Source organism: Poeciliopsis prolifica, unplaced genomic scaffold (assembly GCF_027474105.1).
Source record: "Poeciliopsis prolifica strain line A6 unplaced genomic scaffold, Auburn_PproV2 SCAFFOLD004, whole genome shotgun sequence".
In the NCBI taxonomy this organism is placed as follows: Eukaryota; Metazoa; Chordata; class Actinopteri; order Cyprinodontiformes; family Poeciliidae; genus Poeciliopsis; species Poeciliopsis prolifica.
In genome coordinates, this window is record NW_026562379.1 from 13,997,526 (window position 1) to 14,135,593 (window position 138,068).

At 37.5% G+C, this 138,068-nt stretch overlaps 2 protein-coding genes across 2 annotated transcripts; one reads left to right on the top strand and one right to left on the bottom strand.

The window, feature by feature from the left end:
• Nucleotides 1–25,901: 25,901 nt before the first annotated feature.
• cog6 (component of oligomeric golgi complex 6) lies at nucleotides 25,902–58,282 on the bottom strand. The gene is made up of 19 exons (XM_055028313.1): nucleotides 58,111–58,282; nucleotides 57,574–57,717; nucleotides 52,580–52,651; nucleotides 52,197–52,255; nucleotides 43,333–43,444; nucleotides 42,416–42,498; nucleotides 41,862–41,932; nucleotides 40,367–40,460; nucleotides 38,996–39,124; nucleotides 35,784–35,875; nucleotides 35,466–35,530; nucleotides 35,270–35,361; nucleotides 34,688–34,805; nucleotides 33,802–33,933; nucleotides 33,420–33,587; nucleotides 31,871–31,978; nucleotides 30,670–30,723; nucleotides 29,600–29,679; nucleotides 25,902–26,246 (listed from the first exon to the last, which is right to left on the bottom strand). Exons 1-19 carry the CDS (start codon nucleotides 58,243–58,245, stop codon nucleotides 26,099–26,101), a joined length of 1,956 nt encoding a protein of 651 aa, XP_054884288.1. The 5' UTR covers nucleotides 58,246–58,282; the 3' UTR covers nucleotides 25,902–26,098.
• A 931-nt stretch (nucleotides 58,283–59,213) lies between these two features.
• LOC129358997 (LHFPL tetraspan subfamily member 6 protein) lies at nucleotides 59,214–120,744 on the top strand. Its single transcript, XM_055028315.1, has 4 exons — nucleotides 59,214–59,531; nucleotides 61,592–62,092; nucleotides 113,865–113,963; nucleotides 119,967–120,744. Exons 2-4 carry the CDS (start codon nucleotides 61,705–61,707, stop codon nucleotides 120,083–120,085), a joined length of 606 nt encoding a protein of 201 aa, XP_054884290.1. The 5' UTR covers nucleotides 59,214–59,531; nucleotides 61,592–61,704; the 3' UTR covers nucleotides 120,086–120,744.
• The last annotated feature ends 17,324 nt before the right edge of the window (nucleotides 120,745–138,068 follow it).

The window sequence follows — 138,068 nt, forward strand, 5'->3', positions numbered from 1 at the left end:
ACATAGCTGAGGAATGTGGGCGTGAACTCCTGCCAAAGGCATATGTGATCCCTACATACCCCTGGGTACCAGGAGACAAAATGCGGTTAGATGACTGGGGCCGTGTCAGGACACAGACGTAGTGTGAGCTTTTCCTTCAGCTCCTACTTTGAATTGAAAGAAAATAAATAGAGTGTTGTCACTGGTTTGTAATGCAGTAAATTGTGACCATTAGGAGATTCCTAGTGAAAAAATTGTACATCTTCAAGTGCTGATGCTGTGACTATTTGTTCAATTTAGTTTCCCGGGATGGATGGATGAATAACATATTCATCCATCCATCCATGAATATGTTATTCATCCATCCATCCCGTACCCCGGCATGGATGGATGGATTTTATCCTTTTGTTGATAATCTTCAATTGCCTTTTATTTGTATAAAGACTGTTACAAGGACTTTTTTATACCCTTCTCCTGACTGATCCCTTTGTATATTGAGATCACTTTGATCCTTTATGACCTCTCTGAAAATTAATGGTGCAAATGTAAATGAGTAACCTGAGACAAATCTTAAAAAGTCAAAGGAAGTTTATATCAGGTTAATCAGACATGGAAAACATGGGTTGTATATGTTTGAAGGGGAGAACAATCATACTATGATAACATGTCTTTCTTGTTTTAGTTAAGGATTTGCTTGTTATTTGGTTGAATTATTCACAACATATCTTATTAAAAGTGAAAAACATTTTAAAAGAATTTGAAATGCATTAATATTTTTTGTCCATTTTTATGACAAAAAAAACCTGCAAAAAAAGTTAAAATCCTGCATTATCCCACATTATCTGCTGCATCCAGTCTTAACAGGTTAAAATATGAAAACAGAAAGCATTCTTTCGCAACTTACTTCTTCTTCTTCTGTGCTATGTCAAACATATCTTTCCCAGGTCTTGTACAAGCCTGAACGTGCATAAGACAGTGTGTGCTCAAGGAGATCCTTTGGGATTGAAACAAATAAGTCTCACAGAGACATCAGGCCCAAAAGACATTGATCAAATGGGGACATGTTACCAGCGAAGTGCCAGTGTGGGACACAGAAATCACCACCTTTTAAAAGACCCATGCTTCATTTATGAAAAAATAACTGAGAAGAATTTTTTTTTCCCATTTAACTTCACAAAAATATTGGATTTAAAATTGTGTTTTATTTTTGTTTGCAGTCTCTCTATTTTCTTTCTTTTTTTCCCCAGACACCATACTCTGTTTTGGAGCAGGCGACACAAAAGGTGAAGCAATAGGACCGAAATTTCTTTTTAAATCATGTGATGTGTTGTAACCTCACACGAAGCAAAATTCCAGTGGGTTATGTTTCAAAAACTCTTATATCACACATTCTTCAATATTCACCAATTATTGGTAAAGTTTTCTGCTGGCTGCATGTTTAACAAACTGGACAGTCAAACTCATCAAATTATGTAAAATACCGAAGAGCTTTTCATTTCTTCAACATTTGTACTACTCTTCCAAGAATAAAAATAGACATGCAGGCTGACTTGCTAGTTTTTTGGGTTTTCTGCAGAAGTCTGCATAAAGTGTAATCACTTCAGAATATGTTATTGAGATCAGATTGGATGAAGAGCATCTGAGAGCAATTTACAAGTCTTTCCCTACATTCTCTATCAGATTTATGTCTGTACTTTGACTGTGCTATACTAACACATGAACGCGCATTGATTAAAACCATTTCATTGTTCCTCTCTCTGTATGCATAAAATTCCAGGATTATCCTACATTTTGCTCTGTACATCTTGCCTTCAACTTTAATAACCTCTCTGTCCCTTCTGCAGAAAATCTCCCTCACACCATGATTTCCCCGCCACTGGTCTGCATCTGGATGCAGCACAGTGTTAATTTTATGCCATACATAATCTTTTGTGTGAAAGCTAAAGAGTTTCACTTTGCTTTTATCCATCCAGAGCCCCTTTCACCAACAAAAGAAACATTTGTTATGCTTCCTACAGGGCATTCATTGGATTTGATCAGACTAAATGAGGAATGAATGGAAACGTACTTCACATTTTTTAGCATTTTGTTTACAAGAACCATTTAAAACCATGTATTCTGTCCCTTTCAGTTTAAAAATGATAGAGTAATTGAGGTTGCTCTGTCAAATAAAATCTGAGTAAAATATGTAGACGTTTGTGGTCGTAGCGTGACAACGCCTGAAAATGATTAATGAGTCGGAATGCTTTTGTAAAGCGCAGTTTTAAAGTTTTCACTGCCTAAATGTATGAAGCACTGTAGAAGACTAATGCTGCATTACAAGACATCAGTCAGTCCAACAGCGACTGCTCTGGAGCCAGCAAATGGTATAAAAAGACAGAAACACACAGAACTGGGAAAAGAAAAGGAGAAACAGATGTAGTTCCGCTGTTTAAAGTTAAAAGGAGACAGCCCAACATGGTGGTGTGATTTGTGTCCCAACTTGACCTTTTCTGCAGCAGATAAGACGCCTAACAGGCTTGACATACGCATACTGATCTGATTCTGTCTTCGTCTCCCTCACTTTTTTTTTTATTTTTATCTTTACAGTTTGTGACCGCGGTGCCCACCATCGCCGTTCTCCCCTTTGTAATTTATGCTTCGCTAGAACTGATTAGCCCCATATGAGTCAAGCTTCCAGGTTGGTTACATTCCACATCAGTCTTAGCTCCTTGCTGCCTTTGTACTGTGCCACACTCCTCCCCAAAGAGCCCCTGTTTAATACCTCCAGCAGTATTTCAGTATCTATCATCAAGGCAGCAGATATACATCCCAGAGAGCTTTGTTTATGTCGTGTGATGCACACAGTGCCGGGTAATGGTGCCAGACAGAGCAGAGTCTGTGCGTGTCTCACTTAGGACCAAAAAATGTCAAAGCCAACCCCATCTCAAGAGGGGGTTCATTAAGGGAGTTTCTGTCTTACTCGCAAACCCAGTGGTTTGCAAGCGCTGAGAAGAAAACGGACAGATGTGAATTTGAACTGTTCAAATCTGATGGATTAAATTTGACCGTCTGAGAATATCTTATGACTAAGTCAGCATTGCACAGAGACAATGGGAGCCCTTTTTCTCCAGCTATACCACAGGCAATGGTTGCTAAAGTCAGTCTTTGTGTTGCTAAAAGTTGTTACTACATGTAACGGGTGTCTATTTGTGACTGTTCGCTGTGCCTGCCAATGGATCGCCCACAGGCATATTGCATGATTTATAAGAAAAATGCCCCTCTCCACCCAAGCCTGGGTTTGAGGTTAGCTGTGACTGGCACGCGACTCATGGCATTTCCTCTAGAGTGATAGTAGGAAAGTCAGGAGAGTCACACACTGGCGGTGTCAAGAATAAACAAGATCTTGAAAAGAGAGCAGGATGTAAACAGTGAAAGCTGTGTGGCATAGCTGCAAAAAAAACTACAAGGAGGGAAAGAAGGGGGGATATCTGGTGTGTTGACAATACCTCGCTAAAGTATTCTTACTTTTTAAACTTTTTGTGTTCTATTGGAACATATTAGATAGACCAAAATGAAGTTTTAGGTATTTGGAAAAAGGGAGGAAAGTAATAGTTTTCACATGTTTGAACAGATGAAAAGTGCTATACGAGTCAATACTGCGAACCTCACTTTGCAGCAGCTGTATCTGCAAATCTTTTGGGAGTTTTCTCTACCAGCTTTGTACATCCAGAGATGAGCTTTCTGCTCATTGTTTTTGCAGAAAAGCTCAAGTTTAGTCAAACTGGATGAATTCTTCCTTCTTTCGACTGATTCAGAAGTGAATTTAGGTCTGGACTTTAATTGGACAATTCATCATGCGAATATGCTTTGATCTAAACCATTTTATTTTAGCTTCTTCTTTACGTGTTCGCTAAGCCCACACTGTTCTCTTCCTTATAGCTATTATTTGTTCAGAATATTTTTCCACCAAACATGGGGTTGGTCATTAAGGCCAAACAGTTCTTCTTTGGTCTGGTCCAATCAGAGCAACTTTTTTGGCATGATGCCCTGTGGAAAAATCTTTCTTTTTAGCAATGACTTTCTTCTTGCCATTCTTCTGAAAGAAACGAGATTTGTGGAGACGACAACAAATACTCTTTCTCAACTTATTTTCCCATTTATAGTTTGCAGTTGTTCAAAACAGAAGATGGACTGAATGAGTGTTCCATTGTTTTATAATCCAATCCTGTTTTACACTTTTCCATTGCTTCAACCCTGAACAATTTGCTGTTTCTCAATCTGAATGATTCTGTTTGTTCACTAAAGTCCTCCTATGAACTTCTGATGCTTTCACAGAACAGCTTCCTGTACTGAGAATAAATTGTGAAGGTTTCCCAATATTTACTAATTCTGTAGGATTTAGAGGCACTTGGTTACATTGAACTTCATTTGGTTCAGTGTAACTAAAACTGATACCCATCAGATATTGGGGGTAATGATTGGGTTCCAGGGAGAAAAATGACTCGCTGTGGCGAAACCTAAAGGAAAAAAACTGAAAGAATAAAATAAAAGAATAAAAGTTATAAAATGGAATAAAAGAAACAAAATACTGTTGAATAGAAATATTTAAAAATAAATACTGCCTGAAAAATATTCAGGGGGCAAAGTAATAGATCACAATGCACTTTGTTTAATGTGTTTTCCGAGTTTTAAATAGATCACATATTTTCCTACTTGAAATTTAGAGTACTGCTCTGACTGAGTGAACTTGTATATTTTTAACTGCAAACAGCAGTATCCACTCACATTGTGTGGTCCGTCTTATGAAATAAACGTGAAGAGTAAACATTGGCTCTACATTTTTGTCATTCAGGGAAGAAAAACAAATTCATAACTTTTCGACACAGACTGCATCTTCACACTTAAACAAAAAGCAAAAACCGCGAGGTCTCCAGATTGCAGTGTGTGATGACAACTTGGGGCTTAGTGCATGAAATTTGAAGGAAAGTGGCTCAATTTGCATTTTGAGTAGCAACCTAATTCCCATAAACTAAGAGTGGCGCTAGTCTTGTTTTGCCTGCCTTGAGATATTTAGACTGACACCCATCAGCTGTGGTTCTTCGGTTTCCACTGAAAGATGTCCGTTCTCACTAAAAGGGAACACCCTTTTTAGCATGTTTTTCCCATATTTTTTCTATTTTGCTGTTTTTCTCCGTGTACTGCTGTGGAATAATACATCACTACTATAAAGTATACAAGTCTTTTTCTGAGACATGCACATGGCATGTTATGCACGTATTAGGTGTGCAGAGGAAGCCAGCAAACCTCAACAAAAATCCACCAAAAGAGGAGTAATTCAAAGCAACAAGATATCAGTGACTAGAAGATTTAAAATAAATGTTCTGTTTTTCCACAATACAATGTGTTTGAAATGATTAGGGATCCTTTGCAGTGCTTCTTGAAAGCTCGATGACCCTTGTGCATCACTGAGCCCTGTGCAATGACCCCACAGGTCACACAGGACACTGTGGATCATAAAGTTTCAGGTTCTTTGCCAATTCTGAGTTTAGATCCAACATGGTTAGAGCACATAGCATAGCTAAAGTTATGAGAATAAGCTGTTTATTTCCATTTCAGATGGTTTTTTTTCTTTTCACCACTTCAAAGCGACAGCAAACATGAAAATGTTGGTTTTTCAATGTAAAGAATGGGGGAAATATTTTCATATTGGCATTTTTACAAGTAGAAGCACTACAACAATGAAGAAAATTGTACTAGAATGGGTGCAACTTGGGCTTGACTTCATCTAAGGTAGCCTGGAAAGAAAAACTGCAAAAAGTCCCAAATTATGACCCCAATATTCTTAATAAATCACCAAAAATGTAACTGAAACAGCTTTCCTCTAATGTCTGCCATGTGTCACCAAGAAAATGGGATGATGCAAAAATGCCTCTGCCAACTCCTAACTTTTTGAAATGTTTTCCTGGCCTAACCTCAAATGTTAATGTATATTAATGATATTTAATGTCCTAGAACAACACAAATTAATACTCAATTGTAAATAAGAACATAAATTACAGCGGCTTTCACATGAAAATCTGAAATCATCCTCAACACATTATCCTACCATTATTTTGATTCTGCTAGTATGGTGAATTCAGTTTTTCTTTTTTTTTCTTCCTTTTTTGCCATAAAGTACTTTGCCATTTAGAGCTAAACTTTCAGTTTTTGTGTCATTTGACCAGAACACCTTTGACCAGGGAAACAGTTGCTCTTTTGCTTATTCAGAGGAATCAGAGCAATCTGGATGAAAATAAACACCAAGCCTTTCAGGTTTGCATTTGAAAACAAGAAAAAAGAAAGAAAAAGCACTAAAATTTGTGATTGTAAAATAACAAAATGTAAAAGCGTTCAAAAAGATATGAATACATTGTCAAGAAGATTTATTTAAAAAGTTCAGATGATGTGTTTTATCTTATCAAGATTCAATTTACAGGACATTTGTCAGTGTACATAGGAGTTGAAAGACTATTATGTTGCGTTTCTAAAATAAATTAATCTAACAGAGAAAATCCCTTAGGTATTAATTAACAGTTTGCCATATTTCATGTGTTTCAGTCAATAGAGACAGGATATAGACAGTTCCCTGCTGCTCCAGAGGCTCATTCACCCACTGATGAAATTATTTATGAGAGCATTTAATTCTGTGTCCCTTCTACTCATGTGTGTCATGAGGTGTTTCAGGCTTGTTTACGTTTTATCTAGGAACATATCGCTTACCTGAGCACCGACCTAATAATATGCATTCAGGGTACATGTGGGCGAGTATCAGCAGGACATTTGAAAACAACACCATCAACAGCGCTGAGAGCAGCCGACAAACACTGACCGCTGATCCCGTCAAAGCGGCGTTCTCGAGTAGAAAGCCTGGCACTGAGCTGTGAGTCTGCACGGTCGATCGGGTTTCAGCCACAGAATTTATCTCATTGCTGTTGTGACTAACGATTCTGACATGACAGAGGGACATCGTTCATTATAGAATGCAAGCTCATCCTGAAGACGCCCCTTTCACTTTGTATGCACTCCTGTTTACATATGTTTATTATGAATATATGTCGTAAGATTACGGACTTGTGCAACAGAAGTTCCTTGAGCTAACAAACAAAGATGGTTCATCATCTTAGATTTTTGTTGTTGTTTCAATTTATTCCACTACTTAAATTACAAGAAACTTGAGATAAAAGCTAATTCACTTTAAAATGTTTTTCCTCCACATACAAATCCATGGTGCCGTATGGCATACAGTCTCCAACTGCAAAATGTTGACTTTGTGTCTGTAAAAACCTCTAAAGAAGGTACTAATCTTGTTCAATGTAAAAAGAAATCTAAAATAATTTTATTTTTTCTCCACTTGACTTATTTGGCTCTCTGTCACAGAGTTGTGCTGTTGGTTTAAGCCCCTTCATGTTGTTTATGTTCTTGAAATAAGGCAAAGCCTTCAATGGGGAGTGGGGGAAACACTTTGTCCTTCTGAAAACTCAGGGACACAGATCTAGTTTTTCTAGCTTTTAACCTTTTTTATTGTGGGATGAGCCTTTAAGCCTCCAAGGTTCTTGCATTTCAGGGCATCGCAAGCTTTCTAACCTTGTCAAAATCATTCATACAGGCTCCTTTTTCTCTAAGCTGGCGGTTTTCCTGACATATATCTGAACTTGAGCTTTAGTTCACAAAATTTCTAAACATTTGGGTATGGGTTATTCCATGAGCTTAATATCAGTCTGCTTTGCCAATTGCAAACTGGTTTTGATTACTTTTGGGCTGGCTTGCATTCTTGGAACACCCAACCCTGTGGGCCAGTTGTGCTTATCCTTAGATGAAAGAGAATTGGTTAGGATGGTCAAGAACAACCGAAGAACCACTAAGACTCAAGCTCAACATGAAGTGAAACACCAGAGTCCCAGAACTTTTATCCATTAAACCGTGCCAACCTAGAAAGAGGTCTCTGGTCCACAATGGGTTCCTTCAAACTCAACTGACTCTTGTGACTTGCCAAATGAACAAGCAAAAAATCTAGAATTACTTTACAATATCAAGGATGTGCTATTTGGTTACAATGACATGTTTGGAATAATCAAAATGAGGCTTTTGCACCAAATCACACTGTCTAGTGTATTGCTGGCATCATGCCAAAGGCCAATTTAGCAAAACCAGTGGTGATGGTGGAGTACCGATGCTTAAAAGTGTAAAAATATCAACTCAGAATGATGCCAGAACTTCTCATAATGAGTGTCTAAAACTGTCTATAGGACATTCAAACTATGCATATTTTTGAGTGTGTAATTTCATCGTTGTGTGACATAGGAACACGGTGTAACAAATGTAATTTTTGTATGTCCTCTCTTATTGATTTATTGATTTATCTTTCCACTTTGGAAAAAAGAGTAAAGCCATTCATCCCCATAATGATCCCCATTCCAAGTTTTCAACAATGGACCCCCATTACTTAATGTCTCTACTTTGTCAACAAAAATCTTACTTAATATTAGGAATGGCTGATAAAAAATTTTTGTCGTATCTCATACATATTTATAAAGAAAGTTGTTCCCAAATTTTAAAGTTGGTCTTTCGTGGGTAAGAAGATGACTGAAAATGACCTCTCATGCGTTTCTGAATAAAGAAAAGCACAGCCTGAATGGGATTTTGTGGCTACTCTCCACTGGTTCTCTGCAACTATTCAATTGTGTTTTTGTGTACAATTCCACTGTTTACCTTAAGAATAAAACTTTTTATTTTTATTAAACAAATAAAAATGGGTTAAGCTTAATTTGTTGATAAGACCAAAACTTAAACTTTTTGATTTATTTATAGGGATATCTTGAGGTATTATTCAAGCTCAAGAATTATCTAGATTCTCATTCAAGAAATGCATGGCACTTCCTAAAGAAGATTAAACATCAACAAAAGCTTGAACTTTAAATTCTCTTTCTTTGTGGACACAAAAAAATCCCTCCAGCAGATCCAAGCTCTTAACTACTGGCTTTGACAGTGAGGTTAACCCTCATGTGGCTGGCTGAATGCATGTGCTCTGAGATACTCAGTTATTGACGCGGAGAGTTCAGGGAGGGGCTCCATGTCAATAAGCTGGCCTGCCCCATGCTGGCTACGCTACACGGAGGCCTGGTTGTAATTCGAGGGACTGGCCAGGGCATCGTGCCAGGGAATTAGGGAGGCGGGTGGCAGGAGACGTTTTAATTTGTGCTGCCATGTGCAAAGGCATGCACCTCTAGCCTGGGTCGGTTCCTGTGATTAGGCCGGCCAGCGTATTCCAGGAAGAGGAGGAGGTTGGAGGGGGTGGGCAGCAAAACAAGGGGAAATGAAACAAGACCCAGGAAATGCTATTGACAGCTTGTCATGATGTGCCTTAATATGATGACGTGAAGTGATGTTCGAGCAATGTCTCACCTCCTTCAAAACAAAGATTTTCATAGGAAAATCACCATCACATAAATAGTTTGTTTATTTTAACAAGAACCATGAATGGGGGCATTAATCTCAAAGGAAAATATGATTACTATTAGATCGTAAATCTCAGAGGTCAATGACCAGAACAAAACCTATAGTGAACATATACTGTACAATGGTCAATCACTAAACATCATAAATATCTGTTGATATATGAATTTCGTTCTTAAGCTCTAATTTTAGTTCAGTCACAGTTCATATCAATGTTGATTTAAATGTAAAAGTTCATATTAGTAACAATTCCACAATTACTATAAGTTAAATGATCTAAAAAATTCTCTAAAATCTAACAGTTAAGAACATTTTAAATAAATCATGTCAAAAAGCCTCTGGATCAACTAAAGGGATTCAGTCAGAAAATAAACCATATTTCGAGAAGTGGGTGCATGATCATTGCTGATGATCTAAACTTGCCTGCATCTGCAGTCAGTGAACGCATTTATTAACTTTAATAAATACTAAAATTGCGACAAACTAGAACAATTGAGAATCCAAGTTTGATTAGATTGCATCTTAAGGCCACAGAGTCTCCACAACAACCATTAGATAATATCTTCATTCCAACCATTTGTTTGTTAAGCATACCAGGAGAAAGATCATTTGAGTCCTACCAACACAAACACAAACATGTGGATTTTTAACTTGAACCAAGAGGTCTTGTCAGACAAGACAATGACTGAGCTATTTGGTAGCGATCAATCCAAGTGTATGTGACATGAAACAAAAAATGGAAAGTTGTGGGCATGGCTGCCTTCCAATAACTCTGGGATTTTTGTGGGAATCATAGAGTTTCTCAAAGGTGGCCCTGTCTTGTTTGCCCCCCCCCTGCCCTGGGCAGTTGCCCTGGTCACATGTATCAGAAACCACCACTGCTTTGGAGGGAACTACCAGATCAGCACAGAAATGCTTTATTAGATATAAAATCAATCTTTTTTGATCTTCAACATTTACAAATATGACATGTTTCCCTCCATATCTAAAGATAAACTGCTAAACTGAAATAGTTAATTGCACTGAATAAAAACCCTGTTTGATTCTAGTAAAATGTGTCCTATATAATAACATGGAACACCATTTATTTGGGATGATTTACCCTCTCACAGGTGTGGAACAGCTAAGTCCTTGTTTGATTAGCTCATCACTGGATGAGTTTGGTCCTGTGGGATGAGCTGCAGTGTCTCCTGGCTCTGACAGGGAGGAAGAACATTCACATCTCCATGGATACAGACTCCCATGAAACATACAGAGATAGCACTACAACATTTGCAGTGTAATTTTTTTTTTTCATGTGCTATTAAAATTTTGAAGCAAACATTTTCATATGAATAATAGGCAGCAGACATTGGGTGTGCAATTGACACTGAAATGTGATGGATGTTAAGCAATCCTGTGTGGCAACTGAGAGCTGACAGAATTCACAGGAGGAATCTCAGGTGCAGCTCCACATAAAAATTCCTGTCTTTCCTAGATGATGGGATTATGGGATACAGACAGTGAGATATTTCAGAAGAGCCTTGGTGTAAGAGATAACCTTATGCTCATTAGTGAGGTGAGAAGGAGGTAGCAATTACCTCTCTTAGTCCCTGAGGAAGACTGTGGCAACTCTAAAGGGCCTTGTTAGATATATGAGACATTATCTAAAGTCATACATCCTTCCAAGTAAAGTGTCTTAGAAAAGTACAGGTAACTGCTTACTAAATAAGGGATTAAACCTGTTTTTTCTGTTTTTAAAATATTGGTTTAATATTGGTGTACTATTCTTATTTTAAATGCCATGTTTTTATTAGTTGTAAGTAAAGAAAATCATCATAACTAAAAAGAATAAAAGCTTACAAACATCCATCTTTCTGGATTTAATTTATCTAGCGTGTTTCAGTTCGTGACTAATAAGAGTTCTTAAAATAAATTGGCTTTTCAATTGTGTTTTCATTTAAAAATCTGTAATTGAAAATCTATAAAAAAAGTGTGGTATTCCTTTGTGTTCCACTTTACTCTGCTACCACTGAAATCTGAGCAAACAACTGTGTTCAGACAGAAGCCAGAGTATGTTTGTTGGAAAACAAACATTTGCATTAATTGGAATTTTGGGAAGTTTCAATGGGAAGATGGATGGAGTTAAATATTCTGGAAGAAAACATATTAAGAGGCTCCAAAAGACTTGAGACAGGGTTGAAGGTACACCTTCCAAAAGGAACAAGTCAACCAAACAAACAAAATTCTCCACCATGAAACACGGTAGTGGCTACATCATGTGGTTTTCAGTTGATGGGAAGATAGGTGGAGCTAGTTAGACTTAACCATAAACTTACTCTGAATATAATGAAACTCTTTTGACCAAAGCAAATATTATAATGACCTTGTCCAAGATCAGAGCTTAATACAACTGAGAATCAACAGCACAATCTGCCAGATGCTTTGAAATAAATCTGACAAAGTTTTAGCTGTCACATAGAAAGAGTGGACAGATATCGAGTTTATGGATGTACAAATCTTGAGACTTAGATCTTAATAGCATCATCATCAGAAACAAAAATAATAAAGTGCATGTTATATTAAAAACGAGCCTTTAATATATGTCAGTTTTATGTGCATTTGTTGATACCAGCATGGAAAACACATAGATCCACAGAGCAGACTGAATTTGACATATATTTCCAAAGCAACATTCAAATTAATTAGCAATTTCTGTTTTCAATTTATTGATTTTTTTTGTTGTTTTGTTTTGCATTTGAGTTTGTTGCTGTTAGAAATCAAAAGAATAAGACTGATATGAAGCAGCTTAATAAGTTCTGGTCATAAATCAGTGCTAGAGCTGAGATAAGAAATGTGTGTCTGTGTTTGTGTGTCTTGAGAGAAGCTGAAGCTGAGCCTGTGTGTGAGAGCCAATTGAGACTCGTTAATGACTGCCTTCCACCGCTCTTAATCAAAGATTTGTACATTTAATTGCTGTCAAGTCAGCGCTCACCACCTGCCACTGCTTGCCACACGTGTTCACCCCCACTCTGGGAGCCTTTCCAGCTCCATCTATCATCCCTGGCTGAAGGCTGAGACAACACAGCCTGCTGGGCAACCTGTACTCAGCCGTCCAGCAGGGTCCAGCCAGGCCTGCGCAGCATGGACCAGCAGAGCCTTACTCAGCTCGGAGGGAGGTCTGTCAGCACCTGGGCTTTACAGTGCCAAACCATTCCTCACATTATTGGAAACAGACTCGCCTAAAACCGACTCTGAATGAAGTCAGTGAGACGTATGTTTTTGTTTTCAGCACTTGCTAAGGCATTCACACGGCCGCATGCAACCTGGTCGCAACATGAGATGTGTATCAAAGCGGAGGAGTTGTGTGAGACGCCGCCAACCCTCAGCCTCTGCAGGCCTCACACTTGCAGCGAAGCTTTGCGGCTCTCAGTGCATGAGAAAAGCGGCGGTCTCCCTCCAGCCCCTCAGCACGGCTCTGGAGGGAATGTGGGTCTGATCTGTTATCAGTCTCTGGTTGTTTTCCCAGCTGATACCCACAGGGCTGCCTGTAATGCAGCCATGCTACAGCGATCTCTGCAAGGATTTGTCAGGAATGTTCACTAATACCTCTCACTGTTGGATTTAGGAGATGCTTACAATATGTATGACACATATTCGCAGTCCCCAAAGGATTGTGCATGGCTTCTAGATAGATGTAGTGCAACACAATGAACTGGATCACATGGACTTTAAAATCTTAGGCAGGACAACTCTGTTATTTTGAGGAGGCTCTCATGTTTTTTGTTCTGATTTAATTGAGATTTACACCCTCTGGATTCAAAAGCCTCCAACTAATTATCAGGGATTATCAGCAGTCATAAGGCCCAATGCATTAGGCTGCAAGGAATCCCAAGTTTATTTTAGGTTTTTAATGTTGATTACTTAGGATAACCAAACCAAATAACGAAAAAGAAATTTTGGAGTGGATCAAAAATTAACTACTTGTCAAGGTAAATAGTTTTGTAGATTTTTCAGTGAACCATAACAGCAAATCATTTATGATTTGCTGTTATGCATATTTGCAGATTTCTGTTGTACAGAATATCTGAAATATTTGAAAGAAATCTTGACAAACCAACTTGTATTCTGTGCTTCTTGGTCAGAAGACATTAAATATGTACATGCTGTTGTCCCACTGTTGATGAGCGACTGACTAAACTCCACTTGTTCAATAAAATATTGATTTTATTGCGATTTAAGATTGCCACTGTGAAACAGAATGAAAAAAGACCAATTATTTGTGTAATTAAATAAATCTCTCATGTGATTTAGAGAAAGCAATTGTTTTGCAATTAAAAACAATCTGTAATTCATCGGTTGGAATTTATCAACTTTTTTTCTCCCAGTGTTCTTTTTTTCTTTAACATAATAAATCTGTTTATAATAAGTTGAGAAACAGCAAAAAGAAACCTTGAAGCGGTTTCATGCAGACGTTAAACTGGTTTTTCACACTGCCAAAAAGAACACCTTTTACTGCAGAGGCTCAGGTGTTACACTTAATCCAATGGTTCACCCATCCTTGAGAGTTGGCTAATTATCCCACATGAAGCTGCAGGCTAGACACAGCAAAACAGGCCTGACTTGTAGGGTGGGATTCAAGCCTACTGTACACTGGCAAGTCTGGACAAGGCTTTCTGTGGCCTGATGTCTCATGGGGTTGGAGCGCTTAAGGCAAGTTGTAATCCAAACCTGCTCCCTGAGGTGCTTGTGCCAGTAAGCAGGTGGAAAGGCTACAGGCTCCCTTCTTTTCACTCCGTCATCTTGTTAGAGCCACAGATATTTCACAGAGCAGAGGAAAAAAAGGCCTCAAAACATGTTTTTTTTTTTTTTTCTGAACACATTCTTTGGTGAATTTGTACAGAAATTTATTACATCTGACTAAAGCAAGTGAATTTCTGCAATCACCGCTTTTTCACAGATTGTTATAACAAACGGATTTATGTCCCTAAACTAGCCAAAAATATTAAATTAACTAAGCTCCAATTATGTTGAAATAAGGGAATTTCCAACATTTGATCCAACTATCTCAACCAGGCCTCTACAAATAAGTTGTTGTAGCTGGTTGAATTGGCAGTTTGGGAGGCAGGCTGGTTTCATTTGCTGACATTTGCTTGTAAAACACTGGCTTCACATTTTGAGATTGGAAAAAGTGAGAGAAGAACCACAACTTGAAAAAATCCAAGTTCCTTTGAAATATCTGACGCTCCTAGGTATTCGAAAGTCACTTAATCATGAACCTACTTAGTATTTATTTAATTACCCTGGTCACTTACTGGCTTTACCAGTCCATGCTTCTAATTGGCCCAAAATATATTTTTTTTTAAAACAGACTTTTTTAGTTGACAAATGCCATGCAAGTTTAGTCTTAAAGACTTTGTTTAAAATGAGGCTTGATTTGATTCACAACTTTTCAACTCAATCTTTAGGTTAGCGTCTTCAAATGTGACTTTTGACCCGTGTCATCTATTCAGTTGCATTTTGGTTGGGGTCAGATCTTGACACAAAAGTTTGAACTTTTCGTCACTGAAAACAGTGTGTTGTTCAGACATGAGAAATGAATTATGACACCCATAAAATCCTGTGTTTTTCTAATATATTTGAACATGTGGATATTTGCTCTTAATTGTAGCAATAAAGACTATTTCCAGCTATATAAACAAACAATGAAAACGCCAAAAATGTCCATAAAATTTTACATAAAACAGTGTGTAATGAAAACAAAACAGAATTTCTGGTGAGCATTAAAAAGGACAATCCCACAATGCAGTTCTTCGGCATCTTGAAAGAAGCGTGCTCTGTTTAAATCTCAGCTGTTTAGTTTGTTGTGCTCCTGACTGTTTGAAGTGAGAGTGAACGCCATGAGAATATGGAATGAGCTTTTGGAAGCCTTCAGAGAGAGGATTGTTGTAAAATTCATTGTAAAATGTAATATCTTTCAGCTGTTCTTTGTGCAGCTCTATCACAAGCCATTAGCATTTTAGTTGCTAACTGGAAAGTGTTTACTGGATGTCCTACAAGTTGGAAGGTTAAGTTTAAATTTTGATTAAGATTAAGTTTGGATTAAGTTTCCTAAATCTGCAGGAGAGAGAAATGAATAAAAGTCAATAAAAATCATTCATATATTTAAAAGAACAAATAAACCTTTTATTTGCCAAAACTACCAGAAAGTAGACCAACACCTGATATGCTTTTGAATTTTTGTTCAGGAATTTGAAGGTAATTATTTATGAAAACATGAGACTATGGCTCAGTTAACTAAATAATTGTCTTAGCTTTGTTTACTCTTGATGCAACAAACTCAGTTTGACAGTTTTGTTAAAAGAGAATCAAGATTATTTTTTTTTTATTGGAAAAGCATTTCCATCAGGTTAAAGGATTAAAAACAATCAGTGAATCATTCAATAACAGCCCAGAAATTAATTATGCAGTAGGTTATATGTAAAAGTTCATTTGAACAAGTGAACTCTACACAAAGCTCAAACATGCCGGACGGCAGTTCAAAGAGAAATTTATTTGGATTAAAAAGCAAATGTTTCCACTGCGCTTCGTTTGACACTATCCATCCAAGTACAAAAAAAAAAAAAAAAAAAACATGATACATGCCTACGTTGGAAGCTGATTATCTTCAAGAAAAAAATGCAGCATGTGTTGGGCACTGACTCAGTGTTTGCTCATCTTTCAGCTGAACTTGGACAAAACGAGTCCAGACAGCAGAGTTCGAGGGTTGCACCGGCTGAAGGAGGGCTCCACCATATGGCCTCTTATTGGGGAACAAAAAGGGAAAAAAAAAATACAGAGTTTACAGCCTCTCATATCGTGACAGCAGATGCTAAGTGAGTGGTCGTTTTTTCTGTGACTCACATATCTGGGCCACCCACGAACGAGAACGTCAAGCTAAGATCACACACTGTCTCCACGACAACTATAATTCATACCTTTCAAAACGCTTTCTTTTATTCAAACATTTTCACTCATGCTGTCACAAACGTTGAGTTTTTGTCACTTCTGAGTCTGGAAAATGTTAAACCTGGATGAGGACATTCTGTGCGCTACCCATAAACTGAGAGGCAAGCTTCACAAAGCTTCTGAAAACAGATGTTTGTGATATTTTGGCTGATAGCCTTAAAAGAACCAAAAAAAGTCAAAAACATCCCAAATGCTCATAAATCAGATGCAGGAAAGTGCTTTGCGAAAGTCTAATCCTTTATTCTTAAATTTTATCTGACTTCCTGCTGTGATTTCCTATTTAAGGTCAAACAAAGCTTCCTACTTTTGGATGAATCTGGAGAAAATCATATGTTAGAGCCAAGTTACCACTTAGGAGAAAGTCAGGACCTTTCCAAGCATGAATGGGAGGAAATAGCTGGAGAGTTCAATCACCAATGCAGCCATTCAGGAATAACACCCTTTCTTTTGCTCCTGTGCACTCAGGTTAAACACCAGAGGTTGTTTTTCTTTGTGCGGATTTGATCTGCTTCCATGATTTGAAAGTGACCCTCCAACATCCATCCCACCCCGTCGTGAAAACACGACCCGTAGTGGACCGGGTCCCGGCACCCGGTTTGTTGGGACAGCTGCTCGGAGGATCTGGGCCCGCTGCAGGTTCCGTGATTCATTTTCTGAGTCAACACCGTGAGCTTGAGCTTCAACCTCAATTCAACCATGATTCACAGACAAATTTGTAAATTTGAATGATGATTACTAAAGAATGTTTGTGTATCTAACATAGCTTGTGAAAAATAAATAATGTTTTTTTTCCCCGAAATAGAACAAGAGGGCATGCTTTTTGTATGCATACAAGAAATTACAGTTTTGAAAGCATTTTATCATAAAATTATTGTTGAATCACTCTAGGAAGAGCAGATAAGTCAATGCAACTCATAACGTGGTATGTTACGGTTAAAACCAGATTTAAAAACATTTACATAACCAGTTTTGTTTCAGCCAGTAACTGTAGCAATACGATTGCCAAAATAACACAAAAAATCTGGGTCATGCATCATAGGAATGTCCCAATTCAATCCCAAATATCAGACCAGGGTGATTATCAAGGTATTTTTTGTAAATAATCTGTGCTAGAGTGTATGACTAAAATCAACCTTTGATATGTGTCATTGGTACGTAGAAGTAATACCTAGAAGAGGATAATGTTCTTAGTGTGGCTGATCCGGATCATTCTAGTTCTGCTCCCAAATTATAGTTGCACCATCTTTCAGTTTGGGCTTCCCTTTTTTTTTTCCAGCTCATGCGTAGAACGTGTGCGTTGGACTGGATTAATGATGTCAGGGCAACAGTTTTTGTCATGAACGGCCACACCCAGTCTGCGTAAAAAGCCACTAATCACTAATCTACCTTTGGCAAACTGCTCCAGATTCCCTATTCACGCTAAATATTATTGCTCTGAGTTGTAGGTCTGGTGACTCATGTTTTCCAACGGCATCTTGCTCATTCAGACTCTACAATGGGAAGGAGTGGCTTTTTGCTGACACACATTCCCACACAAATATTTTTTCATCCGCTCTTGTGCAACTGTAGTTTTAGATCCTCAGATTTCAGCTGTGCATTTCTTATCATGTGAAGTGAAGTGAAAACAAAAAACAAAACAAACAAACAAAAAAAAACAATTGTTGGCTTAAAAGGCGTTGCTGTCAAATAAGGAACCATTATCTAGCAACGCACTGGAGACATGGTCAGACTTGTTGATCTTTATAGTTACGATGTTTGACTGGTCGTCTGCACAGTCTTGCAAAAGCCTTTATTATAGACTTTGATTTTTTTCACATTTTATCACATCACATCCACAGACCTTATTTTACTGAGCTGGAATTTATGAGATGATTGACACAAAGTAACGAAACTTGGAGAGAAAAGGATATGTGGAAGTTCAAATTAAAAAGTAAAATGTTTAACATGAGTTTGTTTTACATCAGACTTTGAAACACCAGCTTTTGTTGCAATCAAAAAAAGCTGCGAGTTTGTGGGGTATGTGTATCAGTTTTGCATATTGAAAGACAAAATGAAATTTGTGCTCATTGCTCTTTGGGAAAATAGCTCCAGCTCATATAAATTAGATGGGAAAAAATGTTCTTTTGTTGCCTTCAGCTTCTCAGTTGGATTTAGGACTGGACTGACTGCAGGTCCAAAGAGGTTTTTTTCTAGAATTTAGCTTAAGCAGCAGGGTATTATGCACTTTCCAGGCATGTTGTACAATTTTATAGCGAAATCAAATAACTGTTAGGTTCTGTTGTTTTAAAAAAGCTTTTTATATCAAACATAAGTTATAATAAATTTGATATTGTCACTCGATGGCTTGAAATCTGCCTCTGTCTCTTTACGAAGCTGCTGCTCATAATGTAGTTTGTATGATGACACACGGTTCCAGCAGGCTGACTTTCCACTAGTTTGGAATGTCGGCTGGAGAACGCAGCTGCAAGCAGGATGCTACCAAAGCTGTTTCATCATGATGATGGTCCATTATTCAGTGTTTATTTTGAACACCATCTTTACATAGGCTTAACATGTGGACCAAAAAGCTTCAGCGAACCACTCTTTCGTAATGTCAGTTTTTGTGGACTGCCGAAACAAATACTTGTCCTGTCAATAAATTGTCCTATTTAATATTAAAAGGAAATGGAAGAAGTAACTGCTGAGATCCCACCTGTCATTTGGTAAAAGTCACAGAAGGATGGACTACAGCCACTGCCAACATACATGTTCATTCTGGACCTGTGAGCACAATCCTGAGCCCAGTAAAAGCCGACAGCTTGGTGCCGTCAGTGCTTAAAAAAGGTGTGAAGAAGAATTTTTAAACGTCAGCAGCACGAAAGTTAACGATGAGTCATATGCACTGAGTGACATATTAGCTGAAACTTAAGATGAATTAACTTTATTTGTTTAGTTAGGAGATAAGACAGCAAAAATCATATATTTAACTTTTAGGTCATTTATCTTGTTATGCATTGAAAAAAAAGATCTGCATGAGGTTGTGGGGTTACTATGTGCTGCTCAGATTCTCTCCCTTGCTAAGCTCTTTGAGTGTGAGAGTGTTTGAGCGCACACTGTAGGGAGTCAGCACACAGGCTCGGTTCACGTGGTTCCAAAGGTGAAGGGCTATTAGGGGAAAGGTGAGTAAAGGGCTGTGGCTTTGGGTTATTTAGTAACTGCCTCTCTAAGGAGAACTGCTGCTTGAGCGTGTTTCTATACTGTAGACGGATGTAAGATTGTGTGGGTTCAGTTTGACTTTATTATGAAAATAGAGGTGGCATGCAGAAAGCACTCAGCCATCTTCTATTGTGTAGTATGCTGGAGCAGCAGCTTATCTACTGCTGAGAGGAAGCATATAGATAAGCATATCTTGAAGGCCAACTCTGTTCTAAGATGCCGTCTCGACTCAGTGAAGGTGGAAGAAGACAGAAGGACTCTGGCTAAAATAAGATCACTGTTGGGCAATGTCTCCCATCACCTGCATCACTGTTGGTGATTTGGAGATCTTCAGTGACAGACTGCTACATCCTAAATGCACAGTAAATTGTCTGTAAATAGTCTGTTTTTTTAATGCACAAATACGCACACATTTTCTCCATCTACTCAGTTGGATATTACTTTTTATTGGAGTACACTGTTTTTATTAACTGTTGTAATAAAAAACTGTCGTTTCCTTTGTTTTCAATTGTGTTTTTATATATTATTTTCTTTGTATGAAACTAAATACTTCGACTGCCTTTCACTTTGCTGCTGTTGCTCTGGAATTTCCCCACCGTGGAACAACAAAGAGTTTTATTCTACACCGTAGAGAATCTTTGGTATCAGGCAGGATGTTGCCACCTGAAACTGGTGACTGTTGGATCACCATCCAGGGATGTGTGGCAACAATTCAACAGGTGTGTTAGATGCAGCCAGAGCGTGCTCTGATGATCCCGTTTGTTTACCATCCCAAAGTGGAAGGGGGCACATGAAAGTGGGGTCACTGGATCTGCAGCCGTGACCCCAGTGGCCACATCAACCCCTGCTCGTATAATCGCCGTCTTTCTTCCTTTCCCCACGCAAACATAAACACAACTCGGCCCAGTTGTTTTGCTGCAGGATGAGAGTCACAGGACCGAGCTTTGAAGAAAGCCAAGGCAAGGCCGCATGTAGGCCAGCGAGATCGAAGACAGTGTTCACTGTGTGAGTAATGATTGACAGAGTATCGGATTGCTCACAGATGCATTAGTCACGGCAAATTTGTTGCATGTTCTTGTTCTCGATTCTGAGTGTGAAAAGGTCTCTGTCTGTCTCAGAGCTTCATGAGTTTGGAAAACTTGAGTTGGAATTTGCTCTAGTTTAACACCCCATTTAATTATTAGGAATGACAATAAAAAAAAGTGAAGATTTTTAAACAACACCAGGAAAAATGTGCTCATTAAAGACAGAATTTGGAAATTTCTAAACAAGCGTGTGTGCAGTCAGCACTCAGTACAAAGTGTTCATACCAGCAAAAGCAAACATGTTTCTGCTGGGAGGAAAAAAGCTTACACAATGAAGTATCACAACCACACGCAATAGTGTACAAGCATTCTGGGGCACCATCAGGGGGTCCGACCTTTTTTTTTCCAACAGCGTGCGGGAAAAACAGCATCGTCATTGGCTAATTTTTGGCTGGAAAGAGCCAGTCAGCTCTGCTTTCTCCTCTCATCCCACAACTATCCAAACACTGAGCTGTTAGCAGCTCCAATGTGCTCTGTTTATCAGGCCACCTGGACATGCATCTGGTCAGCCAGGGTGTGCAGGCCTGTCAATAGCACAGCCAGATGGATGTGCATTAATAACGGCGTCTTATGTGTCAAAATCACAAGTGGCAAGTGGTGACTTTGGAGGCAGCTTTGAAGCATTGAAAGCTGTGTTATGGGTGAGTGGAGTGAATGAATGGCAGAGTGGGGCGATGGGAACAGCAGACAATCAGAAGGGAAAATTAATTACGGAGCACTCCTGTTTCAGTCAGTACTTCACTGTGCTCCCCTTCCTGTGCTAATAGACAAATTACATAATAACCTCTGAAGAGAGGGAGCTCTGACATAAGGTAACCTCTCAGAATAACAAAGGAGAAGCAGAGAAAAAAATACAAAGTAATTCAGCTTCATAGTGAAATGGACAACCTCTGGAAGTTGTGTGCTGTGAAAGAGTGTTAAATTTCTTGTTTTTGTGTGCTTTTTTTGTCATACTTGCATGCTTTAAATGATCAAATACATTTTAATAGAAGACAAAAATATCTTGATTAAATACCAAATGCAGTTTTTAAACAATCATTTTATATATTAGGGTTTTCTGGTAACTGGCAATGAGTCTTTTAAACCACTGTGGTAAACCTTTAGTCCTATGTAGACTTGTTTTAATTTAGCAATATTGTGATATTTGTATTATGAAATCTGAGTTTGAGCTCATACCAAATTGCACCTGTACTTTCAGATTTTAACGTGGCCACTCCAAATGCATCTCAACTAGAGTGTTTCCCCACTCTCAGCTCCAAGTTCTAAGTTAGAAAAATAAATGGAACAAACTGATGGCCAGATATTTTCTTTCTGGATTTTCTGCCAGACAGCAAATTTAATGGTAAATTTTGAATTCATCAATTTTGTTTTGAAATGTTCAGACCATTATATCAGCATCAGATTTTCTGTCAATATGATGTTGCTTTTAAAAAATGGAATATTAGTTTTACGTGAGATATTTTCCTAAGAAGGCCAATGTTTGGCCTTGGAATTTTCTCATTGATTAAATTTTTTCTGTAATCTCTTTCTTAGTGCTGAATCATGAATGCGTCAGTAGTGCTTTGGATATTAATATGAGTTTTTTTTTGTGACACAATAGATGAGTGTATGACTATCCTAAATGGCTTTTGCAACCCTGTCAGAGTAAAGTAAAATAAGCTGCCAGTGGAACCATACTAAACACATGGTTTTTGGTGTAGTTCAAAAGCAAGAATTTGTATGGGATCATAAAGTTGAGAAACAAAACATTTTCCAAGAACTGAAAGAGACCCGTGTTATGTCCAACGACTGATAAATTAGATCTGGGTGTTCAAACCGCCCTCTCAGGCTGCAAGCCTGTGTCCAAAGTTTACCAGAAGAACGTGGACACGAGGCAGTGGTGATACGGGACAGTTTGTGACACAAACAGCCTCTTCAAAAACAGATGATACATCAACATTGCACACATTGTCGTGCTGACTTGAATATTTAGTGTCACAAAGTCCATCATTTCGTAATTGATTTCCTAACAGCTTCCTCTTGGATAGAAGGTTATCTGTATGAGAAGATTAGAGCTGCAAAACGGAAGCCCTTTTCCCTTGAAAATCTGGTCTCACTGATAGACAAAACTACCTGTAGGGACAAGTTTAATTTCTTTTCTGTCCCACTGACACACCTTTAACTTTAAAGCCTAAATATCTTATCTAAATTTAAACCCAAAGCAAGAATAAAGTTTCCAGCATATACACTGAATTAATTATTTTGGAAGTAGGTTACAATTTTTCTTTAGTGCACTGTGAAATTATATGAGACAAAACTAACAGTTTTTTTTAACCACAAACTAAAACCAGGAAGATAGAGCACATAACACCAGTTTTAAAGTCCCAACACTGGCTCCCAAAAGAATATACTTTAAAATACTATTGTTAGTTTACAAATCACTGAATGGCTTAGCACCACAATACATTCAAGATCTGTTGTTGTATCACCCATCCAGACCACTCAGGTCTTCTGGTTCTGGTCTGCTCTGCATCCCCAGAACCAGAACCAAACATGGAGAAGCAGCGTTCAGCTTCAATTAACCACAAATCTGGAATAAACATCCAGAAAACTGGAAAAACAGTTGAAACACCGACTTTCTTTAAATCTAGACTAAAAACCCACCTGTTTAGAGTTGCTTTTGAAACATAGTCAATTATAAATTTAATGATGGCCCTTGACTTAATGTAATGTTTTGATTGTTGATTCTATGTTGCATGACTTTGTATTTTCATGTTTATTTTGATGTAAAACACTTCAAAATGCCTTGCTGCTGAAATAAAATTTTATTTGATTTGAAACGTTAAAGTAGTGTCTATTGCAGTAAATAAAGAAAAATGATACTTGTTTTTTTTTTACAAAATATCTGAAAAGTGCTTTCAGCCATTTTATGCATAACTTTCAGAAAAAAAATATTTTTTTATATTTGTTAAGTTGTCTTTATGTCGTGACATTTTAATCTGAGACAGATAATCTGAAAGAAATCCAGCTCCTTTGCCTTCTCCTTTTGGTATTACTGCCATCTGCAGAACACGCCATTCCAAAAACATCCAATCGGAGCCAGGAGGAGGGTCTTGGTGCTGCCAATCCAGATAGTTCAAACACTTAACATGGATGCAAACCCGAGAGCTAAAAATCAGCATGGCAGGATGCCTTTTTCAGCAGGGAACGAGAAGGTCAGAGCTGGACAAAGTGAAAACCAGAATAACCCTGGAACAAAAAATGTTAGGGGCTGCAAAAGAAAAATCCACAAAATGATTCTGAATAGATCTAAATCCTTTTGAGGAATTGTGGTATATTTCTGAAAAATGACATCCATGATACTCTTCCCAATCTGTGGCTGAGCTATTACACAAAGAATTCCTGTAAAAAAAAAAAAAAAAAGATGGCTTGACAAGAAATGCTGCAGGGGGGCTGAATACAGATGCATGCCACACTTTTTAGATTTGTATCTGCAAAAGAAATGCCAATCATCATGAATCATTTCCTTTCTCGTTAATAATTCAACACCACTGCTGGACAACACAAAATCTTAATCAAATAGTTTTTCACCTTCAGTTGGGGTTGTAATGTATCAAAACGTGAAAAAGTTAAATGTGTATCGATACTTTTGCAGGGCAGCGACAAGTGAGAAAGAAACTTCAAAATGGAGGGATTATCCTTTAACCCAGGCTCCTGCTGATTTCATGCTCTAGCAGGCAAAAGCTCGGTAACTGGTGTCATATGGAGCGGATGATGGGATGAATGTCCGCTGTGCTCACAACTACCTACCTCTTTCTGATGACTGCATCAATTCTGCCAACTGCTTAATAAAGTCACTGAGAGGACAAAGATCCCACACTCTGAACCCAGAGCACATCTGTGACTGAGTGGGTGTGTTATTACTCATAAAGTGAATCGTTATTAAAATACTCCTACTTTTAAAACTCCATCCCACTTTCTGACACCAGAGTCGGTGGAGCAAACCGACTCTGGCCCTCTGTTTTTGTCCAGCCAAAGTCAAGCAGAACTGGGAAAAAAAAAGAGAGCTCCTACTATTTAAAGGGTTTAACAACGCTGTCCAGATGCTGAACTTTGTGGTATTCCATTTATTCCCAGTACTCGATGTCCCGGCCAATGATATCCGAGGAATATCCTGTGAGCCGGGGGAAATCCTGGGACTCTGTGCAGAAAGTGCTGCCAGGTTTGGGCTGGCTGCCATGAACCCTGATGTCAGATAGCAAAAATGAAACGCTGCCTCTCAGAGCTGAGAGCAACAGCAGAACGTTGAATCAATATTCACTTATCTTTACCGTTTCACTGCTGCTTTATTGGAGATTATATTGGCTGGCTTGTGTTAGATCTATACTGATGCATTGCGAGACGGTGCCAGAAGCGACAATTAGGTTCATTGTTAAGAGATTAAAAACATAACAGGGATGAACTGTACTTCCTAAATCTAGAAGCTATTTATATCAGCAATAAAAGCTGGGCTTTATTTGGGCCTAGTAGATCAACAACAGAGAGGCTGATTATCTCTTTTTGACAGTCGGGCCATTGTAATTTGTTTATACCATCAGCAGAGAGAACCAAAGCATGAAGTTGTAAAGAAGACACAGCAAACTGAGGAGATTTCATCAGAAGAGACCAAAATGTTTTGAACTTTTAGGCCACGCTAGAATCAACCCGATAGAGATACCAACTTGGTATTGATATTTTTGGTCGATCCCCCCACCTCTGGTTTTAAGGTTCTAAAAATCTCTCAATTGATATTATTATTTTCCAAAATTAGAAGTGAATTAAACTATGTTTCAATGTCTCATTAGTGTGTATAGAAGGTCAGAAACACTAAGTGTATTTCTAGTGGTTTAGGACTTTAGCCCATCCCAGATAGTTAGGTTCGGAGAGTTTGAATTTCATCATACATCTCAAACATGTTTATGTTAAAGTCAACTTCATGTTTGGAGTGAAGCCTCAGAAGTTCTTCTTGGCGTTGTTGTTAAATTCTTCCTGACCGCTTCTATGTGTGGAAAACAATAAAAGTCTCACACTTGAGTGTTTTCATTTGTTTTAAGTAGAGCTCAGCTTTCCAAATATATAAAAAGCTCTTGTTGTTTTCTGCAATTATAAAAGACAAAAATGTCTAACGGATATAAAAAGACAAAGGAGCCACAGAACAAATGGTTACATGACTCACATCTGAAGTTTTAATTCCAAACACACATAAAGCTCTATATACAGGCACATCTCTCTGACGTCATTGATTTCGCAGAAGCTGCACCCATCCCGTTTCTGTTATTCACATTAGGTCATTACGCTATACAAATGGCATGCCTCTTTTGTGTGAAGTCTTTGAAGCAGAAGAGGCGAATAAAGGTTTCTCAAGACAGCAAGGTCTGGACCTGCTGAGGTGGTCTGGGTACCAGGTTCTCTGGGTCCTTGTAGGCGTTAGCCGGGCTGGTCAGAGCCGTGTAAACCTCTCCGTAGGCTCTGCACACCAGCTCTGTGGACTGACGGAAAATCTGCTCTCTGCAAAAACAGACAAAACACTTGAGAGGCTGCGCTTAATGAACAATTCATAGCTCAGTGGAAAGATTCTAAATTTAATGTAATGTAATTAATTGTGAAGCGGAAATTACACAGGGTTTTCTAAATTTATGTCACAATTAAAAACCTGAAAAGTGGGGATTGTATTCATAAGAAAGTGCTGAGGTAAGAATCTGTAAACAGTAAGGATGGACTGATATTTAAATTTGGTCCAATATCAATATCCAATATTAATATTGCGGTTATCCTACAGGTTTCACCAACTCAAATTTAGTACATTTTATAGACTGCCCCTTTTCATGTTGTTCCTTATCATAGCTGCATCTGTGACTCGATTCTCTTTTTGGTTCTGTTCTCTACTCCTTTTCTTTTTTCGTCCTTCTCTGCTGCATTTTCCCCCCATTGTAACTTTGTTACATTGAAATACCTCAGCAGCTATGACTGATGCTTTACCACCAAGTTTAAAATCAACTGAACGTCCAACTTCAGAGTTTGTGTCGCTCTAAATGCTGCTCTTACATCAGTGTGAACAGTAGCACCGGCAGTGATTATTTTCAGGGGAGAAAAACTGAAACATTTCCGATCTCTGTTTGTAGCTCTTGGTAGCAGCTTTGTGCTACTCACTGCATATGTATCTCTATAGTCTTAACCCCCGCAGTGCCAAGCTTTTGTGTGCAGAATGTACGTAGCAGTAGCAGTGCTTGGGTTGGCGACAGCAGTGAGCCAGTGGTGAATATGAACATCGTTCAGTCAATCAGCAATAAATTTGCACTTACCCATAATAGACGCAAAAAAATCAAGCTGACAGCTAAATACTGGTAGTTTCAATAGCTTCAAGTCACAGAACATATTAAAAATGTCTTCTGTCAGACGAAGGTTTGAGTTGCGTACAAAGACCTGCAATAAAAAAAACCTGAGTGGAAAGTACAAGACTGAATAGTCCTGCCATCACAACATTGGCAGGGCTACTACAAAGGATTAGTGACGCCTTATGTGTAACAGTCATTAGTAGTCGCAGGTCACAGGTCATTTAAGACCTGCAATTAATGCATTTAAGGCCAACTTACATTTTAAAAATTAGTTTAAGACATTTTATGCATTTTAAATACATATACTTAAGACTTTTTAAGGATGTACAGACACCCTCAGTCACCGATATTAGACTTATTTTCCTGCCCTTTCGACACCCTAAAAAAAGACCAAACCACTAACAATGGCTCCTTACTTCAATTATACACTCCACAGTCTGGCTGCATCACTACAATGGCCACAAACCCAAACAAATATAAAAAAAAAAAACACACACACACACACACAAATGGCAACAAGATGGAAATATTATTAGTCAAGACCAATAAGAATATGTAAAATTTTCCAACGTCATTCAATGTTAATGCCAGTATACCACACATCCCCATTTAAGAAGGCATCTATTAGTCATGCACTCTGTAAATCTGTAATTCTTTTTGGTAAGAAAAAAAGATTTTGTTGAAAGCAAAAGGAAGTTCTTGTTAAAGTTTCCCACTAATCATGTGGTAGGAAGTTGCTCTGGTCAGAGGGAAATAACATGCAACTATTTCATCTACATGGATAACATTAGGTATGATAGTATGGTGGAAAACCAACATATCAGTCCAAACACAGCATTCCCAGCTGGATAAATGCTATCGGCAGAGTCGTGCTCTGGGAATGCTTTTCTTTAGCAAGAGCAGGGAAAGTAAACAGAAAATGAATGTAACTAAATACAGAAACCTGTTAGAGGAAAAAAAAACAATGTCCAGACACAAATCTAATTTAAAATCTGCAACTTGACTGGACAACTGGTGTTTATAGACCCTCTCCATCTAATCTGACTGAGCTTTAGCAATAGCTCTACATAGTAGAATGGGAAAAGATATCTGGTCTTTAGATGTGTAAGGTTGTTAGAGACAAAACCAAAAGGAATTGCAGGTGTAATTACGCTGAAAGATGAAAGTACTAAATCGGGCCTGGGGTATGATTTAAATGAAGCTTTTAAATTTAAGTTTAGTTGAACATTTTGTGTTTACAAATTATGAGAATCATCTGATGAATACATTTCTAGTGCATTGTCAGACAGAGTGAGTCAGAATTTTATTCTGTGTCCGTATCCTGGCAGCACTGATACAAATCTTGACGGTGTTTGGTACACACTGCCATCTATAGATAAAGATCACATTCACAGCTGACTGGCTCAAACAAAAGCCTCTAAATATTTATTACTATCAGTTATATTACCCACCTGGATTGACTGATAATCTCATTTAGGTTTGAAATATATATGTATGCTGACTTAGAGGATTTTTAAAAGTTTTTCTAATTTCCAACACGGCAGAAAGACATTTTAGGACAATCGGTTTGATAGAACATAATATGGGAAGATGTAAATTAGGCTAAACTATGATGTCATTTCCACATGTTTTGTAAAATTAATCATAAAAACATGTAGAATAAAAATTTCATTTGATTATTCCCATATTACCACCATTACCTTTACTTTCTTTTTGCATTTATTATATTTTAGGTAAGTACTCTAATTAAGACTTCAAGAAAAGTAAAACAAAAATTAAATAAGTTTTGCAGAAATGCATAGGAGGCTAGTGAGAGGACTGGAACACACAGTTGTAACCCTCTCAGGCTCTTGAGGATCCATATTTTTAATTGGCCCGCAGAGAGCCTGGTACCACAGTGGAGTTTATAACACCTTCTACCACATCAAGTGTAACATCATAAAATTTCAAATGAAAGGAAGCCCAAAAAAAAAAGATTGCTTCCCTATTTATAGCGTTTTTCAGGGTATTTTTGTGTATTTATGTGAGCAGAGAAGCATGAGAGAGAGGCAGGGATGACGAATGATTTCAGGCTACGAGTATGAGTGAGAAATGGACCAGAAGCTAATTAATGGCGTCCTGCACATCAGTTCTCCTGTGTCCATTAATAGAGAACATTAACCTGAGGTACAGAGTGCTTCTCAAGCCTGCTGCGCTTTCCCTGTAAGCACAACTCACAAAAAGAACCCTGAAACGCAGCAGCTGGATTGAGCTAAAAGCATGGGCGTTTTCTGATCAGTGAGACAAATAGAAGCAGTACAGCTGAATATTTGCTCAGTGTGTTGGTGAATTAGCAATTTAGCGTCCAAAGTCCTCATGCATTTAGTCGAGTGTTTTGCTCAGAAGGCTGAAATGATTCTGTTACGTTTGGAAAACAAATGTTGACCATCATTAGGTAAAAGCTCCTGTTCTATCTTTAAACTCTCCTTTTTATTTCACGTAATGCGGTAAAAATTTGAGCTCATCTTGTGTGTTTTTTTGACTCACTTGATGGCTGCACTCAGAAGGAAGTTGAGCTGCGGCATCACAAGAGTATCCGGTGATGATAGGTACCGATCAAACTGGACCTGAATGGAAATGAAAGAAACCTTATAGGTATAGAGTACCTTACAAATGTATTTGCACCCAACAAAATCACAAACAGCAATGCATTTTAATTAGGTTGCTCCCATTTGATTTAGTTGTTTTTTTTATTTTTGTTTTTTTAAGCAAAGAGCTGAAACATTCATACAACACATGGAAGACAATCTGTGGACAACTGCACACCAGACTGGTGGAGTGTATTTACTAATTTGGTGATTTCTGAAGACAGTTGATCTGCATTTTTAATTAGTGGTATCAGAGTGAAGGGGGTTAAACAAAAATTCAAGACACACTATTGAAGAGTTTGAAAACCATGAATGATTTTTCTTCTACTTCATAATGTTTTCCTATTTTATAGTTCCTCTCTAGCCTGAGCAATGCCTTCCAAAGCACTCGATTAACATCTCCCTCCTGTGTTCAGTCTGGGATTTCTCCCATTGAGCTTGATATCTCAGGCTAAATGTCAATGATGACGTAATTTTTTTGTGATGTTTTGGAATTGTAGCTTTCCTGTATAGGACTGTGGTATAGCGATGGCATCAGAGAAAGTGAACTGAGCTATTCAGTCCATGCTTCCAAATATATTTGCATTACCAGCCATATTGTTTGGCTCTGCACTTCTCTCTTTGCAGTGACAATGGTTGTTTACAGCGCACACAATTTCCAGGAGCTTCATATATTTGAACTGCCACATTTCATATGTCACCGCAAAACATCAGCAATCCAGTAGAATTTAAAACTTCAATCAAGTCTTCGTCTCCAACAAGCAATCGTCATTTTTCAATAGTCAAGTGTCCAGACTCTATGTATGAAGGGGCAGATTTAATATGTGATATTAATTCATATAATATCTGAATTAAACATGTTCAAGCTAGGGACTGTAACAAGAAAAAATGAGTAAAAGTTTTCTAAGAGTTCAGTTTTGCAATGTATAAAGATAAATTTGCTTTACTTGTACATATAGGCCAACCCACCATTGCTGTTTTCACCGAAGAGATGTCCATACTGGGGAGGAGAGACAGAGGACCCTGGGAAAATAGAAACAAATATAAGATTTCACTTTAATAGTAACAATAATCAATCTCTAGAACTTCAATAACTAACTACATTCATTTATGTTTGCAAAGATGTATTTTTTATAAGAATAACTGAAACTACATGTAAATAAAAGTAAGACTAAATATTATATGTCTGAACCTGTGAGTTTGGATGTGAGAACAAGGGAAGCCTTCACCTGAATACAAATGCAAAGAAGACAAAGCAAATACATACTGCCTGTGTGTACACAGCAACGGGTACTTTTAAGGCAATTAGCCTTCACTGTAAGTCTAAAACGGCTACATTAAGCAAGCTTAAATGCCTAAATTGCCAGCATTAAATCCAGCAAATAAAAGAAAGTGCAAGGTTCAAAATGACGGGAGAATTACGGACATTTAAACAATCATAAAGCCTCCGCTGCAGGCTGCAGGATTTTTTAATGGATGACAGAATTTTATTTTATGTATGACAGAATAGAAAATGTTACATGAAGGGCAACAATAAGGAATAAACATAATGCTTTAATAATATTAACAGCTGTTAGGATGGATTCTTGCTTGTGACTAATACCTGAGATTTAGTGGAGCAGACTAAGGAGCAAGACATTTAAAGTCCACAACAATTTTAAGGAAGAAGCGAGAAAGACCACCCAGGTAGGGCTGAGGTCTGCAGGAAAACGATGGTTTGTAACCGAGCTATGTGTCGAGCAGTAGCGGCAGTGGGGCGTGGTGTGTCCTTGCATGACCCAAGGGCAGGACACGCAAGCTAAACCACAACTATGAGTTTCCCTCAGCCCAATGGCAAGCAGTGCTAAAACGAGAAGAGGAAGGCTCCAGGACAGCACTCTTATCTGCACAAGACACTTCTGGAGAGGCCAATATATTTTAATAGAACATGACACAATCTGTCTTTCCTCTCTCCTTTTCTCATCTGTAAATCTGATAAAAACCCCATTATGCTCTAACAAAGACGCAGGTCAGGTGGTAACCATAGCAATAGTAAAGCCTATAAACACTTCTGAAGCCCAAAGAGACAGCACAAACCATACTTCAGGGGACATATACCATTAAAAATAAAAAAAAAAAACACACAAAAACAAGAGAACCATTATGGATGTGACATGTGAGTGTTTCAGACCTGTTCAGTAGTGTGCTGCTGCACACAGCTGTAAATATAACTTAGTCCGGCTCTGGTCAACACGTAGGACGCCTGCTCGTTGATCAGTGTATCAAGGTGAGCCTCAATCTGAAAAAATGCGACACAGAAAGAGAGAGAGGCTTGGAAACTGATTCCATGCATTGTGAATCAATGGTACTTGTGGTTAATGAAGAACGACTGTGCTATTGATACTGAAACTTGTATGGAGGCTCTTGTGGTGCTCAATTACAAAAGACATGCTAAAAATAAAAGGATGGATGGCGCGTTTAAGCACAAGCAACAATAGATGACGCACTCGCTTTCATGAGACGGCAAATTAAATCTTTTTAGCAAAAGTTTTTGGCTGCGGATTTTAATCAGAAGGATAGGAATAGTTCACCTTTTTTTTTCTAACAGTAAGCCGACAGTCAGCGTGACTTTAAGTTGAGCCGTAATGCTGCATAACTGTTTCATGGTTATCTACTGTTGCTTCAGACTGGCATTACTGCAACAATTGTTGTTATCTTGACATATTTGACAAATAAAATGGAACAGCACAGTATAATATGAAGTCTTGCAAAAAAGTATTTATACCCACTAAATTTGTCCACATTTTGACAAGTAAAACCACAATCTTCTATAAATTTCTATGAGGTTTATCAAGCAGGAAGACACAAACTGGTACATAATTATAAAACAGAAAATTGTTAATTCATACAATTTAATCCTGACATTGAAACATCACTGTAGGAACTCTTTAATTTTAATTACTTTAAACTTCTCCACAACTTCATGATCTAACCTGTTGTTATAAACTGACCTGTCCACTGTGTTGATGATACTATTTGTTCCCAAAGCCAAGGTCATCACAGGACAGATGATCTGTGAGTAATTTAATACTGAGATTAAATTACTCACAGTTAAAACTCAATTTAATCTTCCTTCTGCTTCTCAGTTATATGCTACTTTGGGTGGTTCTGTCACATAAAATCTTAAAATAAATTGAAGCTTGTAGTTATTGCATAAATAATTTAGATAGCTGCAAAGGGTAAGAAGAATGTCCTAACATTATAGCTTTATAGCTAATTTTTACATTGAAAACTAGCTAACTCACTCAATGGACTGAGTTAATGTTAGCGATCATGTTAACATTAGCTACTAGCATGGTGGCTTGTTGTTAGCCACCATGCTAACAGTTAGCATGGTGTTAGCATGGAAGACATGGTGTAAGACAATATGATAATGACAGCATTTAAGCTACTATAAGCTTTATAGCTAATTTTTACATAAAACTAGTTAACTCACTGAAAAGACTGAGTTAATGAAGTTCATCATGCAACTTGGTCAACATGATAATGACAGCATTTAACCTAACATTAGCTTTATACTATAATTTTGAATATACATACATACAATATCGATAAATACTGCACTGATGGTATCAGTTATTATGGAAGTCTATTTTCTTCTCTTGATATGACGATACATTTGGGATATATATTGTGCAGCCCTACTCACTAAGAGATGATTGCTTATAATAAGGATATACCTGGAACTCAAGCATCTCAAGCCTCTTGTCAGTGAACTCAAACAGAGCCAGTGTCGTCTTCATGACATACAGTGAGTTGACCATGTAAGTGGCCATGTCAGCTGTTCCAAGGTTACTGGCTGAGACGGTGCATAACTGTAGGAGGGGATCCAGAATGCAAGAAAGCACCTAAAACAGAGAGAGTAAAATAAGACATGAAGAATAGCGTATAATAGATTGGATTTTAATGAAAAGAGAACTGCAAATATTAAACAGTCAGTGCTTAGGACAAAGTCAAATCTATTTCATGCCAAACATTTTTTTTAGGGTAATCACAGCATAAAATATATCCTGCATTTCTGGTTCCATATTGATAAACAAAGAGTTGCAGTTGCGTTTTTACCTGAGCAAAGTCAGCCTGCCGAGCATCCAGAGGAACTACAGACGAGTCATGGGATGTTAGCACCTCCCTGAGGAGGGCGAGGGTCTGATTGAGGGATGTTGTAGGTCCAAGATCCGGAGGCGGCAGCTCCACCTGCTCATGCACACAGAGTGTAAAATATAACACCAATAAAGAAGAAATATGATAGAAGGAAATCAAATTAGTTTAGAAAAATGTAAAAAACACACTAAAATTTATTTATATTTAAAGTATCCTATACTCTTGGTTTGAATCTACAAAGCTTTTGTGATGAAGAGAGTTCTGATTTCATTGGGCTCAGTACACAGGTTGCAGAACTGAGCAAGGGCACCTTTGTCCACCTAATAGAGCAAATTATGAAAAGGTTGTGTTCCTGGGATTAGCTGGAATTGACACCAAAACCTAAGGGCATCCAATTTGATTAACACTGAGCCACAGGGATAATTCTTGTAACTGCTATTGATCAGAGCAAAGCCACCGTGGAAAATGAAGGAGCCCATGCTCGTGCTACGGTATATTTGGAAGCCAATTTAACTAAACAGTTCGAAGGAGAGCGTTTCTTGGCAGCTAGCGCCATTTTGCTGTTGTGGCCAGGAGGCTGAAACTGTTTACCAGCTTAAGTGGTGCAGAAATAGCCTTGTTGACTTTGAGAGTTTACACCTAAAGGAGAAATACGCATGTTCACAAGGAGCAAAGCTAAACTCTACTGCACTGTGATTTCAGCATTTTCACAAAAGAACATTGCGAATCACCTCTATTTATGAAAATAAAGCCTCTGTTCTCTTCGCAGGATAATATGTTCCTATCAATCTTCTTCAAATACCAGCCTCAACAAATAGAAAATGAAATTGCCATGTTCTTCCAGCACCTTGTCCATTAGTCTGCTCGCATGAAGGCTCAGGCTGTTGAAGAACATCTTTTTGCTCAGGAGGTGCATTTCCTCAATAGTGATGAGCATGGAGGCCACACTGGTCCCAATGATGGAGCTGAGCAAAGATCCATTCAGGAAAGTTAGAAGATTCCGATTGTTTTAATGACAACACAACATTTCTGTTCAGGCAATGCCCAGTCCTTCACTTTGTGCACATTTTGTCAGTCCACAACGATAAACGTAAACATATCTTATCAGAAATATATGAACTACAGTAGTGAAACATTGTAAAGTACAATCAAAATAATGATTTTTACACACAAAAACATTACCAATTTTTCCCAATGTTCATAAAATTCACAGCATCTGTGAATTTTAAGTCAGATTTTAAAGTTGGACTTTGACTGGGCCTCTTAAACATACAAGTGCTTTGATCTAAAGCATGTCTGTCACACACCATAAAAAAAATACAAAAAACTTGGGAAAATTACAAAATGGATCATAAAAAACTATGTTTTCTTTACAAAAAAAAATGAAATTTGACTGTTCATTTGCTTCCTGGAGCAAAAGTTCAAATACCTTATTGTGTGGTGGTAGAACTTCAGCAGGTTAGAGAGCTTGTAGAGGAGCACAGCACCCGGCTCTGCCACAATGACTTGTTCTATCCGTACCTGAGGAGAAGATCGATAACCGGGCTGATGAGCAAAACCTGACAGAAAACAGCATGTGAGCGGCTCAGACTAAAATGCCATTTAAAACATAACTGGTTGCTCACTTTCAGTGGTCTGCAAACCCCTTCTGTGATGTGTCCCACCACTTCCTGCATGTTCTCCTCCACACCTAATACAAAGGAAAGGAATTCAAAACTCAATCAAGGCTTCACCAGCTTTAATGCATGTCTTTATTACAATGGTAAGAGAGGCACTCACTAGTAAAACCATTTATTTCGTGAAGGGTTATCAACTGAGATAAACTATTTCAATATAATTTAGTAAAATGCCTACAAAAAGCTGGTTACATTCATGTGCTGTACATTCATCACATGATCCTGAAATCAGATTATAAAATATTAGACACCTCAAAGTTGAAATACCTTGTAGAGAAACTTGTTTTAGTAGAGCTTCTAGATGCTCTTTCTCTGAGGCAGTAGCTTGGTGCAGCCAGGCCAGCATGTCCCCAACATATCTAAAGAAAAAAGAAAGAATAAATCAGTACTAATACACAGACAGTAGTGCAATGCCTCCAGGAAAGGACAGCCAAGTTTTCATTTTTGTTATCACACACAAGAGTTGTTGGCTTTTTTAGTAATGGTTGTTCTTGAACTCACTTTTGCGATGAATTTCCTTAAAAAAAAACCTACAACAAATATTTAACCTTCCTATGGTTAAATATAGGACTCAAGTCACACTTTTTTCACAAACAGCACAAAACTGTTTCAATAAACTAAAAACAGACATAAAATAAATAACACAACTCAAGTTTTAAATATTTTTTAATCTGTACTAACATTAGATTTAGTTCTCACCAGAGGTTGCGCTATACTTTTTTGTGGGAATTTGACTGAAAATTCTGCGATCAACTTTTTTTTTTTTTTACCTCTTAATTTTTAAAATAATAACAAAGAGATGTTCCCTTTAATTTAAGCTGAATAATAACTATTTTTTGAAATGCAAGTTTGGTTATAGAGACTTCACAATGTTTTGATTGTTGTTTTGTTTATTTGCATATTTAAAATGTTTTCCGTTTCCAGTGTTGAACGTTCTGTAGAAATTAAAGATCTATTTTTATCTTTGAGAGGGTGTACTTGTATTAATATTATATTATTATTATGTTAATTTAAACTGGTATGAAAATGACAGTATTGTTTATTACAACAGTTTCAGGAAAAATTTATTATCCAGCAAAACTTGTTATTATGACAGGCCTTATGAAATGATGATGCCCTTTTTAAATATTTCTGTCCAAGTCAGCGACACTAGAAATATAGACCATTTGGGCATAATTTACCTAATCAGTGTACTTCTATATACAGTGAAAACTAGTTGAACAAACAAAACAGAGGAGATGAAGGGCTCATGTTGAAGGTTCAGGGAAGCACAACAGAAAGAGTGATACCTATAAACTCTAACGTGTCAATAAACACAAGCAATGCAGTGATGAAAAAATATTGTTATAATTGTGTCACTTCCTGTTTCTATTTTTGAATACAGCAGCATGCAAGCCTTTCTTCAATAAGAATAGCTCATTCACAACTCAAGGCAGAACCAATATTTGTGTTTTTCACCTTTCTGTTTCAGGCCCTCACATGTTCATAATGTGTTGTTTTGCATCACACAAGTCAAAAACGCAGTTTTAAGATTCACACATCCTGTACTGCTGTTTTAAACTTGGCAAGACAGCATGAATTTGTGGGTGTCAGTACATAGGAAGTGAGAAAGAACTTGATGTTCTGAGAAATGCTGATGTCCCCGATGAAGTGGAAATGATATTTGTGTTCCAGACAGAGCTTGGATTCTGAGAAAATCTCCTGTTTGGCTCCTGGGTAAAAGAGGCAGAAGACATGGAGCAAAGGGAAATAGGCACAATCCAACCTTTTGCAAGATGACCTATAACCAGACTGGCACTTAATCTGATTTATTTATACGTCAATTATCCCAATAACTTTTTCTGTATCTGTAAAATAAGGGGTTTTGGTACATTTACTTTGTCTCAGTAAGAGCACATTTGTCAAAGATAGAAACATAGTAAATATGTATTATTTCATCAAAGCACTTTCAAATATTTTTTTTAATGTCAATTTTGGCGATATGACAAATAGGCTGTATAATTCATCAATCAAATTTATTTGTATGACATTTCTGAAACAAGGTAGTTTTAAGTGCTTTTCATCAAAGAACTCAAAAATATAAAGTCATACACTCACAATTAGGAAACTTTTACTTTAAGTTGTAATAAAAAATGTTGTGTAAACCAAACACAACTTGAACGAAATTTAACTTCTTAATTGGCGCCATGAAATGGGCCACTGTCTCTCTCTGCACTTTACCACAACTACGCTTGTTCGTTATTCTGTTTACAACCGTCTTTAGGAACATTTGACTGAGAAGTGGTTCATATAATAAGCTCAGTAAACTTGCATTTCCACCAGGTGCTTGCTGTTTGCTTTTGCTGCTAGTCTGGAGGAGCTGAGTGAGGCGGACGCTTGGCTGGACACTGCAGTTCCAAGGAGGAGTTTGTGGAAGAAGGCGGGGCGTTGTGGGAGGAAACTTTTAGGGACCCATGAATGAATTCAAGAATTCCTCAAATGAAAGAATCAAAGCAATACTCTTAGCATGTTTTTGATGAGGGAATAACATTATAACCTGCTATGCAGCTAAGAAAGGTTGTTTTTCAATGATACTGCCCCTTTAAACTAGCCGTTATACCATATGACTCATATCCCATCCATCATATAATAACATCAAGCAACTGCCTAATGTTTTCCTAATTTGTTCTGCAGCCTCAAAGCTAGCCTAAATATACACCCAGCCATGAATCATCAGTTTCAGCGAGTTAAAGCCCTGAAACACTTGGTACGATCCCAAGAGAACCCAAGATGAGATGCTCCAGCTCGGTCTGAGATTATTTAAGGACACTGAACACATCAATTATACATGAATGAGCGATGAGCTGTCGCACATTCAAAATGAAATGTACATAAGAAATGTGCTCTCAATTAAATACGTACATTTGCGCTATTTGATAGGATCCTATCATCCCTAATAGGATTAAGTACAATATACTTTCACCTTTAGTGTGCAAAGATATCTCTGTGATCTATGGTGAGTGTGAGGATGAGAAAAATATCTACATTAGTAAATTAAGGCAGAATGTTTATGATTGAATTTGAAAGTTTACAGTAGAACTGAAAAACCAATACAATTATTTGTGTACAACCTACAGCCACATATTTTTGTTCTGCAAATCTGAACTGTTCACTTTTTAATTCACACAATAAAGGAAGCAACTGGGATTTTCTATTTGTAAGGTAGTGATGGTCACTTTAAACATCCAAGTATAGGATGACAAACAGAAAAGAAAGGGAGGAAAACAGATGGTAGAAAGCAACATTAACTGAAGAGATTTTAAACTTGTTCACTGTTTTTTCCACAGATTTTATTTTTATGTTGTTTAAGCATAAAAATTATCAAAATTAAAATCTATTGAACCAGAAAGCCTCTCTTTGCCCAAAAAGCCATCATTATTTCTGAATTTTGTCCCAAAGTGTTTTTTAGGAGTGATGTCTCTATAAGACAGAAGATGTACCTCAAAGGGTCATGTGAATGCATTTCTATGGGTCGTGGTGTGCCCCCTGGACCTCCACGAGTCAGGGCATCAATGAAGCCTCGCACCACAGCACATCTGCGCGCGGTCCCAAACTCATCCAGGGTGTACCTGAACAAACAAGATTCAACAGCCGGACCTCATGAGAAAAGACAGCAGCCATGGTGTTGTTGTGAAGACTGTAAGCTGTGGTCAGGTCCTAAGATCAACAGTTGGGGCCTGCTTTTCCATAAAGAATGAGTTTGGAGCAGTGTTGATGGCTCGGCGGTAAGGACCTTTGCGACAGACTAAACAGAAGATAGCTGGCTAAATTAAGGCACCGAGAGGAACGGGATCCAGCCTCAACATCCCTAGCCCTAGGGCGACCTTGGACACTTTGTGGCCGCAGAGACAGGTGCACATCCGAAAACACAGACACAATGAGGGCTTGGCCTTGAAAACATCAGAAAACATGTTGAAGTTTCGAACTTTTCTTTGCTGTTTATCAACTCTTTCACGACAAAAATAAATGCTTGTTAAATAGGCTTATATTTGTAGTGCTTTGCAAAGGTATTCATTTTTGCACATTTTATCTAGTTGAGATTTCATTGCATTATATATAAAATTTATGCGATATATCAATGCAAAGTAGCACAAGATTCTGACATGAAAGGAAGAAAAGTTAAATAAAACATATGTGCTTGTATTCAGCTCCCCCGAGTCAAACTTTGCAGAAACACCTTTAGCTTCCTTTATAGCTGCAAGTCTTTTGTGTTGCATCTACAACTGAGACTTTGCATATTATTCTTTCGAAAGTAGGTGACGTCAAATGTCTTGGAGAATATATTTTCTTTTTATACTAAAACTTTGCATCTGGACTTTGACTGGACCATTCAAAACGCAAAAAAATGCTGAAATAAGATCAACCACTACAATAATTTCAAGACTTTTGCTTTGCAAATACATGCTGCTTTGCACTGGTCTATCAAATAAAATCACAATAAAATTACATTGCAGTTTGTGGCTGCAGGAATTCTTTTGCATGAAAGCTTTAACCATTTTGTATTTTTAGACGTCATTTCTTGATGTCTTTCTTTGAATTTGAGAGGATCTGCTCTCTGTTGATGGTGACATTTGTGTTGCTTCAGGCTGTTTACTTTGGTGTTTTATAACTGAACCTTGTTGTTCTACCCAGGAACAAAGCAGCAACAATACCCTGAGGTTTCACAATTTACTTAGGACTGGCCAAAGAATAGACTTATGGTGAAATAAACATAGATCCAAGAAATCACAGATTTCAAGTGTAACATACAGGTCAGTAAACAGATTAGAGTGTCTATTTTTACAAAGATGTCTCTGTGTGTCTTTACTTACTTGTAAAGAACAGGTCGATCTTGCAAAGCCTCCATGGCTTGAGTCAACACTGGGCTGATATCACACATTTCCTGAGTAAGTCCCCGGCATTCATCTGGAAAAAAATTAAGTAGAATCACAGAATTCATTTTTTTCTGAACCCCCATTTTATTTTTCTTATTATAGGCAGCTTGAGCTACATAAGACTTAGAGGTGCTGAATACTTTTGATCACAACTACCTTCCTGAGCACATGCAAATCAAGCACATGACAGGTTTTCTCATGTGGTTTTGCTAAGAAGTCAGTTTTAATTTCCAATATAAAAGAAACTGAACAATTAACCAGACGTAAAAAGTGGTATAGACTCCAGTATTATGCTGCAAATAAAACTGTTATCAAAATGTCACTATACTTTGCAAATACATATAACAATTAACCTTTCCAGAGCAAATAAAAAACTATCCTATGCACATAAAACATTATCGACAGTACTGAGCAAAATTTAGCCCTAGAAAACACTGACATATTGATTCGAATATTCAGAACGGCTAATGTTAAATCCTTTCTACTGGTGAAGTACAACTAGTACCAGGGGCACGGGTGCTTTGCTTAAATTATTCTCTGTATTTTGCTTCTGCACAAAAATAAATAACAGTTTTTTGGTGATTTAAAAGCAGCCTATTTCCAGGGAGAATGCAAGATATTAGGAAGACAAGAAATTATGTTAAAATCGTTGCACTCTATGTCCTGCCCTGGTGAAATATTTTATTGACAACACTGATTACTAACATTTTCCACACTCCTTTCTATTTTTTTCCCCATCATCACAGGAAGCCTCCACTCTCTCTGAGCTTCAGCATCTTGGTCACTCAGCTCTATATCTGCTCTGGGCATAAAAAGGGAATGAAATACCATCTAACTGGTCAAATTGCCAAGTAGAAGCTGAATGTAAGACGCTAGAATTATTATAGAATATAGAATTATAACAACAAAAAAAGAGCACAAACAGTTCTATATATTTTGTCCAGATTTAATTTCCAATTTAATTTCTAAAAAACGACAAATTATGGAAAATGTTATTTGCTGCATTTTTTTCCACCAAAACAATTCAGAAGACACAAGACATTTGGAAGTCGTGGCAGCATCATGCTGTGGGAGTGATTTCCTTCAGCAGGGACAAAGCTGATCTTCAAAGAGGATGAACTACTTCGTGTTAATCAATCATGTAAAATCCATATAAAGAAAACAGAAGTTTGAATCTGGAACATAAATTGCAAAAAAAAAAAAAAAAAAAAAAAAAAAGATAAAGGAATATAAAATGTACAGGTACAGTGTGCAAAAAAATACATCAGGTTTTTATTTTTTTATATTTAATACAGACTTTAGAAATATATAAAAATAAATAATAAATCAATGGCTAAGGAATGAAATTGACTTTTGATTAAGTTATGAACATACTGTTGGTCCACAGTGAGCCATCACCATGCAGCTGATGGTAATCGTGTGCAGTACTCACTCTGAGCCCAGCGGTAAAGCTGCTCATATGCCGTCTCCTGTAACACTGCCATCTGCTCCATGATCTCTAACCTAGAACGGGCACACATGCCAAGAACAGACATTACATACATATGACTTGTTGCAGAGTGTTAAACTGACATTGATATGAATACTAATCTTTGGCAACTTAGGATCAAGGCCAGGACACTCAAGAGTGATGACAGAGCTGCACACCTCACTGAATCACCTTCTTGGCACAGCTCTGCTTTATGCTGTTGTTGAAGTGTTAGATTTTTTTCTGAATATTATTAGCTTTTATTCATTTAAAATTCTTGCTTAAAGTTTTCTTAACTACATGCTTTATGGTTGGGATTATACAAGTGAATCCCAAACTTTTCAGCTTCTGACATATTTACAAAACTATGGGATCCCAATTATTGTTGGACAAACATCAAATTCTATTTTCAAGTATCACATTTTAAATACAGTTAACCTCAACCCTTAAAGTTAGGCCTGTCTATACTTTGATTGTGAAGCACTGTGAGACATTGTGCAGTCAGATGTGAACCTTACCCTGCGGTTTGCTGGTTGGTTCGCAGGAGGATTTTCACATCCTCGTGGATGTGCTTAACCCGGCTGAGAACCTTGAAGAAATCCTGAGAAATTAAGCAACAACACATTACTGATCACATTCATTAGCAAGATAATCAAGAACTTAATGCATATAAATTTAGTAGGCAGGGCTTTGAAGTAAAGATGTAATGACATATTTAAGCCTATTGCAAAAAGCAACTAATTGCATGATAAAACTGAAATGCGCTCGATATTTTCCATTCTGATTATTAACATTTTGAGGGGTAATTTTGTTTACAGATATGATGGTTTTGGTTCCAAGTGTTTATTTTTATTTTATTAACTGTTTTCGTTTGTTGTACGTTACATATAAAATATGTTCCAGTCCCATTTATTTTGCTTTATTTACAGTTTTATGTGTTCTGTTGTTACATTTTATTGTATTAAACATTAGTTCTTAGAGAATAATTGTTTTTATTTGAATGGGTGGGGTGGAAGTTTTGTGTCTTTTTAATAATTGATCTATACTCACGCTGTCAGCTGCTCAATTGTGAATGAATCAAATTGTGAACTTACAAAAGATTCAATGCGCTATCAGTTTGTCGTCATGACGACAAGGTATCAAACTCTTATCCCAGCAGATATTTTTCCTCAATAAAAACATGCTAGGATAACAGCAGATTATCCCAGCATACAATAAAAATACACACCACACTCTTCAGCTTTTCATTTGTGAAGCATTTGGAACATTTTTTACTTTGTGTTGACCCTGCCGCATAAAATAAAATATGTTACATTTTGGGATTGTAATGTGATAAAGTATGAACAAGTTCTGGATATGTAAAAACTTTTGCAAGGTACAGGACATCATTTTTGCTCACATGGTCTGACACATTGGGCTTTGTGGTAGATATTACCTCTGTAACAGGTGCGTCTCGAGCCCCTCGCAGTGTGGCCATTTCCTCGTTGGACAACTGGAACTTGGAGAGAAAAGCTTGAGCCACCTGAGCTCTCACCTCAAGTCGTTGGCTGAGGAGACAAAAAGGGGAAAAAAAATCATTTACTTCATTTGTTATTGTTTTATTTAAATGTTTCAACATATAACATATTCTTTTCATTTAGATTTTAGTAAATGCATTTAAGGTTTTGGTTTAAGTTTCGGGAAGATGGGAATTCTTCATAAGAATTTACATGGCAAATTATGAAGAATTCCCCACTTACATGTAAGAGTTTACACTTTAGTCTATCATTGAGTTTCATCTGTGTATTCCCTCATCCTTCAATTCTTGAAAAAAAAACTGAAGAAGCTGGAGGAACACCAAAGGCTTTTATTGCACATAAAAAAGGAATGCTGTCAACAACATGTAATGCTTAAGGATCTCCAGCAGATGGCAGTCAGACTCTACGGACACCAAATATGCTCCCCTGCTGCCTACATTCTTTCAGCAGGGCGGGACACTGAGTGAAAAATATCATTCACAGGAGTGGGAAGATCAGCAGGACAAAAGCCAAGAGCTAAAGAAAAGAGTTGGACCCCAGCCAGCAAATAACAGCGATCACTATCATGTCAGGAAGTGCCTCATCACAATAGAGACCATGGCAACGGTCCCAGTCAAACGGGGAACTCGTCACAGGGCGGCAGAACAACAGCAGGTCCTCCCTCTGTTCCCATCTTCCCGTCCAAACCATCCCGTTTATTTTCCATCCATTCACAGAGAGAGACGACCATGAGCAGTAAATCACCGGAGTATTTTGGTGGAGCTGAATAACCTGGTGATTATCTAACCTTTGATTCTCGCATACCTACGGCCCGAGCTCAGGCTGCTGAAAGCAGAGGACTGTAAAAAGGTTCCAGTACTCCATTATTCAGTTTTCCCTCTGTGGATCTCACCAAGCCTGACTCAGAGGAACCCAAAGGCTCCTCTGCCCTTTGTGATTTTATGTGTTGCTATTTTAGCTGCCAAACACCCAAAGACAACAGATGTACCGCTAAACTTGGCTGGCACGCTCTAACAGTTGTCTTTAAAAAAAATAACACAATCAAAAGTGTAAGAGGAATATTAATGTTTCCCCACCCGACCCCCAAAATTCACAGAGATAAAAAACTCCTGCCGATAATTAAAATGGCCTTTGGATGTATGTGCTTTCACTGTGTGATTTCTTAAAGTTCCTCATTAAATATCTGCAATTACAAGAAGCTGGTATTTAAATAATGCAAGACATTCTGAATTAAAAGGAATGAAGCGGGAAAGAAAACCCACTAATCTACAAGATCTTAGAAAGAAAGAACAAAACGGATTAAAAAGCATTGATCACAACAGACAATTGAAAACACACAAAAAAAACTTTGTTATGCTAATGAGGTCATTAATTATATTAAAGATTGCATATATTAGAAGTATGTGAACATGCTTGATTCACATGCGCGCAGAAGGAGTAATAAACTAAGACCTCTAAATGTTGTGACTCTGGATTCTATGTTCTTAGGTGAGTTATGCATTTACATTCAATATAGTGCAATCAACTACCTTTAGAAATCAATTACTTGATAAATTATTCAATACAACATAGATTTCAACCTTTTGTCTTACATGAAATAACCTGTGTGGTAAAAACAAAAAAATGCTGAAAGACACCCAACAATGAAACACAGAGGAATCAGAATCATGCAGTGTGGATGTTTTTCTTCAATATGGGTAAGAAAACTGGTCACTGAATTTTGAAGGGTGGATAAACCTGAATAGAGGGGAATCCTAGAAGAAAACCTCTGAAATAATATAAAAACATTAAACATACAGCCAGAGATACAATCTAATGGTGTAAATTAAATAACAGCAGAACGGCACAAATAAAGTCCAGGTCTTAACTTAGCTAACAATCTAGAGTAAGACTTATAAGGTGACATTTCTCACAAATTCTGACAGATTTTGGCCTATTTTGCTAAAGACAAATGAGCAAAAATTTAAATCCCTGCACATACAAAGCTGGGAAAGATGTGCACCAAAAGACATGGAGCTGCAAAAAGTGATTTTACAAAATATTGAATTCAAACAAATGGCACTTTTTTTCAAGTTTATATTTGTGAACAATTTTGCAACCACATATGATATCATGCTCCATTTTGAGTTATCTGTCACACAAAATTCCAATGAAAAACATTGTACTCTGAGTTTCTAAAACGACAAAATGTGAAGGGGTTTGAGCACATCTGCAAGGAACTGTATGCAGTTAATCTAAATGAAAATAAATAACACTGTCAGATGCAGTTTATTAAAATGGGACCTGTTTACGTGTTAGTGGAAAATCTGAGTAAACAACTTATTATACTACTCAATTACGTTCCCATATTAAATGCAGCATGGTCCAATTTGTTTGAACTTCAAAAAGTACTTGTTTTGAACCTTTCCAGATTACTTATTTTTTGGGGATGTTTATAGATAAATTTAAAACATCACATTTATGACAATCAATATAAATATCAAGCCCAATCTAAGACTTTTAAAGACCTTTTTAATACCACCTTGAACAAAATATAGGACAAAAAATCTATAAATATATATTGCTGCATTACAATCAAGCTGACTCGAACCCTCAAAAGTTGTTTCCAACATAGCCTCCTATGGGTCGGCAAGAGAAGTGAACTAGTAGCAAAAGTGGATGTCATCCAGCCAACTTGCACTTACCAATGACGGGGGCAAAAAAGCTAGTTAGCTCCCTAGATAACATGGGTATTATAGCAGTTTGTTACCGATAGGCCAAACAACCTGGAGCAGGAAATGAAGATGTTTGAATACAGCTAAAACTTATTTTTCTTCCAGAAAAGTCCTTATAGAAAAGCAAATAAAAAATGTAAATAGTTCTGCCACAAAAAAATTTAAGACCTGTAAGCTAACTTAATTTGTTTTTTTATAATGATTTTAACACATTTTAAGGCCTTATTTTAAACATGCACATTTAAGACTTTTTAAGGATGTGTGGACACCCTGTGTGAGCTGCCTTAAGTTTTGTACATAAAGAAAGCCTAAACATGACCAACTTGGAAACATCATAAATCGTAATAATGAGAACCTGAGCAGAGAACACAGGTAGAGTCAAACTTTCCTTTTAGAACAAGCAAGAACAGAAATTAGTAAGAGGAGGGGTAATTTTGTAAATCTCTGTCCGGACATGATCCGTTCTCCTCCAGGCTGACATCACTGAATACCGCAGAAATGCAGCATACTTGGATCAAAAAATAACACAATCCAACCTATGCAATATATTTGTACCAGAGCTTCAAAAAGAGGTCAACAAGCTTATTATAATATTGTCCAGCAAGGGCAATATAAAAGAAGAGTGCTATGATTGGATGAAATGTCTCTTATTGAATGTGAGCATTCAGCCCGATTGATTCAGTCTGTTCAAGCACAGAAATTGTTCATGAACTATAACACCCTATAACGTTTGCAGTGCCCATTTAATTATCTCACAACACTAGGCTGATAGTGCAGCTTGATCAGAGAACCACAATTATGAATCACCAAAGAAAACTGAGGAAAAGTGAACAACAGCCCTTTGTAATAAAGGAGAGAGTTCAACAAGCTTATAAGATGTGAATCATGTCGAATATTCATGAGAATCTATGGGGGGGCATTTCAAAGAATTGCATGAAAATCTGGCATTCACAGAGCTGTTAGTTGGTTAGTTACGCACCATGATCAAAGAGCGTGTGCAGTTACATCAGGAAACACAAAGGAATGCTGACTGCTGTATCCTCATTAGCACCAAGCTGGGCTTTAATAATGCTCAAGTGTCATATTACGAAGGTTGCATGCACTCTCTGATATCAGTCATTGTTCTCTCTGGGATTTCAGCCCTCTTTATTTATTAATGAACTGTACAAAAGTCATACTGAGAACATTCGCTCTCTTCAGCAACAAGAGTTCTGATACCGCACAAGGCTCAAGGTCTGATTATTTGTCACATGTTGGTAGGAATTTTTGTGAGTTTACAATCTATTCCAAAAGGTATTCGAACCTTTTAATGTTTTCTAATTTTGTCCTATTATAATCAAATAGCTCAATGTGCTTCAATGGAATGCGAAATGTCGACGCAAATGATATGCAGGTTTCAAAATTTCTTATTTACAAACAAACAATCTGTCAGCAGGACAGATATTAGTCAATCCCATGTAAATGCAAATGAATACCAAATTTTTTTCTGAGTGACATTAAAATGGCATTAAGTCAGAGTGGTAAACAGCAAAGTATATTGATGTATTAGATGGCCCAGTCAATGCCCAGACTTAATTCAAATTGAGAATCTGTTATAAGATTTGAAATTGCTGTTTACAGATCCTCTGCATCCAATCAAAGTAAGCTTGAACTACTTTGCAAAGAATAGGCAAACATTTTAGTCTTTAGATGTGAAACAACAGTAGTGCCTGAAAACCCTAAAAGACTTATAATTTGCAGCAAAGTACAGGTGCTGCAAAATATTGACTTAGGGAGGGATAATAGAAATCACACTGTTCAGGTACTTATTCAAGACTATGTGCTGCAAGTGGCTCCATCATCTAACATCCAAATTAAAATGTTTTGAGGTTTGTGCTCATACGTCACCAAATGTAGAAAAGTTCAAAGGCAATCATCACTTTTGCAGGATACTGAATGCTTTTATTCCTTTTTGGATATACAATGAGCAAGGTCTAGAAAAGATGCATAACAGATTAGTATTGGAAACCACACCATCATCTCTGGCTTTGGCTGCTTGTTAACAGAAACATCAGTTTATGAGACGTCTCTGCAGGCTCTGTATGATTACATGCCATGTTAATGCAAAGATTACACAGAGTGGAGCAGGTGGGAAGCATTGTGTTTCATTATAGAGTAACACACAACATCTATTCAGCGCTTTTGATGACAGCACTTTTAAACAGTGCCAGCCCGAAACAAAAGAGCCTGGTGACTGAAAGCCAGGTCAGCTGCAGCTCATTGCCTCACAGCCCCTACCTTCACTTCCACGAACTAGAACTTATCAGCAGATTCTTTCTGTTTCATTAGAGCTGACAAATGACACAATGCCGCGAGCAGATGAGGCAGATAAGAGGCAAAGAAAAGGCAAATCAGGAACATCAGCAGAGGCTTGAAAACCACTGTTCTCCCCCAACAGAACTGTCCCATGCCAGATGTGACACTGCTGTAATAAGCATCAACAAGAAAGGAACATAAAGAGAAAAACCAGTGACTGTAGAGGGTTGTGTGACCTGAAAAAAGATCTGACCAAGAAGACTGCAGAGAGCCAACTCTTCGCAAACTGAAGGACGACAGCTTGCCAGCACGGTTTTGCCGGCAGCCCTTCTGAGACAAAATTACGAGAGACAAGGTCAAAGCCCAGTGTGTGCAGACTAGTCAATGTGGCTGTGGGGTCACTGTGGTTCTAAGCATGAAAATGTCACACAGGCAGACAGCAGGTCCCGAAGGGAGCGCTGCACAGGAAAAAGGACAAAAACTACTCAGCACTCAGGAGGACACTTGTGTCAAGCGTCTGAGTACTTCCAGGAAATGCACGTCACAAAGCTGAACATAGTCTTAATTCGCTTCCTACATGTTCTCCCTGGTGACTGTCTCCACTCCCGTCCTTTCCTGCTTGCCTGTCTATTCAACTTTCAGGCTTCTCCATCTCTGTCACCTCTTTATAAGGAAGGTGCTGATGGTGAAGCGCTGGAGCGTGAACTGCAGAGGTACGTCTAATGTCTGCAAATGTCCCTCACCCTCACCACAAATTTACATCAACCTCCACAGCACCCATACCTTTATGTCAAAAAACAAGGTCACTGATCACATCTGTTACAAATGCTAATGAACCCCAGCCTACGGCAACTCCCAGTGGACAAGAACGGGTTGAATATTTTCCCGCCGCTGTCACTACTGATGGTGTGAAGAGTGAGACATTAAGATATGATGCGCAAATGCTGAAAAAGCTGTCATTTTGTTTTATTTTTTTTAATAAAACCCTAACAATGAATGCAGACTCCATATCCCGTCCGAACAACATGGTATCATGAATTAGAGCAACTAAAATGTTGACCTTGTGCTGAGCAGAGAACTGTACTGTATCAGCCCCACAATAAATATATCAGAACTGATTAGCTGTAAGACAATGGTGCAAATCTGTTACTTTTAGAAGAGGGCAATGGGACATGCTGATAAATTCTGTTGTGTTTATGTCAATAAAGCACGGTGCACACCACCTTGGTAGGAAGCTGTATTTTTCACAAGTCGTTTTGAAAAATCCCTACATATTTTGTGGAAGCTCCTTGCATTGTTGGTTATGCACGTTAGTTGTACACATTTTTAGACTCTAATATTTATATATTTCTGGACACAATTTTCAAATCTGGACCAGATCATCTTGAATTAAACATATCTTTCAAAACTTGTTACCTTAGATATCTTTCTCTTTGTTAAAAAATGTAAGCTGTGATGTGGTAAACTAAGTACAAAAGATGTCTTTAATAAAAGTTAGCTGAAGAGACTTTCTTTCCTTAGGCTTTTAGATATCATTATTAAATTTTATTTATTTATTTGTTTATTTCCTCTAAGAAATTGTCTTTTTTTTAACTTCCAGATAACAGAAGGAGAAATAAAGTGTTCAAAGATTTTTTAACTTATCCAAACTTGGAAAACCTGCAAGAAATTCTGCATTATTAAAAGCACAATTAACATAGTCTGACATTTCTGCAAAATCTTTCACACAAAACTTTTTTTAATATTATGATACACTGTTGAAATTTTTGGCATTATCATTCTGATTAAATGTTCTTTGAATGAAAATAATTGTAAAACATGTCAGATAAAAACAGACAAAATAAGATTTTGGGGGGCCGGGTGGAATATTATGGAATGTGGAGAAAATAGCTAAAAGCATTTCATACTCTGTAATAAATGTCTTTTGCCTCAAAATATGTATCAGGTTTAAAGAAAAAAGCCATTTTGTCTCCAAACAAGTAGTTGCTGAAGAAAAGTTAGGAGTTCACATGAATCCGACATAAGATTGCACTCCTTGTACATTTAGCTCCTGCCAGTTAATCCTAAGAAAACATAAAGCACTAAAGATATTTGATCTGTTTGCACATTTACTCAGTGTTATGATGGGTTTAATATTTTAGTTCTCAGTTACTGATTCTTTTGAAACTATGTCATCATCAAAACTAAACGCACACTCCCAAACACAAAGTCCTACACCAGGCCTTTGAAGTCTATCAAGGCCTAACATTCAGACAAAAACAAACACCTATTTCATGAAGGTTGACTGTTGGTCTCTTTAACGCGTGTTATGATACTACTGTTGAACTGATAACAGCCTCATGAATTATTCAGTTCACCGCCCACATCCTTTTAATCAGCCCTTACAGCATTTTCCAAATTTTTCAAACTACAAAAAACAAGAAAGAAAATCTTCTACTTATTAGCAAACAAACTTTAAAGTTGATGTATCGGAGGGGTGTAATAGTTGGCATAGATTACAGTTTGAGTCACTATGGATACAAGAAGAAGAAACAAATGACATGTTTCATATTACTTTAAACAGCAAAAAATAAGCTGATCTCAGTGATGAGGCTCTAAGGTTGCAGGTGTGTACTGACGCATCTCAATAATACTATTTTGATTCAGACCTCTTTAAAAAAGAGATTATGAATCTGAAAACAATTCCTGTTAAAACGAAAGTTAAACCAAAATTAAAACTAAAATTTATTTCAGATTTTTTTTTTTTTTAAACTCACCTCATATAGATGAATAACAAATTGTAAACATTTATTTTTGATCATTCTGATAATTGTGTAAATGTGAAATATCAAATAAGACCGATAAAAAACTGATTTTTAATATAGAAATGTTGAGTTAATGTTATATGCAACAATAGGAAGAACTAATGGCTTGTCAGGTGGCCATCAGTCATTGAGAGACTCCATAGGGAGAGAAAGTCATTAGAGGCTAAAGAAGCTAGCTGTTCAGAGTGTGCTATAGCCAAGCATATTAATGGAAAAAGTTAATGAAAGGACAAAATTTGGAAAGACTAAATAAGTCATATTCATCAAAATAAACAGGAACAAACACTTGAAATATATCACTGGATGCGTGATTAATAAAAAAAAAAATCAGTTTTCCAACATGAATTACTTGAATAATTTTACTTTTAATTATATATGGAATGTTGCAATAAAAATAAAAAAACGTAATGGAAATGACAATGAAATGTGATGAAATAAGTTATTCCAAAATGAATTTTCCATCAGAAAAGATTCTGACACTTGCTGATATGTGACTTACAATAAGAATAACTCTCTGTTTCCATAGTCATAGGGTTTTAGTATGAAATCCAGATTTTGACATATGGTTTTTGATGACAAATTAAACTCAATTACACATAATGATACCTTGTTGAATACTTTTCACTTAATTCAATATTTATGCAACTGCTACACTGTCAGTCCGGCATATATTTAAACTGCCAATTTGACCAAATTTACTGATCTATAAAATCTATAAAATGACTATTATTTCTAAAATTAAAGACCAGAAAGATTTATATGTCTGAACATATAAATTAACTGACTTTAAACATATCATTTACATAATGTGTTGCTTTTAACTATGTTCCCTTATTTAACTTTAAATTTTATACTCTGAACAATTTTGCTTTTATTGCCTAACAATCTGCTCCCAACAAAGTGGGAGCTTTAGGCATACAATGAAAAGAAAGTTATATTATTTATTTTGTAGCAAAACAATGAACTCACTTTTCTCCTTGCAGCTTGTTAGTTTTTACAATGAGGTCTTGAGTTTGCTCTTTCGCAGCCTGTTGAAAAGAAAGTGTGTTGTTATAATAACTATTTTTATTATTTACCATTATTTCACCAGGATTAAAAACATATTTTACAAAAGGATCTTGGCAGAAGCACAAAATGTTTACAGAACATTCACAGCAAAGCAGAAAAAGTTAACACTATCATGAATTAATTAGTAAAACATTACACAGCTAAAACATTTACAGATCGATGATTCCTTCTCAAAAGCAGTAATTGTTTTTGCACAAAGATGTCTCACCATGTACTTATCCCACAATGGTGATAAAAATAAATGTGTAAAAACTACAAACAGAATACAAATCGGACTTTCATACCTTTAATCTATTAGTCATTTCCTCACAGCATGTGCTCATGGCCTGAACATCCTCGTGGACACTTTCAAGCTCCTACAGAAAATGAATAACAAATTCTGGTTGGAAAAAGTGTTCATAAATACAACAAATATGATAGGTTGTCTTACTGAATACATGGTTCGTGCAAACTGAACATTTAAAACATTAAAGATCAATCTTAACAGGTTTTTCTTGACTGATATTTGAAAACTAACATGGCTATTCACTGCCAATAATGTTTGTCTTTTTTGGGTGTCAGTGGCAGTTTCTGATATCGACATCTGAATGTCAACACTACCTAATACATTATCAATGTACATTATTAATGTACATTACTAATGATGGATATAACACTCAGACAACAAAACTAATATAAATATAGTATAGTTTTTCCATAATCCACTTTCTTTTTTGTTGGTTAAGTATTGTTTATAAATAATTGATGCTTTTCTAAATGGATTGAACATTTCACTAAAAACCCAGATGCAGCAGAAAAGCCAACTTGGATACATTTAACACACTGCAAAAAGGAATTTAATTTCAAAAGTAATTGGGAAGCAAGCTCAGGACGCTCACCGACCTACAGGGCAAAGTCCAGGTTACAAAGGGGGTTAAACCAAATAGTTTTTCCGTCTCAAAACTGGTGAAGATTGTCCACAACCCTGTAGTGTCTTTAGGAGCAGAACGGACTTGCACATTAATGAAAATAACAAGCGAATATATCTTTGTTTTTATTTTGTGTTTTTCATCTGGGAACAATTCATGTCATAAATGAAAATGTATTTCTTGTAGCACTGTTTACAGAATGAGGATGAGTATTCAGGTGTGTTTTCCACCTAGTTCTGTTATCATTGTTTTAGTCTCCTGGGCAAGTATGACGTCGGCAAACTACAGAGATTAAACTTGATATGTGACAAATGATGTTTTTAACACTGGACTGTTCTCTCTGTGAACAATGAATTTAACCCTGTCTTTCGTGCAGATGTCTGGTGGTGGTGCAGTGGTGACAAAATTTTTAATAGATTACCTAGGAAGGTAACAGGGATGTCTGCATTAATTTCTTTATTATTGCCTGTTTCTGTTTATCCTATGACTGCTGATCATTTAATTCATGCTTTAACTGATGTTGTGCCTCAGCAGTGGCGTCAGTTGCAGAAACGAGACCTGACCTGGAGGAACAATGATCCTACATACATCGATGCCATTGGTGTTCCCCGTGGTGTACCAGATGAGTATAAATTGGCCGACCAAATTGCAGCAGGATTTGAGTCCACAATTTGTTGGTGGTGTACATTAAACAAAAACGTTGACAGAATCAACTACATCCATTACAATGTACAAAAACTGGGCAACTGGACACAGGCAGGCTTCGAGGCGGTGCATGAGCAGCTGGCCGCTACATCACTGATGGCTTTCCAGAACCGTATTGCACTTGACATGGTGCTGGCTGAACGAGGGGGAGTGTGTGCAATCTTTGGTGAAGGATGCTGCACTTTTCTACCCAACAACACAGCGGCTGATGGCAGCCTGACAAAGGCCATTGAGGGGCTCCGTACCCTTAATGGTAAGCTGAAGGAGTTCTCTGGAGTGAATACTTCCAGGTGGGACGACTGGATGAATGTTTTTGGAAAGAACCGAACCCTTGTGTCTTCTGTTTTAGTGTTGATGGCTGTCTTTGCTGCCATTCTAACCTTGTGTGGATGCTGTTGTATTCCTTGCCTGCGTTCTTTGTTTAATAGTCTCATCACTACAGCAATTTAGCCCATGGGGAACCAGATGATGCCGATGTATCCTTTACTAGTAAAAGATCCTGAGTCTGACAGAGAAAGCTCTGATGAGGACTCTTTTGATGTGTTTCCTGATTCTAAGTTTTGGACTGAGTATAAACTTTGAGTGTAAACGTGTTTGCTTTCTTGAAAAAATATTAACTCCTAGTTGAAAATTGTTCGAAGTGGCTGTTTAGGAAGGATATGAGAATTAGAACAAATATTTGATAAACAGGGGGGAAATGTTGGAGAAATTGTGATATTATTAATCAATTATTTGTTATTCTCATTGATCTTTATAATGTATCTTTAATTGATGCTTTCCTTAAAGTTAATCTCATTATAGAATTAAGAATGTTTCTTGTATTGTTGATTTACTCTGATTCTTTTCTCAGAAGGCCTCACTGACAGAGAGCAGAAACAAAATCTTCCTGCAGGTTTACCTCTTGGTGAAGAGCTCTGCTTCGGTTGAGTTGCTGGCCTCCAATAAAACCATCATTGCTAAGATCACTACATATTTTATTTATCTTTGTGCCTGGAAGGACATTATCTAGTACAGAATGATTGTGTGTTAGTTAGTGAATAACATTTGACGCTGTAGCTGTTTGCCCCCTCCCTTTAGAGCTACAGCGTCCTTGTGATTAGGGATCCTAGAAACAATAAAATAGAGGAGCAGACAAAATGTGCTTCAGAGCGGTAGGAGATTGTAACTGAAGCACATCTCTGTCCGTTCTCCTCGCGAGTGAAAAAGAATCTAACTCTTTTGTCTTTTCTGTCTTTGTTAATGTATGTTTAACAGGTGTTAACCCTAACAGTTATCCTGACTTGAAAAATATTAAATTAATTTTGATACTTTTCTGGACTGTGCTCGAACCTTGTTAATAAAAACCAACTGACTCAAATGAGGATCAGACCTATAATCAATGGAACTAACCAATAAGTAAATGATGATTCCTGTGAGTATTTATTTCGATTAGTGCCAGAAATATATATATATATATATATATATATATATATATATATATATATATATATATATATATATATATATATATATATATATATATAATATATATTATATATATTTCAACGAATAAGGCAAGTCCTGAGAAGCCAGCTCAATGGCAAGAACAAAATCAGTGCGATAAACAGCTATGCCCTGCCAGTAATCAGATACCCTGCTGGAATAATCAGCTGGCCAAAGGAGGAAATAAAAGCCACAGATATTAAGACTAGAAAGCTACTAACCATGCATGGAGGGTTCCATCCCAAATCCAGCACCCTGAGACTGTACACGAGCCGCAAGGACGGAGGCAGAGGACTAGTGAGTGTGAGAACCACTGTCCAGGACGAAACAACTAAGATCCATAAATACATCAGGGACAAAGCCTCAACAGACAATGTGCTCAGTGAATGTCTCAGACAACAGGGAACGGAGGTTGAGGTGCCAGAGATACCATCATGGGAGGACAAGCCCCTACATGGGATGTACCACCAGCAAATAACCCAAGTGGCTGATATCAGTAAATCCTACCAATGGCTGGGCACAGAGGCCCTCATCCTGGCCGCCCAGGAACAGGCCCTAAACACCAGAGCAATAGAGGCCCAGATCTACCACACCAGACAAGACCCAAGGTGTAGGTTGTGCAAGGAGGCCCCTGAGACAGTCCAGCACATCACAGCAGGGTGCAAGATACTGGCAGGGAAAGCGTACATGGAGCGACATAACCAAGTGGCAGGCATAGTGTACAGAAACATCTGTCCAGAATATGGACTGGAAACCCCGAGATCAAAGTGGGAAACACCCCCAAAGGTGGTGGAGAACGCCAGAGCTAAGATCCTGTGGGACTTCCAGATCCAGACAGACAAAATGGTAATGGCGAACCAACCAGACATTGTCGTAGTGGATAAACAACAGAGGAAAGCCGTTGTGGTAGATGTAGCAATACCAAGTGATTGCAACATCAGGAAAAAGGAGCACGAGAAACTGGAGAAATACCAGGGCCTCAGGGAAGAACTGGAGAGGGCCTGGAAGGTGAAGACCACAGTGGTGCCTGTGGTCATCGGGGCCCTCGGGGCAGTAACCCCAAACTGGAGCAGTGGCTACAACAAATCCCAGGAACAACATCAGACATCTCAGTCCAGAAATGTGCAGTCCTTGGCACAGCCAAGATACTGCGCAGAACTCTCAAGCTCCCAGGCCTCTGGTAGAGGACCCGAGCTCAGAGGATAAGAACCACCCGCGGTGGGTGAGAAGGGAATTTTTTTTTATTTATTTATATATATATATATATATATATATATATATATATATATATATATATATATATATATATACGATAAAAACAGCCAGGAAAATAAAAAGTCCAGCAATGTCTACCTGCATGGGTAGAAAATGGTAATAGAAGCAAAACAAGTCGTTCTCATGGAACGCATGGGAACGAATAAGGCAGTGCTTCTCAAATAGTGGGGCGGGCCCCCTTTGGGGGGCGCGATGCGATACCTGGGGGGGCGTGTGATCCTGGGGAACAGGCTTTTTTTTGGCCGTACTAGTATAAAGTGTAATTGCGCACAGTAGGCGGCAGTGGCGCTCTCATTGTTACTTCTGTCACGTTTGCGACAGTGCAACATTTTACGACTTACAAGACAACAGGTTTGCCTTGGTCAGCAGTGTTAAGTCAACAAAAAGCTCCGACTGCGTTCTGTCTATGGCCTCCGTTATTCAACAACCCCAACATGAAAAAGTTTTTCACAGCGATGAAAAGAAAAGCGGAGAGAGACAAAGATAATGAGACAACAGAAAGTCAACCGAAAGCTAAGAAGAGGAAATATGACGAAGCGTATTTAGCGCTTGGCTTCACTGTGACTACAGTTGGAGAAGAGGAAAGACCGGTGTGTTTGCTGTGTCTAAAAATGCTCGCAGCGGACAGCATGAAGCCAAATAAATTAGCGCGTCACTTAAATACGTTACATCCCAATCACGCCGATAAGCCGCGAGTTTTTTCAGAAAAAAATGTTAATAAGGAAAAAATGTTATGCAGAGATGGATAGTCACGGTGGGGAGTGGGGGGCGCGAATAGTTTTCTTCTTGCTAGGGGGGGGCGTAACGGAAAATAATTGAGAAGCACTGGAATAAGGGAAGACAACTAAACGGAAGGGAATGTTTTTTTTTTTTTTTTTTTTTTTGCTTTTAAACTGGAATTCTGTTACCTCTTTAACTTCTTTAAATATCCGTGCAAACTCCTCGTTAATCGTTAGACTCCTCCGCTCTATGTCACCTCGTAGATTTCTCCTGGTGCGCAGACTGTTCTCGGTGAAGAATACAGAGAGCGCCTTCAGAGCTTCCAGCATTTCCTGAAAACATATCAAACAAAATATCCATCGAACTTAAAAGTGCTTTGAGAAATTAAGGATTGAACAGAAAGAAAAAAATTAAAACAAATAGATAAATAAATGGTAGCTCGAATTCAGGGATTTATGTGTGCTTTCACACAGTGCTGGATTCTTCATGTCTTAAGTAAATAAAATAACCAAAAGAAATGACCTGGAATGCTAATGCTAATAGTTGAAATACAATTGTTAGCCTGTCGGTTGGGTTTTATTCGTCCGAAAGACCACATTAACCCGAAGATAATTACTCACATGTATGTAATGCTTGTCATGAGCATATAACATTAATAAAAAGATAAATTGCAGGCGCAGCTGCAGTTAGCCTCCTAGCAGGAAGCTAAACTTCTTCCAGCATACCTTGTCATTATCCAGCCTGGTCTCCAATATTTTATTCAGCTTCCTCGCCAGTGGGTTATTAGGCTGAGAAGGCACATTTGAATTTGAAGATATAGTCGCGCTATCGACTGAAGTTTCCATTTTAGTATTTGCCATCCTGAAAATCTACTTCCACGTCAACTGAATCCGAAGACTGTTTTGGTCCGTGTGGAATTAACGTTCGGTCGGACTGTGTGCCGAGCGTCACAAAGTTCCGACTGCCGCGGACATATAGTGCTGTGAAAATACTTAAAGTAAAGAGATTATATTACAAAAATGCTTTTTCTGTGTTATCCACATAATTTAGATGGTTCAACTTTGAAAGAAAATATCAGTTTCATTCAATAGGCATATAGTGAGGAAACATTGTCAAATAGGACAAAATACTTTGAAGAAATTAGGGCAAACTGATTTGATTTAGTGAATGCATCCAAACAAATTGAACAGTTTCACAAATATCTTGCGTATTATTCATTACTTACTTATTTTTACAATATCCATTCAACACTGACCAAACAAACACAAAATTCGGCAGCTCTGAGTTCTGTCCTACTAAGTTGTCTATACCAAATAATTTTCTTGCAGTGCGATGGTTTCTATTTCTTGATGTATCTAACACAATATGGGATAATTGTCATAATTTTATGTCGGAGATTTTTATCAAACATGCAGTTCCCTGCTTAGTGAGAACAGAGTGACACAATAAGAGACACTTTAAGATGTTCAGGTACAATTAAAACATATATGAATTGAAAATCTTGAAAATATGATGGACTCGTTTAAGAATTTCAATGGCAAAAAGTTCTTATTAATCAAAACTCTTAAGTGATAGTTTTTTAAATATTCTTCAACATAAAATTCCTCTAGCTTAACACTTAAATACATGAGACAATTTAGCTTTTCAAAGTGTCTGTAAATGCAACTAGAGCAGCGCTGACTCTGGCTCCTGGGTGGGGATTTGTCTGATTGATGGTCACCTCCTCGCAGCCTCCTCCCTCCCCGCCTCTCTCTCTCTCTCTCTCTCTCTCTCTCTCTCTCTCTCTCTCTCTCTCTCTCTCTCTCTCTGTCTCTCTCTGTAAGCAGGAATGTGTGATCCGGACTCCGGTCAGTGAGCGCCGCTCCGCTCGTCTGTCTCCGCGCAGCGCCGGAGTGAATCATTAATTCAACGCTTCGCTTGTATCGACGAGGAGGAAGTGATTTGTGTGCGGATTCTGCGGAGACGTTTTGTACAAAAAAAATATATATATATATCGCATTTCAGACTCTTTACTCTATCGGAATAATTTTCTCAGCTACTCGGCTGGAGAAAAAGTTTCCCCTAAGACCCACAAGCAGCTGGACTCTGCAGATGTAAACACCCTCTCCAACATCGAGCGCACCTTACATCGGATTTCTTCCAACATGTAAGATTTCACCCTTTTTTCATTTTGCCGTTTAATTATTGAAACAGATCTGTAAATCTGTGTAGCATGAGGTCACCCCTAAGATCCCTGCATGTTGGTGAAGAAGTGGCAGCTCTTGCTGGGACCTGAAGTCTCATTTCTCAGCTAAATGTGTTCATTATCAGATTATGTTGGTGGTGCATAGTTGTTAATTAACAACCCATAAGGCATAGTGTTTAAAGTTCTACTATGGCACGTGCGTGTGTTATAAATTGCTACAGTTCATCAGGAACTGTAACTTTGTGTATTAAACATATCTCACGCATGTGTATGCAAAGGCAACAAGTCAAACATGTGAATAAGTTCTGACAAGTATTATTTATACTATGACATTGTTGTCGTGACGCACCAATCAATCAGTCAGAGGTGGGAATCTGTCAGTACCTTGATCAGCTCTGATCAGAGCTTGTCAAATACTGAAAATCATAGGTTTTTTTAAAAAAATTATCATTTAGTAGAAGAGCATGTGTTTTGATGTTCTTTTTTGAGTTGGATAAAAATCAGATTAAGTTTGAGGACAAATATGCTTTGAAGTGCAAATGGCAATATAAATGTCTGATGCCTCTATCAAAAATCTTGAAGCATGACAATTTTGCTTCCAATGTGTTGGGAAACTGTTATTGGGCAGAAAAAGTTTGAAATATAATTAAATCCTCATGTTGCAGGGTTGTATCTATCAATTAGAGCTTGTCCAATTTTCCTTTAATTGACTCTGATAAGTGATCTGCTGGACAAATCTGATTTATTTTTTCCATTGATTAGCTACATCAAAGCTATGAAGTCCCACAATTCTTGGTCAACAAACACACCCATTAGTAGCATGTAGTGTTATGTAATCTTTTTAGTTTTGTAGAAAAACTGGATACATAGATAGGAGATTGGTATGCATTTGTTGTATGTTCTGTTGGATTCAAAACCATTACTATCAAGAAAATACAATCCTGCAGATTTCAACTGTTGAATGGGTTGTTTCCTTTAAAGAACAAACAGAATAGTTGAATCAGTCAGACTTCCAAGAAAATCAGAAATCTAAATTGGCCCAGAGACGTCTGACCGGTGCATCTTTACCTTGCAACAGTTTGAGTAACAAACAAAAATCACACACGTGAGTAATATTTGAATTATTATAGGTGTAGATGCAGCAGTCAGTCATTCAGTGATGAGAAAATTTGTCTTTATAAACTCTGGTCAGGATTAGTAGGTAAAATACTGAACAAATCAACATTTTGTCAGTATTTACTAAACAAATCAACAGAAGAAATCCCATAGTTTTCAGTGTTTGAGTGCACCAACCAACAGCAAGAATTTTCTGTTTTTTAGTTTAATCAACATCAGTTAGGAATTAGCTTGACATGCTTGATGCATTAATGACAACAATCTTGTAATATCTTCATTTGCTGCTGAATTCAAAGAGATTACGTATATAAAATAACCTGCAGTACTTTTTTCCCTCTTTATATGTGGAAAAATCTTAAGTGGTCAAAATTAGAGGCACAAAAAAAAAAGAGAAAAAAATCTATATCTGTCAGATAAAAAGGCTGATTGGTGCATTTCTACTTGGCGGCAGATAAATTATGTAAATAAATGAAATCCAAAAATACTTTCAATTTGCTCATCTAAGTTGAATTGATTAAACCATTTGCAGCTGTTTGAGTTTGATCATGCCGCCGTTTTGTTTACTATTAATCAAATCACAATTATGTCTAATCTATACTGCATAAGGCATTGGATCTTCACATAAACAACAAACCAATTTCTGTTATATCTCTGTCCATATTTAATTACTTTTTATAGCAAAAAACAACAATTAATCACGAAGTTAACCATTAGTGGAGGCATGTTAATTAGAAATAATAACCTCTTTGACACTTTCTGTTTTTATAATGACCAGATAACACAATTCTATTTTTCCCCTTATCTAGCTGATTCTTTTTTTTTGCTGTTTTACAATCCGACAACTTGTTTGCATGGAGAGACTGTGCGTCAGCACTCAATCTGGCTGTTTCTCCTCCTACTGACAGGGATCCAGAGTCACTGAGTAGGTGAAGACTGCACGTGTTAAATGCTCGCTTCAAGCCTTCCAGCGACACAGCAACTGCTCATTTAACTGCTGTCCTGCTCAGTGACCATATTTATGATGGCGTCCAGTCTGACATGCACGGGTGTAATCTGGGCCCTGCTGTCCCTGCTATGTGCCGCTGCTTCCTGCGTTGGCTTCTTCATGCCCTACTGGCTGCTGGGAACGCAGATGGACAAGCCCGTGTCTTTTGGCACCTTCCGCCGTTGCTCCTACCCGGTGAGAGACGAGGAGAAGCAGATCACGGTGATGCTGGAGCAGTGCGGGCGCTACGCGTCCTTCCACGGCATCCCGAGCCTGCACTGGAGGATCTGCACGGTGGTGACGGGCGTGGGCTGTGGCCTCCTCCTGCTGGTGGCCCTCACAGGTCTGATGGGCTGCTGCATCTCCGACCTCATCTCCCGTACAATCGGTCGTGTGGCCGGTGGAATCCAGTTTGTTGGAGGTGAGCAAAATCTTGTGAATCTGAACTCTGCTTTCCCTGTTTTGATTTGGGTTGATATTTAAGAAAAGCTTATTGAGTTTGTTAAAAAGCAAACAAACAAAAAAAACCTTTCCACTGTATTTAAAACTTATTGGTCTGGAAATTCTCCTTGAACTTTTATATACATAGATTTCCTTTTAATTGTTACTTTCAAATACATTCAGTGTATTTTATGAAGATTTGAGAACTGGGTTGGGGTTCATGACCCTAAATATGCAGCCTAAGCTACAATGAACTAGACCATATTTGTGTGTTAGAATGGTCCAGTCAAAGTTCAGACCTAGGTGCGGTTGATAATCTGTGGAAAGTCAAAAGAAAAGTCAGAAAACTACTGGTCACAATGTCAACTTCTAGAAGTACACAACAGTCAGAGGTATATTTCAAAAGACTTGTAGCTCAAAGTGGTTTTACAAAGTTTTGCTTTCTGTAAAAACATGCATCTTTTTCTTTCATCCTTAAAATTGTTCAGTATTTTGTGTTGTTACATTATATGAAATCCCAGTAAAGTACATTAAAGTTTGTTTTTGCAAAATGTGAAAAAGTTCAAGAGGAAGTTATTCAAGTTTTATTTAAGGCTTTATTTAAGTTATTATGAACATAATTTTATAGAGATTTCAACAAAGCATTGGTGAGGAAATAAAAGATTTATACATATTGTAGCTCTGCTGATTTCCCAGTAAACCCTGCTTCTCTGCTGAACAGGAAATGAAGTCTCTATGTGAGCTTTAGTTATGCTTCTGAAGTTCTTTTTAAATTTTTTGTCCATTTTTTTCCAGCAGACTTATGTTTGGAATGAAGCAAGATTGTTAGAATGTTTTTAAACATTGCACATCAAACTGGATTTCTAATGAAACAAAAAGTCTTGCTGTGTTTGCAAGTGTTTGGTTGCAGTTCACTGAAACATTTGGACTGCGTCTGGCAATATTGCCTTGTGAAGTTGTGGAAAGCCATCAAATGAGCTCAAATTCTGTTCTCTGTAGAATTTTTTTTTTTTTTAAGTTTTAAAGAAGTCCCTGCCCTTTTGGGTTTTTTTTTTTGTTGTTGTTTTTTGTTTGTTTGTTTTGCTCTCAGAAAAACAGAAACCACATTTTGTTTGTCTGTTTGCCGTAAGTTAGACCCAGCTTGGCTCGGCACCAGCTTTTGTTTGTGTGCGTGCGCTGTTTGGCTTTTTGCACATGTGCTCTCTCGGGACGGGAGGTCTGAGGGAAGGCTTCCACTGAAGCTGCAAATTTTCCCCCTCGCCCCAGTTTAAGAAGCTGTGGCGCTCCAGTCCCTCTCATTAACTCAGAAAACGTTTGCTTGCATACTGTGGCTCACCACTCTGCTGTTTACAATCCTCATCACTTCAACTTGGATTTAAAACGTGATGGGACAGAGAAGCAGGTTGCGAGCTGATTTAATGGAGCTGCTGCGTTTTCCAGAAGGACAAATAAAGAATCTACAGAAGACTAGCATGTCCTAATTCTAAAAGGATTAGCTTCTCGGGAATTTCTTTAGCATTAATGATGTATAATAAGGCGGACGATTAAGGTGAAGTCTGCTTGGGTTACTCTGAAGTCTGCCCTTTTTACATAAGGAAAGCTTTTTTTAAGCGTCACAGCTATATGCAAGCTGCTATATGTGGCTGCAGGATTAAAAATTTCTGTCTATCCTTTTTTTTAGCTTTTTTTTTTTTTTTCCTCTCGCAGACTCACAAATCCAGACACGCATGAATTTAGATGGTGGGAGAGTGAAGAAAGGCGGCATACAATGCAAGAGACACCGCTCAGGTCTTTTCATCCTGAATGCTATAGCGAGCCAAAGGGCAGAGATGTCTCAGAAGGGCTAATTGGAAGTGACACAACTGAGAAGCTCAGTGGGCTGTTGCATGCATTGTCTTCTGTCACTTCCAAAAGAGTGCCGAGATATTCAGGCGGGCGAGGGAGGCCGAGGGGAAACGAGTGATTGAAACATTTGACGTTCGCTTCTTATTAGCTGTGAGAAATAAAGATCCGCAGGGAAGCAGGCGGGGTGGGGGCCGAGAAGTGCGATCAGATATCGGCGATAAGCGGGAACAGGGAGAGGAAGTAAATGTGACGAGTAGTGTAAGCGAAGTGTGAGCCTCGCGGTTGGCTGTTTGATAGTAATCCTGTACATCCTTCTGTGTTTTCCCTGAACCTCAAGAGGACCATTAATTAAGAGAGGGCAGGGCATTGTGGAGGTTGCCACAAATAAAATATCAAGCTGAGATCATCTTGCAATATATCTCACTTCCATATAACAGATTAGACCTAAAAGGTTTCATCAGTTCTTTATCTGATTAACTGCAGCTCCCGACAGAAAAACTCTCCAATTGCCTCATCCCAACACAAGGAAGTGAATGTTGCTCCAGAGGTTGTTCCTTGCTAATGGTTGTGGATTTTAGTCGGAGCATGGAACGTTATCAGATTCATAAATCAAAGGCCTGAGAGCTTCATCTGATTTACATTAAACAGCTTTCCCCCCCTTTTGCTTCACAGTTTTTTGTTTTAGTCATCCACAGCGGTGCACGCACTGGAACGGATGTGGCACAGGCGAGCAGTTCAGACGTATAAAGATTCTTGACTCGGATTTGGTTGTTAGGGGATTTGGTCCCTCGCCCCCTCCCGCAGAGGCCTGCCCTGTCTATTCGGGCACCTCATGCAGAACCGCACACAGCAGGAGGAAAAGCTGTTTAAGCTTTGTTTTTAACAGTCACGATTTAGGCCAACTTTCAACCCATTTTTCGTACTTTGTGTGTATCCTTCTATCAGAATAAGGACTTTTGTGTGTCCATTTCAAGAGTGGTTCAATACATTATTTGTATCCTTTAAACTTTTCTGACATTTTGACATGTGGCAACCACAAACTTCAGTGTTCTTTACTGGGATTTTGTGCAATAAGCCAAAACAAAGTAGCACATAATTGTGGAGTGAAAGAAAAACAATGCAGCTAGTCCGAGTGAATTCTGGAAGAGAATCTGTTTGTGGCTAGAAAAGACTTGTGACACACCCACAGCTAGAGCTACAATCGAATGGTTTAAATTAGGGGTGTCCAACTCCAGGTCTAAGTGGCTGGAGTCCTGCAGGACTTGTCCCTTCTCTGGTATGCTTGAACCAAATAGTTGAAACCTCCTCATGGGCCCGAATAGACTAGCAAAGGCCTTGTGATGAATAATTCATTTGAACATTTGATGTGCATATGACTTGAACAAGAAATAAAAAACATCCAAGACATGTGAGACACTGCAGGTTTTACCTAAATATAAGTGACAGTTTTACATTTCTTATTCTAATAATTCATCATCACCCTGAACCCAACACGACCCATTGGAGACAGTTTTATATATTATTAATAAGAATCAGTTTTCATTTGAAGTATTTTTGACTGGCAGAACCTCAGAGCTATACCTGAGATGGTATCTGATCTGTTTCTTATTCTGTGGGAATGTTTCTCAAAAAGAAATAGCTGTGGTAGAGTTAGGGCTCAAAAACATTTGCTAAACTTTATTCAAACAGAGTTGCGCTACGATGTGGGACAGATATGCTGGGGAACAATGAATCTCTTTATATTTCAGTTTAATGTTTCTACCTTTTAAATTTTATTGGAGCTTCATTTCTCGGAACTTTTCATAAAATTTTCTTTCTCCCTATTGAGCTAGGTTTGACAAATTGTCGTCTTGTTTAACCATCAAAAAGTGCTGCAGACTTAATGCTAAATATTTTCATTAGTATAAAATCTCCAGATGTTTATAAATGCTGAATTCCTGGCAGTGGCTGCCTCTCAGAGCTGATTAAATGGAGCGATTTTAGTAAAATGTGCTGTGAACTGGCTCAGACATCTGGATTTTTGTCTCAGATCTCCAAACTTTGCCTGAGACAGTCTAATTCTCTTGCTGTGTGACTGGCTTGAAGGGATTTATATTGTAGATTTGCTAGATGCCAAAGCCAATGATAGCTTAAAAATGAAATCTCAAAATTAATTTCAAACTGGCAGAGAAAGGGAAAGGAGTATGCCAGAAGCCCAGAAGTCTGACCCATTTTTCCATTGCACCTGATATGAGCCCTTGTTGCTTTGCCTTCAAAAATAATGGTGGGCTAATTAGTGCATGCCTGTTAGATAAATAACAAAAACCAACAGCATCTGTTCTCAGTACATAAAGCAATGCATATTTTAATGGTTATCTTGTTGAGAAGAACAATCAACTGAAACTTCAGATAAAAATCTCGCGATTGAACTTGAGATTATTTTTTTCCAAGTTCTGTATTTTCTTTGGTTCTGCTTATCCACATTATCCTTTGTAGTACAATGTTGTGAAAAAAGTATCTTCTTTTTTGTCACTTTTACATTTTTCAGATTGTCCAACAAATTTTAATAGCATACAAAGAGAATCTGAAAAAATTTAAAATCCCAAAGTGCCTTTATGCCTGTAGAATGAGGACACGGCTTATATATAACTTACATGGTAATGTGAAGTAGGTTAAATAATGCCAAAAAGTACTTCATCACACTGATCTAAAGAAACTCAAGAACACATGAGTAATGTATTATTGAAATCTGCCAGCTATAAATGGTTAGTAAGCCTTTGGGATTCCAGAAACTACGATAGGAATCATTAACCACAAACAGGGAACAGTGACAAACCTTTCTTAAGTGTCCAGTCTACCAAATCAAGTCCAAACCAAGCATGGATGATTCATTCAGGAAACAACCAAAAACAAAATTGGAACCACTCACTTGCTGTAGTTAAAGACAATTTTCATGATTCATCAATAAAAACAGAGGGTATAGCAAAAATGGCTGACATTGCTGACCAAAAAGGAGCACAAAAGGTGAGCATTTGCTATAGTTTTTCAGAAAAATAAAATCATACCTACAGTTGAACATGGAGGTTGTAGCTTGATGGTTTGGAGCTGCTTTTGCTGTTTTAGGGACCTTGAAGACTTTGGCTTTTTGTCATTAAATACTTATACAGGAACTTGCCTGTTTTCTTTGTGCATTGGGATCCATTCAGGAACAAGCAAGAACACTATGATATCTAATGGGTTTAATTCATGTGAGAAAGTTGTTATTTTTCTTTTTCACAGTGAATAAAAAAAACATTATTTGAACAGTACTGGTCCAGAGGAATCAAAATTGAAACATTTTTTTCAAAACATGACTGAATCTCTCAAAAATATTGTTTTGACCTGCAGAGAATATCAGTGCAACCAAACTCATTTTAGGTCCTGATAAAAATGTCAGGCGAGATGGCCGCTCGAAGCTGGAGGGTGCAAACCATATTTCATTGAGGACGTGTACAAACTGCTGAGTCTTCAGAAAATGAAGGTGAAAACAACAAGACAAACACTGCGATGCATGACGGCCTTTTCCGGGAGTTTGTTGGGACAGCTTGCGGTGGGGACACAGAGGACTTTCTTACAGGCTGCTGCTGTGTGAACTTACAAGGTGCTGCATCTCTCAGGTTTGAAATAGCTCCATGCAGCATTTTCTCTATCATTAGGGATGGCTGTGGTCAGAAGGAAATCCTGTAATTTGAATATTTCTGTCAATGTAGGGTAAAGTACAAAGAGCTGTTTGGTTTGAAAAGAAAAATTTAATGTCATCAGGGTGCGATGAGATTAAATTATTGATTAGAGACATTTAATGTCTATTACATTATACATTAGTCAAGAGTTCTGACACCTCTTTGATAAACTAAGATCAGAAAATGTGGGTTTTCTCATGCGGCTCCATTTCCCTGTGAGGCGTTCTGGAGCAAAGTGACAAACTTGTCTTTCAGTTGACACGTATTTATCTTTTGAACAGTTGCAAAGCTTTAGATTCTGACCTAGAAAGTGTATGACCTTTCAAACAGGTTTAAATAAAAAAAATCATTTAGCCAAAGCTGATAAAACACAGATTTTTTTCCAGAACTAAAGGCTGTGTTTGTGGAGGGAAACAGTTCAGGATTTTGGCTCTTACCTCCAGAGTTTGAACAGATTTGTTGGCAGCTCTGCTTGAATACTTCTCACCCCGCCTCCACTGAAGCTGCAATTGATCTGAAATATCAAATAATTGGCTGTGGTGCCTTTTGGGAAAGCTTCTCCATTTGGTTTTCTGGTTGAATGGTTGTGTTTACTTCTGTTTGCTACGTTTTTGCAGACAGTGGTGTGGAATGTCAGGAAAGGAACAATATGCCCGGATGATTCAGAGATATAACTGTTTCACCTGAGTTTTATGCCTATTTAAAAAGAGTAGCTCAGGATACTTCATATACTTCAGCTGCTCTAAACTTAATGCTTTTAGCACAACTCTGCTTTATGTATAACAGTTACGCAAACAGGAAAAGCTTCTTTCTCTTTTCAGTTAGTCACACAAGAGTATTTATCTGTGGATCTTGAAAACAAAAACGGTTAGTTGGGGAAAATATGAAAAACAAAAAATGTGTGAGAACTCACTAGATGACCTGTGCACACCTTTAAACTAAAACATTTTGAAATAACTTCTGTTTGTTCGTTAGTCAATCTTTAGATTGATTCTATCAGTATCCGACATCTTCACTTGACAGTATTTGCCTACTCCGCTTTCCAAATATTTCAAATGCTATCCACATTTCAGGTGATACTACAGAGATCAGCTTGCAATCATTTAAAAGAAGATTTCAGGCCAAACCTGACAGGTATTTGGAACAATTCATAACTTTATCCATCGCAGTTCCATCTGAAGAGAAGTCTCTCCAGAGCCTGATGCTGCCACCACCGTGTTTCCCTCTGGATAAAATATTAAAATATATGGCTGTAATATACAGTGTTGGTTGTGTACAAAATAGATCATTTGCCGTGAGTCATAGTTCAAAGGTTCGACTTTGGATTCTTCAGGCCAATTTTGTTTAGAGATTTTTCTAAAAGATTTCTGTAGAGTATTTTAACTGTACTCATTAATCTAGACATATGAAGAATGTGAACTATTTTTGTTACACGTAAAACACAACCAGTTTACTTGTAAATTTTTGAAGCTCACTCAGTGTTGCTTTCAGCTTCTTTGGCAGTCTTCCCTGACCAGCTCAAATATTTTCTTTTCTTTAATTGAAAACAGTTTTTTAAAATAGTAATAGTAATAATATTTTCCTGGGCTACGGGTAACAACATACCAAGTAAGTGACCAATGCAAACATATTGACATTTAAAGCTTTATTAAATATCCTTTATATAAACTGTTTTAGAGACTGGAGATGTTTTATGACGGTAGCAGTATGGTCTGTTCTTGACCCCCTCTCCTGTCTAAACTCCAATATTATTAGACAACAATTTGGATATTTACTGCAAACAAACGTTCAATTAACACTAACTTCATTTCAAAAATATGAACTATCCTTTTAAATGTAGAACTTACCAGGTATCTAAACTGCCAGTAAAGGTGACCTGTTAAACACAACATGTAATATAGAAGTCTGGTCATGTGCCATCAAGGCCACATGAAATTAACTGCTCCACATCTGTCTGCACTCCCTTTGAGGCTCAGAGGGTACACCAAGGACATGAACACGAGTTATAGTTATAAAGACACATCTATAAATTACAGATGGGCGGCCTTTATTGCCACCATAATTTTGCCAAAGGTTGTTTGGCTTCGTCTCGTGTTGTCCTGTGTCAGAGCTATACCAGCGCCGCCAGGAGCTTTGTCCTTGTGTCGGCTTTGGGAGCTCTTGCCAGCTGGATCCCAACCAGCTCCAGAATGTTGCGCTTCCACTCCCCTCTCACCGCCGGCTCTCTTTTTCAAGAGGTACAACAACATGAAATTGCATCCATATGAGGAAGGCTCCAGGATGAAGAGCTCATCTTCCTGTCTGTAATAGTGTCTCTTGACACTCTTTGTTTAATGGTGTCACGACGCAACACATTTCCGGAGAGCTGGGTAAACATTTCCCTGTTGCGCTGTATTCCTTCCTCCTTTCAGGCCTGCCAGTTTGGTGGGATGAAGATGATGATGAACTGCGTTGTCTTGTTTGTCATGCAGCGATTGCATAAAGAAAATGAGATTGCAGCAGCAATATGTTTAAACCACAAGTTTATTTTTTTTTTGCTGGACATGAGCTTTCTGTAATGGTGTTTAGAATGCTCTCTCGCTCTTCATTGGGTACGTTTCCGGCCTCTAATGGTTATAAAGTGGATCTATCTTCCTCTGGGTTGATTGATCACCTAAAGTACAGACCACTCTTGCACTGTAATATGCTCATTCAGCCCAGCAGCCTTTTTTTCCTGGATGTACAGTTCTCTCAAACCCCCACCGACTACGAGGATGTTTGGAGTCAGAGAGCCGTGAAACGTAGTCTGTGTGCCAGAGGCGCTCTGTTCTCCCCAGTGCTTCAGTCTATCCTCACTTTCTCTTCAGATTCTCCTATTTTTGTCCTTTATCTGTTTTTGTTTCTTCTATATTATTTCCAGTTCCTTCAGTCTTTAACTCTGGTTTGACCTTTCCCCCTGTTCCTGCTTTCTGTCCACCCATCTGTCCCTCTGCTCTGCTCTGCTCCTTCATCTCCTCCTTCCCATAGATGAGGTCAGCAACCAGTGACCCAAAGAATGGACCAGGGCTCAGATAGAAACACAGAACAAAAAGAACAAGATACAAAAAATATCATGTTAAAATAACGAGAGAGACAGTAACAGAGACAAGGGCGGAAAGACTGGCATCAGCAGGGATTTAGTTTTGTCAAACAGGAAGTGTGTGGAACCAAAGAAGAGACAGAAGGGTTATTTCAGAAAACCCCTCTGTTAAGTCATTGTTGTTGCTGGTACAGCAGCAGGCGTGCTGCATATTGAGCAGTTTTTTTTCTGTCACTGGGTACAAAACTGGTCCAGAAAGTGTGTCTGGTGTGTCTGCAGTCATGTCTGGCATTGCTGCAGCTGTAAAAACAGAGAGCTGTGGGAGTTTGACAGCACATTTCTCTGAGGAGGAATGAATTCAGAAAGCACCGGAATTTGGTTGTGTATAAAAAAATAATCTAGTGAAGTATTGGTTTGTTCACAGAAAACGGCTTTCAAAAACAATAACAAAAATATCTAGAGGTGTATTGTAGTGATTGTGATTTTTTAATTTTTATTTTTTGAGTCAGATCTAAAGATTACCCAATTAAAAACTTTATCTTGGTTTCCAATCATTGATCTTTTCTTTGCCATTGCCAGTTTGCTTAACACATTTTTTTAAAAAATATCAATTGGCAGAATCTATTATTTCTGTCAATGGAGTTTCTCACAAAAAAAGGAAAAATGTTCACATTTAAGAAATTAAAAATTTTAAGACCCATTTTTGGCCTAACATTGAGGTCACTTTTTTTGTCTGCCTTTTTCAAATCTTCCAGAATCCCCCATCTGGACTCATCAAACTCATCAACCTTCAATAACCTTTATTTTGCACCTTTTCTGTATAAGAATTATGCTCAACAACAACAAAAAATACCCAAAATATGACAGACAGTGGCACAGTGGCAGGTTCTGGGCTGCAAGGTTCTTTTCAGATATGCGCTGCTTTTCAGCTGAGCATGTCAGCCTGTCGATAGGAGGACGTAGGCGGCTTTCTGTGAACATGAAGTGATAATCTGTTGTGTGTCTGTGCGAAACAGCTTGTGTTTCCGTATCACTTTTTGGGCAGCGTGTTAGAATGGAATATTGTCACATTAAAGATAAGCTAAGTCATGCTACCCTTGCTTTATTTTGTTCTGCACCAGCGGCATCTTTTATCACAACACCTGAGCTGAGTAAATGGATGGAAAGCTCTGTTCACAGTTATTAGAAACTGTGTTTTGTCTTTTTTTTGGGGGGGATAGGGCTGGGGGGGAGTTGAGGGGAGTTGGAAGTTAATAATAACACAGATTGATGAACATTGTGTTATTAACTATAAGTGTAAAAATCCATTCAAGGTTCTTACTACTAAGTCAAAATAGAAAGAAACCCATACATCGCCTTTTTACAGTTTTCATACCCTTTCAGTATCACACAATGGCTGTCGACTGACAGACCAGGCAAGGAGAGCATTAATTACAAACGCAACCAAGAAGTCTATTGCGACATTGGAGGAGCTGCAGAGAGCCAGATCTCAGGTGGGAGAATCAGTTGAATGGATGTTTAGTACAGATAGAAGAACATGTGGATGGTCAAAAGACCAAAATTCTAATTTTTAGCATTTTTAGTAACTTTATGTATAGAAGAAAACTAACACTTCCCGTGGCCCTGAACAGATTTCCCCCAACGTGGAATATGGTAGTGGCTGTAGGGATGTTGTTTCACAGAAGGGACAGGAAAGTTGGTCAGAGTTCATGGGAACATGGGTGGAGTAAAATACCGTAACATTTTGCAAAGAAATATGTTGGAGGCTTCAAAAAACTTTAAACTGGGGGAACGTTCACCTCCAGCAGGACAATGATCCAAAATAAAAGACAGAGTTGCAACAGAATTTGAGAATTTCTACTTTACAGCTCTTGCTCTACAGTTTGCTTTGCAGTTTCTCTGGTTCACCCCCAGTAAGGATTTCACAACCGCGTTTTATGTAAACATATTGATGAAACAAAAATCTGAGGACTTTGGCATTAGGTCTCACTAGATTAGACACCTCTACAATCTGAAAAGCCATTATTGCTACATTTTTTTGTGTATAGAAAGCAGCCTTAGTTTTGTACAGCGCTGCTTTTATTGGAGCTGCACAGTAAATTTAATTGCAGCTGTCATCACTTCAGTGTGTGCAATATTGCAATTGCAAAGGAATGCTTAGATGCAATATTTTGTAGGTTATTATATTTACAGTGAAAGGAATCTATGCCCTGCATATGGCCAGTTGGATGAACTTTATCTAAGTGAGAGAAGAAAAGAGAGAAAAATGATCCGTGTCTTCATCACAATTTTAAGCAAGTGTTTTTTAATCAAGTGTTTTCTTTATATTGTGGAGTTCCAGCTTTTGGCTTTACATTCTAATATTAGAAGTTGGAGGGACTGAAATGTGAATATTTTCAGACTCAGGAACCTTCATTTTTAAATATACATATTCAGCCTTTTATTGCATCCCATGATATACAAAAAAACAAACTAATGTTCTCAGAAATGTTAATTGCATTTAAAGGCACTAATAGAGTTAGTTGGTTTAGAGTTACTAAATAGAGTTTTACTTTAATGATTCTGGGATAATAGACAAGAAGTTAACCATTAACATGCAACTAGTGTGAATCAATCTCAGATTTAATTCATATTAAGTCACATGGGCCAAAGTGGTAGCCTAGAAACACAATATTTGCATCATCAGAATGGTATTTTTTGGTCTTTTTAATATTGTATTTATTTAGTCGTGCTAAAAATCTCTTTGCGAGGGAGGGCTTTTAGCTCTCTGTGGTTGAAAAGAAAACAGTGATAGGGACCAAAAGACAGAGGAAATAGCTGTTAACTTGTCACATCCTTGCTACAGACACCTGAAACAATGAATATGTGTGAGGAGATGAATCACCCAACAGACAGATGCCTAACAGATGGTGGAGGCTCCACGTCTCTGTATCAAAGGTGACACACATTGTGGAGGGCATGTTTGATGCCACTGCTGGAGCCTGCGCCCGCAGTGAGCAATACTTTAGTCACCTATGAAAACAAGAGCAAACTCCTTTCAAGCAGGCGAACAAACGGAAGACCAGGAGGAAAACATTCACCACATGTTGTGACCAATAGCAGATAAACGAGATAACCGGGAGAACCCACATTTGACCCGCTATAGATATCTTTCACTGAGTCAGAGACTGAATAAATGTAGAAGTATAGATTGGCCATAAGTCCTGTGGGATAAAGTAGTTTGCTCAGTATTCATGGCCTGGTTTTACAGTCTCAGAGGCACCATGCCTTTAACTCTACAGTTAATTATCTCGTTCATCCTGATGAGGGGGATGTGGAGTCAATACTTCTTTTGTGTTGCCCTCTGGTAGGTCAAGTAGCAGAGCTATGAGAAACCAGAACTGGTCCTGGATATATGGAGGCAAATTCACACGTTGATATGAAGCACAGTGCAGAGATGACTCTGTACCAACTGAAAAACAGCCTCAGTACATCCTCTCTTAGTTTTTTGGGGGTTTTTTACCTTAAAAACTACTGATACAAACACACGTCATAATCCTACTGGGTAATGCACACACTCTCATAGGAGAGAGCCGTTTCTTCCCTTTAAGTTGGGAATGCGTTATTGCTTTTTTTTCTAAGTGTTCAAGATTCTCAGTGAGAGAAAGATATAAATGACTTTCCACCATTTTATGCAGGATTAGATCAGCTTACTCCAGTAAGAAAGGTCACCCAGACAATTGCCGTCGCACTCCCAGACACCGACAACAGGTGAGGAAGGCGTGAAAAGTAGTTGTAGATCAGCTCAGCGGGGGATGTGGGTCACCTGTGCCCAGGCGTTTGTCTGTCAGGCATCCTGTCATGACCTGATGTCAGCAGCTGCAGGTCTGAAAGGCGTGTTCACCCTTTGAAGTGAGAATTGCTAATTTTCTTGAATCTCTGAGTGTGTTTTTAAAAGTCTCTGTAAATATTCAGTGGCTAATAAGTCAGCTCATTCTAATTCCAGCATTTAGTAGACTTCTGTTCCCACCTGCTTTCAATAAGAGTGAATTTGATTAACCTGTTTGAAAGTTCAGTTGTCCTTAAATTTGGATATTTGCTCCTTTGCATAATTTAACTGAAGCCAAACTTAGCTAATTATTCAGTTTTGACCCTTTTGCTGTCCACTAGAAAGGCAAAGAAGAGGCTGAAGGGACCATTCTGAGTGCTAATAAAAATGGCATCACCTGATGTAATTTCAAGTCAATAAATTAAATTATTGAATTGTATTTTAAGAGACTGGCATTATTTTTGTGGAATTGTCCAGAATATATGTCACTTAAACAATAGAAAAAAGTGTTCAAGTGATTCATCATGAATCAGTTTTCCACATCACAAAAACAAAGTATTGTAACATGAGCGTATAGATTTTAATACCCACTGTGGGTCTGCATGTGGTTTAGTGTATCAATGACCTCTGTGCTGAGACTGGAATCCCCTTCTCCTGTCTGCCTCAAGGAATGTTGGGAATTTAGGGGTAAATATATTCTGCTGCTTGCCTCAGAAAACTACCACACATTTAAAACGAGACATGATGTTCAAATGAACATCCGTACGTCTTATTTAGTTTGTGATTTGAATGATAACAGAGTCCACGATTCCTGCTTTTCTCCCATCACATATTCAGCTCATGTGAACTAGAAATGACAGCTCCCCCAAGAGACAGTGTGGCTCAGTTTGTTTGTCGAGTGATCAATATAAATAAGAACCTCTTTGAAACTGGTACATTTACATTGTGGGGTTTTTTTTAAGTTAATTTTGAAGCTTCAAGGATGGAAAACACACCAAAGGCATTTTGCAGTAATAAGCAAAATGTTATTCTCATCACTATCATAGAATGACAGCTTCCAAATGTGCCGCATGAAATTAAGTATGTTGGGAGAAAAAAAAAAGAGTGTTTGCTTCATTTTTCCCCTTTTCTTTTTTCTGAGGCTGGCATAAGCTGGTGAATAATCACTCCTTTATGGCTTACGGCTGTATATGGTGTAGACTCTGGGAATCTTTTGACTGTTTGGGTAGAACTTAGCTTTGCTTTACTTCCCAGGGCTCTCATTCCAGCCGGCCAGCAGCAGTTGGGTGAGCTTCTCTAATAGGATCCTGTTTCCACAGCAGCATGGGGTGCAGACACAGAGGAGAAAATGGAGAAAGTTGTGGAAAAGTCCCTGGAGTTTTCTAATGGCTTGAGATCCGCTGTTCAAGATAAACAGTTGGAGCTGCAAGTTGCCTTGAGATTCGGAGGCAACACGCCACCATTCTGTTAACAGTACACTCTGCTCCCCGAGTCTATTTTGGTCCTCCTCGGGCAGATTGTTTTCAGGCTTCAACAGTTAAACGGCACTGTGGCGACTGCCCTTTAAGTGAACTTGAATAAGGGGAAAATATTTAGCAACAGCATGAAGGCATAAACAAACCTGAACAAAAATACTCCAGTTTGGCAGTGCAGCCGACTCTGTAAAAGTAAATATAGTGTAATTGTAAAATGATGCTCAATTTCCAACGTGTTTCTGTTTCTGTGTTATCAGTTTCTGTTTCTGTTAAAGTCTCTGAGTTAAACCTCTGTTTATTCACAGTTAAGGGGTTTTCTTATTATTTTAAATTTGGTGTTTAAATCCGAATCTAGCCTGGGGCTAAGCAGGGAGGAACCAGTTAAACCACGCTTGTGGAGACCCAACTGTGTATATTCAAAATTATACATGTAGGCTAATAAGGGATAAAATGTACACCTTCACTGATATTTGGTTAACTGCTTCTGACAAAGTCGCATGTTGATTACGCACTTCAGGGATCAACATTACTCATGTTGATTCCTGCCATTAACAAACTTCTAGCATGAGACAGAATAACTGACCACTGTACGAGACAGAACTGGTTAAATTTATGTTTATCTTTTACATTATGTTACATGAGACATTTAAATTCTTATTATTTTTTATTATTATTTTATTTACATATACTTCACAAGGTAGCGTTAGGTGGTTTGGCTATGAGCTTTTCTTTTATATTTTAAACAGGTTCCAAACTATTTTGTAATTAGTAAAAAAATAATTATTTTGGAAATATGGATGATATAGAAATAATTTTGGATTTCCCTAAAAAACTGAATATTGTAAACTTTACAATGACATTCTTGATGGAAAAGACTAGATAGGGAGACGCAAATACAAAGTTAACGGTGCATAATTTTAGGTTACCACATTGCCCAAATAGACTTAAGTAAAATTATATTTGAGATGGAATGCATGTTGATATTTAACTTGACTTATTTGAGCACAACAATGAAAGACAGTGTCTATTTTGCAACACACCTAAAAAACTTGACATTTCCATACATATTTCTTTATTTTTGTCATATTGAATAATAATAAGCATGTAGTAACTAGCTAAATATGATTTCATTTGAATAAATCAATGTGTTTTTAGCAAAATGAATGCAAACAACACCTTAACTGAGCGGTCCTAAAAATTAACCAAAGAAAAATTTTTGTGATTACATATTTTTACAGAGTATCAAAGGAAGAAGAAACAGCTGCATAAGTACTCTGAAATAAGAGGCCCCTTAGTCAGAATCCCCACTCTGTTCACCAGATGACAAAGTGGTTGGTTGTATTTTAAGGCATTAGGTTCATAATAAGATCTTGTGCAAGCATAACATAAGGTTTCTGGAATGCACAAAGTAAGCTTCTTCCCAGAGGGTCGGGAGAGGCTATAAACAGGACAAAGGACTGTTTCCCCCTTATTTGTATGCACTCATAAAGGTTGTTCAGAGCTGATGGCCAAATATAGGAAAAAACTGCCTCGGTGGAACCGTTTATTGATAAACAAACAGTTGTTATTAGAAAATCGCATCCATATTGGATCATAAACCAAACTGTTGCTGTGATGAGTAGAGTCAGATGTGATTTAGAAATAGCTTCATGGTTGTTGGCAGACACTGATGTCAGCTGTGATATCTTATCTTGTAGCAGGTTTTTTTCACCTGCTATAAGAGCAGAGAATATTAGGAAAAAAGTCTGCGCTCTATGCCTACTCCACCTACACTGCTGCCACTTTCATCCACTTTATTACCATTAGTCACATGCTCCCTCATTTACTTCTTGCTTCTCTCATGTCTAGGCTCATTTTGCTTCAGTGAAAACAAAATATCCCAGAGAACCACAGCTAGAAGTTGAGTTCGGGTTGCTTCCAAGGGGAATGTGGGAACAAAGGTGCTCTTTGATCCTCCAGAATGATTTTGCTCTCTGCTGTGTCTCTGGGTTTGAGCCATTGTGATCTCCATTGTGGTTCCCAGGACTATCATAGTGGGCTTCCTAAAATGCCATGGCAACTTGGCTCTAGTTACATCCAAATATTGCAGAGAGTTTTCCTGGGTGTGATTTAGATTCATACAGAGCCTGAACCCGGGGCTTTTTAATCACATATTCCAGCCATTGCTTGAACTGGCCCATGAGTTGATGTCTCATGCAGGAGATGGTGTGGATCAGTTGAAATGATTAAGTAGAAGTTATTTTCAGCTCGTATAGACTCGGCAGTGTAATGAAAACACCAATCTTTGCTGAGAAGCTCCAAGATAACGCAAACACTGACCACCATCATTTGTCTGTTTGTGTTTTTTCTTTCACTGTGAATAAAGCCAGGCAGAAAAAAGTCATCTCAATCTGTTCAAAAGTGAAAATGAAATCAAATTAATTCTACTCTTGTTGTGTCTGAGCTATTTTGATTTCAGCCCAGAGTATAGATTTTTTTTTTCTTCTAAAATGAAAGCATAAGCCCTGTCACATAGTCCAAAGGTGTTATTGCCTAACTTTGTAACCCTGTGAGTAAATTGGGCAGGAAGCAGCAAGAGTATTACTGAGACCAAAACTTGTGAAGGTGAGGCTGAATGTGGGATTTCCAATTATAGGGTATTTATATATGGAGTCAGGTCTTTTAAAGCTTTACCGTATCGCTCCGTTACCAGAGGTATCACTCACGTCTCCTTATCTCCTGCACTGGCAGCGAAGCCTTGATCATTACTGAATGTGTCTCTGTCATGACTGTCTCAATAGGGGTAGTCTAATGCTTGTTCTTTGTTGGAATTCCCCTCAGGGCAACTCCCACTCCTTCTTCCTTCAGCGTCCCTTTTCCCCATTAGAGCTGGGAAACCAAAGACAAAAGTGAAATTGAATTTGCCTCATTTATAGTATACTGTGAATTTAAAGCAGACATAGGCCAGTGTGAGACTGTCAAGGTATTACAACTGTGAAAGAAAATCTTCCAGTTTTCTACCATAGAAGACTTAATTCAAATCAGTACAGTTTGTTTTTATCCGCAACATATTTATACTGCACTGTTTAAATTGTAAAAAACAAATGTATAATCCCATCTGAAACTTTTGTGTTAAGCCAAAATAATATTTTGAAATACACAATTATAATATCAGTTTATTATGCATGTTTTATTGTTATTGTGAATAGGCTATAGAATATAGAATAAGCAATAAAGTTAGTGGTAGTTTTCAAATTCTTATTGAACAGATTCAGTCCCCTCTCCTCTTTAGCATGATACAAGCAGAGATGTTCACTTTTTTTTTTTCCTAAGTTACATCTCATGTGCTAATCTTTGAAATCAATACTCTCTCATTAGACACATGTCATCCAGTTTGCCTAAAATACAAAGTGGCTATGGGTTCTGAATTTAAACCATTATCTGTAATCCTAATTCAATACATGAATTGTTAAAGTCCATATCTTTTAAACTACTTTTTTAAGTAGGAAAAAAAAAACTCTTGAAAAATTGTTGTTGTTTTTTACAAGTAATAATGTATAACATTTATCCAACTGGAATTGTATATTTGCTTCTAACTTTGAAGATAACACATATAGCTTAACATTTAAAAAAAATCTGAAAAGTTTAAGTAAAAGTAAAAAATCTGAGTGCATCAATTAGGTAATACATTTATTTTGAAGAACCAAATAGTCTTGCAGACATTATTTTAACAATGTGCCAATAGCACTCAAGTAAAGCTTGTTTTGTTTTAGCGTAATCCAAACACACAGCATTCAGTTTTAGAGATATCCAAGTGATCGTTTTTATAAAGCTACAACTATCTGGAACAGGTTTTATTTTATTACCCATCAACAACCCGGGGTGCACAAATCTCTGGTTGATAAAACAAACTTCCTTTGACAGAATATGTTCTTATTTCAACCCGAGGTGCGGTGTGTAGCTTATTTACTGTAATAGTGTTCAATAAAAACAGACAAACTTGCTCTTAAATCTTTTTGATGGCGCAAACTGTCGAGAAACACCACACAGAACCCAGAAATTGTATGTGTGATGTTACAATGGCAACTGGTCATTTATACTTTCTTTTTTAAGACGAATCATATGGATAATATTAATCACTTACTTAAGTGATCCATATTGCCCACTTACTTTTACCCAGTATTAGAGAAGATAAATATTGTTCATGAGATTTACGATTAAAACCACAAGTAAAAATTGAGTTTAGAATCTGTATAGACTAAGTCAAGCAGGACTTACATGTGGGGGATGGGCAGAGCTGTTTTCCCATGTGTGTGTGCCATACAGATGGAGAAAACTTAGCTTACTTGTCCACATTCTTTGGAATCTCATTGAAAAGGCTTTTAAAGAAATGTTACAGTGAACAATTTCAGCAACTTCGAAACTTTTTCCTTTTTAAAAACCTTGGGATACTTTGGTTTCTCTAAGCGTACCATGCCAACTGATTCTTTCAAGGATAAGTTACACCTAATAAAAAGAAGATTATGTCAATTCTCTTGTCTTCACAACGATCCTCTAAATCAGTTACTGGCTGAACTGTTCCTACAAAAGAAGAGGAGGTCAGAAGTCAAAGTTAATTTTCGGAACATCTTTGAATCTCCGTGAAAGCTGCTGGCTAAAAACATTAAATCCGTCAAAGCCGCTCTGCTCAACGTGTTCCTGACTGACCGTGATGCGCTCCAACACCTGACATTTGAAGATAACCACCGAGACCGGGCAAGTGGCCAGAGTGTGGGCTCGAGCGCTCAGTCCCGTTCACGATGGATGCCGAATAGCTTGTCATGTGCGAAAAGGGAGATAACGGAAGTTCAGAAGTCACCAGCAGTAACACGGCGCGAGCTGTCAAGCCAGCAGAAAGTGGACAAAATGTGGGTTTTACTGTTCTGATTGTGTGCTTCATATCACTAGCAGCATCTTTCTATCTCAGTTAGAGATAGAATTAAACCAAGATAGATATTTTTCCTTAGTAATGCTGGCTGTGCCGGTCATTGCAGAGGTGGGTAAGTTTGACATGAGTCATTTTGTAGATTTCAATGGCTATCACCCAAAGGAAGGATCGTCAGGAAGGTTATTTTCAAAGATATCTCTTTAGCTGACTCCAGTGGCACACACAAAATGTCAATAAAAGCAGCAACTGGCCGTTATGTGGTATATAGAGGTCCTGGAATACCCAGTTGGGTTTTTGGCGAGTAAATGTTTGTCATTATCTCAGCATTGTGTCCTTCTGCCTGTGTCTGCAGCTCTGTAATAATTCAGTTTGCTCCAAAACAGTCACAAGAAGTTAGATATTATTTTTGTCAATGGATGGAACGGCTCACTTGCTGCTAATCTATGCAGTGAACATCGTCTTGGGTCTAAGCAGAATATCATCACTGATCTTTGCAAATGTTTCCTGTATAATTAAACAAACTTTGTGATCAGACTGCACAGCATGAGCTGCATGTTCTCATTACCTTCACAAGGCTTTGCAAGCTGTATTGTTCAAGAAGCTTCTCATCCCATTCTGGATTTCTGCTTGATTAAATGTTCTGTCCTCTTTTGAAACTATGTGCAGAAAATACTAACATCACCTTGCAAAAGTATTCACACAACTTAGACCTTTTTACTTGGGAAGTTGTATGATACTTGGGGAGACCGACACAAGGTAGCACAAACCTGTAAAGTGAAGGAAAAGAGATGCATCTTTTTCTTTAACTTTACCAAAAGAAAATTTACCTTCACCTTTCAATTACAGCTGTAAGTCTTTTTGCCTAATTGTTCACCAGTTTTTCACATACAGATGATATATTTTGTACATTACTCTTTTAAAATGTGTCAAACTCAGACAGACTGGGTAAATATTGTACATGAATGGCTTACAAGTCATGTCGCAGATTCTTAATTAGCTTTAAATTAGGTCTGGACTTAAAAAGGGCCTTTCCAACACATGCATTTGCTTTGATTGAAAGCAGAGGTTCCCAGTACTGGTCTTCTGGGCTCATTAACCTGCATGTTTCAGGTGCTTCCCTGCTGCTGTGCACCTGGCTTAAATGAATGGGTAATTCTGCCGCAATTAGAATCATTCTACGAGGTAATATGACCATTTCAGTCAGGTGTGGTGGAGTACACATAATGTTTTGCTTGCCAGCAAAACATATTGGTTTCATGTAACCAAAGCAGCTTCGTCTACATGTTTGCTATTTCCAAGGCTTGTAGCAGTGTTCACAAAAACAATTCAGTTACATGTACCAAACTGGCAGACATTTTTGAAACACGTAAGAGAATGTTCTCGCATACTGCAGACTTGTATCTATTTAGTGGTGCATTTTGTCCTTTGAAATAATCAGTACTTGGTATGTTCTTTTGGTGACTGCTTTAAACTTTTCCACAGTTTTATCTAGTTTAATAATCGTCTCTATCAAACCTCAGAGGCCTTCACAAAATAACAGGATTAATTCTCAAAATGCTAATTCATAAAGTAGGACCTATATATATAGTTCTTAGGTGACTTCCTGGGTTTTTTGGCTGCACTAGATTTTATTTAATTGCATCTGAGTAAAAGAGTCAGATTTACACATGCATGCTACACTTTTAAGTTATTTACCACTTTTACCACTATAACACTCCAGTAGAATAAATTATTTGTGGCTTTATTGCAAAGTTAAAAAAAAGTTCAAGGGGTGTGAATCGTTGGTGAAATATTCAGCTAAGAAAATGGTCATAGCATCGCATAGCCATCCAGCTAAGCAGTTTCTGCAACCCAGTAATGCCCTTTTAGTGTTTTATCTCTTCAAAGTTTCCAGCATGCTTATAGCTGAGTGAAGTTTTAAAGCACTTTTAAAATCTTAAAATTAGGGTGTAAAATATGAGTATCTGAGCAAGAAAGGAGGGGAGGGGGAAAAAGTCAAAGGTTCTTAAGAAAATCTGACAGCTTATCATTTTAAACGACTATATTTGCCTGAGTCTGGAGCTTTCATGTACCTCTTTTAAGATTCACGTCCCCTGCTGCTTTTTTTATCCTTTCCACATAAAGAAAGCATACACCAAAGGAAGATGGTAAATATGTGGTTACCGCTCATTCCACGGCTTTGTTTTCTGTGCTTCAGAGATACTCGTCGTGAAAGACTTCAGAGAAGCTCAGCACTTTCCTCCCTGGCAGTTGTTGGCCAGTTACTGGCAACTGGTGCGTGGAGATTTCCCCCGGCGGCATGCGTTGGGTTTGAAGAGACTCGTTTCGATTGCGCGCACACACACACACACGCACACACTCCACTGCAAACTTCAAACTGAAAAAGGCACTAGAGTTTTACAATTGATTTCTGTGTGGTCACTGTGTCTTTTCATTGCTGAAATGTGATCCTTGTCAGTAAAGCTGAAAACAAAAACCCAATGGAGGCACAAAGTAACTAGGCTTCTTAAAAACTTCCTTGTACTTTCCTTCACAGAAGTAAAGTTTTCCCTCCTGGGTTTTAACAAACTTTCTTTTAGTTGCAACTGAAAACTTTAAAGACAACAGCGAGTAAAAAAAAAAAAGGAATCTCAGGTTTAAGGGCTTGAGGGCTTGTTTTACCTTAAGTATTGTGTCCAGACAGTCATTTTTCCCACTCCTCATTGATAGTTTCTCAGCAGCATACTGCAGAATTGGGAAGACACCTGTCCTGAGCCACAACAATTTGTAATCGTGATCAAAGCTCAGATCTGTCAGCTGGAAGCCCATGAGAGTCCTCTCTCTGAGGGTTTATTGCTTTGAGTCGACTCTTCTCCTCTACTTAGTGAGCCCTGTGGTTAGTCAATGGCAACTGTGGGAACAGTGCAGGGTGGAGACCAACACAAACAAGGCACCAGTCTCAGGCTTGTGACAGCAGCATCTGCAGGACCCATTGATCTGTGAAGAGAGATCTACGGTCTCTCCTCAGCTACCAGCAGAGCACTATTTGACATACAGGGAGCAAGGAGTGAGTGTTTTATGCCTGGATGTTTCATTTTTCTCCATCTCACCAACGTACTAATCTGCATTCTTCACACGCAGCATTTTGTTGATTCCTTTTCTGCCACCCATCTATTGACCTTCCCTTTTTGACTTTAAAATGCACCAAACGATTGATCCCACACCATGTGCCGTGCAATTAACGAGACAAACTCACACATCGCCTAAACTTATCATCCTTTGACATCCTTCTCTATCTCAACCCTGTGTGATAATTACCCCTTTGCTAAACCTTGATCTTGAGAAGTAACTCCTAACCAAGGGCGGCGTGTCGTGTGCAGAGCGGGGCTGTGATTCATTGGCATGTAAATGGTCGGCTGTATATCTTCAGGGAAAGAGGAATAGGTGGAGGTTGTAAAATGAACATGGTGAAAATGGACTGATGACTGCTAATGCAGACACTCACTAATGATATTAAACACCAGGGAATAGGACATAATTTTATTATTCACTAATGGATTAGATTATACAAATGACAAGCTTGAGACTTCCCAGGGGAGGTACGTGATTTGTAATCATATATCAATGTCCAAGCATTTTTCTTGTTCTAAAAAAGATTTCTGCTTGTCAGACTTTTTATTTTGCAAATTTTTTTACTTGAATTGCCGACCATTATCAGACAAAAAAAAAAAGTAAAAAATTTAATTAGGTTTTTGGGGACACAATTTCCTCCTAATTTCTTGGGTTGAGTGTTTAAAAAAAAGGGGGTTATTTTTGTTCCAATCATCTGGAAACATCTGGAAATAGGTTCGTAAAAATAGGCATGTGGGGACATAAATTTGTCAATTCCAATACCAGCAACCAGAAAAGACTTTACATAGAAATATCACTGTATTTCATCAGAATTACATGTCCTACATCAGCAGTGTGATCACGTAGCACCTTCCACAGTTCCTGCAGAGCATCCCCAATGTGCAACTCCAACATGGGGTTAGCTAGATGAAGAAAACTGCCATTATCGTTTGTCAATATGTTACCTAAATTACACATAGCTTTTACATTTCTTTCTAAAAGTATATTTGTGTCAGCACACATAGCCAGAGACTATATGTCACAATGTTTTATCATGTTTTCATGCAGAGTAGTTAGCAAAATGCTAATGGCATTATGCTTTTAAACACAATTTAGACGGTTTATTTAATTACTTGGATGCCTCACTAGAGCAGAGAATGAATTATGCATTCTGCAACATCCTTGACCTGATATAGCTTCAGTATAACCTTCAGTTATATCTTATGTATAACCAACACCCTTCAGTAGACATTATTTTTTTACATGCAATCTGTGTAATGCAGAATATGTTGAGTGTGAAGCTGTGAATGCCAAGTTATTTGGCCGAAATTTAAATAAACACACATAGATATGCTTTTCAAACTTTTAATGAGTACCACCTAAGTAACTAAATGCTTTTCCTACTGACAGACATTTTGTCCTGACAGACATTTTGTAACAGTCGATGAACAGGCCTCATACTTCATAAAACCTTAGGTGTAAGGTTGAGGTTACACCTAAGTAGGTTTGCCATTTCAACCCCAAATTTGAAGTTAAAATTTATTGAAAGAAGCTTGAAATTAAGAAAATGTTTATCCTGGTGCATCTTTCTTTAAAAAAGTACTACGCCAACCTTCTTTACCGAACGTGCAGCTGCTGTGATTAAAAGTTCAAAAAAGCAAAGAAGCCAGCCTTGCTCTTAGCTTGTATTGCTACTGGTATGGCAGTTGCAGAGAATATTAATTACTCAATCCCACTGGGATTCAAATCTGGACCTAATTTTTATTTTGGTTTGGTTCTATGTCCATCCACAATCCACATTCCAACTTCAGAGATAAATGTTGTTGGTTAATCTCATCTGTCACTTCACAAAAGGAGTTTTTAAAGGTCTTCTTTCACTCTAATGGCCTGCGGGGACATTTATAATGAAGCCAAAGACAATGTGCTTCAACAAATCTTTTTTTTTTTTTTTTTCTTTGGCTGTTGGGGTTTGTATTTATGTAGCAAATAACTCTTAAACTGTGTTAAAAGTACCACCTGTGATGCTTGTGCTACAGTTTAAGAGCCAGGAGCTTAATGCAATTCTTTCGTCCTTCGTTTTTAAGTACACACTCCAAAATATCCTTTACAAAAACACAGCTAAAATGTAAAGGAAAACTAAAACAAAAAATGTAAATATTCAAAGGAATGGCTTGTTGACCGCAAAATATAATGAACTTTTGCACAGGACTGTATACATGCAGTGGAAATCCTTTACTTTACATACTATAACGTCTTCAGGTTATTCATGGAGGACAAATTTCAGATTTCTTGTATTTTTGTACACAAGCTACTACCTCACCAAAGTTTTTTAAATTAATCTTTAATATCACCAAATACAATAGTTGTCAAATGCCGAATCAAAGGACGAACTCCCAGTTTAAGAAACACACTGAAGAATGTTACACTCTCTCCACTATCCAATTGCTTTCTGCTGTGGAATGTCAACTGTGATCCAGACCTAATCTACCAGCCTGATAGTGGGGTACCTACAGGGAGCCCAGGGCCCTATAGGCCCATTGCCACTGCCTCATTTGTCTTTAAGACAGGCAGAGACCAGCATCATGTCTCTCCTGCTGTGCTTGCATATGCAGAGTTATGAGGGGATGCTGAACCCAAAGCTTTCATCCGGCCACCAGTGACTTGTCTCTTTCCCCAGCACATTCTTGGTGAGCATGGATAAGAAAATCAGTGAAGATGGCCCTTTTTCTCCCAACGGCCTCCTCAGAGGCAACAAGCAGGCGTGACCGTGCTCACACACTGAGGTGACAATGAGCAAATAGCCTGGGAAGCCTCGCTAACGGGGGCTGTTTGTACAGCTTCGTGTTATCATGTCTGCCACCAGTTTGTTTTGGAAGCTGCTCATACATTGCACATGTTCTGTGAAACATTTGAAATATTCTCTTTGTCTAGTACATTTCAGTCTTAGCTTGGTAGCTTACAGCAAACAAATCAGTCTCGAATGTCTGCAGACTCTTGCAGATGGTGGAGAAGCTGCAAAAGATGCTCCCCATCATTGTGTTTGTTCTTCACTGTGTAAAGATTTTACAACAAATTACCATTAGGAAGACATTGATTAGCTTGTGCAGTTCACTCACTAGACTCCAAAAGGCAAAGAATTTAGTTGTTAATATTTTGAACATTACTTTTGAATAATGCGTTGACAATATCAATTGCAGCTAAAGAGTATTTTCCTTATTTTTCTTTTCCATCAAATATTAATGAGGCTGAGAATCTCAGTTGCTACACTATGTCAGATATGCATATTAAAGATGGTTTTAGTCCATCCAACTGGTCAAATGCATAAGCTGGAACTGTATTTCACTTTGAATTAGCCTACTACATACTGAACTGTATCCAGGCTAATATTGTATTGACCAGTGTGATTTGATACATTGCTCATTTCTCAAATACCAAGTATGGTCCAGTCTATAAAGTTTTAAAAAGTTTAAATCTCATATTGGCTAATGTCAAAATGAGTCAATTGTGAATTCCTTCTTTTGGCAACTATTCTATAAAAAGTTTTTCTTTTTTTATTTGCAGTAAAATTAATGAATATTCCCAGCAAGGAGACAGAGCTCTGCATTTGTACTATCCTGGTGAAAGTCAAATACAGCTGAAGTAAATTTGATTATCTAACAATGCAGGGAAAGGAAGCCTATTTCAACTGAATCCAGATGCTGACTGATTGCGTTATTAGAAATGAGAGATTGTCCAGTTTCAGCTCTTTTATTTAATCATCAGACAATTATCAAACAAAATGAGGCATTTGTAATAGCAGCTCTTCTTTGAACCTTCCATTCCTTCATCTGTATCACTTCTTTCTGCTCTAGTACATTGAGTAAAAAATACATTAGAGGGTAATGAAATTAGAGCATTTACAGAAAGATTTCAGCTAAGTGTCAGTCATGGGTGAAGATCACATTACTAGTTGTCCATTGCGATGACTTTCATTCCCATTAAGAGGTATTATGATGCCCTCTAAAATATAGTTACAGAGGAAATGGGGTCATGTCTAAGCGGCTGAAGTGAACAATGCTTTATTTGTATTGGTAAAGCAATAAAAGTACTTGACTAATTTGTGATTTCCAGATTTTGTAAAGCATTGAATTTTAGCTGATTTCAATTTCTCTACGAAAATATTAACAATAATCTAAATATTCTTCCCTCAGTAAAACCATCCACACCGATAAGTGTTATTGGTCAACTGTCAGTTTTATACTGACAGTTGACCAATTCCTAATTACATTTTTACTTATCTAATTGTTTTCTCTGCTTGAAGGTTCAGGTTTTGTATTTGTATCTTAAGACACTTTATTAGACCATAATTTTACCTTTTCCTGTCGAGCAAATTTAGATGGAAGAAATTGATGCCTTTTCTTGTTACCATTACAGGTCAAAAGCTTCACAAATCAGCTGCATATTTCTTTATTCCAAGCAAAACAAATTCAGGGTCTAATTCAAAGGTTAAAAAGGTATTTAATATACTTCCGTCTCTCCCTCTGCATCTCTGCATCTTTACCTCTGCTGTTTTCCACTCGCTTTCAGGGACTGCTGAAGGTTGATGGGATCTGAGGCTGGGGGAAGGGAAGGCGCTCTGGAGGCCGCTTGTGGAATCTTTACATACCACCAGAGAAAGTGGGAGGGTTTTTTTTTTTTTTTCACTCCCTCCTCCCCATTTCCTCCCAGCTCGCATCATAAACGGTGCAGCAGCTGGTGTCAGAAAAACAGAGCGAGAAGAGTGAAGCCCTCCTATCTTGCTCACCGTCTTTAAATAAAAGCGAGGAAGCAGTGAAGGATGGGGGGAGGAGGAGATGCTTTGCACTGAAGAACGGAAGATGTGGCACCCATCCCCATTGCACATTACCAGATGGAGCGAGTCTAAATCAAGTTTTTCCCCGCTATAAATACAATGCACAACAAGCTGACATGCAAGATAATAAGCAGCAACATATGCTGTGGTCAACCACCATGGATAGAAAGGAGCACATTTTTTTATGCTTTGGATTTCTCCTCCTAAGTCATCCATGAAGGCGTGTAGTTTAGCACAGAGCACAACACAAACATCCCTGGCAGCGGGAGATGCCATCACTCTGGTAGCTGTATTTTTATGTTTTTTACTGTACAAAAACAGTTTATTCTCATTGAAAATTAACTCAGGTGATAAAACGCATCATCCCGCTTTATGGGCCGATATTACAATAGGCTTAGAGCCTAATGACGTTTCAATAAATGTTTAACAAGAGGCAAATGAAAAGTAGAAAGCAATTTGTGACAGCGAGTTTTACAATTTTAGATGTTTGTGTTGCAGGTTTTTATTTGCGTCCTCGTGAAGACCAATTAATTCGTCAGGAGGGAGAGACGGTAAAAAGACGTGTTATGGAAGATCCATGTTCCACAGGGAAACTGTGTCAAATTCATCACCGCCCCGTGTTAACACGTTTATCATTGGCACATTACAACTTGTAATCTGTCGCAGATGTCAGGGGTGGTGCTGCCTCTCCATCACACCGTCTTCACACTACAGGAGCTCATTGGAGGATGTAATCTGGACCAGCTGAATTAATTAGACAGTCCCAATTTTACCATAAATCTTTTTACGGCACTGATATTCTTTCTTCCGTGATTAAACAGGGGACTGCTGCTATCTGGAGATGTCTGAAAATCTTTAATATCTAATGTCTAATTAAAATTAATCTTCTCATTCAGATACGTGTGGAAAAGAAAACTAATAAATTGGACCCTGGTTGAAATTTTTTAAAAAATGTATGAACTAAACATGTTCCATCTATAAGCTCCATATGCTGTGGTAAGACTTTACTGGTATGAATGAGTTTCCAGTTGACAGTTTATTCGGGAAAAGTTTAATTGTGGAGTTCAAATCATCCTTATGTCTTTACAATGAAAAAGTCATTTTCCACATTCCTGTCTGGCCAGCAGGGTGGAGTTAATCTATTTGCAGAGTTTCTTCTCAAAGTTGGTTTCACACATCCTTCCACAAACTTGTTCCATTGTTACATCAGCTGTACCAAAATGGGACAAACTGTTTCTCAAAATAAATTAAGGGGGTGAAGTGATGTTAACTGGGACAACGCGTAGATGCGATATTCCCCAGGTGATATGCAAAAGTTTGAGTTCAACTTATATTATTATGCAATGAGCAAAAAATAGGGTTTCAGTGCACCTTGTAATTTCTGCGTCTTGGAAGAAACAGTCTGCTCCCAGTGCCAAGCCACAACTTTCACTCAGTGTGCTCAGTGTGGCCTGGCAAGAATTTCAACCACGCTGTGCTGTAGCTGACAGACAGTACTCTCTTTCACTGATGTACTGTAGCTCACTGTCAAGTCTCCCTGCACTTCACTGGATGAAGTCTACTTTCACTCTGCTGATATTATGCTTTACATCAGATTTTCAAATTCACTTCAAACGGAGGAAATATACAGCGTGACACTGACAACACTTTCAAGCAGCTACATGAAACTATTTTTTTACTGTAGATGTAAATATGAGTTATTCCATCTGTATTGCTCCCCATGGTTTATTGATTTTTTGGGGGGCAGCTGTTGGCTGTCAGTTTTAAATCCATATGCTACAGTTAGAAAAATCAGGTGACTTCTGATACTTTGAGACAAACTTTTGCCCTGAAAATATCGTGGAATGAACCACAGAAATTAGAGCAAAGTACAAACTTGCTGTCACTTTTCAAGTCAGAGTGATAATTTCATGGGGAAATTTTTTCCATCAAGGTAATATTGTATCCAATGTTAGGTTGATGAATGTTTTTATAGAAGTTTTGATTAAAAGTCCACATTTTTCTAAGCCTTTTTTATACTAGGGTCAAAGCACAACCTCCACCACCCAGTTCTTTGCAGGGTGAGGCAGGTGCAATGTATTGTGTGATTGGTAGGTAATTGTTGGATGACTATACTTTTTGAGGAGAGTTTAATTATGTACATTTGTATAATTCTTCAGGATGTATCTATAAAGACTGTCAAATGGCTAAAAACTATTGGATAGAAATTGTAAAGTCATGCACAGAGGAGGCTGTCTGCAGAAAGGTGTGGTGCTTTGACCGTCTACCTATATGTTTAGAGCATGACATATACTGAAGTGGGATGGATGTCCCCCGGTCATCTATCCCACTTCAGTGGAAAGGTGTGTGCAAATATGAACGCCCTGCAACCACGTAACCCTGTGCTGACTGTTTGGCTTTGGGTGAAGTATGGAAACACCCTTAGTAAGGGGTGTTTATTATTTGGAAAAAAAATGGATTTTTGAGTCTCCTACTAGCCAGTCAATCTCAGAGCTGAGCCGAAAAAAGACCAACCTTATCCAATCTCTTGGTACATTTTTATCATAAATGCTTTGTCACAGGCATGGAAGCATGTCAGCAACCAGCAACAACACTGCTTCTGGCTTCAGATACATTCAGATTTTTAAAGAAATGTTTGTGTGATTTGTAGAGTTCCTTTATGATGTTGATCATGTGTCACTGCAATAGCCTCTTGCACTGAAAACACATTTCTGTGACATTTACCACAACAGGAGTAGCCACAAGGCTTCCCTGTGTGACCTGGTTTGATTGTGATTGTAGACGTTTTGCAAATCACCAGGAGTGCTCATTTAGACATGGAGCTGAGAGCAGTAGGAAAGAGTGCTGCCAAAAGAAAGGTTAAGTAGTCTGTGATGAGGTGTATCGTTAGATGCAAAGAAATTATTATGTGCAATGCACCAGGTTTTAAGAAATTGAATATGGTCACCAGCTGTTGTTCGGTGTTTCTACATAGAATTGTATCATTTTTCTTAGTCGCTCACACATGAAATGGTTTTACTTGTATTTTGGATTGATATTGTATTACCTGGAAGTGACGATAGAAGAAAACAACTAAGACATAGAGCTTGCCTTTCAGAGCACTGCCTGCTTTGCCATATGGTGTTGCTGGAAGAACCCATGCCCAGGGAGGAGGCACCCGCATGGTAGCAGGAAATAAACATGCACAGCAGTATATCAAAACAAAACAGTAGGGAGAGGGCAGTCTCCTTTTTGTAGTTATGTAACCCAGAAAATACAATATAATTTCTTGCAGTGTAATGGAGAAAAATGAAAGTGTAAATGAGATGGGAAAAGGTCAAAAATGGCCTTCAAGCTAAGTTAATAGGTTCCCAAAAGTAGATTTCTTTGCTCTTTCAGAACCAGTGTCTTTTATGCATCTTTGCTTTCTTTTTTTGTTCAGATATCTGATCAAGTCCCTTTCCTCTAAGGCACTTCTCAGTCAATTCAGTCTTTGTCCTTGACACTGCAGGTTGAAGCTACTGTCATTTACCATTTTAAATCCATATCTTTTGCCGACTCTTTTAAAGACTTGCTTCGGAGCATTGTTGAGAAGATTGTAGAGGCATCTAAAAGCCTGCCTCAAGAGTCTGTTGGCAGCAGACAGTGGGTGGTCGACTAGGTGTGGGTGGCTCTCCTGTGTTATGAGTGACCTTTTCATAACGACTCAAAGGATTTTAGTGCCATCTGTGCCCTCCGGGTATCTCTAATCCCATAGCTGCAACTCTCAGCAGTAATGGCTACCTTTAAACCTTAGCAACCTGCCCCTCGTCTTAGTCACAGTTGTAGGAACACACAGTTTTCTTTGTTGCAGTCTTTGCTCAAATACATGTCACAAATCAACCATGATAGATTTTGTGTAATAGCTACATCTCACCTTCTGCTTTTTTGTGATTTGACTTTATATTTTCTCAAGGATTTTTAAAGGATTTGATCCTTAACAAATTAAAACAATATGCCAAACTAATAAATGCTTCATGGAACAATGTTCAGTCTAAAAATGGAAAGAGTACGACGCAACTTCAAAGTTACCAAAACATGGCTGTCCACCTAAACTGAAAGCCTGGCCAAAGACAGGAGAGACTAGAGAAGCAGCAAAGAGGTTCATGGTAGATCTGGAAAACCTGCAGAGAGCCATAATTCAGGTTGCAAGAAGAATGGCATTGCTGCAGCTAAATGTGCAAAACAGGAATAGACATACCACAAAAGACAGGAATCTCCACCAAAAGGAGTACTTCAAAAAAAGCACTCATGTGGTTGATTTATAATTGTGATTATTTACTCTACTTTGAAGCTTGTTCTACCTTGAGGTTTGTGGTTTCAAGTGTTTCCTCTTAGTACTTTTTGCAAGATACAGTGAAACTAAAAGTAAATATCATAAGACCAATTTAAATATACTTTAAATCTACTTTTTTTTCACTCCTGAACTTGAGTGGCTGCAGCTGTCTTTTTTTCTGTTTGCCATCGTTCTTAATGGATCAGCTTGAGTCAGTCTCAGAATACTTTCTTACCCAGCAAAGGATCTTCTTTATTCCATCTATTCCCTCTCGACCCCATAGGTTTACCTTTGAAGTGCAGCCTTCTTTCTAAATGAAAGTGCTCTGCCTAGGTAGGGCTCTGTAGAGCTGTTCAGTTGATGCATCTGCCCTTCCTGGGCTTTGAAGGCAAAAGCGAGAAAGGGACCTTTGGAGACAACATGCTCTGCTGCTCGCTGAGAAGAAACCTTTTTTAGATTTGGCTTCATGACAAAAACTGTGCAAGATACAGAAAGGAATTTCAAGCATGCACTGAACAAAGAGGGCCACATTTATGAATTGATTCTCACACATAAGCTCGCTCCTTCACACACTTTGGCTCTACCGAGGAAGTCAGCATTACTTTGATGCCTGTGATGACTATTTGGCATCCTCTGTCTGCGGTAACTTAATTTTCACTCTTGTCATAACAAATTCAGACACCACAAGGTTCGTCAAGACACTTTAACACTTTAGTATGCTTGACACTTACTTCAGCGGCTTACTTTCCTGTCAGCGATGCTTCCGCTGCTGGGGAGTTCTCACTTCTTTTTCTCCTCCCCTGTTCAGCTAATTTTCCCTTTATGGAAAAACCCAGCTCCCATGCCCTGGCTCCGTTTTTCCCTTTTCTCCGTGAGTTCTTTGACAGAGGATCAAAGAACTTCTTCCCTGTGGTGAAAACAAAAAAAAGATATGACCAGAATTCTCTTTCCCTTTCGTTATATTTTATAGTAATTACGTTAATGAAAAAGGTAGAGATTTCCGTAGGTTTTCAACCATTAATTGCAGCCATAAACCAAACCTAAGAATATAAACTTGATGTTTATATTGCTTTTATAAGGCATACAAAAGCAATACCGAGAAGTGTTTGAGCTTCTCTCTGATAATTATCCTATAATTTTAATTCATTCCCAAAGATAGGGAGGATAATGAAAAAGAGATGCAGTATATCAAAGTGATAACAGCAGGGGAAAGGAGGGACACACACAGGACTGACAGTCCAGCAGCGAGGGGAGAGCAAAGCAAAACTTTACTGGATTCTTGCAGCGTGGCTGCATGCCTGTGATTTATTATTGCAAAGCTCTCATGCGGGACAGGTTTTTTGGTGTTTTTTTATTAATCTGGCTGAAATGTGTGAGTGCTTCCCTGAGGAATGATTCATCACCAAGTTGCTGGGATGCATCCAAAGCTCACAACAACCCTCTCTCTTCTCGCCCTCCCAAATGTATAAAACGCTTGAGCGGCTGAAACAGTTCACCTGACGTCCTCCTCCTTTTGTGTGTCCTCCCACGGCTCATCTCAATATTGATTTTAATTGTTAGGGAAATGTGAGTGATGGGTGCTCTGCAGGTAGAAAAGATCTTATTTGTGCACCAAAAAAATAAAGAAAGAAAGAAAGAAAATCCATAACTCCTGGGTGAATTTTGACTGATTGCCTTTAGAAGTTGATCATGTTCAGAACCATGCTCACCACTGGCAGCACAACACGGACGAATGTGTTTCTAACACAGAACCCCACCCTTATCCCCCAATCTACTGTGTGTCTAATCATCAGATCAGTAGCAGAGTAAGGACAGGGTGACCTTCAGGTTTGGGGGAAGGGGTGTTTTTTTCCCCCTCTTTATAGAGACTTGTGCTGGGGGGCTGAACTCCACCTCCTCTCCATCAAAAACTCCTATGTTCCCAGACATCAGCGATTGTGTCTAAATGAATTCACAGAATACTAATCAGGCAGCCTAAGTCCAGGGGGTGGGGCCTTGCTTGACACAGACAGGGTTCTGTATAAATATGCAGAGAATTTTTTTTTCCATGATATTCTCATCAGATTTGCAATATCAAGATAAAAACATGCATTTTCACAAATCTTAATGATACCATCACAAACTTACATGAATGTTTTATTTAGATTCTGTGTAACAGATTAACACTTTGTGGTACATGGAAGTGGAGGTAAAATAATGAAATTGTTTTCAAATTATTTCACAATATAAAACTGTGACATGCAAATGTATTCAAGCCCCTGACTCAAGATCACAACCACCTTGAAAACCAAATACAGCTGCAGGTCCTTTGGGGTAATTTGGACAGTTTTTTTGTTTGTTTTTTTTTTTGTAAAATTGCATTTGCTCAATGTAGGTTGGGCCTGTGAGCAACAGTTTTCAAATTAGCAACAGATTCCTAATCAGTCTAGGCTTTGACTATACCATTCTAACACATGAAAATGCTGTGTTTTAAACTGTTTCTTTGTGACTCTGGCTGTGTGTTTAGGTGTGTTGTGCTGGAATGCAAACCTTTGCTACATCTCAAGTCTTTTGCAGTTTCCATGAGGTTTTCTTCTACGATTGCCCTGTATTTAACTTGATCCCTTTTCCCATCAACTCTGATGGAATGTGAAATTTCGTGTTAAATACTGATGCATCACAGCGTGATGCCATCTCCATCAACTTTCACACTGTGGACTGTTTTTTTAAGAGTTACATCTCTGCTACACATGATGTTTTGTAAGTAGGCCAAAAAGTTCAAGTTAGTTCTCATGTAACTAGTGCACCCGCTCTCACATTTGCTGTGTCCCTACATGGCCTGTGACAAATGACACGTTTTGAAGATTTCTTTGGTTGCGTACAAGCCAACAGAATGTCCTATCTGAGCAGTGGATCTGTGCAGCTCCTCGTTGTCCTTCTGGCTGCTTCTCTGATTAATGCCCTCCTTATCAGCGTAGGCATTGAGCCCGGTCTTTGTATATGTGTAGTTTCTCCTGTTACAAATGATGTACTCAACGGTGCTGAGTGAGATTTCCAAAGCTCTGGATTTTGTTTTATAACCTGAGCTTTCTTTGAACTTCTCCACAAGTCGAAAGGAACTTGAAGTTTTACCTTTGAGCTATCTGCTGTTTTTTTGTTCTTTCCTCTGGCCTCTTGGTACTGTTTATTGCCCTGTGCTTGTCTAAGAAATTGACTAACGAACCTCTAGATAGACATGCAGACAGATGTCGCAAATTTTATTTTTTCATATCAAAGCAATCATAAATTTATAAGATACGTTTCTGATTTCTATTTATAAAACAAAAGAGAAACCACATATATTTTTTCTTATCTACACACATTTAATCCCAATAAAATACATACATTTGTGGCTATAATGAGAAAAAATGCGACACTGTGTGGTGAAAAACAGACTGTTGCCATTCGCATCACTACGCTTGGTTTATTCCCCACTGTCCTACTTCACACGTTTGTTTCATTATGACCTTGTGACAGCTCTGTTTATGATTTCGCTTTCGTCTCGGGGATACCCTGCAATTGTTGTGTTCTCTCTGACTTCAAACCTCTTCAATTGAGCTTGGACGTATTTTGCTGCCAAGACCCTGTTAATATAAGTCTCTCAGCATCACTGACCAGAGTTCTATATCCTATAGCATTAATCAACACTCACCAGACTTCTAATCTTTTATCCAAGTCCTGTTAGTCCCATGGACAAACACTTTATGACTCAATCAATCACACAGACCAGCCCTGAAATCTCCAGCGGTACATTCTCGACAGTCCTTGGCAGGCTATTTAGTGGCTGTGAGGCTGCCATAACTGAGGTGTAGTAATCAACATTCGTGGCGGATGAAGAAAAATAAAAAAATCATGCCTGAAAGTCTGCAGTTGGGATATGCAGGGTGGGGTGATCATGGGCGGTTCAGTCATGGAGCAATCAGCACTCAAATTGATTCAATCAGAAGGAGGTTTTATGAATGACTTCTTTCAACAGTGAACAACAATCTTTGTGGCCATTACAGACAGCTCTTCTTCCTCAGCTGCCAGAGTCCTATAATAACGAAAAAGTTAATTTCAGTGTGAAATTGCACAGTTTATCCCATAAAGCTGATCTCAAACACATCATCAGTGTAGCAAACCCATATTTTATCTCTCACTTTAAGCTATAGAGAGAGACGCACATGTTCATGAATACTGATGGAAGTTTATAATGAGACTTTATAAAGCTCTGTTGCCTCTGTAATATAAGTCGAAGTTGGGGCATAACTTGTATAATTGAGGAAGATCGCAGATAATTTTAATCTTAATGCGAGACGTGGTTGTAATTTACTCCTTCGCTGTCAAACGTCTCATTAAAGGGATGCAGGAATGATGTTTTAAAAATGCTGACCCCTAAAGATGTAACCTTGGCTATTATGTGTGAATTTCAAGCTATTTTGAAGCTGATTTCTGATTTCTTTCTTAACAGAAACTACTTCAACTGATTTAGAGTGACTAAAAGTGGTAGTTTTTCAGCAAAAAACTTTCTAGCACATGGTTGTCATAGAGTAATGCTTTTTAAGCAGAAACAGCATCTTGAGGAAGTTGCAAATAAAACCACTCAAATAGTAGAAAACAGAATTAGCATGTCAGGAAATTGCTAAAAATTATCATGTTGTTACTAATCTTTCTGTTTAGGGAGTTGGTTTTCATAGAAACAGAAACAAGAGATTGTCAATCACAAATTACATACATGATGACTATATAAAAAAAGTTTTGTCAAATCCATCTGCACCTCTGAAATAGTCTGCCTGGTTGTTGGGTGTTAACGGGATAAAATTCAGCAGAATCACATCTTTAATTTATTTTCAGCAAAGCAAGTGATCTTCAGATAGCTTTGGTGAGATTGTCAGCTTTAAATTTGTTTTCAAAGATAGATATCTTCTACAAAACGTATTTCCAGCTGGGTTGCACATTGATGCAGTTGGTTTCACTATTGTCTTGTAGCAAGAGGCTCTTTCTGTCTGACGTCTGCATTACAATTCTGCTTTAAGGACCAATGAAGTGTTTTAAGTAATGTTCTAATAGTTAGACCTTTTTAAACAACAGAAACAAACACAAGTGTGTAATGAATTTATTTAATTCTTTTAAATTTGTTAAGTAAATGAAATTTTCTATGAAAGACTGAACAAAATAACAGATAAAACAAAAACTGAATGATGTCATAGTAAAAACTTCCCTTTCTTTCACTGCCGTGTTAATTGAGTTTAGCAGTAGAAAGTTGGACTGCTCTCAAATCTTAAATGTTTTCATTTTTTCTTTTTTACTTCAGAACATTTCTTAGAAATAGAATCTCAAAGGGGCTTTGAAAGATATCGATTCTCTTCATTCATCTGGCTGTGCTCTAAACTCTGGATCATGTGATAAGGTGCCTCGTAAGGCATGAAAGCCTTCTGCATGATTGAATCCATGTGTTTGTGTGGGAGGAAAGGTGTTTTGGCCTCTATCGTGCAAAGCTAAAATAAAAAAAAAATAGAGAAAACTTGTCCAGAACTCATTCCCATTAAAAGTTCCAGATTCATTAAAAAAACATCGCAGTTAAGAACAGCTCATTTGTTTATTGCGCATTACATCATGGCTAGTCACATTTTCCGGTAGCAGACAAGGGAGCATTAAGAAGAAGAAAAGTAGATTCGTTTCGCAGAGTCGCGGGTGTGTTTTCTGCATTTTCTGTAATGGCTCACTGAAACTGCTCCATCAGTACACCACCTGCAAGTACTCAACTTGAGTGTTCGCATCAAGCTAGCCTGATTTCCATAAATGTTATAGTTTCAGTTTGCATAAACACTCACATGGAGAGACATTTTAAAGCAAGGATAAAGACATCATGTTTGCCTGGGAGAAAACAACTCTCCATTGAGAAAAAAGCCCTCCAGGGTCTATTTACATCATCAGGCTGTATTACAAGACACTTTTGATCCCCGAAGCAAGGCAAGCAAGTAATAATGAAATGTCTTGATTTATTCTTGAGTCGATTTTATTATTATATTTCAGATTCCTTAGTTTTTAATTTTGTTTGTCACAGTCAGGTTTTAACATCAAAGTTTACCAACATAAGTAAACTTTACAAATTCAGCTTTCAAACATTTCATTTATTAAGTAACAAACTGTTATTAAAACTAATCTGAACCTATATAAAAATGTAATTTAGTGTCAACAGTCATTGAGTGGGAAGCTCTACTTCTGCTGACATCTTCACGGTAAACTTATTTTGCAGCTGCCAACATGGACAAGCCAAATGCCTTCAGGGGAAAAGTGCCATGGCTGTCAGTGTTAACTGGTGCATTAGTCAAGGCTTGCAGAATAATGAAGTAGGACTAACTCCAAATTCCTTAACTGGACCTCAGTTCCACAGGAGGATTGTTGAAATTTGGACACAGTTAGGTGTTCCACAAGGACAACCAAACTTAACAAGTATCAAAACCATTGAAGAAACTGATAAAACATGATAATATTTGGCTTCCAATTTCAGCTTTGTTAATAATGGCCAAGAGATAAAGTAAATTGAACATTTATTTCTGAAGGGCATTCTAGCATCCAGCTAGGATTATGCAAGAAGCTTGTTGATGGCTAGAAAAAGAGTGTGGTTTCTAAAACATGATTGGAAATCTTAAACCAGCTTTTAGTGGATGTGTATCTACATATTCAAACTTATGGACCATTAGATTCAGACTTGTCCTCCCATTTGTTGACAAAGTTGTATGATCCTTCCCTAAAAGATGTCGATTCAAGTACATTTTCAAAGCCCCACTCTGCCTATGATGACTGCAAGCAAACGCTACAAAAACTGACACTGACATGTATGCCAGACTGAAATGAAATTCAAAAATGTGACAAGGATTCTCTCCATGAGGGAAGAGAGTGGAGTGAAGAGAAGTTGAGATGCAAACAACAAAGCCAAAGGGTATGAAAATCCTCCTCAGGGTAGGATCTACATTATAGGGTCCTGGAAGTGTAGCTGTTCTAACTGGGTCATGTCTGATGTGTTGAGCTGCAACCTCCTCCCACTGACACAGCCTGATCGAGAAGCATGGCAGTTGGGTAAATATACCTAAAGCAAAGCATTCCACTCTTAATTACTCTTTATAATGATCTGTAAAGCATGCTAATGCCAGGCCTTCTGGGGAGAGGCATATCAAAAGATGCTGAAGTCAACAGTGTAATATTCATGATAATCGCATCCAAATATGCAATGAATGTTTTAGTATCCGCCACGCATTACCGCCAGACTTCAAAATGCCTCTCTGACAGTACTGGGGCTCATCATGTGAGCAGCTTCATACCACAAACACAAAGAGCCTCCTTTCAAAAGACAATGCGACGCTTCAGGGATCGAGCAAAAACTGACTCCCACTGGTAAGTGGACTAAGTACCTCACAGCCTGTGTTTAAAGTCCCACCCTGCTGCTTTCATGCTTGCTTCTGGGACACACACACCAACCAGGGGGGGGGATCCAGCTAGGTTGAGCTTAGGCAGCCTTACCCTCCTCCCAAAAATCGAACATTCACTAAACTATCAGGTCACTCAGACAGCCTAGATTTTAATGTGTGGGTGTGACACACAGGTCGCGTTGGTTAACAGAATATTTCCCATATTTGACCAGTTATTTTGTTAAACGATGGGAAAATTTGAAGTCCGTTGGCCATTTGACATATTTTAATTCACACCTTTGACTGGTGTGAATTATAGATTTTACGCAGAGTTCATCGCAGAGACAACTAAAATCAATTAATAAAAGATTCTTTCTGAATACCATTTCATGGACACTGAGCTAAATGTGTCTTTCTGACCGGGAGCTGGCAGCGTGTTGTGGACTTTTGGAGCGCAACTGGTTCAGAAGACCAAACCTTTGGTAGAAAACGCACGTTTAATGGCGATTTAAACCGCTCTGACTTTTCCACTTTTTATTACACTACAACAAACTTTATTGTAATTTGGGGACATTTTATATTATAGACCAACAGAAACTATTGCAAATTTGTAATTTTCTTTAAAAAAAAGAGCAAAAAAAATTTAATCAAAAAATGCGAGAACCTGTAGTGAAGTAGAGAGAGACAGTGGTATGTGAGCAAGGAATTGAGGGAGTGTAAGCACAAATTAATGTTTTTTTTCTGATTTTTCTTTACAGAATAGGTTTTTTTTTAAACAAAAAAACAAGCTTTTCCTTCTAATTCATAATAATACACAACACTGTGTGATCTTATAAAATTCAAAGTAAATATATTTAAAATTTTGGCTAGAATGAAGCAAAATACAAAAAAAATTCTTTATTTATATAATTTTTGAATTGTACCCAGTGGAGCTAAAGCATTAGAACCTATTTAACATTATGTCGAATGTTAAATAAGTTCTAACAAAATTTCATTCACTTTCTTTTGAAAGCTATGCCTGCTTTTCTGATCCGAAGATGCTCCGCAGATTGTGACGCTGTTTTCTTTTTCTTTTTTTTTCTTTTTTTTGTCACGCCCTTTTCGATCTATACAGGAGAAATAACCTTTTATGAGTTATCTCTTTTGTATTGACAGAAAGAGGTTATGCAGAAGCTCAAGTAGCTCCTCTTTCATTACACGCTCTTATCATGACATTTGAGAGTTGCTAAGAATAAAAGAGAATGGCAGAAATGAGAGCACAATATATAACATGTCAAATCATCTGCGAGCTGAACAATAGGGCAACAGGAGAGGGAGACGGAGATCAGGGTGCGCAGGGCATTTTGTATGGCATTGAATTGGAATAGCGATCCTATAATCATATCATAATATCTGGTTTATGCTGTCCGCTCAAGGATAAAAGTTATTTCTGCTTCAGTGATTTCACAGATTGAAAATAAACAGATGTCAAGAAAGGCTACCAGTTCTACTTCATATGCTTTGCGATTATTATTCTGTTTATGTAGCCATGCGGGGAGGTAAACTGAAGAAAGAAAATGTTGCTGAAGAAACTATACCCTGCTGAGGATGGCTTACAGTGCTTTGAAAAAGTGTTTGCCCTCTTACAGATTTTTCTGCTTAGATGTTTTCAGTCAAACTTAAAAGCTTTAGGTTATATAAATCCACCCTTGTGAAACAACAATTGCCCCCTAAACCCAAACACTGGATGAGCCATCCTTAGCAAGCCACAAAGCTGTCATCGAGCCTTTTAAATAATTGGTAAAATGTATTTGCAATGTTCTTTGCTGAATTGTTTCAAAGGTAAGGCCTTATGCAAAATAAACTTTAAGGTTTTATTATGTTATAATGTCATTCCCTCATCAAAGACATACCCAGACTTTTGGTTGGACTCATTCATGCAGATTTGAGAAATTCTTGAATCTCCTGTATGAAGCATTTGGGGTTTGCAGCATTTTCATTGTGGTATAAGTTACCACTATGTGTCTGGAAAATTTTCTTTAATTTAATGTCCAGAAATAAAATGTATTATGCATTTTAGCAATAATTCACTTGTTTTCAAGTTCCTTCAAAGACCAATAGAATTAATTTACTTTGCTTTTCATCTGTTCTTCAAAGTCCTTAAATGTGTCACTTTATAATCTTATCTTATCTTTGCATAGGTCGTGTCGTCAAACAAATTCTACTGAGCCAGATGGAGTTAATCACCATTAATTTAAAATTGAATGAGGTGGCAATACAGGCTTCACTGTGCGGAGAGTTTCAGCATTTTCAAATTTGAATCTTGCTGTTGTCTTGGCTGATATTTCCTTTCCTCTGAGAGTGAGAGTGTCAGTCATATGGATCTCAAACACAAATAAAACTGGTTATGAAATATGCGATGAAGTCGCAATAAATAAAACTCACCTTAAAAATCATCAAAATTGAAATGATCAAACTCATTTTATTTATCATGTAATTAATTGATTAACCGCTTATCGCAAGGGGCATAAATAACTATGTCAGCTTCTGTTGTAGTGTTAAGTTGGTTCCTCCTACATATTAATATATGTTCGGCATATGTGGTGTTTGAACTTTAAAATTATGCTACTATAAACATTCCCAGAGAGGGTCTTGAGTCGTTGCAGGTTTCAACCTCCATGTATATGTGGGTTCATTGTAAATCAAAACATAAGCAGCAATTTGATTTTGAAATTCATTATTTACCAGGAAAATGAAACGGGAATATAAAATGCACAGAGTGTAGTTGCAGTCGGTGGCAAAAACAAGACTTTAAATCAAACATTCTCACTATTTTAATGCCTCGGATTCTCCGTTATAATCATTAAAGAGGAATGTGTTGCGTTTTAGTAGAAGTAATGAGAGGATCTTTTCTTAGATACTGCTGAACCTTTCTCAGGTTTTGATTTGATGTCTCCTAGGGAGGAAAAAAAATGTTCAATTTGCAATATGAGATCAGATGAGACCAGGTTTTCCTGGAAAGGGTGAAAAAGCTGAAAAAAAATCTATGCCCTTAAGTAAAAAAAAAAAAAAAACCTTCTGTTTCCTACATTGTTAAAAAATGTTCTCCATTAAATGACTTCCTTCACACTCAGAGCAATCCGTTTTCAGTTTGTGTGAGATCCCTTCAGTGCTTTGTGCTCCTTTGCTGTAGACTTGTAGTGCTGTTTTGACCACTGCTTAATGAGGCAGGAGTTAATTTTGCTCTTGTAATTGGTGTGCTTATTAATTGCTGGTTTTAGGCAAGAGCTGTGACAAATGAATAGTGTGATTAGATAAGACCAGCTTTTACCCAAATGCCTGTAGCAATAGCGCTGAACTGAGATCAATGAAACAAACAGCTCGCTCCGCCCTGGGGCCACGACTGGTGACTGATGGGTGAACAAGAAAAAAGAAACAAAAGTGTTACAGGAAAAGGGCTTGAGGTGAACACATACAGGGCATCATTCTGGAATCCATTTGATTCTTTTGGTCTGAAAAATATCTTAACATGACACAGAATTATTTTAAAAAAAACTTCACATGTTTAACATTCACGTACTTTTGATAGTAAGAGGTTCCTCTTTAAAAGCAATTGTTATGACAGCACACCTCATACTCTAATCCTTTGCATGAGGTTTTGGGTTCACGGATAACAGTTAACAGATAGACAGCAAGATAACTGGCGGTTAAAGTCATAATTTCATTTCTTCGTTTGACAGGTTAGCTGTTTACTTTAGAAATGTTGCACTGCTCAGATTTTTATTTGCACATTAAAGCAAACAAGCGGTAATGTCACAGCCATGCAAGGGTGTTGGTACTGCAGAAAACCTCCAAGTGTCTTTAGCATAAGGTGTAATTTGTTCTTTGGAAAAGTCTTAGTACACGCAGCTGTGTATTTAACACACACTGTGTTGAATACACAGTATATGCTGTCGGATTAATTGTTTTTGGAAAGGTATGTAATGTTAGACTGATCTAACTGCATTGGCTCATTCTGTACACTTTTGTGTTTTCTTTAGATTTTTTTGAAAGAAGTAACAACACTATATATTGAGCTGAAATCTTCATCACAAAGCTTAATAATTTAGTTGCATTTTTTTTTAATAAAAGAAGAAATAATGGGACTGAAACAACACAATATTTGTTTCACAAGAATAATATTTTGGCAAAATCTTTTCGGGGAAAATTTAGAATACCAAATTTTTGTTTTCACGATAAACATTAATGCTTCACAAATCTTGAACAGTGTTTTAAGGAATCGGTTATCAGAATATACAGTTTATTCCAAGCTGCACCACTTCGTATTCTCGGTTGTTTTTTTGTGTTTGACTTTAAGTTTATAATTTTGCCATAAAAAAATGATCAAAAATGTAATAAAAGGACAACATGAATCAAAAATAGCACAAAACCTAAACCCATAGTGTCAAACAAAACCAAACTCCTGCCAAGTATGACGGCAGTAGGATTGTAAAAAGTAAAAATGCTCTTCCTAAGCGTTTGTATTCCCAGCAGTTTTAGCTGAAGTTCATGAGTTATTTTTTGTAATATTGTAGCTGAAAAAAGAGGATTTCATATTAATATGCCCAAATGTTTCACTGTCTGAGTCATCAGCTTGACCTTTTTGGTGGCAGGGGGGTGAATTGCTTCCTAGAGATAATTGTAGCTGTCCTCGTGATCTGTCGGCAGCTGTTTGTGTCAAAGCTCTGAGGTTGGTGCCTTGGTCCGATATTGTTTCCTCTATTTTCATTTGAGTTTAGAAATCAATGTAAGAACAAAGAAAAGTGCATGTTCTTTGAGGTAATTTTCTTTTTCAGTGATGTGCAGCAGCAGTGAAGTATTATAGATTTATAAATCAATAAGTATTGATACAACATCAATGTCTAGACTATTGGCTAAATGACACTTATTCCTTGTCATTGGTGGCATAATGCAGTTAAATGATTTGCTTTGCACATTGCTTATCATACATTCTTCTCATACTTTAAATAAATCCTTCCCTTTTTTGCTCCCACCCACTCAAACCACCATCTCTTTCTCTTTTATTCAAACAAAACTTCAGATACTCATCTTGCTCAAAGAGAAAAAAAGAAAGCTCTTCAGATTTCCCTGGAAGCAGTGGCCACATAGCTTAAAGCCCTTCTCAAAGCGACTGTGTGGATGCAAGTCGGACAACAGAGAGAATTGAAACATGATAAGAAATGTAGGTGTGCATGCTGAACATGTTGATGTGTGCCTTGGGTTTCAAGTGAGGGAGTGGACAGGCCTCAACATGCCGAGAGGGTTCCTGTACTTACGCTGACATATTTTCAGTTGTTGCATTCAGCTCCAGCTCAGACTCTACAAACACAACGCAGGGCTCAATAATTTATAACCCACAAATCATGTTCTCACACTGCACAACCCAATGTTCGGCCACAGACGGTTCGTACTGTACATGCGTTCGCGACATGTTGTAGCTTTAAATCTGACAAGAACAGAATGTTCTATATTTCTTTGAGATCGTAATCTCAAAAATTCACATTTCTGCCTGTCTTTTTTTACTCACATGTCCACTTTCAAGCAGGTAACATCTAGTCGTAATTATATTACATTGCTTGCGGCACTTAATCATAGTAGGCAAGGTTTCTTGTATACTTCCTTGAAAACCATTGCAGTGACTTATGAAAATTTCAGATAATTTTGACTTGTGGCACTGATTCTAAAGTTCAACACCAGAACTTCAAAGGGGTTTGATTTACCATACGAATGCTAATGAAGAGCTAGTTGTGAGGCGTTAATCACTCATTGTTACCTCAAGTGCTACACAATGCACCACGATTAGGCCAAGACTCAGCCAGATTGCAAAGATTGTCAGAATAAACATTTTTAGTCCATTTTAATCCATTTTTAAACATGCAAGTCAAAAAACCTCTGAAAGCTTCATGTGAGTGACATAGGAAAACATTTCAATGCAGCATTAACCTGTTTCCAAAAGACAGGATAATGTTAGTCTGACATTGATATACTAACAATATCTATTCAAACTGATCTGTATGTGCAGTTTTCAGTGACTTTTAAATCACCAGCTGTCATAAAGTAAAACTGAAGTGAAGTCTGAGCAAATTATATATTAGAGTGAAAGTTATTTTGATTTTCACAGGTCTGTAATTTTGCCGTTTGAAGTTGCTCTCAGATGTCCTTACTTAATCCTGCATACCCTAAAGGGAACGTCTTACAATATTCCAGGTTACTCAAGCCCTTGCCCAGCCCCAATTCCCTGGACACCAAAAGTCTTCCCAGCTTTAACAAACGCCTTTCCTCCCCCTTGCCCTCTTTGGCCTCTTGAATGATAACCTTGAATGGCATTGTCTCAGAGTATGAAGGAGGGTGAAGAAATTCCTGGGGTCTCAACGGAGAGAGCAGGAGGGCCAGACAAAAGGCATCGCCACTCTGCAAATCAGAGAATGTGAGGGTTTATGAAAAGAGGTTAGTTTTTCATTCAGGTAAAAAGCTCTGACAGGAAAAAAGAGTGCAGCGTTGGAAGAATAAAACTGTTCTCTGTGTGCTTTTTTTAAAGCATTCAAACGTCCCTTTCAAAACTCAACTCGACGATGATGATGAAATCTGAGGCAAGAATAAAGATTGCTATATTAGAACAGAACTCATGAACTGAATGTTGGATATGTGCAGCTGATTGTATCAGGTTAAGTCCATTCAACCTAACTCTCTTTCTTCCACAGTCCATACATGAGTCTTTCATAGGAACCATTAAGCCTGTGATAGTGAGCCTGATAATGACTGAGCTTAGATCAATTGAAACTCAATCTGTGAATAAGCTGGCCTGCCCTTTTATATTCTGCATGGCGCACTCATTCTGACCCTTTCCTCTTCCTCCTCACCTCCTCCACTGAACTCCAGCAAGTATCAGCTGGCTGCCATAGCAACTGAGCCAAAATAAAATTGATTATTGGCAAAACACATAGTGCAAAGTAAACAGTTCTCCAAGACATGTGTTGATGGACCCGTTTTTAAACTCCCAGAAAGCTCAAGGCAGACAAAACTTTTAACAGATGTTGTTATTGATGCTTTTTTAAAGAAAACTAGTTCTTTGGAGTCACCATAAACCTTTCAGAAAGAGTACAGTGTTGTCAGTTTTTATAACTCGTCCTGTCCTACAGTGTGATGGAGCAGCCGCGTTGCCTATAAAACAGCCCTCTGTTGAATTTATCCTGAACTATCCTTGTGGTACCTTTGTGAAGTCTTGCAACAATTTCATCATGAGATGACCTTTTGCTTGAAGCAAAGTTAAGTTGTTTGTGAAAAGGGGAAATTTCCAGTCTGTGCTTTGGTGGAAGAAACTAAGCACGCAAGAAAAATCTCTTGTAAACTTCTGCTTTGCAAATAGTAAAAGGGTATTAAAATGAATCTTGTTGCTTTCATGTTGCAGGTTTCAGAAAGTGTGAGTCCAGGGAACTAAGAGTACAGTGCTTGCTACATTTATTGGTCCCCCTGGTAAAGATGTGTAAAAAGCTTCAAAATGAATTCTTCTTGGCCTGGTCTCATAATAAAAATATCAGAAATTACCACCCATTTTTCTTTCATTTCATTTTATTTTTTTTAACAAAGATAAGAATTGTTTCAAACAAAAACCCTGGTGTCAAAATATTTTTTGATACTGATTATTACTTCTTTTTACAAAGTTGAAGATGTTTGTCCATTCCGTTTTACACAATCTCCCTAGATTGTCTATACAGGCTTGGGTTGTGTCTAGTGAAAATTTTCTCTGTTGATTTGGCTTTTTGGTTTGGATTATGCTTCTTTGTTTGTTTGTGTAACGATACATGCTCCTCTTTTGATCTATGCACAGATATGAAGGCAGATATTGACTGAAGTCAAAGTATAGAGGCTTAAGCAAAGGCACTTGGCCCAATCGTGGGAGCAGTCCTTGAAAGTCAGCAAATTTGAAGAACAAATATGTAGACCTGTGACTGTAGCAAATTTTGCTGAGCAATAATCAACAGTATAAAATACCATATTAATGCAAATACACTCTTTCAAAGATCAAGAAACTAATTCCTGAAGAAAATTTAGATTTGTGACTGGAAGACATTTTAAATATCTCAAACAAATACACAAATGGAAAACAAATAAAATGGATTATGAAGTCACTGCAAACAAGCTTGCCCTTCAAAATATATTAATCATTAGGCTTAGATTGGGAAAACAGACAACAGTGCCTGTTAGGACTTTGGTTTTAATGAGAAGTTTAAACTTTTACACTTACTACTGTGTACTGGGTGTCAAATATTTGTAGCAGTGTTTGAATTTCTGATTTTATAATAAGATTAAAGGGCAGCTTCTCTTTATCATTTAAATAAACTATTAATTTTGCGCTGGCCTTTTTTTTTTGTTTTTGTTTTTGTTTTTTTGTCACCGTCGGTTGGTTTTTTGGTTTTTATTTCCAAGCTGGGGTATCTGCATCAGATGATGACAATTTTAGTGCTGTTACATATTTGTTGTATTTCCATGTTTAGTTGCTTCTGTTTCACAACAAATGCAAGATGCCAACTGTGCAGGTTAAGTGGCTCACCACAGCCATTCGATTTGAATTCAAATCGAATTCAGGAAATACTTTAAACCAGTATTTCCTGGCTTGTTCTTGCTCATGGGGCTTTCATACTGCACTCTGTGGTACCACTGCATGAGCCTGGCCAGTAACCGATACGAGAGTTCCCACAATCAATCTTGCACCTTGAAACTATCGACCACATTTTGATTTATCGAGCTCATTTTATTTATCTTACGATTAATCGTGACAAGCCTACAAATACAGCAGCACGGAGCAGGTATAGATCTGAAGCAGGAAGCACCATGAGGCGGCAGAGGGCAAGCAACCCAGTAAGTCACCTCACAAACCCACTGCACCCAAACACTGCAAGCCCCCAAACCCAATGACCACAGCCAAAATAAAGAATCCTGTCTCGTAACTTGTAGATTGAGAACTACCTTGACATCACCTTAAGTTAAAGCTAAGCAACCTAACCAGGCACTGACTCAAGCCCTCGGTTTTACTTCAAGTCCCAGTAGAGTTTAATAAACTCTCCATCTGTATGACAGAAAGAGCTTTTTTCCAGGCATACCTTTGTGAAAACTATTTATGAAACAAAGTTCTATTATAAAGTAAAGTAAACTATAAATTTGAAATAGACAGACAAACAGATAGACAGACAGACAGAGTTTTGGTGGGTTATCAAACTCATTAAAAAAAATTACTTCTGGTCTGCACTCATTTGTGGCTCAAACAGTCACAGAAACTCTTAGGTGTTGCCGCAGCTACCATGCACACGTGAAATGAAACAAATCCCCAAATATCTCTTTTGTGGAAATTGTAGCGTGTTGGTGTCAGCTTTGTGGAAAAGGACAGGAAGTATCTCTGCACAGCAGCGTGCATGCAGAATCACAGCCTAAAGGTAGCTTCCTCTCAAAGCTCTGCATGTTTTTAACATTTTAGCTCGCAAACATTCTGTGAAAGAACGTCTTATACTCTTACTAATCTTTTTCTCACAGCCCAGTCTGCAGCTTTCCTACCTCCAGTTTTCAATAACCCGCATACTGAGTGTGGAGGATGAGATTTGCTGGATTTATCCATCTCCAGGAAAAATAAATAAATCGAATAGATAAAAGCCGAATGAGGAACGTGGGACCACATTAGACACAGACCTGCATTACACCTTAGTGATTCGTTTATATTTTTATTCGTCTGCCCCCACAGTGATTTGTTCTTTGCTATGTCTGTCTTAATGGTGTCATGGTAAATTGTGAGCCCTCATGTTGATTTCACCCACTCAAATGTGGCAGGATCAGAGAGTTCCCATTTTAAAATTGCTGGAAGCAGCAATTGTTTGTAGTCTGACCTGCTCTGATTTTGCCAAATGAAAGAAATTGACTAATATATTTGTTGTGAGAATTCTCCTTCTGCTTTTAAATTATCCATCCATTCATTCATGATTTAGATTTTTGAGGTGAAATGTATATATCATGTTACAGTTTCAACTCATTGATCTCGGAAGATTGATGCAAGACCTGCATTACTGCACACACGACCCCAACCAACATAGTCAGCTCTCACTCTATTTTATCGTCAACAACGCAATTGAACTCCTCCTATTGACTCAAAGACCAACCCCCTGCTTGGAGGAAGCAGTCCACCTTTTTCAATTAAGAGGCATTCAGTCTACAAACCACGCCTCCATACATTGAAAGTCCTCCCTTGATTTAACCAGAACCAAATCACAGGTAAAACATCATAGATGAGCCCAGAGGTTCCCCAGCCAGACAACTGCCACTCTACTGTAAACCTTGAAATCCTGTCCAGAAAAACTACAGAAAACATTGGGGAGAAATGGCAGCTCTGACAGAATCCAATGCCCGCTGGAAACACACTCAGCATTTGTCAAAATTAGGAAACACTAATTTTGACAAATGGCAAGATGGATGTGCTTCACATGGCACTGTCATGTGCAGCTTTGTGGAGGCAGTGTAAACACTTTCCCTGACTGAAATGGGTGCCCAATTACTGTGGAGTCCATTACATAGTGGAGCAGAGAAGCATGCAGTGTAAATTAGGTGCAACAATCAGTTGCATAATTTTTTCCAACATGCTAGAGCAGCAAATCTCCAACTTTTCAGCTTCAGACCTTGACTATGAGTTGAGAATACAAACATTTCTACCAACTCAGCTAAACAGGGGTATAAAAAAATTTGCAAGTGCTTTTTTTTTAAGCCTTTCTGACATTTATAGAATTCAAATTCTTTGTCATTCTCCCACAGTTGTTTATTCACGAACCAGTGCCTATAATAAGCTTTCCCAGGGATGCCGAGAAGTTTAATCCCTTCATTGCTGATTTTTTTTTTCTGGTCCCCTTTTTTAAAATGAGCTTTCAATCACGTCATCTGGAAACAATTTGTAAAAGATTTTGCTTTTTGTGTGTTTTGTGTCTACAGCGACTTAATAGTTTGATCATTTTTCAGCAGACATGTTGAGCTTTTTCTCTTAAAGAAATGGAAATTTTGCTCTTTGAAAGCTTACATAATATTTTTCTTAATCACATATCTGTTTTTATTTATCTTCTGCATTGCTGCAGAGACATTCAATTTGATTACATGCTGGTGTATCTGTGTCTTGCACTTAAAAGAGTATTGGAGATGTTTTAAAATAATAGTCATGCATATGTAATCACTTTGGCAAGCTTTACAGTCTATATCCTTACAGCCTTGAATCTTAGCACATTAAATCACACTATATAACTAAAAATATTCAAATTGCTGTTCATGTGTTTTTCCACCTCGCAGGATGTTGGGTGTTGGGTTTATCACTGTAACACGGTGGCTGCTTGAACAAGGGATTAATGCGCCCTGCTTATGTTTTACTCTTCCTGCATGCTCAGCTAAATGTTGTAATTTTTCGGGGTGCAGCAAAGACTAATCTGAAATTCTCTTAAAGCTCTGAAGAGAAATGGGTGAGTTATTACATATGTGAATATCCCTGGATCCCCCCGCTGATACTCAGCTGTAATGATACAGAGTTGGCTAAAGCCTGTTTTATATCCCCTTGCTCTCATCAGTATGCCAGAGTTTCACTGAATTGATTTTCTAGCAGCACTACCAAAGTCAAACACTCTGTTTTTCTCACACAACTGCATCAGAAACACGTTGTCCTTTTGACTTTGATGGGGGGGAGAAAACACAGATGTCTTTTTCACTTTTCCCACTCCGCCCCAGATGTTAGTGGGTTTGTCCGGCCCATCTCCATTAGCATGTGGATTAATTTCTGTTCCTTATCAAGTCTAGATGTAATAAGGCAGCCCTGGATGGTACAGCTAATCATGTTGGAAGGCAGTGCTTTCTTGCTTTTCTTTTTCTTTTTTTTCTCCTCAGCTGCCATCCTCACATCCCAAAACTGATAGCAAGGCAGACGCATCAGAGAGGATTAGGCTAATGTGATGGCAGAGCCACCTACAAGGGGCCCCCACAGGATAATTTTAAGAGACAGTCCTTGACATTCAGGGAATAACTTGTCAGGACCTGGCTACAGGCAAATATTGAGGATATTAATCCTTAATGTAATGGCCTTGACTAGATTTTACTCTTGTCTCTGTGAGCAGCTTTAAGCACAGTCATAAGTCTCTTTAATCACTGACATAAAGCAGTCCCTCAAGGATTCTCCTGAGTTTTACAGTAATTATTGCTTAGCGGGGTAAAAAACGCTTGTGTTTTTCACTCTTGCCTGTGTGAGAAATTGCCAAGCGATTTGCATAATGTTCGCTGTTAATTTACACGAGTTTGATGATTCGCTGGCTGAGGAGTGCTTTGTTTTGCTGCAGTAAAAATGGAATGAAGTGTGAAATCACAATCCGTGTCATTTTACAAAGAATTTTTGGGGGAATGGTTTAAGGCTTGCTATTCCCAAGCTGGTATCTGACATGGACCAAACAAAGAGTAAGAATGAATCCTTCTTCCTCCTGTTGCTTGTAAAAATAAACTGTGACTTTTTCCACATTTGGACATATTGTAAATACAGACAGCAAATTATCCAGTTGGGATTTTATAATATAAACAAATAAAGATGGTGCATAATTGGAAAGTGAAATGAAAAGAGTTTACAAAAATCATTCGCAAACGTGCAGCTTGCACTGTAGTTCAGACAGTTCAAGAAAATTGTTAATTTATTGAAAGGGCGACAATTCATGTGTACAAACAATCTGTCTTTTCCCAAGTGTAGATAGAAAAAACCCGTAGGAAGCTGTGTGCACAGTTTGCTGCCAACTATGTTGCGGGGAGTAAATCTACAGAACATGTTCAAGATGGTTTTCTTCAGTCAATCAATATTGGGTTATCTTAGAAACTAAAAAAATACTTTGTCCAAATAAATTCATGGCATGTTATTTTGAGGACCAAGTGTATTAAAATAAAATTTAATTGTCAGCACTATGTGATACTTTGTGTAAGTTGACTACATAAAATCCAGATAAATTAAATTGAATATTCAGAATGGCATGAACACTTTTGCAAACTGTTAATAATGAAATAATGATGTCAAAAACGCAACATGTTGCTTTGTAGTTTTATGAATATCATTGAGGGGTTTCCAAATTATGTAAACCCTGAGGGAGTCATCCATAAAGCAATGCCAACCGTCCTCCAGGAGCTTAATTATGAGAGTCTGTCCTTGATGCAGGTTTCCTTTCATAAGCTGTGTCTTCTCAGCCTCCAGCTATGTTTTGTGATATTTCTGAGTCCCCTGTGACGGGCTCCTCTACTGCAGCAGCCTCATCATTTTCTCATCATCTTCTTCTTTAGGTCTGCTCATTGGGTCGGGCTGTGCACTCTATCCACTGGGATGGGACAGTGAAGAAGTCCAGCAGACCTGCAGCAACAGCTCAGGCCAGTTTAAACTGGGTAAGAATCTTCAAATTCATTAATTCATTAATTCATGAATCCGTCTCATGTTTACTGAGTGTCTTAGTCCCATAAGCAAAGAATCTAGGAAAGAATTATGTACTGTGTCTGAGAAATGACACACATCCCCCCTTTTTTTCAGAAAACAGACACCTGCCTCTCGTGCTGTCATATTCTGTAGAGCCGTCATTTCTTGGTGTTTAAAATTCATGATATAAAGTCAGCCGATCCTCCTCTAGCTGGTGAGCTGCTGGTTACAGCTATAAATATGTGCCGAGAATAACTAGGAACTCGACTTGCGCTCTGTATGCAGCTGGCATTATCAGGTCTAACTCACAGTCGGTAATACGCTTTTTTATCAGACACTTGGGAGGCAGGAGATCTTTTCATCTCACTGCTCCTATATTTGATGCTAATCAAATAGTGCTGAATGTTTTACTTCATTTGAATATTTTATTAAGAACTGCTCGATCAGCAAACTTCACAGGGGAGAAGGGAGAGATATTTAGTAGGATTTAGACAAATAATGCAAGAAAATCCATTTTGAAATTTCTCATTAGCCTGGCTTGATTGGGTTGTGTTTAGAGTCGGCATTTTGAGCTCAAAGTGTACAACTGACAAACGGGATGTGTTTAAATAGAAAATGTAGTTATGTACTGAATTTTAATGACATCTTTCAAATTAATTCTGTAATTTGTTCAAGTCTTTTCTAATGGACACTTGTATGAGAATGGATTTTAGACTCCACGACAACACTGGAAATGTTCAATATTAACCTGTATTATATGTAGCTTCTAAAGAAATAACCTTTGTTTATAAAATGTTTCTTTGGAAGTGCATTTACCACCAATGGCCACTGAAACATCACAGATCAGAAACAACCATTTAATTACCATTGTGCCCAGCTGGAACTTAAAAAAGGAAACTTATTTTAGTTGACATTATCATCACACCCTAGTTCTTCAAAGATAAAGTAAATCCCCATTAAATACAATATAATTACACTCATGTCTCCCTTACTAGTTTCTAAACATTTGACTGTGCCTAAAAACACACAATAATTTTCACATCTGTATTATTAATGAAACAAAAATAAAACAAAAAAAAAGTAAAACTTTGCTTTCAATATACAGTTGTTTCTAACCAAATGTACATTAATAACTGACCATCATCTGTCTCACCACGTACATTAAAAACAGGAGTTTTGTCTTTTGCTGCCTTGGAGTACACAAGTTTGCATAAACACAATGGATGTCACGGAAGAAAGACATTTGAAATGATCTTAGAAAAGCAATTTTATGACCCATCAATCTTGATTATGAGACGATTCCCAAACTACTTGAAGTCCGACATTCTTCAGTGAGAAAGATTATTCTCAAGTTTCTCAAACATCACTGCTCAAGTTTCAGCAATGTGAATGTTGAGGTTCACTACATGACAATTAGATAGATACGTAACACTGCTTTTTGGAATTATAAAGGCAGAGAGATACTTACGTCAACCACTAGTTGACGTAAGTATGTGTCTCCGACTAATGGGGCTTTACATCATTTAATTAAAGCTGCAATATGTAACTTTTGTAGAAAAAAAAATTCTAAATATTTGTTAATAATGTCAGTATGTTGAGACAGTATCATATGCGGCAGATTAAAAGAACTCCCCTTGACACCTGCTGCAGGTTTAATTTCAGGTTAGTGACTAATGATATGACCTCTGCTTTAGCAATAATAAATGCCCTGGTGAAAACAATGACATGCCAGACGACTCTGCTATATTTAGTGCCCCTCAAATAGGCCAGCAATAATTGCATGTTGTCACTTCTGTTTCTGGACGGCAGGCAAGAACCATCTTTCTGAAATTCAAATAAGTCACAGAAGACAAGCTGACTTTATAGCCACAACTGCACTGTAGGTTCTGAGAGGCAATAAACATGTAAACGAGCTCATAGGTTTCGCTTTGTTTACTCATTGGAGTCACTACTTTATCACTTGCAAGCCAGTTGGCCTTTAGTCTTTTTTGTAAGCAGCTGCTGATTAGCTTTAGATACATGAGGAACTTTCAGGTTAATGTTATATTTGTGGAAAACCAAAAGGGCACATAAAGTAAAGGTCAGTTTATTAGGCATGACCTGCCCGTGATTGGCTCGCTCTAATGCTAAAGCTAACTAGCCTTTTGAGTGAGGGACTGAGCTGCGGTTTCTTTCAGCAAATAACATCATAGAAGATATACAAGCACGCAGAGCTTGCTGACAGATGTCAGTTGACTCCAAACACCATATCTCTTTATTACCGTGAACAACACCACAACCTGTTTTCCCCCTTTCATGTTCCCTGACATGAATACAAAGAAAGTCACATCTTAGAACGTGAATCAATAGGTTTGTTTTGCATCGGTTTACACAAACTGCCATGAGAGTACATTCTTCTGTCAGTAATTGTTATGACAAATTACCCAGAACAGCTGGATGAAAGATCAGTGAACACAGTGTCCTTTAACAAGACAAAAAACACCAATTATACTTGTTCTCCTACAGTTCTGCAGCTTTCAAAGACAGCCAACGCTGCAGGAAAAAAAAAGGTTGTGTCAAACAAATTACAGCTTCATATAGTCAGCAGCTGTCAATATTGTCTACATTTGAATTTGACTGGATCTATATAACAACCTTCTCCATATTAATCAGCGCAATGATTCATTGATTAGTTACTTTCCCAAATAAATCCAGAGCATGCCATCAGAAGTAATTATGTTTGGTAGCCAGTTCTCACATTGTGATTTCCTCTTTGAAATAGCAGACTGTTTGAGCATTATTGTTAACAAGCATGCTTGCTTCAGAGTGACATTTGCTGCTCCCGGCAAATTATTTTTTTCTTGTTTTAGACTGTAGCTGCTGCTGCTCTCGTAAGCGACATGACAGTCTGATGATTTCTGTCTCTTTTGTTTTGTTTTTTTTTTGTCCCACACGGGCACCAGATTTCACACAAATTAATTCCTCTTTCTCATTTATAAATCATGAGGAGTGTAGACGACAGTAGAGAATGCCTTTGGAGATCACCAACACTGGATGTATGTGTTGTATCTGAAGATCTGAACATGAAGAAGCATAAAATTTTTTTTAAAAAAACATCTCTGCTTTGACCACACAGGGTATTTGTAAATTAAATATTCTGTCTTTGATCATTTAAAATCATAAACACACAAAAATATTATTGAATAATGTCCATTATTTTTATGGAGTGTGACAATGAAGCAAAGATAATTGTACATACGGCCGGGAAGTGAGATTTTATGAGACTCGTATTTGCTCTTTAAAGGTTTTTTTCTGCACTGAGAACAAAAGTGACAGGATTTATTCTCTGTTTCCATCCAATTTGAGGTCATAATATCTTTTAAAACAAGCTTATTGCATAATTGGCAATACTCTTTTTCAGCTTTTTTCAGTTTTGCTTTAAACCCACTATCTAAATTTAAATATTTAAATGATCATAACTCTTAAATTATTGGTCAAGATGTCAGTGTGACAGAACCACATAGGCACTTAAATTTTATTGCTGAAACCATTACTCATTTCCTCACAATTATCTATATTTAACAGATTTATTACAGAATATGCATCAGCATGATACTCTCATGCAAATAGGGAGAACAGATTCCACAAGGTAATGATATTTTTAAAAGGCAGGTGCTGTTGACTCCAAGGCTTTATCGGGTGTACAATGTTGGTAAAACGGTCTGAAAAGCTGTGACATCCACCAACAATATTATTTGATGTTGGTGCAATTCAGCAAATCCTTCTAACTGTGACTGATCATTAAATATTCATAAGCTGGGGTGACATTACACCAGGAGATTATGTGAGAGAAGAAGAGAAGTAACACAAAAAATCTTAATTAAATGGAAATTCGGAGTTTCAGGGAAAGTCAGAAAATGTGATTTTATTCATGTTAGTTAGTTAGTTAGTTAGTTAGTTAGTTAGTTAGTTAGTTAGTTAGTTAGTTAGTTAGTTAGTTAGTTAGTTAGTTAGTCATATCAAAACAGGTCTAATAATGGAGATCAAAATCTCAAAAACATAAAATATCAACTTTACTGTTTATGTTCTGCTTTGTGCTTTAAACATTTTCTCTCTCTTTATTTCAACAATGTGTAAACATGTCTGAATATGTCAGATAAAATCGAGGTTTTTACGTTATATATTCTTAAAATAGCTCAATTTGAGTTACTGTAACATGAAAACTCTTAGGTTTGGAATGTTCATTGATTGGAAAAGTTTCCGTTTTTAAGTTTTGGCCAGTTTCTTGAAACCTCTTTATTTGACAATAACATTATGGTGTATATTTTACTGATTATGCATGCATCAACTTTAGCTAACACAGTTCAGTTAGCCGAAATATTACCTAAATCAACACAAGACTCTTGAGTTGCATTGGTGGATGGATCTGTGGCCTAAAATCAATATCTAGAACAATAGATGTGTTTGTATGAGGTCAGACATTTGATCTGTCCCATTTTTTTTACAAACATCTGAATTCTAAAATGATCAACATAGTTATGGATAGTTGTTTCAGCAATTACAACACATCAAACGCAAATACGAATGTTGCGCAGTTTTTCCAAACATGCCTCTCTAAAAGCTACTTCCACATGCTTCAGTAATGTTGTGCGTTCAGAAGCATTCCTAAAAGTCCTTTACATTAATTTGTCGCATACCAGACTGTTGGAGAATGAGGTAAAACTATGCTCCTTACTTTTGTTTTAATGATTCTCACAAGCAAGAGGGAAATGTAGGAGCAGCCTGAACAAAAATGTTAAGCATCTGGCTCCATTCCTTTCAACTCACACTAACATGTTAGGATCAAACATATTCTACAATATACCCAAGACACACCACACGGATTATACACCATAATATGCATGTTTATAATGAAACATTTCTAACTGCTGTTTAAGAAGCAGGGAATCTTGCAGTTTCAGCACACCTGTCAAAAATGTTATTTATTTATTTATATTTTTTATGTAATAATAGATCCCCAATCAGTTTGTTAGAAAAATAATCAATAAATATTTTATTCTATGTTGCATGACTTTGTGTTTTGTGTTTATGATGTAAAGCACTTTGAAATGCCTTGTAGCTGAAATGTGCTATACAAATAAAATTTGATTGATAGTGATACAATTAATTTTAGCAATATAACTCTCAGAGACAGTTTAAAGACATACATAAATATAATCACCAAATTATAAAACTATGGATAATTAATGTTGATGTTCCTTCTCAAAATGTTCTTTTAATACCCAGAGATGTTTGTGGAAAATCCAGTTGCTTGCTAACGACCATTATAACAACTATAACGTTTTAGGAACCATTTATGGTTTTTGAAACATAAAAAAACAAAAACAAGAACTTAAATACTCACAGTCATATCTCATTTACCAGGATGTAAGAAGAAATAGTTTTTATTGTGAAATTTTTAGTTCAGTGCTGTAATTGAACTACTGTGACAACAGCAACACGAACTGTGTTGAAGGTTTTGCAGTGCAGAAGCAGAGTCTATTACATCATTATAAAAGGTGCAGGCTCTGCATAATTGATGTGAATGTGGTGGGGAACTCTCCACTTGGTCCATCTGTTATACATCATGATATATAATAGCAGAAAAATAGCGTTATTCATTTATTATGTACCATCATTATAAAAGCTTCAACCATCTATCATGTAATACATGAGCAGAAATACAACACCATTGTTTTACTGTTCCAACAAACCTTTGAAATATGACAGAAGTGGTGTAACTAGGACAAAATAAAGATGCTTACTGCATCAAATTATTTTATACCAAAGTTTCTACTTTTGACTTTTTTTCCTACTAGTTATACAACTTTTAGAAAATATCTTTCAATCTACAAATATTTTTCTCTTATTGAAAAAGCTACCCAACTTCACAGGCAGCTGAAATCAAAACTGAAAAAAAAAAATGTTCTCCTTCAATCCCTTGCTCTGCTCTGCAGGTTCCTGTCAGATCGGCTGGGCATACTACTGCACGGGGGCGGGCGCAGCCACTGCCATGCTCCTTTGCACCTGGCTGTCCTGCTTTGCCGGGAAGAAGCAGAAGCATTACCCATACTGACAAAAGAATCGAAGAGAAAGGGACAGACTGAGACCTTGGGCGGTACGACAAAAGGGAGGGGACTCCAATCGTGTGGACTCAGACAAGTACAGCACATCAGGCACCGCAGACGCCAAGTCATTACGGTGCTCTGCACAATCTTTGGGACGCGCCTCATCTGACGACTGCAGGGACTGTTTCATAATGCAGCACACACATGGCTCTGAAAACTTCTCTTAAAAGATGTTCCTAAATGAAAGATATATGGACCAAGCATATTAGTAAAGTTGTTACATTATGTTTTCCTTTATTTCTGTTATCTATATCTTCTCTATTCATTAATTTTAATGTGATGGTGTGGCCTGTAAAGAGCAGAAAATATATTCCCTCATTATTCCTGAAGTGTTCCCACCTCCTCTGTGTCTCCCATTCTTGCCTTAAACAACCTGAAATGCAATAATACCTGTAATAATGTAAAGCAGTCCAGAAAATTGGCCGCCTCCCTCCATGGCTGAGCCTTTTTCTCAAATATCAGACATTTAAGCAGAGTTTATTTAACACGTTCATAAGATATACAATGTGTAAGGTAATGTATTTTATCATGTTATCACGTGTTTTGTATTCACTCTCAGATTATTCTTTGTCATGCTTTTCGTTTTGTAAATAAATGTTTAATTAAATCCTGCTTTCAAGTGTTTTTGTCCACAAATCCTGCAGCGACTAAAGCACGCCCTGGAGCAAAATGGGGAAGGCCTTTGCATTCCTAAAGAGCCTTTCCCACAACTTCCTTATCTTAGGAGCATTTGCTACATATTAGAGCTCTGTGAATTTAACTTTTCCCCTGTTATTGATTAGCTAAATCTCATGACCTGTAGTCAGAGAATTTGCTTTTTTGATCAGGTTTCTCAGCTTCAAAGCCCCAAAGTGGTCCAGACAAAGCCTGCGATCTAATCACGCCTTGGGAAATTGAGCAGTTCTGCACCCAGCAGCCTACCAGCTCAATGTCAGGGGGTATCTCACAGTTCCTGAACCTGAATGCATGGTGGGAATAACAATAACGATAACCTCTCGGTAGCTGTTCCCACGGCCGTACGTGTCATTAGAGGAGCGAGCTGCACCCAGCTTTTCACCTTCTATTTTCAGCAGTTTACTCTTCCATGGTTTTTCCTCCTTTGATTAACAAACACCTTATCCCCGCCTGCATGTACACAAAGTCAGCTCATTTACAATGCAACTGTTCTTTGGCCCTCATTAGCAGTTCCATTTTCTCACAACGCTCAGCATCCAGGAGAAAATGGAAACACACACCCCTCCCTTCCATTCTCACTTGAGAAATATCTCTGGGTGCACGATCTGATGTTTAATATGTTAGCACAGCTCCTCTGCATTCTGCTTCCTTCTCCCTCTCGCTCTGATCTACGGCGCTGATTGATATCAGCAGCGATTGTTGCAGCGAGTCAACCAGCCGCCTCATCAGCAGATGCAGACGTATTGGGGTCAAGTCGGAGCGCTTACTCCTTGATTCCGACACCCCGAACCTCAGACTGACAGGGTGCAACCCTTCAGTGTGAAAACTCAGCAGCTGATTGTATTAAAACATGCAGAATGTGTGCAAACTTGAAAGTACAGCTGCTCTCATGAAGCAACATCAAAACTCCTTTGCAATAGTCATGAATGGAGACTGACAAGGGAATCTGTTAACTGTAGGCAGAATAATCTGGTTATGTGGTGAGGACACACGTTTCTTGCATTCACAGATCATCCCAGAGATGTTTATTTCCCCTTTCATTAAAAGACATCCCCTTTACATTGTCTATCTGATTTAAAAAGGGGGGCATCACTTTTAACCTTTTCTTAGTTGACAAACATTTAAAAGAGCAATATGTATTTTCCAGACACATAAGCGCCATTTGATAACACAATCAAGTAACTATGTTACATTCAGTTACCTTACAGAAGTGTTGTACATGTAAAACATGATGTAAATGAAACAATTGACTTTGTAAATCGATGCCTTAAAATTGGGTTTGTCTCTTTATGAAGCTGCTACTCTTTCTGACACTTCGCCCATAGGATAACATCATCATCACAACAATACTCCTTCATTAGGTCATTTACAGCCTGTTCATAGGACTAATGGATTGAGAAGTGGTTCCATTCTTAGCTCAGCAGACATGCAGTTTGAGGTGTTTGCAAATTGCTGCTCTCTCAAAAGTCAGTTTTACTTAATACACCGCCTTTCATGTTAGGTCTTGAAGCAAGACAATCACAGGCTCAACAGACCTGTAAACATCTTTTATATTTAACATTTCCTGAAATGAAATGAATCCTAGATAAAGTTTTTTTAATGCAATATACAAATAAAATTCAAAAGGATTTTTATTTGTGTCTGTTTGGAGAGTGAACTATGACAAATGAACTGAGTCATCACCAAATTTATGCTGTTCAAAACAGACAACCAACCTTCTGCTCCCTCTTGAGTGATACACAGAAGTTGAAGAGAGACTCAATTAGCTCCGCAAAGCCTTACATTTTTAAGTGCTGTGTTGTCAGAGTGCCCCTTTCAGTGCTTTTCAAATAGCTAATGGGCTTTTCTTCATTCTCAGAATATTGCTTCATATGAGCCAAAATTTTATATGATCATTTAAAGCCGCCTTAGGTGGAGGATAAGATCAATGATGTAAAGTTATTTAAAGTTGAGTCATACTTCTGTTTTTGCCTTGCATCATTCCAGGCTACACATTATGATGTGCGGGCGTGAGGAAGGACCAAAATGTAGGATCATAATGATCTGTATTTAATAGTGAAATTGCAAAACAACTTAAAATGAGAATGGGAAAACATCAGGAGCCAAGGCACACATTCAGGAAAATAACAACAAAACCGGGAACCATGGAGGAAATGAAAAGATCCAGAAAACATAGAAGGGAAGAGAGGAATTCAAATGCTAAAGAAGAAGTGGAAATGACTAAAGGGAGCAGAAGAGCTCATTACAGGTGAGTGGATGCAGCTGGGGAACAGAGCAGGCTGTGTCAATTGAAGAAATAATTGACACGTGGGACGAGTCGCAAAGAGAATGAAACAGGAAATTAAACACGAAGAGTAGACAGAGAAAAATACTAATCAAACAAAACAAATTCAAGTATTGTTTGTGTTTTTCTCAATGAATCAACTAAAATAAAAAGACAAAAGAAAATAAACAAAGAAGAAATGATCAAAGCAGAGAGTAACTGAACCCGAACTTTCAGACAACTATGAATCATAACACAATGCACTTCAAAGTGCATTAAAAGGAAAAGGGAACAAAGGTGAAGGAAATTACAATAAAAAAAGTGCATTGAAAGTATACTTGCTCAACAGTAAACAATGGCAACTAAATGTTGTCATTTTTTAGTTGTGGTCAACACACGATTCATATTTGACAGCTTTGATAATAAATTATTAAACAATAAATCTGGATTTACTGTTTAAATAGAAATCTGAACAGTTTCTCTAATTTTTCTTTTCTGTAATGCATAGTGTATAAATATAAAGTGGAGGAAAACATGGATGATTCACTTTGAATACTGTGTTTCAAATAAAGAAAGTGAGCTTAATTTCAAAATTGTGCAAAGCATTTACCCTTGAAACAAAAACTATCAGTGTTTTAAGTATGTGGATGAAAACTGTGCTTCATTCAAGTTGAGTCAGAAACTAATACATTTAATTTTACAACAGTTCTCCCTCTTTTGAGTTTCAGAGGAACTTGGAGAAATTTGTTAAGAATAAAATTAAGCACACTATCCACATCTATTCTGGGATGTTATAGCCAAATCTAAGCTCAGATAGAAATCTGAGCTTAATAATTAATCTAATGTTCCTGTTGAAGAAATTTAATATCCACAGAGCAAGATCCTCCACACACAGATCAGGATGCAGCAATTTGAAATCCACATTTGTATTTATAGTTAGCTTTAAAGTTTAGATTTGATGGACCATGAATGACTAGAATCATAAAGTGCCTTTACTTATTCCATCATTTTCATTTGCTGCATTTTCTTTGTAAAATGTAAATGTTCATGCTAATTGTATTAGTAGCAGATAAAATTTTTGAAGAACAAAAATGTTTTGGCTTCTAACTTCTTTGGAAAAAAGAATGTATTTTGTTTCCAAACTGTGCTGTTTCAGTCCAGCTGAAAAACAGGATTAAATTTTGCTTTTAGAAGCATTTCTAGAAATTACGATCTCAATTTTGGTCCTTTGCTCATGTCGAAACAATGTTCTTTACTCCATATATTTAGAAGCCTTGTTTATGTTTTTGCTATAGAAAGCCCCATTGGGTTTAGTTTTCTTCCTGTTTATCTTGCTTGTTTTCAACTAGAAAGAGTAAACATCAAATAAGCTTAAAAACATCAAGTTCCCAAAGAAACACTTTGAAACACCTTCAAAACCCAAGTGATACTGTATCCCAAGACTAAAAATCAAGAACGTTTCTTTCCTTTGATGCAAAATCTAAGGAGAAGAAACAAAGCTAACACATTTGTGCAGGGCTGTACGTTTCTTGCGTTCATTTGTGTTTTACCTTTCTATACTTGGCTGATTTAAAAATTACCAACAAAAAAATTGGACCGACAAACTTTTGCAGCTGAACTAAAAAATCTACATAAATTGATTCTTTATAATGAATATTTCCTCTGCCTGATGGTTCCCTGCTGCCAATCTGCTAAAAAGGAAATGTTGAACTATTCATGCTTCAAGCTATAACAAATTGCAAAGTGAATATTACACCAGAATAGTAACCACTTAGATCTTAAACATCTTGTGATCTTCAACTTTTCAACATTTATTTATACATCTACAAGTTGGGATGTCACTGGATTTAATAGCTATTCGGTTAATTGAACTCAAATGTGTTTTGTCTTTCAATTCAGATTAGAAATTACACTCTGCTTAAAAGGCTGAGCTGACTTTCTCTCCGAGCTTGCCAAAAAAATAAATAAATAAAAAAAAATACAGGTGAAATTCACTGAACATCCCCTGGCAAGTTATTTACATATAAAGTGGCTGAATGTAGGCTGTGACTCATGCACAATAAACTGAATCACAGTAACTGGGACTCAAAAAAAGGATAAAATCTTGAAGCAGCTTACAATAAATTAGTAACTTAATTCCGTTTAGGACATGTTTTTGATTTTCTTTTGACACAAAAATGCAACGATATTCACTCAACAATCACTGCTAAACAAAATAGCATCTTCACTCCTTGTCATCACTAAACTACATTCAACTGTTCTTATTTTCGGGATAGTTCAATATAATCAAGAATGTGTATTTTTTAGTCACAAGAGTCTGACTGCTAATGATTTTAAAGAGACAGAAAAACAAATTAAAAGTACTAGAACTATTTCTACTTTACTATTACAGTATATTATGGGACATTTTATGAATAGACATTCCACTCTATTGTCTTTAGACAAAAGACAGGCCAAAAATTTCAGCAAACTGTCTTTGTAACATATCTTATGACTCAGGTTGTTTTGTCATTCAAAATGTCCAAGATGCAATCATTCCACTGAATGAAAAGACAGCTAAACATTTCAATTTTAACTCAGTGATCAGTATTTCAGTTTATGATAAGTCGTGGGTTATTTTTAGTTTTCTTTGGAGAAACATGTTTTTGCTTACTTTAAAAAAATAAAAAAAGACATTCATTAAAGGAAGTCATTGAAGTGAAACATTTAAGGTTATTTACGTAAATTTACAAGTCTAACAATGGCAACTTGAAGGGACTTTTGTGAACTCAGCTGTGGTTGGTGACTGCATTGTCACTCTGCATGCATGACCACTTTTAACTCACTTTCTCTTCTCTTGAAAGTATCTGCCATTTAGCTTTAAATTTTGGATTTAATGATTTACAAAAACATTTTGAAACAGACATGGAAGGACATGGAATCTATTATAACACACCAGACAAACCAATTCAGCAACGAGAATCAGAGGCTGCTTCTCAAAGCTCACATACGCATAGCATGGACGGATTACATCTCAAGGTTCACTGGTTAACCCGTAGGGATGTGCAGGCTTGTGGTGAGCAGGATTTCTAAATTAGCGGTTTGTTTGAGGGTAGCTGGAGGTAAAGGGCAAACCTGCAACGAATTTTTGAGCAGGGTAAGATGCTCGGTTTCAACAATTTATTTATGAAACATGTGCACACACAAGTGTTTCCAGCTTGAGTGAAGAGATGTTGCTTCATGCATTAGGCCGCCGGAGAGCCAACAAAGTCAGCAGAGATTTTTGACAGGAGGCAAAGTTCAGAGCATTGTAATAACACCAGTCATTGCTGAGTTTCAAGTGGCCAGAAAGTTGTCATGAAGTGTCAATAGGCCAATGTAAGTAACACCAAAACAATAAAAACAACAGGAATGTATCGTTCTTCTAAGATAAAATGTGTTCCTAGAGAAAATAATAATAATCTCAACATTTGCGGTTCATTTCAACATGTTTATAAATTTCTACATGTTGTTACATTATAATCACAAACTCATTAAGATCAAGTGTATATTAAAAAAAAATTATTTCATCAAACCATTCAAACTACTTTCAAATCTTCTAATGAACAGCCAAATGCATCTAAAGAGGCAGTTCCCTCTTTAGATGCATTCCCCAGGTGCCGCATTTACAGCACCTGGGGAGATGTTTGGGGTTTAGTGCACTGCTCAAGAGCACTTCAGCTGCAGATAGGGATTGAATGAGGCAGCTCTGAGCATGCAATGTACTGGTCCTTTGTTGCTGGTCTAGGATATCTAAAGCAAAGCAACAAGGCAAGAGGGATAATAATTATATTTTTACCAAAGCAGATTAAAGGAACTTAATTGGAAAAAAAGCTTTTAAGCAGGTTAATTAGATATCAAGCAATTATGGACAAAAGTCAAGCACTCTTGAGCATTGCATTAATTATAATGTGTCATTTGCAGCTACCATTATTTAAAGCGAAGAGATGTCTCTATGTGATCTACATAACTCCAGCTCATGGAAATTAGTCACAGCACCAGAGAAGATCTCAGAAAAAGACTGAGTGCAGATTATAAAACAAGCCACTGTCAGGCTTATTTCGTGCAAATACATTCCTCTGTTACTTCTTAGTGACTACAGGCTTCTGTCACATCGGCTGATGTTAATATTCATGAGTCCACCATCGAGAGAACACAGAGAAACAATGGTCAGAATGGCCGGGGTGCAATGGGAGGAAGCCTCTGCTCTCTAAAGAACTGGGATTTGGTTCTGTTTGCCTACATCTGAGCCAGGATGGTTTGCCATCGTTGGTACAGATGAATTAATTCAGATTTATTCCACAGGATTGTCAGGGAAAATGCCAGGACATCTGTCCAAAAACATCCCTAAACGCACGAGTCATTGTGCCAGGAAATAATGACAAAATGGCATGATTCATTGAAAAAGTATTCACGCCCGTGGAACTTTTTCCAGTTTCCTCACATGACAATCCTAAACCTAAAGCTATACCTCCAACCAGAGGCATACACCATGGATTCTATCAGTGTTTTATGTTATCATGATTAATCAATATTAAACATCACATAGTTTTGAAAGAGAAGGAAAATAACATTGGAACTTTTATTCAATTATATTTGTACCTAATAAAACTCTTAAACATGCTGGAAAATCTGGTGGTGCCAGCATCAAATTTTTGTTATGCTTCTTCTGCTGAAAACTTGAAACTAGGCCAGATGTTTGGCACAGACAAAAAACATCAAATCAAAAGACAATGCGATGCTTTGAGGATCGGGCAAAAACTGACTCCAGTTGACTGCCAAGTGGGCCAAGTTCTTCATAGCTTGTGTTGAAAGTCCTACCCTGCTGCTTTCATCCTCATTTCTGGGACACACACACCAGCCAGGCTTATTACCAACAAGGGAAATCAAGAAAGATTGAACTTGTGCGGCTTTATCGTCCACTCAAAAATCGAACCCTCATTAAGAGAAGAGGTTACTGATACAGCCTGGATTATAATGTGCAGGTATGATGTGAAAACCATTCAGAAATATACATGACATAAAATCACTATAAAGTTTCCAAATGATAATGAAAGTTTTTCCACATAGTTTTTGAATACACTGCTTTGCACAAGTATTTAAAGTCTCTGGACCATTCCTCAATTTACTTTGATACCTCTAAATAAATTATTACTACAAGTCACCTAAGTACCAAATAATCAACTAGTTGATTTATTCTCAGGGCAAATGCAGCTGTGCATCATAATCACAACATAACATGGTCATTTCTGGGGAAAAAATACAGAACGTCAGATACAACCCATGTTGGCAACATGACGACATGTGGAAAACTGTTTTGGTCAGATGAGACAAAAACTGAACTAATCATAACTTTCTGACTCATAATTAATTGGACTGTGAAAAGCCTAAAGATCCCCAGCCCTGAGCAATGAAAGGGGTCAGATGAACGCATGCTTATGTGTAACAATGAGCCAGTCAAAGTTCTACCTAAAATCCAATTAAGAAAATTTGGCAAAACTTGTAAAAACTTTACTTTTAAAAGCTTTGGGCTTTTATTGCTGTTTTGTGATTTGTCTTTATTTTTGTTTTATTTCTAGTATGCTGTGGTCTACTCTGTTGGTTACTTTTCTCTAATAGTTTTTAAAAGTATGAATTTAGAACAGCTGATTAAAAATGAAACACACATTTAAGATTTTTATTTTTAAGAATTATTTTCTATCCTTTTCATAGTGTTGCACCACCTTATGTTAACCAACATAAGGCGGTGCAGAGGGCCGACTTATATAACAAAATATAGCATAACTCTGTATTTTGTTATGCTAACAAAATATGGAGAATTTTCTAATTATAAAATTTTAAAAATTAATTAACTTCAAGGGCCATAAAACGTTTTGCAACACACTGTAAAGTCTTTAAACAGCTCAAAGTCCTTCAATACAAAATAACGATTGTTGTAGGGGTTTAAATCATTCAGCTACTATAAAAAAAACAACATATAACCCAATATTAATGCTTTCATAAGAAATAGGATAAATGTTCTACAGGAACATGCTGCTAGAAATGTTTTATTGCTGCTCTAAACAGTAAAATATATGTAACCACTGTGTGGTTTGTACATTGCTAATTTGACATTTTGTCTCTGACAACTGTAATTAAATAAACCTGCAGGCTGTGCGTCTGGACCACTTCATGAAAAACACATCAATTTTCTCAGGATGAGATAAACAACCAAATCTCCAAAGGCCTCCATTTCGCCTCACTCCTCTTCTTCACCACTTTATTTCATCATACTCTCCAAATTGCTTCAAATAGAGGAGTGGTATGTTGGGGGTCAGATGAGAAGTATTTACCTTCTTCACCCAGAGAAGTCTGATCGGACAGGATTTTTTTTATTTTAAATTCATACTGAGGTAGCAGCATCTAGTGTTTCTTTATTATGTAAGTTCAGTAATTTCCATATTAAATATCAAAAATTAAATATCTTGGTAGTTTATACTGAAAGCTTTCTTACGTTAGCAAAATCACAATTTTGCATGAAACACTGACCATTACTGGACTGTTAAAAACTACTTCACAGCCTTGTCTCTGTTCAAAGAACATAAACCCATAGAGTGCTTCAACACAAGATAATTAGGAGCGATAAAATTTGAGGACCTTGGCAGGCTATAATGCGAGAGCTATACAGAGAAGATTTGCACAACCTGCACTTTCTAAACTGCTATCTAAAAATTGGTACAACACTGCATCTCTGTTTGTTGTAATCAACTCTGCTATCAACATTCTCTACAACTGAGACCTCCCACGGGAAACATCCTGAGGCTTTTATTCTGCAACAAAAGCATTGAGGCATGGGTGACTCTTTTTTTTTCTTTTTTGCTTTTAACTTGATAACATATTTCAAATTGTTGTTCAAACTGAGCTCCTCCACCTAGGTGGTCTTTGATAAAAGTAAATTCCAGTATAAACATTTCTGCCACTACTGGTGTGTACAGAGTTTATCACAAGCACGAGTTCACCTACCTTTCTTATATCTTAATCCTGCTTATCATGCATACTTATCACAAAAACAGAGGATTCCGGTGTTGCTTAATTATCTTAAACTTTCCTTTTTTCACATTTAATACATTTTTAGAACAACAACACGGTCAAAGAAAATGATGTCATATTTTGTGAAGTGAAAGATTAAAAGACCTACATAATTAACACTCATGGAAGAGACGAAAAAGGTATGGAAATCAATTAGTATTTAGAAAGTATTTTTAGTATGTTAGTATTTGATGTTCAACTCATCGTCAGTTGGTTTAATATTTACTGATCACCAAAAGAAAAAGTTTCTCAAGACCAACGTGTTGCACAGAGAAGTTGACAAAAATAAGTCGTTCTTTTGCAGAACATACTAACAGCAAAGACTTCCACTGAGTCAGACTCTCACTGGAAGTTTGCTGCAGAATATTTGAACAAATGTGGAGGTTGGAACATCATGCTGTGGGCTTTCTTACATCATATGGGCTTACAAATAAGCTCAATAAATCTTCTGTAACATTACTGACAAGAATATCAACCTGAAATTAGAGTGGCTTTTTCAAAAGCAACATTCCCCAACACACCCAGGCAAAAAAAAAAAGAAAAACTGTCTGAGGAATTTATGTGACTATGTTCTCCACAAGAAAGGCATCAAGGTTGTGATTTCTCAACAAAGGCTTTTGTACAAAGTACTTAACACATTTCAGTGTTATGTGTATTTCCCTTTTTTAGACATAACTTCATTAAAGGACTAATTTGCTTTGAGAAAAAAACATAAATACGTTTGTATGTGAAAACTGTCTACCTATTTCTTTGTGGCTAAAGAGTGGCTTGGCAATACAGAAGCTTCTTCTTGCAATCAAAGTATCAACACTGATTATCACCAGAAGAACTCACATAATGCGATATGGATTATTCCTTTGCAGATGGAACTATTTGTCAAGGCGGATTAAATTAGGAAGACATTCACATGTCAATCAGTTTGACTCAACCTCCAGGTGTCTGCTGGAAAGATGAACACTGATATTATTTTTCAGCATCGCTGTGAGCCCAGGCATGAATCTGAATCGACAAACAACAGTGTCAAAATCCTGAACCAAATTTGACTAAATTTTGTGATCAGGGGAAAATATTTGTCCTCACTGACCTATTGATTAGGACAACTGAAAGGTGAAGATGTGTGATGCTGACAAAAGGAAAGAGACTGCTAAGATTAAATACAAATCTTAACTGTGTTACCAACTGAGTTTACTTAAACTGTACTTTAGTTTTACTTTAAAGGTGTGTATACTTGTGCAATCAGTGCTGTGCATAATAAATTGGAACAGTGCATTTTGAGGGTTTTTTTATTTTTTATTTTTGAATAAAATACTGTTCTCAGGGGGAGCTTTGTTAAGTAAAAATTGATTTATACTGTAATAAATGGTTCATGACTTGAATCTGACCATCACTTGCACTGACCATTTAAGAATATCTGAGAAAATATCACTTGCATAATAATTTGGAATACAGTGAATTGCCTCAGTTGTGTTAACTAGAATAAAAATTGTTTATATCCTTTTGAGAGCAACTGTGGAAAACAATACCAATACAACCAATACAATAACTGCTACAAAAATACTGCTTTTCACTGACTGCTGTAATTGCTACAGCTTTTGCTGCACTGTCACTCCTGCTATCACAATACTCTCATTATCTGGGTCATTGAAAAGGACTGAAATACTGAGATCGACAGGTGACAGGCATGCCGTGTGAGAGACAAGTGAATATTTCATAAACTTCTAAATAAAGAAGCAAAAATGCAAAAGGAGCTCAAAGAACTTTCTTGGAAACTATTGACTTTTTCAACTGAGAGACAAAGGAAGAATATAGTGATAACAGAGACTACAAAAAAGAATCTTCCAATATAAAAGTGAAAGTTTAACGCTGAAATAAGAATGTGAAACACACTGGGAAAGACTGAGAATCTCAACAAAAAGGAATTAACCTTTGTCTGAGTAAGGGAGGGACAAAAAAGATTCAAATACCAAAATGATAAGCAAAACACAAATAAATTGTGTTGCTACTTCAACTATTGTTACTTCTACTACTACTTCTGCTACTAGAATGGCTATTAGTACTAATACTGTGCCTACTAATAAATAATAACCACTAAAAATACAAAAATACAACATCAGTTGTATTTTTACTGTTACTATATGTTTGTATCACTGGATGTTTTAGTTTTGGCTGTCAATGTGTTTGTGTTTTGACCATTTCCTTGTTATTCGTATTTGTTTAGGTCTTGCCTTATTCTACTCAGTTCACAGAGTTCATCATTGTTCTATGAGTGTTACCATAAGAGTTCATTTCTTTTAGTTTATTAGTTTATTTATCCTGCTTTCTGTTAATCACAGAATTTATTTTAGTTTATTCTTGCTCTTTATCCTACTACAGCATTTTTTTTTCTTAGTTTATTTTTGTTCTTTCTGCTATGCTTTCTGGTTTTATTTAACCTCCTGAGTGTTAATTAGTCACCTTCCCTCAGGCTTCCAGCTTGCTCCCTTGCACAACTGTTTCCAGTCTCCTCATTTCTTCACCTGCATCTAACGTCATTCTTCACTCATTTCCCAGTATGAACGCCCACCGGTTCTCACTGTTCTTTGTTGGTTTCTAACATTATCATGTCTATCATACAACTTGTTCTGTGTCTGTGTTCTTTGATCTGCACACACACTTGCAGCTTGGATCCTTTCTCAACCTACAAACCATGACAACTCTTCTACTAATACGACTGCAACTAGCTGTAATATTGCTGCCTTTGCTGTTAGTACTACTCATACAGTTGACTATACTCCCTTAACTGTTTAACCCTTTGCCAGTGGAATCCACACAGCAACCCCTAAAAACTTAAGATAAGTGGAAAATCATGATGTAGCATCACTAATATAATCTAAACAGAGTAAACTTATGTTACACCTACTAGTCATGTAGAAGTTGTGCAGTTTTAGTGTTTTCGTCTCTCTTGTAGGTTCTAAAAATCTGTGACGAATAAATCCAATAATAACATGGAGGAGAGTGAAATGAAAATGGCAGCCATATTAAAGATAATCTTCTGAAGTGTTTATTCGGCAGAGTAAAATGAACTTCTTTAAAAACTTACAACAGGATGTCACATGAAGAAACCTCTGAATCCCAACAAGCTGTAGCCTCACAGTGGATTATACTGATTGATTTTATGCTTTTTGTGTTTTTATTTGTATTTTGTTTGAGCCCCTGATCAATTTTAAGTTGTGCCTGGTGATTTGTAGCAGGGCCACATTTTCTGTATTTCCCCTGAAAGTGTTTTTTGTATCTGTGAATATCAAACATCTGTGCTTTTCATATCGTGCTGTCCTTATCTAAGTTCCCACAGGACCTAAATTTAAAGTAATTTGTCTTACACATTAAAATGTTTCACCTGAGTTGCCACAGCATATTGCTGCAATATCTCAAGAAGTCACATAAATATGTATATAAAACCAAACTGAAATGATTAATAACAGCAGCTTTCTCTGCTTGTTAATGTGCGTGTTCACTCTTAAAGTTTTGCAGATGGAACATTTGAGTTCTTATGAATAAGATCGGTAGGACATTTTTAATTTTACGATATACTTTACATAAAAAATTAACTGTTTTAAAATGATTAATTTATAGATACCCAAGAGCTTATCAGGCTGGAATGCCGCAAGTATGAACATCTTATGAGTATATTGTCTTGTTGAAGTGATTATATTTTTATATCTGAACACAAATATATTCATAAATGGGTCTAAAATGCTTGCCAGGGAATCACTTAAAAACCACTGGAGCCTGATTTGCTTGAGAAAATCTTCCTAAAGCAGATTTTAATTTCATTTATTTTAATTTTCCTTATTGCCCCACAGCTGCTTCCTGAGACTCATTCGTCATTTATGCAACAGCAGAAACCAGGGAGGTTATTTTGCATTTTGAAACTCCCTCAGTATCAAAACAGCGACACACACACTCATTAAACCAAGGTCTTTATACAATCAAGCTCTTCAAATACATTAAATTTGTGGGAATTAAAATGACCAAAAACCTTCCATTTTTGTGTGTTTTACTGGGATATTCTGTGATTAACAGAAAGCAGGATATAACTGTGTAATGAGCTTATCATTCATGATTTAATATATGCTTTTTAAAAAAATCTGAAGTATGCATTTGTATTCAGTCAGTTTTGTTGATATCTCCATAGAACCACCTGTTGTGATCTGGGGGTGTGTGGGTTGTTTGCGTTTCTTTCTATGTTTGAATTTTATTTATGCTTAACCCAGATTTCATACATCAGAGATCAGATAGTTCCATATGTTCCTAATGTAGTTTTCTCAATTGTAAGGTGTGTATGATTGGATTAGAATTACCTCAAGATGACATTTGTTATAAAATGGCTTGATATAATTAAACTGCATTGAACAACTGAATTGAATATTAGTTGACTCTATTTCCTGCTTAGTTTGGTCTTTCCTTTACCTTTTCCTTGCCTGGGTTTTTGACATGTGATCAGCCTTACAACTACAAATCTATAAGCTGGTATCTATTCAAGCATAGTACTTGTAGAAACTAAAAAAATATATCAGTTTTTCTCTGCTAAGTATTCAAACTCAGTCAAATTTCATAATGTGCACTATTAATCTCAATTGGATTTAGATCTGGACTTTGACTGGGCCATTCTAACACAGCTCTGGTTGGATCCTCATAAAGGTTGTACTACCAGAAAAATTACTTTTTTCTTTTTTCCGGAAAAATAATGCCATTGACATTGTGGCTATTTATTAATACTCCTTGGAATTGTGTCTTTTTCAAGGATATAATTTTATAACCACGCAATGATTCAAGCTTTTCCACAACTGTTTCCTTGTATCCCTTCAGTTACTGATGTTCAAAACAGAAGTGAATAAACACCTGAAATGTACTGAAATTAAATATAAATTGATTCTATTTACCATTTAGGTGACTTCACTATTCATCTTGCTCTTCACAGCTATGCTTTACGTTACCGAAACAGAAGGACATTATAACTTCTGCGGAGAGTTTATTCATATTCTTTAATCATTTAAGTTCTATAATTTCAAGGAGAGGTTTTTTTATTCATTCTGATTTAGCTGTAGAGTTAAACTCTGAAATGTGTCACATGTATCTCTCCAGAGTTTTGAAATACTTCAGCCAGCATATGTTGAGTCCCCACCCATTTTTCTGGCATTTCTGCACCAAGACGTTTTCACTGCTTCTCCTCAAACCTAATGAGACATTTTTGACACACCAAGAAAAGCTAAAAATGCCCACCATATTTCCCCTAACAGCTTGGGCACCCTGGTCCAGAAGCTATGAACAAACTGCTTCTCTGTGCCTTATTATTTATCCCTTTATTTTGCTGCTCTGGCTGACCATTTGCAGAGAGTTGGGACAAACATATGGGAAGGGAAAAAAGAGGAAACAAGGCATTTAGTTAGAGCAGCATGAGGACTTATACTGAGGAAACATGTGGGTGAGGTTTTCATCTCCTGAACTGACAAATCAAATGCACTTCAATTTGTGCATGCAATTTACACATGGACTGCCACGTTTCATTCAATAATGGGTGATATGGAAATCAATCAGCCAATAATTTGCTTGAATGGACTAATCCATCACACTGAATGTCAAAATGTTCAGTTTTTTTCAGTATCTGACGTGTTTAGTATAGATGACGCTTCCAAATTCATCACAGCGTTAAGATTATATTTATGTGGATATGAATAAGAACCAGCAGAGACAATGAATATATCACATTATGACATTATGTGCTCTCTGCCACAATTTCTGTTCTAATTTAGCAAACAGAACCAGAGTTATGGGACATCTAGATAATATCTGTTATCATGGGAACTTGATACTTTAATATTATTCAGAAGAAGGAAAGGGAAGAATAAAAGGCTATGGATGAATAAGAAATATTAAATAAATATAATGCAAGTTGTTGCCCCCCAGAATTTCTGAAAGTTATACCTTTTCAGTCTGTAATCCCCAACAGGTTTGTTCATTTGATGGAGTCAGCAAAAGATCTCAGACTGGAGCAATTGTTCATTTTCTGGAATATCAATGTCCATAAACCTACAGCCAGAGATGCACTGAAATAGTTCAGCGTGTTCTAAGCATGTGTTGGAATGGCCCAGTCAAAAGTCCAACTGGAACTTAATGCCAAGGTTTGAACTCTGATGCATGAAGCGTGAGCCTTGGCAACCACCTATTCCTTTTTTGGGAAATTATCAGTTCATAAAATATTATTATTATTATTATTATTATTATTATTATTATTATTATTATTATTATTATTATTATTATTATTATTTTATTATTTTATTTTTTGTTGTTGTTGTTGTTGTAAATTTACCAAAATAAAGTTAACCTGGATGTTAAAAGTAACTCTTTCAGTTCGATTACATTTGAGCTACTACACTTTTAATGTCAAAAGATTTTTTACCAAAATGTACATCTCTGATTATGCAAATGAGCACACATCCTTTTCTTTCCGCTTCAAGTTTATGCACAATTTTACATTATTTTATTTTTTATATCCCATAAAATCCTAATTAAACTCAAACAAGTTTGTGGTTGTTGCTTGACAAAATGCAAAAAATAAGTTTAAGGTGGATGAATACTTTTGCAAACAACTGAACATTTTCATTAAACAAATTAATCAAGACAAGAAAAAAATATATTTTGTATCATATTCTTAAGCCAATGGTTTACTTGTGTCTGAAGAAATAAAGCCTAATATTTTTCTAATTCAAATCTCAAATCATCTAAATACTTGAGTTGCATGCTCTTGGATAAATTTTAGCCTCCACACTGAGCCTTTCAGACCTAATTAAGAGTTTCTATGAGGCCCTCTGCTGTCAGAAGTCCACTTTTTTAATTCCATCGCTTTCCTAATTTAGCTGCCAGTCATTTGGGCTCATATCCAAAATGCCCAATCTTTGTGAACTAATATCAGGCTTCTCCATCTGTGACCAATTAAAGCCCTTTTACACTGATGCCATCATATGTTAGCTGCTCTTCATGCATTCATAGCTGCAAAAGCAGGGGGTTAAGGGATCATTTCAGCTGCCCTCATTACATTTCCTTCACGGGCATCATTTTATCCATGTCACGATGGCTTGACCCTGCAACCTGACACATTCTACCTACTTTTTAAAAAGTGTGATTAGTAGTTCTGCCAGGAGAAAAGCAACTCCAACCTTAGTTTGAGGTCAGTAGCTAAATCGATCACTAAACCTCACCAGGGACTGTTCTGAACTTTTTCTTATAAAAACAAAATCCTTGCAGAGCAGCTGGTTTTGAGTCAAACAGAACTGGTCTGTAAATGACTATTTATCTAGTGGTGTACTGTTTTTTCCACTAACAAATGTAAGCTGTCAATAAAAGCACAAGTGGGTAATGAAGTATTGATTTTCACAGCACGATTTCACATAATATAGAGTTTGAAAAGAATCCATTGAAGAAAAAAAACCTGCTTATTCTGCTTTATGTGCACTTGTGTCAATTATCTCAGAAGAGGTACAAGAACAAAGGTGGTTTTAATACATTTTATAATCTTTTGACATATTTGAACATAGATTCTGAAAGATTTGGGTTGCATTTGAGTTTCAAGAAGTTCAACTTTACCTGTTTGAGTCAGAGCTTGACCCTCGTGCATCTAACAATATTGGGGACTACTATTGCTAACTCAGCAGAAGCATGTAGTCTGTACTCATTCTGCAATAGTTTATCTGGACAGTTTCTTTTTTAACTGGAATTTTTCACAAACAACCAGGGAGAAATTATCTACTATTTGTTGTAACATTAACAAATGCCATGTTGATATAAAAGATAGATTGGTTCAAATAGATAGAACTACCACTCACTACCAAGGTCGGTAAACACGGTATGATCACTGAAACTTGACATTA

Excerpts from the sequence above, each read along its gene's own strand:
- cog6 (XM_055028313.1), bottom strand. The coding sequence starts at position 58,245 with ATGGCAAATACTAAAATGGAAACTTCAGTCGATAGCGCGACTATATCT. Across the intron at positions 40,461-41,861 it reads GCTTTACCGCTGGGCTCAGA|ATGAATGCCGGGGACTTACT; the intron begins GTGAGTACTGCA and ends ATTTTTTTCCAG. Across the intron at positions 34,806-35,269 it reads TTCTACCACCACACAATAAG|CTCCATCATTGGGACCAGTG; the intron begins GTATTTGAACTT and ends ATCTTTGCTCAG.
- LOC129358997 (XM_055028315.1), top strand. The coding sequence starts at position 61,705 with ATGATGGCGTCCAGTCTGACATGCACGGGTGTAATCTGGGCCCTGCTG. Across the intron at positions 62,093-113,864 it reads TGGAATCCAGTTTGTTGGAG|GTCTGCTCATTGGGTCGGGC; the intron begins GTGAGCAAAATC and ends CTTCTTCTTTAG. Across the intron at positions 113,964-119,966 it reads CTCAGGCCAGTTTAAACTGG|GTTCCTGTCAGATCGGCTGG; the intron begins GTAAGAATCTTC and ends TCTGCTCTGCAG.